Source organism: Nyctibius grandis, chromosome 11 (genome assembly GCF_013368605.1).
Source record: "Nyctibius grandis isolate bNycGra1 chromosome 11, bNycGra1.pri, whole genome shotgun sequence".
Lineage (NCBI taxonomy): Eukaryota > Metazoa > Chordata > Aves > Nyctibiiformes > Nyctibiidae > Nyctibius > Nyctibius grandis.
The window spans coordinates 6164350-6286245 of record NC_090668.1 but is presented as its reverse complement, the minus strand read 5'-3'; the positions used below and the strand labels follow the sequence as shown (position 1 = coordinate 6286245).

The window sequence follows — 121896 nt, the reverse complement described above, 5'->3', positions numbered from 1 at the left end:
TTTGGGGACTCTATAAATGCATCGTCCCTTCAGGGTCATCACGGGGGGGATGCTACAGCGTTGAGAGGGCTTTGGGGGAGCTGGAGAGGAAAGAGGCTTGGTATGAGCTGTGGTAGCCCAGATGATACTGCGTCGGGGGATTTGGGGGTGCACAGAGACAGCACACACCAGCTTGGGTTTTTTTTTTAAAAAAAAAAGGTATTTATTGCATTTGGGACTTTGCTGTGCATACAGCTTTAGTTATAAGGCAAGGGTGGCTGCAGGGGTCCATCTAGCTCCTGCAGGCAAGCGCTGGCAGAAGGCACAAGAGCCAGACCCCCCGTACCTCGGGGTGGGGGAGATGGAGATGCGAAGCCCCCTGCCATGAGACAGCGGGTCCCCCACCACCCTGGGGCAGCTGGCTATGGCATATATGTCCCGCGTGGGAATGCTAAAGCACTTAAGGAGTGTGTTTATGGCTTATAGGTCAGCTCAGCTTCTCTCTCTGTCATCTGGGGTTTCCCAAACTTTCCTCCTCTTGCTCCATCGTACAGCCCCTGCTTGGTTTTCCGTCAGGGAGGAGCACTGGGGAATTATTTTGGTGTCTTTGGGCTCGATCTCTCCCCTCCGGGGTCAGGGCCGAAGCAGTCCAGCTCGGTGGGTCCAGCCCAGCCGAGTGTTCTGGACTACAGGCTTCAACAGTGAATGAGAAGGGGGGAGAAAACCAACTCCATCAGGTCTGGGAGAGGTACTGAGGGTGGCAGGGCCTGATCCTGTGACATGCAGGGAGGGTGCAGGCACCCTGGGTGCTCCCAGCACCCAACCAGTGGGAGCCCTTTGTGCTCCTGCAGGGATGAAGCCTGTGGAAAAGCTTCTCCTGCTCCACAAAATGGCCTGATCCAAGCCTGTGGACCCATCCCATGTGCCCTACCATACCCATCCTGCTTACAAAGCACTGCCATATCTCTGTCCCCCAGAGCCACATGCCCTGGGACCCCATGCCCAGGCTATTCCCTCACTCTCAGCCTGGTCCTTCTGCTCCTGGTGCTTCCTGGGAGGTTGGTGGTAGGAAGGATGCACCTGGCCAGCCAAGGGCCCAGGCACTGGTGACAGTGGGGATGTCATCGTTGGTGCTGCTGGACCAACGGGATCCTCTTTGTGAGAGATCCCCTCCCCAGTTACAGCTGGCTGCTGTGGGTGGTGGAGGGCTTGGTGGTGGGCTCTGGGGATGGGTGATGGTCACCCTGTTGAGGGTGGACTTCAACCCTGCAGCTGCACTTTGGTCTCAGAAGGGAGATAAGTCAGGAGGTGGCATATTTGGACGCCTGGAAATGAGCAGGCAGTATGCCAGCAGCACGGTGTGGATCTGCTCTACATCACCTGAGCTTGTTTTGAAGCTCTCAACTAATGGAGCCCAGCCCTGACCCCCATCTAAGGAGGGGTTGAACTACCAGCCCTGGGCCTGAATCTCCTGACCACCTGCAGTTCCCAGAAGCTCAGCAAAGGCATGGCACTACGTGAAGATAAATGCTAGAGAACGAGGGGGAACCCTCAAGGCACCGTTTCCTTCTCCCCGCCTTTAACTACAGAGGACAATGCCCAAAGCCAGCAGGAGGGTCCCCAGGTAGACCTGGGGCACCGCTCCTCCAGCCCTGCTCTTTGACTCCCTCGGCATGTGGTAAACAATCACCAGCTTTTCTCCAGCACTGGAGGAATCCATTTCATCCCCCTTGTAGCAGCTCTGACCCCCGAGGTGGCTGGCCTGGGGGTCATCTCGAAGCAGATCTTCAGCTGGATTCTCTGACCCCGCCAAGGCCACGTTGACCGAGACATCCCGTGTGCCCACGTCATTGACAGCAAGGCAGGTGTAGATGCCTTCATCCTCCTTGCTGAAGTTGGGGATGGCCATGGTGCCGTTCTTGAAGACCAAGAAACGCTCTTGGCTCTGCTTGACATTTCCATCCCGTGCCACGTTGGGCCCGCTGATCTCAACGCGGCGGCTGGAGGTCTGGATCTTCCACCTGATCTCTGGCGGAGGGCTGCCCGCCACGCTGCAGTGCAGCGTCAGGGTGAGGCCATCGTACATGACGGTGTTGTCCAGGTTGGAGAGGTAGGTGAGCTGCACAGAGGGGGCAACACAGTGGTGGTCAGGGATGTCCGTCACCGCCCTGCCCTTCAGCCGGCCAGGAGCCACGCACAGGGTAGATCCCCCCTTGGTGATGGAGACGGAGGTGTTCTCGGTCCACTTCTTCAGCCAGAAGACTTTGCAGGAGCAGTTGAAGGGGTTGTTGAAGATCTGCAGCTGGGACAGGGAGGGCAGGTTGTCAAAGGTGCCTTCAGCCAGGGTGGTCAACTCATTGTCGTTGAGCCAGAGGGAGCGCAGGTCCTTCAGGGAGTGGAAAGCGTCCCGGGGCAGCCCGGCCAGGCGGTTGTTGTTCATCTTCAGGATCTGCAGACCGCTGAGGTTACGGAGGTCCTGCCAGGGGAAATCTGCAATCTTGTTGTGGCTCAGGTCCAGGTTCTTCAGGTGCACCAACAAGGCGAAAGCCCCCGGCTCCACCGCCCCGATCTGGTTGTAGCCCAACCACAGCGACTGCACTTCGGGAACCTCGATGAAGGAGCCCTGCCCCAGCCAGCCGATCCTGTTGGCCGACAAGGTGAGGATGGTCACGTTAGAGGACAACCCCTCAGGTACCTCCTGGAGATCCTTGTAGGCGCACTCGGCCAACAGCCGCCCGTTCTTCTTGATGGAGCAGGAGCAGGCGCTGGGACAGGCCAGGCAGGGCCCCAGGAGCGCGGCCAGCCCCAGGCAGCAGAGCAGGAGCCTCATCCTTCCTCCTGGGAACAGAGTTGGGGGGGAATGAACGGAAGGGGTCTAGCCGAGCTGGGGATCTGCTTTTTCTTGCCAACTAAGAGGAAGCGGCAGAAGAGCGAAACATCCATGTGATCATCCCCAGCACTTCATCTGCAAAAGGCTGTTTGAATACCCCCTAACCTGAGGAAGGCATTTCCTCGCCAAGAGCAGAGGCTTTGACTACCTACGTGAGTGGGGAACATCCGCCCTAAACCCTTTCCTTCCCCCGCTGAAAGGATCTTTGATGAAACACCCACCCTGCCCCGGGATGCTGTTTCCCCAGGTTTTGGGATGAAAAGCGGGAGCTGGGCGTTCAGAGTTCACTCCCTTTCTCCAACCACAGCTCTTTCCCAACCAGCCTCAGCTGCTCTTCCCTTAAACCATCAAGTTTTTGGGATTTTTTTATTTCAGCATGCTTTCAGACCTCAAACCAACCCCCATCTCCATATTTTTTTCCATGTCATGGAAAAAAAACAGCTTCTCAAGTGCTTTTTCTCAGCAAGAGAGTGTGGGGTCCCTGGCTTCTGAAATTCTTTAGAGTGAAATATTTCTGAGCTAACTCCTTCCTCCCCTTCTTCTTGCCTCGCAAAGGGAACTGTGCACGCTGGCATCCCAGCGGCTGGAAGCTGTGTCCCACCAGGGAAGAGGTTAACTGCTGCTCTGCGAGGAGCTGGCACCCAGACCCCTTTGTCTCTGCCTTGTAGGCAAGTTTTGCTGCTCCTTCCAGTCCCCAACCCTGTCATTTAGAGCAGGGGGGGAAGATGTTTTATTGGCAAGGGAGAGCCTGAAAAACCCTGCACTACAACTAAGGGGGAGCTTGATGTTACAAAAGCCAGAGAAGGAGGGGGGGGGGGGGGGGGGGGCGCAAAAGTGGACACAAAGGGTCCTATCCTGCAGGGATAGACCACCCCAGGGCTGGGGTTCAAGGGGTGGGGAAGGATCCCTGAGGGCTCGAGGGGTGAAAGCCCACCAGTGGGGAGGGGTACGCCTTGGGTGATGCATGTCAAACCCCTGAGTGGTGTTTTTTGGGGTCCCACCCCCACCTGCCCGGCGAGGCAGAGGTCCCGGCTTGCAGGGGGAAGATCCCCATCACTCCACCCAAGCTGGGGGGATGCAGGGGGAGCAGGGCTGGGGGGGTACACCCCCAGAATGGCACCGTGGAGGGGTTCCCGCACCACTTGAGCTCCCCAGCTCCTCCGCCCCACCTCCCTCCCACCCCAACCCTCCCCTCCACCGCCAGCATCCCTCCCCGGGGGTGCCGTTACCTCTGCCCGCCGCCTCGCTCGCTGCCCCCCGGGCCGGGGCGGGCCGAGGCAGCCCGGGGGCGGTGAGAGCGGGGCCGGCACGCCGCATACCAGAGCCGTGAATAACCAGCCCTCCCTCCCTCCTTCCTTCCCTCCTTCCGTCCCCGGCCCCAGCGCTCCCCGACCCCCCCGTTCCCCTCCCGGCCCCTCCTGCCCCCTTCACCGGCACCTTCACGGGGATGGAGCCCGGTCGCTCTCGCTCCTCCGGAGATGGGAGGAAAATGGGACCGCTGGTTCTCAGGGCCCTCGTCGGGCTTCTCCTCCCCTCCCCGTCCCCCGGGCCCTTTTTGTTTTCCATGGCACCGACCCACTCCCGCTGTCGGAAACCGGCTGTGGGGGCCCCTCCTCTGCCCGCCTGCCTCCCCCCGGAGCCCAGCCGTGCCCGGCCCCCTCTTCTGCCCCCAAAGCTGTGGGAGCACCCAAACCTCTGCCCCCAGACCTCGGGGAGCACCCAAACCTCTGCCCCCAGACCTTGGGGAGCATCCAAACCTCTGCCCCCAGACCTTGGGGAGCATCCAAACCTCTGCTCCTCGGGGTACCCCAACCCCTCATCTCAAGGTCCATCCTGTCCCACCCCTTGCAGGGGATATCAAGGGACAGGGCTGAGGGTAAGTGGCTTCTGGAGGATGTGGGGAGGCTGCTGGCTGGTGGATTGCCTCTGAGAGGTGGGTGAAAGGCTTTGGGGTCTCGGGGGGCAGCAGGATACCCCCGCTGCAAGGAGGGAAGGAGGGTGGGTGGGTGCTCAGCAGCTATGTGAGGGTCTCAGGAGGGAGAAGGACAAGCCATGGACATACAGGGACATCGCCCAGAACAATCTCGCTGCCCCGCAATAAACTGCTGATCAAAGCTTTTAAAAGTAGATCATGGAGCGTTCATCCTGCAGCCACTGTCCTCCTGCCTGACAGACCACTCAAGCAGAGGTGGGCATCCAGGACCAGGATGCTGAGTGCGTCCTCGCTCCTTGCCCTCCCATACTCATCCACTGGCCAAACTGGGGCATCTCTGATAGGAAACCCACCTTACGTGGTGCAGGAGTTGGAGCAATGTGATGTGAATCGCCCTCAGCATGGGAGTACCGAGACGTCTGCAGAGGTGCAAGGACCTCCACCCCGGAGCAAGCTAGACCCTCATTGGAAAAGGCCCTGAGCAAGATGAAGGTGAAGCAGGGAGGTAGGTGGAGCCCCCCAGGAGAGCTTCAGCTCTATGTACCCCAGCCACAGCTCGCTGTGTTCGCACTCGCGCTGACGCAGCCGTCGCTGAGGCCAGGCTGTGAACAGGACTGGGGTTAAAATAACACCGTGCAAGGGAGAAGGGGATTATTTTGAATCTAGAGCGGTTCATCAGGCAGGCTCGCAGCGTGGCTGCTGCAGGACATGCAGGCGTGCCGGCTGAGCTAGGGATTTTCTCCAGGAGGGGTCAGGACCTGCTTTGCAAGGCATTTGGGGGGGCTGCCACTGCCCCTCTTGGGTGTGATGCTCTCACGGACAAGGCCAGCACGGGGGTTGCTTCCCGACCATTAGGACCAGGCCTAATTCTGCCCACTCACACCCAGGGACCAGGTGACCACTTCTACGGGGACCCCAGACTGTGCCTGTGACCCCACCGAGGCTCGACCCCTTCAGCGGGTGAGGGCTGTAGTGCTGCCGGTGACCCGTACCGTGAGGGACACGGTGATGCTCTTTTCCCTTGAATATTTGATCTGGGATAAGAGATCGTTTGGGGATGGGGGGTGTGAAAGTGTCTTTATTCCAGGGCTGCCCTGGGCAGAGGGTGCCAGACGCCTTCCCGCAGTTCAGGTGACACCATAATTGTGTGACAGCCCGGCTGTGAGCTTGTCACCATCACGTGTGGGCAGGTCCCCGAGCTGGTGGCAGGTTCTGCAGAAGGGTTAATGCCTTAGGAGGGACAAAGCCACCCTGCCTGGATGCTTTAACCCTTTCCAGGAGAAACCTTTTCCAACTCCTCCTGGACATGGAGGGGGTGGGAGATGCAGAGATCCATCCCCGACCCCTTCTTGTGCCTTTGGGCATCGGGTGCTAATTAGTGCCCTCCTGGAAAGGAGCAAATCGCAGAGTAATCCAGCGTGGGTAGGTAGCTCATCACGACGAGATTCCCTGTAGATACGTTAGGCAGGGAAATCTATTACTCTCTAATTAAATGGAGGCAGAAATGATTGTTCTTTTTCTATGCCTTACATGTTTCTAAGCGTGAAACTCAATTATAAGTGTATCCACAGAAGGGGATTTGTCTACAAGGGGCAGTCCCTGCTTGGCAAGGGGTTTTAAAAGCTGGAGCAAACACCTGGGCTGCCATGGAGCAGCTTCAGCTTCCCAGCATTTGGGGGATTTGGGTGGGCACCCCCCTCCTCGCCACCTCTTTGCTTGCCGACCTGCTTTGTCTGTCTCCCCCCCACGCTCCTTGCCGCAGAAGAAAGATGCAGACTTAAAATAGAAACCTGTTCTCCGGAGTGCGGAGAAACGCGTGTTTGCTTTGGGGGGCTCTGCGGGGATGCGAAGGCTGCGTTTAGGAAGGGCGAGGGGCATCAGTGGGGTCTCAGGGGCCACCCGTGGGTGCTGGTGAGTGGGTGACCATCCCCATGTGACAACGGGATGCCGCCTCTCAGGCAGGAACACGGGGAGGGCATGTGGCTTTGTAGCTCCAGATAAGAAAAGCAATCAAAAGCAGCCTTAAATCTTCACCCCGTAATTGTGGGCTTAAATCATTAGCGGAAGGAGAGGTGAGTGCTCCCGGCTGGGCTGGGGAGTGGGCATAAAGCCACCCAGCACCTTCTTAGCACCCCCGGTCTCAGGGCTGGGAAAACTTGGGGACCAGGGTGACACTAACCCTGTCCTGTCCCTGGCACAGCTCTGCAGGGTGGCACGGTGCCAGGAATATAGTCATGTATGTACACACATACAGGGTGTGTATAGGAGATGAGCACTGGATGAGCATGCATGGAGAAAGAACACGTATACATGGGTAGCGTGGGTGTTTAGCGTGTATTTGTACATATATTGAGCCTATGTATTGTGTGTGTGTAGCTATATAGAGCTTGTACAAATTGTATGTTTATATCATATGTTTTCTTACTGCATATGTATAAATATAGTGTACGAGTAGTGGGATGTGTGTGGAGAGTGTGTGTATGTGCTGGGGGAAAATATTGTTTGTATTTTTCTATATAGTAAGTTTGTAGAGAGTGTGTCTACAGAGTATAGAATATCTTTGGGTTATTGTATTTTCATATAATGCTGTATTTACGTGTGTGTATGTTGTGTGTACAGGCTGTGTACATACGAAATGTGTGTGCAGAGTGTGTGCAGCGGTTGTTTGTGCACATATGTAGCGTGTGTGTAGATATATAAGAGTGTACACAGCATAGATGTGTATATATATAGTGTGTGTAGCTACATATGTCGTATGGGTGTGAATTATATAAATATGCATATAAAGAAATACAGAAATATAGATATTGTATGTGTGCGTGGTGTACAGGGAGAAAAAAATATAGAGAGATATATTTATAGTGTGTGTGTGCGCCTCGCCTGTAGCTGCAGCCATGCGTCTCCACACCATCTCCAACCTCCTCGGGGTCCCTTCAGCCATGCTGGGCTGTACTGGGTTGTACTGGGCTGTACTGGGCAGAGCCCGGGGGGACACCGAGCGCACCATCCCCTTCGCCCCCATCAAGCACAAACCCGGCTCCACTTTCAATCCCTTTTATTGACTCTTTCACAGACAGAAGCTCGCAGAAAGGCGCCCGCGGCTCTCGCTGGCCCCGGGGACCGGAGTAGGAGTGGGGGGCGGCGGCGACCCCTCGCCTCCCGGGGCCGGACCCCCCTCCTGCCAGCAGCACGGGCGCGACTACGGCACAGACACTTGGCTACAAGGCTACTCTACCCAACACACATCGAGGGGCCCCGCCGGACCGGGGGGTCGGGACGGGACCAGGGTTGGGGGGATCGGGGCACCCCCCGCCATCCCGGGGAGCGGGCGGGGGGCGCGGAGCTGTCCAGCCCCGCCGGGTGCTGAACGGCGCACCGGGGAGCGCACCGGGGAGCCCCGGCACCCACCGGGCAACGGGAAAGGGACCGTACCGGAGAGCCCTGGCACCCATCGAGGATCGGAGAGCAGCGGCGGGGAGCGGCAGGGACCTTGGCACCCACCGGGGGAAATAGGGATGCACCGGAGAGCGATGGGCACACACCGGGGAGCGGCGGGGACCCACAGGGGAGCAGCGGGGAGCGGGGAGGGTAACGTCGAGGAGCGGTAGGGACCGCGGCGGGGGTCGCACCGGGGCTCGGCGGGGCCGGACCGGGGAGCGGCAGGACCGGAGCGGGGAGCGGAGGGGACTCACCGGGGAGCGAGGGTGCGGCGGGACCGGAGCGAGGAGCGGCAGGGACCCACCGGGGACTGAACCGTTTCCAGAAAAGAAAAAAGAAAAAGGTTTTGGGATATTGGGCTTTTTTCTTTTACCCGTTTTTTCTCTTTTTTTCGTTCTTTTTCTTTAAGGGGAAAGAAAATACGGGGCGGGCGGAGGGCAGAGGCGGGCGGGTGACCGGGAATCGTTGCGATGTTGCCGCCGAGCCGGGAGTGAGGATCGCCGGTACCCAAACGGAAACGAAATCGTGGGAGAAACATCCCGCTCGCATCGAGCATCCCCGGGGCGAAGTCCCTCCGTCGGGGACCTGCCGCCTGCGGGAGGAGGAAGAGGAGGAGGAGGAAGGACGGGCAGGCATCGCTGAGGATGCTTCGGTCTTTTCTCGGAGGAAAAGCAGCGGCGGTGCCCCGGGAGGGGATGGGGAGGGGGTGCCGGGGGGAGGTGGGGAGCGGGGTGGAGGGTGGAGGGGGTGCGGGGAGGCTCAGCGGGGCCGCTGCCGGTAGTTGCCGTTGATCTCTTGGGAGATGGTGACGGCCTCGGCGCCCAGCGGCAGCTTGTCGCTGTACTCGGAGCGAACCTCGAACTCCTCGCCGTTGGCTTTGGATTGTGACTCCGCCACGGAACTGGCTGCCACGCTCTCCTCTCGCTCCAGCTCCAGATCCCCTTCGGCTTCTCTCCTCCTCCTCCGCCTGCCTCCTTCACCGTCGTCCTCCTCCTCCTCGTCTTCTTCCTCCACGTCCACCTCCCCCACCTCGCTGGGATTGTAATTCTTCTCAGACTCCAGGTAGGAGGCGCGGGGGTCGAAGTCGGCAGCCATGTGCTTCTCCATCTGGTCCGGGTTCTGGGCCTTCATGATGAGCTTGTAGGTCTTCCCTTGGTACTTGGAGAGGAGGTGACACCACGTGGCCCCCATCAGGGGTAAGGTGGCCAGCACCAGCAAGAAGATGCTCACAACCACGATGATGACGAGTGAGGGGATCTCTTTTTTGGTGGTGAAGACCACTTGGACCTGGCAGTCCTCCCCCAGGTAGGTGAGACACACGGAGTAGTTGGTGCTGGGGTTCAAGCCCTGGAACCAGTACGAGTTCACCCCTTCCTCGATCTTGGACCACTGGACTAAGGCGTGGCCTTGGCTGCTCTCCTGGCACAGGTAGAGCATCCTGAGGTGGACCTTCTCAGGCTGCATGTAGGTAGGCGTGAGCTGCACCCGGGCATCGCGCTCTGACACATCTAAGGCGATCACTCCCAGGTCGAACGTGTGCTGCTTGAAGTCCCCGCTCTGGTTGAAGGCGTGGTTGGAAATGTACTTGCTGGTTTGTGTGGAGCCGCACTTTTTCTCAAAGGGAGGAAGCTGGAAAGGGACTTGCCCATCTCCTGTGGACTCTGTCCCAGTTGCCAAGGATGCCTGGCTCTGCCGGGTGGGACCAAGAGGTTTGTTCCTTTCATCTGGCATGAGAACACTGTTCTTTGCTCCCTTGGCCCCTGGCTTCTTGTCACCTGGCTGTGCTTTACCCCCCAGCGGGTCTCTCCCAGGCTGCAGCGGGTATTTCTGGGTGCCCGCCACAGCCACGTTGACTGAGGTCTGGTTGCTCCCCATTTCGTTGGTGGCCAGACAAGTGTAGGTGCCTTCTTCCCGCTTGCTCAGGTGGGGAATCACCAGCGTGCCGTTCTTGAAGACCGAGAAGCGCTCAGGGTCCTGTTTGGGGAGGTCCTTCCCGGCGCTCTCCTTCGGGTTCCCATTGAGCTCCAGGGTTTGGCTGGAGGTGCGGATCTTCCAGCTCACTTCGGGGGGTGGGGTGCCCGTCACAGCACAGTGCAGCGTCAGGGTGAAGCCATCAAAGAGCTCCGTGGTGTCCAGGTTGGGGTAATAGGTGAGCTGCACGGTAGGCGAGGTGCACTGCACGTCTGTGATCTTCCCCACCGGCACTCCTCGGAGCTGCTCCGGGAGGGCACAAGTGATGGAGTCCTTCTCAGGGATGGAGATAAGCGTGCTGTCCATCCACTTCTTCAACCACTGGAGCTTGCAGGAGCAGTCAAAGGGGTTGTTGTAGATCTGGAGGTGGGAGAGGGAACTAAGTGAGTCGAAGATACCCTCTGCAAGGGTGGTGAACTTGTTGTTGTTGATGCGTAGAGACCGGAGGTCCTTCAGGGTGTGGAAAGCCCCCTGAGGCACCAGGGCCATGTGGTTATTGTTCATCTTGAGCAGCTGGAGAGCGCTGAGGTTGTAGAGGTCCTGCCAGGGGAAGTCCACGATCTGGTTGTGGCTGATGTCGAGGTTTTTCAGCTGCACCAGGATGGCAAAGGTACCGGGTTCGATGGAGCGGATCTCGTTGTGCGCCAACCAGAGGGAGGTGACCTGGATCACCTCCACGAAGGAACGCCGCTGCAGCGAGGTGATCTTGTTGGCCGAGAGGCTGAGGGTGGTCACGTTGGAGGGCAAACCCGTGGGCACCACTTGAAGATCCTTGTAGGCGCAGTCAGCGAACTGGTGGGCGTACTTGTCCACGCAGGCGCAGGGCTCGGGGCACGCCCGGGCCAGGCCGAGCAGGGCCACCAGCCACAGGGGCAGCAGCGAGGCCATCTCCCCCTGCCAAGGGACACAGGGGGCTCTCAGGGCTCCTGCCTCCTCTCCCCGCTCCCGGTCCCCGCCTGGCCAGAGGCGGTGGCGGGGCCGCGCCCCATTGTCTGTGCCCGTTCCCCCCCCCGGCAGCCGCCCCCTCATCCCTCGCTCCTTCTCAGCCCCTCTTCCCCCTTCCCCTCCTCTCCCCCGTTTCCCCCCGTTCCCCTCCGCTCTTCCCACCCTTCTCACTCTCTTTTTCTCGTCTTCTTCATGCCTTTCCTTCCCCCCGCCCCAAATTAAATCTCGTTTTCTTTCTTCTCTGCTTTAATTTCTCTTTTTCCTATTATTTCTTTTGCTTTCCTTTTTTCATTCTTTCTCCTTCCAGCCTTTTCTCTCTTCCTCTCCCCACTTTTCTTCCTCCCTTCTCTGCCTCTCCCTAGTTCTCTCCTTCCCTATTCCCCCCCTTTCCCCCCGTGCCCCCCTCCCCACCTTGCCGCACCGGGGGTGACCCCGCACCTTACCCGCTCCTAAGTGCCGGTAAGCAGCACGCAGCCCTTCTCCTCGCCGTTACCGGTCCTCCGCATCCTCCTCCCGAGCCCCGTCCCTGTTGCACGGAGGAGCCTCCGCGGACGGTACGTCCGCCAGCCCGGACACGACGGTGAGGGGCGAGGCGAGGAGCAGGGGGGGGACACCCCACCCGTACCCCCCCTTTCCCCGCCCCTCTCCGGGCTGAGCTGCGAACCGGAGCGGGGCCGTACGGGCACTGGGCTGCCGAGGCGAGAGCGAAGGGAGGAATTAGCATTTCTGCCAGCCTCCCCCTCCCTCCTCGCCACCCCTTTCCCATCCCACCCACCCACCCACCCACCGCCGCTCGCCAGCCTCCGGTGGGGACGGCACCGGCTGCTTCCCGGGGCAGGCACGGCACCACCCCTCCAAAAAAAAAATATAAAATAACCATAATAAACGCCCTCCCCGCGGAACAGCCATAATCCAGCTCCCCCACCCCGCTCCCCGCTTTCCCTCCGGGTCGCCTCCCCCGGTCCCCCTCCCCACCCCCGCGGTGCCGTCGGGGCACGTATGGGACACCCGCGTCCTCCCGGGACACAGCGGAGCCGCAGCCCGTTGGGAACCGGGGCTCGGGACCCAGCCCAGCGCTCCCGGGGTCCCTCCCCTGCCCGGTGGATGCGGGGTTTCTGCGGGCGATGAGCGGCGCCTGCCACCGGCCCGTCGCGGCTGGTTCCCCCGTTAAATGCGAAGAGGTTTTAAGGGGAAGGAGATGTGGGGTGTGAGGCGGGGGGTCACGGGGGGCTGCCGGGGGTTTCCGGAACGGGGCCGCTCTCCCTCATCTTCCTCATGAAGGTTTTAACCGCTTGGACAGCGGCGGTAACGGGGAGCCCCCTTCTCTGCCCCGCAGTTTCGCCTCGACGGGGGGGGGGTCTGTTCTCCCACCCCCCCAGCCCTGCCCCTCGCCTCTCCCTCGCCAGCAGAAACACGAGAAATCATTGATTTGGTGAGCGGGATCGATTCGTGCCTCCCCGCACCCCCTCACGCCGCACCCCCGCACCCCCCATCTCCGTCGGGGCAGGGGACGGTCGGGGCGGACTCCGCAGGGGCTCGGATGGGTCAGCCCGGTCCTCCGGGTGGCCTCGGTTCGACTCTGTCGCGATAGCCAGCGGCCCCGCCTAGAGCTGCGACCCGGCCCTGTGGCTATATCCCGCATTCCCCGCCCCGAGGCCACGGGGATGGGCGTGTTCTCCCAAGGACGGGAGCGGCGGGGGGAGAGCAGAGGGGGGTGATGGGTGGAGGGGAAGCTGCTTGACAGGCGGATCTGATCCTCGATACCCGCTCCAGGCACCTCCACCCTGCCAGGAGACGTGCCCAAAGCCCCCCAGCCTGATGCCTGGTGCCCGGGGACCACCTCGGCCAAAGCAGTTGGCCTCAGATGTGCCTCAGTTTCCCTTCAGCTCTGCGATCTGAGGGCTGGTGGGTGGATGACACCCACGGGGTGGGCGAGGTGCTTGGGTGATGTGCAGCCACCAAAACCGCCTTGTTTCCATCCAAGTGAACCAACTCTGTCCCAGTGTTGCCCTGTGGCCACCTACACCACGGCTGTCACCACGCTCCCTGGCACAGATTTGGCCCAGCCCAACTGTTATCCCCCAGAAAAGCCCTTGGCGTGGTCCGGGGGGCTGTCCCCAGCAGATGGACAAGGCCACCTTGTTTTGGAGAGCTACAGGGGTCTGCAGAGGGGTCAAGCAGGAGGGAGGCATCACTTCAAATCCAACACAGACATCTGCAGGGCAGCGTTTCCGTGTCTCCCTTCCCGCTGGAGTGGAGGTTGAAGCTCTGTGGTGCTCTCAGCATCTTCAGGGCTGAGCCATGACTCACTCCCTTCCCGTTCCTGCTGCTGGCTGGTTGCCCAAGCATGCCCTCACCCTTACCGTGACACTCTCCCAAGCACGAGCAATTTGCAGCTCGGGGAATTACGGCATCAGACATTTGGAGTTGTGGTTTACAAGCAGTTTTTCGCCCCCGTTTTGCTCACTCTCTGTGAGCCTCTCTGTCAGCCTCTCCCGAGCCCCACGGCAGGGAGTTCCATGGTCAATGGGACAGCATCTTGGGGCTCAGCATCTCTAAGCAGGCCAGATGTGTACCCACACTGCTGCCTGCCAGGTTAGAGCATGTCCCAGGTTCCCCACGCTGCCGTGGGGCTGCAGGACCATGGGTCAACCCTTGATGGTATTGCCCCACAGCTGGGACTTGGGCTGCAGAGCTCAGGTGGGAGACACAGGGACTGCAAATTTGCTTTGAGGGGCATGGAAGTAGGTTAAAATGCCACAAGGACGTGGCCAACACGGAGAGGATGCTCATTTTCTGGCTTGGCTGCTATCCACCGCATTACGCTGAGCTCATCCCAAGATGCCTTCATTCATCGTGCAAGAGGAAGAAACCCAAGTGTCCTAGATACCTTGGCAGCATTTCAGGAGCCTTGAAGGCAGCATGTGGTGCTAGAAATAGGTCAGGGGATGAGGCACGTGTGATGGGATGGGTAACGCATCCCTCTTCCTTGTCCTGAGGGCCAGATCCTAACCTACACACTCTGGAGGGCAACGTAGTGTGAAGCGGCATGGCGTGGGTTACACCATCCATCCAGCTCCCCAGTCACACCTCCCCAGAGGACAGGATTCATGTCACCACTTGTGCCTCAGTTTCCTGCTGGCTGAGCACAGGGAATAACAGTAGTGCGCTGGGATGGCTTTTCAATCACCTCAGATGAGAGCTCCAAGGGAGGATGGTGGAGGATGAAGGTGTGGATGGATGGATGGATGGATGGATGGGCAAGTGGATGGATGGGTGGATGGATGGATGGATGGGCAGATGGATGGGTGGATGGATGGGTGCATGGATGGATGGATGCATGGATGGATGGATGGATGGGCAGATGGATGGATGGATGGGCAGAGGGATGGATGGGTGGATGGATGGATGGGTCGATGGATGGGTGGGCAGATGGATGGATGCATGGATGGGTGGGTGGATGGATGGATGGATGGATGGGTGGATGGATGGGTGAATGGGTGGATGCATGCTCCTAAACATGTGACACGTAGAAGCTGAGCTGGGGGCCAAGTCCACAGCTGGTGTTGCCCATCACAGCTCTGGGGGCACATCTCCCACCGGTATAAGTGGAGGCAGCCTCCCAGCTGGGGGAATCACTGCACCACCACTGTGGTCAATGAGGGTTTGCTGATTTACACCATTAGTCTCCAACTGGTGCCTGGGGGAGGAGCCCTCACCATGCCAATCAGGGGCATTGCCTACTTAAGGAGGAGGAGGCTAAGCATCCAGTTTGGACTCTCCTGGCTTCTAACCTCAACTCAGCTCCTCCAAGTTCAGGTGAGTGCATCAAGCCACCATCCTGGGAGCATCCTGGCTGGCCAGAGATGATGTGGCTTCTCTTTCCATCTAGACAAGGCTCCCCTCAGCTTTGCGTCACCACTTCTCCAAAGATTTAGTAGTCCTGACCACCTTGTCCTTGCTCTCGATGGTCCTTGGGATCCAAACCTGTTCAGCTGTTAGCAGGCTGATGGTTTTAGTAGAAATATAATCTAGCTAACCTTTCTCAGGCTCATTGGGGTGAATCCTCCCCTGCCTTGGATTTCCACCCGCCCTGACCAGCCAAACTGAGCGATCTCACAGGGTGTAATCAAATACAGAGGAACTGGCCTTTGGCTCTAATTAGTTTTGCATGATTGTTGGGGGAAGGAATCCATTTTCATAAACAGAAAGGATTTATGCTGCTCCTTCTCACCTTTTTTCTTCCCCTCCTGAGTCCCAAAGCACTTTGCTTGGGGCTAGCAGGGAGTCGTTTTATGAATGGTTTAGATTGAGCAATGCATTATTAATAACAGCCAATCAAGCAAGCAGCATATTATATATCATTTCAAGAGATTCGCTTAATTCAGTAAAGTTATTTATTGCTCTTAAAAAAAAAAAAAACAGAGGGACTGATTCTTCCTTATACCTCTAGCTTGGAGGGGGGTTTTCACGGGGTGGCTGTGGATGGACAGGAGGTCCCAGCGGGGCTGTACCAGACCAGAAGCCTGTTGGAGGTGGAAGCTGGTGGGACCTTTGGGGAGCCCACACCGTGCAGGGGTATCCCTGCTGCAGCCCTTTCCTTCAGGGCTGGGGCTTGTTGGATGCTGCTGTGCTCACCCCGCGGTGACAAACCCTTTTCTAGCCGGATGAATGAGCTTTATGGCAGCTCAAGGCAAAGAAACAGCTAATCTGGCTCCCGCAGCCCATTGACTTCGCTATTGTTTTACATGACTTTGATGAGGCCGGTGACAGCAGACAGATGGGGTCTGCTCTCCTCCGGCTGTGCCCCCCTTGGAGAAGCTGCTCCCTGCACCCAACCCTGTATTAGACAGCAAAGAATCCCCTGGGCAAGTGAGGTGGCATCGTCTGAATTTAGGGACGAAGCCCTGCGTGCTGCTGTGCAGTTGTGGGGGGCCCGCTTGGGATCACAGAATCATTTGGGTTGGAAAGGACCTTTAAGATCAGCAAGTCCAAATGTTAGCCTAACACTACCAAGGCCACCGCTAACCCATGTCCCTCAGCACCACATCTACACGGCTTTTAAATCCCTCCAGGGATGGGGACTCCACCACTGCCCTGGGCAGCCTGTTCCAATGCCTCATAACCTTTTTGGTGAAGAAATCTTTCCCGATATCCAGTCTAAACCTCCCCTGGTACAACTTGAGGCCGTTTCCTCACATCCTATCACTTATTACCTGGGAGAAGACACCAACACCCACCTCGCTACACCCTCCTTTCAGGCAGTTGTAGAGAGTGAGAAGGTCTCCCCTCAGCCTCCTTTTCTCCAGACTAAACACCCCCAGGTCCCCCAGCCGCTCCCCATCCCACTTGTGCTCTAGGCACAAGGGCTCACTCCCTGTAGGGACCACTCCCTATAACCCCCGCAGCCTCTCAAGGAGGAGGTCTTCACCACAACCCTTTCCTGCCCACCTTCACCCACTTCGAGCCACCCAGAGGACCTGTTCACCCGCCTCTCCCTCCGTGCTTAATACAGCAGCCCAGTCGCCTCGGTGATGGTCGCAGCAACTCCCAGCTACAAGAGGGACCACTGGTGAGCTCCAGGGATGCGGGTGGGTGTGAGACGCGTGGGTGCGAGTGTGCACAAGTGGATGTAAGTGTGCACAAGTGGGTGCGGGTGCGCACGTGCGTGCGGAGGCAGCCCCCCTGCGCGCCCGGCCGTGTGCGGCTGTACAAAGAGGACACCTGCCGGTGTGCGGCCCTCACTGCCTTGTCGCACACAGCCCCGCTTGGGGACATCGCTGCCAACCGCCGCCTGTCACCGGGGGCAGTAGCCAGGCTGTGGGGATGGGTTGAGGGAGGGGGAAAGGTACCTGCTGCTGCCCGGGCAGGGAGAACAGCGCTCAAGTGTCTCCCCTCCTGTCTGGCTGGTGGAGACACCCCAATAAACGACGCTGGCCTGCGCCATCTAGTTTATTTTATAAAGATATTAATTTGATTGGGTGGTTTCATCCCCCTAGAGCTGACCCAGGGTCCTGAACCTTTTAAGCCCCATGCTGGGAGCAGAGAGTGTCTGCGAGTCCTGTTTGATACTGCTGTGAGCATCCCTGCATCCCTGGCGAGCATCCCTGCATCCCTGGCGAGCATCCCTGCATCCCTGGTGAGCATCCGAGCATCCCTGCATCCCTGGTGAGCATTCCTGCATCCCTGGCGCGGTTAGCCTGAGACCTGTCCAGCTCAGCTCACGCCACGCTTGTGCTCACATCTCCTCCAGCTCCCACAGGATGAGGTTACGCTGGGCCAGGACCTTGGCCGCCCTCCTGGTGAGCAGCTTCTCCCGCACCAGGGGCTGCAGGACGGTGTAGCTCTGCAGGTTGCGGTGGGTGAGCATCGTCTCCATGTCGGCCCAGGCAGGGAGCTCCAGAACCCCCCACAGGTCCTGCAAGGCCTTGGCCGTGGCCACTGTGCTGCCCCCATTGAACTGCTGCTGCAGGTGCTGTTTCAGCAGGTTCTTCAGCCTGTAGGAAGGGGCCTCGGGCAGTTTTTCCTTGAGCAAGGACAACATATCCACATAACCTCCCACCACATGGCAGAAGTCCACTTTCCTGCCCGTGGCGTCCAGGGCTTGAAAGAGAGCGGGCAGCTCCAGTGCCCAGAAGTTATAAACGATGAGGATGGGCCTGTGGAGTAGGGAGAGGTACCAGAGGAGCTGCTGCAGCCCCTCCTCCATGGAGACACCCTGGGAGAGCAGCGTCAGCACCGAGTCAGGTGTCTGAATCAGCGTCTTGAAGGTGTGCTCTCCGTTGGTCGCTGCCACCTCCATGATGTGCTGGGCTGCAGAGGGGAAAGGACAAGGCTGGAGTAAGTATTTGGGGGTGTCACTCTCTGCCACCCAGCCCCCTGCGCCTGGGAAAGGCAATGCTTACTTTTCTGGTCAACCTTCAAGCTGAGGAACACCAAGGTGCTCAGCTCTGACCCGTCGTCCCAGGAGCTGGTGGCGCCAGCGCAGTGCTGGGGTGAGGTGCTGCTCCCTGACCATGTGGGGCTGGAGGACTTCTTGATCTCCCTGGGCTTGCTGGAGGCCTGCAAGAGAGTGGAGAAGGGGACCAAATCCCATCTGCCTTCTTGGACCTGGCTGGGAAGGCATGAGGAGCACCCTTGGGTGCATCATTGGCCATGGGCAAGGACCTGGTTGTGTGCAATGCCATGAAACCCACAGGGTCTGATGTCCTGGCACTGGGTGGGATGTGTGTTGTGTCTCAGGAGTGGGCTGGCCATGGGGAGCCCCGCTGAGAGCCCAAAACCAGGATCTGGGCCAAGTGAGCAAGAGCAAAGCCCTGAATGCAGCTCCTCCTAAGCATGGGGTGGGATCCAGGCAGTGGATATATGCAGATCCAAGGATTTGCTGTGTCTTTTTTGTGCATCTCATGTGGATGCAGCTCATGCACGGACATAAGCGTGGCTGAGCAACCTCACCACATGAGATATCGCTAGAGTTAAAAGATCTGTGTGGCCTCTAGAAGAAAAGGGGACTGAATCAGGCCAGGAGGAGGTTTGGTGCCTCTCCAGGCTCAGCAGATCCTGTGCCTAGAGCGGTGCTTCCCACAGATGAGTAAAAGCAGCCCCACCGACTGTCCCCTGCCCAGCCTCGGCAGGGATGGACATCCATAGAGAACATCTCCCCATGGGAAGAGCAGGACAGCAATGCATTCAAGAGGCTCCAGCCTTGGTTTTCCTCTCTCTTTCCCCCAGGGACTATCCTGCACCCCTTGGCCTGGGCACCCTACAGTGATGGGGTGTCCATCTCCCTCCACACCAGCTCTCTGCACCTTCACCTGCAACCCAGGAGTGGTGGGAACGTGGTTGGAGCCATGTCTGCAGGCACGTGAGCAAACCCAAGTGCTCCTCAGCTCAGGGGACGTGGGATTGCTTAAATGCCAAGTTAAAATTAGGTGTTTGAAGGGCATGTGGGGTTCAGCCTGTCTGGGAAGGGACGGGAGCAGGATGGTACCAGTGGTGGGGTGGTGGCAGTGCCCCGTGTCCCCCTCGCCTGGCTGTGCCCAGAGTGACCCAGTTGGCCCGAAGGGTTAGATGAACCAAACTTGGCGACAAATCGCAGATGCTCTTGTTACCCCAACCAGCAAATTAAATTGATACACAAAAAAGGTTTATTAAGGGGTTAGGCAGAGAGGGGAGACGTGGGGGATTTCTGAGGAGGGAATCACCCGTGCTCGTCACATCACAGCAGCCGTGGGTGACGGATCAGGGCAGAGCCGGGTGCTGGCAACGCTCTCGCGGCTTCGGCTCGGCGGGCAGAGCGTGACAGTCCCCAGGTGACCCCACAAAGGTTCCTCCCCACCCCCAAAATCTCCCTGAGGAAGATGTTGGAGCCTCTAAGCAGCTCCTCAGCCCTTGCTCTCCACCTCTTGAAGGCTGCAGCTTCCCTGGGCTCCATCCTGCTGCCTCACCCCATTGCTCAGCCCTTTTTTCACTCAGCTGCTATTTTTCCCCCCCCATTTTCCAGGCTTTAAACCATTTTTTCCCAGCTCTCAAGGTCTCACTTCTTTAGTGCCCAGCACCTGATCATTGGTGAGATGTTTATACCCTCGGGACTTCTCTTTTTTTTCAACCTGCGCCTTTGCTACACCCTTAAATCCACATTGGACCAAAGGACGCTTGGTTCACACCAGGATTTCTCACAGCCAGCACCTAAGGTCCCCAAAAGCCCCAACCTCGAGGGTTTGTTGGCATTAGCAGGGAGTGGGGACAGGGTTTTAGCCCCACAACTCTATTTGTTTTTCTTTTTTTCCCCATTAGAGATGAATCAGGAGAGCAAAGAACAGCGAAGGAAAAACAGAGTAAGGAAGACGGCAGCAGGCTGGGGTTTAACCTGGAAACAGTTTTATTGAAGAGCAAGAAGAGCTTCTGCATTAGTTCATACAAAAAAAAAGGGGGTTGTTAACCCCCTGGAAAATCTGGAAAAATCAACCACCCCGATCCCAAATTGGTCGCGCTCACCCCCATTTCCCCAGGGATCCCAGCTCAGGCTGGAGATGCGGGATCTCAGCAGGGATCCCATGCCCTTGGTTCATCTAACCACCTCGGCCAGGGCCATTCGGTCACAACACACAGAGTTTTGCAGCATCAGTGCTGTGAAATGCCACCGCAATGTCACTTTGGGGATGGCTCAGGTGGTCCCTGCCTGCTCTGGTGGCTCCTGGGAGCTTTCTCAGCCTGTGTAGGCACAGGACTGATGAACTCTCTGAGCATGGATGCTACATCCAACTCACAAACTGGATTTTTATATGAAAATTGATTTTTTGTTTTTAATCTGTGAACAACCTTCCCAGCGAAGCAGAAAGGAAGAAGACCATAAGGACCAACTCAAAAGGGTCGTGTTGGGGCATCAGCTGGTGTGGGATTCCACCTCAGACCAATTCAAGGTGGGGTTTGCTGCTTGTGAGAGAGGACCTTGGCTGCTCCAGAATACCAGGAGATACCAGCAAAGGTCTTAGACCAGGAGGACTAGATTTGGGATGGCATGAATGCCCTGGGAGCAACCAAAGGGGAAGAGAAAGCCACAAGCGAGTATCTGGCTCATGTTGGGAAGGGAGAAGTCTCGGGTTTGAGCACGGCTGGAGGGAAGGGAAAGGCACCCCAGAGGTGATGGGGTGCAGCTGCCTCTTCTGCCTGCGGCATGGCTCAGCAAGGTCGGTCTGGCCTTACACTCACCGCCGTGTCTTCCTCGCTGTCCTCCGAGCTGCAGATGATGATGCTGGTGTCTTCTGTGGAAGGAACGGGAGGATGCTGAAGCTTCAAGATGGTCATTTTTGGATCACACCAGTTTTCCCATGGGAGGACTGATCTTATCTCCTGATTTTTGCAGCAGAGGGCAAACGCTTCTACCAGGACCATGAACCACCCAGCCCTTGGGTGCTCTCAGATGCACCCCAAGGTGGGGGCAACATCTCCACTGCTGCTTCACCCCACGGACCCTGTACCAGCCTCTCCAGAAGATGCATTTTGTCCTCCCTCCTGTTTGCAGAACTGAGCCCAGGACCCCTCACTGTGGGATGCTGGAGTGGGGCTGGGTAAGCTCGGGGGGAAAAAAAAACCCATGTTTTGCTAAAAATTGTAGTGTTTTTTGCTCCAGGAAAATCCAAAACTCCTGGAGCAGGAGGCAGGGAAATCTCTCTGCACACTTGTCCTGCTGCTTCTCTCTTCCCTAGGCTTGGTTTTGGACATGGAGCTGGATGGAGCATCCACATCCAGCCCTGGGCATTGCTCTCGTGTTCACCCCCTGGAACCAGCTCCCACCCTCTGCTTCTCTGACCCAGGGGGGTTTGGCCAAGGCTCTGCGTGCATGGGGGTGCAGAGAGGCTGGGAAAGGTGGGGGACACCCATAAGGAGAGGGGAAGAGATGGGGTAACGAGGAGGGCCACGTCCCTCAGTGCCCACCTGCATCATCAGCGTGGCTGTGGGCTGCACGGATGCTGCTGCAATCCTGTCTCGGGGTGGAGGTGCTGGGCTCCCTTCTGCCATCCCACTGGTTTGAACTGCAGTTGCTGGGCCCTGGCACATCGTCATCCTCCAGCTTCAGTAGCTTGGGCGAGATCTGGCTGCCCCTTTCCGTGCAGTGCAACCTCCGCTTGGGCCATGCAGTGTTGGGGGGAGCCTGGAGGGATGAGAACACGGGGGATGTAAGGTGCCGGGGTGGCATCTCCTGGTCCCCAAAGGCTCCTGCCTGGCTGGGGTGGTTCTTACCGAGCTCATATGCATCCCCTCGAGGCTGATGGTGAAGTTGGGCAAGATGCTCGGCCTCTCCATCTGGATTGGCTCCTCTTGCTGCAGACAGAGAATGGAGCAGCATTAGGGTGAACCTCAAGGCCACCAACCCCTCAGCAGGGCTGGGGTGTCCCCGAGCAGTGGGCAGAGCTGGGGGGGGGCAGCAACGTCCTCAGCTGGGGGGAAACTGAGGCACAGTCCAGCCCTCCGGCTTGGCTTAAGGCTTGTGCTTGAGCTGTGGGTGTTTGGCAGCCCCACGGCCGGGAGACTATGGCTTTCCCTGTGGAAGACGAGGGACAAGCAGCAGGCTTGGAGAAGCGGGATGGGGTAGGAGCATGGCAGGGTAGGGGAAAATGATGGCTACAAAGCAGGTTCTTCTCTGCCCAGGCAGAAACATCTCTGAGGATTTGTTGTTGATCAAGCAATGGGAGTGCTGGGCTGGGGAGGGGAAGGCAGACCCTCGGGGAAGGCCTGCAAAGGTCAGGGGAAGGGGAAAACCCCATCTTGGCTGACCCAGGAGCCCTCCCCGCATGGCAGCACAACGGGACGAAACACGGACATCTCACCACGTTGCTCTCCAGGGCCACCTCGACCACGGGGACAGCTGCAGAGTTAGTACCTGCAATGGAGAGGGCAGGGCTGTAATCCCAAATTGGAGCCTCCAGAGCTCCCACCCGACCCCGGCAGCAGCTGAGCTGGGAAAAACCTGCTCGGGAGCTGCAGCAAGGAAGGGGCAGCTCTGGTCTCCTTTGCCTTTCCTGATCCTTCGGTTTGGGATGGCCCAAGGGGTTTAGGAGCCTCTGGGGACCCAGAAATCAGCATCACCAGAGCCTGCCAGATTGTTGGGAGATCAAAAAGGGGCTCTGGCCATATAAGCAAAGCAGTAAATCTTGGCCCCAGTGGAAATAAGCACCCTACAAGAGGGAACCTGGGCTCGTTTTGCTGCAGGGACGTGGCACTGAACCCTGTGGGACCCAGAGCTGGGTAGTGGCTTTCTGAGCTGGCCCAAGTCCCTGCTCCCTGTGGGGTGCCTGGATCCATCCCCACGGCGAGTCCTCACCTGATGGCCCCATGACGCGCTCCACCAGCGCCTGCAGCCTGGCTCTGCACTCCGCAAAGTTCTCAGGATGTGCTCGGTCCTCAGACACCACCGGCTGCAGCTGCTTCAGCTCCTCCAGCGACTCCTTGATGAAGGGCTGCATGTCCATCACCTCCTGCTCCGTGGCGTAGAGGCCCATCTTCTCCACCAGCTGCTCGCCCACCTCCATCCGCCGCAGCACCCCCTCCACGTGCTGCAGCTCCCTCGCCAGCTCCCGCCGACCCTGCTCCTCCCGCGCCTCCACCAGCCCCAGCAGCTCCTCTTCCTCACGCCGGATCAGCTGCACCAGCTGCTCCGCGCGCTGCCGCACCAGCTCCCGCATCTCCCGCTGCGCCCGCTCCAGCCGCACGGCCTCATTCTGCAGCACCGTGTAGGTGGCCTCGAAGCCGCTTCTCTTCTGCTTCAGCTCCTGGTTGATGGTGCTGAGCTCCTCCTGCCTGCGCTGGGTCTCGCTGCGGATGTCGCAGAACGGGGCGTGCTGGCTGTCCAGCAGCGCGCACGAGCAGCACAGCGGCCTCTCGCACTTCGTGCAGTAGATGCTGGAAGGAAACGGGAGCATCCTTCAAAGTCAGTACGTGAGACGGGAGAGAAAAGCATTTGCACTGTGCTGGGCATGATTCCCCCTCCCCAAGGGGCAGCTGAGGGCTTTAGTGAGAGGGGAAACTGAGGCATGGGGTGGGAAAGGGCTTTACCTCACATCACCAGCTGCAGATGTGGGCATGAAGCTGGGTGTTCAACCCACCTTTGCTCCCCTCCCTCCTCCCGGGGACCTGTCAGCCCCGTATCCCACCCTGCTCCTGCCCGGGGTCTCGCTGGGGTTGCAGCGATCCCTCTCCAAAGGCAGGTGATGAAACCCCCTGGGCTCTGCCCTCCTGGCAGAGTTGGTCCTGGAGCAGCAGCCCCAAAGCCCTTGGTGCAGGATGGGACCCGGGGACGAGGCACCACTCTCACCTGGAGATGTGGCCCTGGCTGGCATGACTGGGATTGGAGCAGAAGATGTTGCACGACTTTCTGGTGTCTTCCAGGAACCAACGGGCTGACTCAGCACGAAGGTCCTCCAACCTCCTGGCCTCATGGCTCCTCTTCTTGAAGAACCACTGGTGATCCTCAAAGCACTTGGCGCAGAGGAACTCTTCGCACTCGGAGCACCACACCGCTGCCGTGTTCCTCTGGCACCGGCTGCAGCTCGGGCCACTGTGGTTGATGATCTTCTTGTAGACATTGAGCCTGGCCTGCAGGTTGGTGAAGAGCAGGTTGTCCATGTCGGGGATGCCGCTGGCCTGCGGGATGACCGTCCGGCACACGGGGCACTGCCCAATGGGCTTGTTCTCACTCAGGCAGTCGAGGCACAAGGTGTGGAGGCAGGTGAGGAGCTTGAGGTTGGGCGATTCCTGCCGGCAGCCCTCGCAGAGGATGAACTGGAAGTCAGCCTCCACCATGCACAAGAGGGGTGGAGGGGAGCATGAGGGTGTACCTGGCTGGGGCCCCGTCTCCATGGGGGCAGCAGTGCTGTCTCCATCTTGATGGGATGGAAGGGAGCATGGGGACGTACCCGGCTGGGATCTTGTCTCTGTGGGGGCAGCGGTGCTGTCTCCATCTAGGTGGGATGGAGGGGAGCACAAGGGTGTACCTGGCTGGGGTCTTGTGTCCGTGGGGGCAGCGGTGCTGTCTCCATCTAGGTGGGATGGAAGGGAGCATGGGGACGTACCTGGCTGGGGTCTTGTCTCCGTGGGGGCAGCAGTGCTGTCTCCATCTAGGTGGGATGGAGCAGAGCACAAGGATGTTCCTGGCTGGGGTCTCGTCGTGGAGGCAGCAGTGCCATCTCCATCTAGGTGGGATGGAGGGGAGCGCGAGGGTGTACCCGGCTGGGGTCTCGTCTCCATGGGGGCAGCGGTGCCTTCTCCACCTAGATGGGATGCAGGGGAAAGTGTGTGAGCCAGGGGGGACGGGAGGCTCGGTCCCACCCGTGGGGGCCATGCAGGCCACCCGTGGGCAGCCCGCTTTACCCACCCCGCTGCAGGGCAGGGATAAGGGATGGCTCCTCTCCCTCCCTTCCAGCGAGGGCAGGTCCGTGGCTGCCCCCCGGCAAGGCGAAGGGTGCTCTCCTGGGGAGATTCTCTGCTGGCTTGCAAAGGGTTGTGCTCCCTCCTGTCCTCGCTGTGGGACCCTTGGGGCTCTTCCCCCACCCCAGCCTCTTCCCTCCCGAGGAATTTGGGATATCGAAGTTGGGGGGTGGGGAACGACGGTTGCAAACCTGTTTTTCTTTCGGTTTCCTGCTGCCGCCTCCTCCCGCCCTGCGAGCGCGGAGGGCACGGGGGGACCCCGGTGACGGACCCCCCCGCTTCCCGCAAAACCTCCCGGGCAGCACCAGGGTGCTGGCACCAGCCCTGGACCCAAAGGTGTCCCCCCTGCCCACCCTTCACCCCCCCCGGGTCTCCCCCCAGCCCCGCAGCGCAGGCAGAAGCCCTTCCCCCCCCCTCTCCCCGTCCTGCCTCTCCCTCCGGGAAAGCGGGGACCCCCCCGCGCCGTTACCTGCCGGGGGGCCGGGGCCGGGCGGCCGGGGGGCAGCGGGGATGTCGGGCATGGGAGCGGCGCAGGAGTTTCGGTTTCTCCAGCCTGCCTGGGGGGAGAGGAGGAGGAGGAGGAGGAGGAGCTGGAGGGGTAGAAGGCGGGAACGGCAGGGAACTACCCCGGGGGTGTGGGGGGGAAGCGGGGGAGCTGGAGGCGGGGTACCCCGCTGCCAGCCGGGCACTGCCCCCCGCCCTCTGCCGCGGGGGGCCGGTGGCTGGGGGGCGGGATGCTGGCACCAGGGGGGTGTTGGCACTGGGGTGGGGATGCTGGTACTGGGGTGGTGCTGGCACCGGGGGGATGCTGGTACTGGGGTGGTGCTGGCACCGGGGGGATGATGGTACCAGGGTGGGGATGCTGGTACTGGGGTGGTGCTGGCACCGGGGGGGTATTGGCATTGGGGTGGGGATGCTGGTACTGGGGTGGTGCTGGCACCGGGGGGATGCTGGTACCAGGGTGGGGATGCTGGCACCGGCAGGGGGGGGATGCTGGCACTGGGGGGGACAATGCTGGTACTGGGGTGCTGGTACAGGGGGGGTGATGCTGGCACCGGGAGGGGGGATGCTGGCACCCAAGGGGGGATGCTGGGACCAGGGGGGGGGATGCTGGCACCGGGGGGCGGGAAAGCGGGCACCAGGGTGGGGATGCGGGCACCACAGGGGGATGCTGGCACCCGAGGGATAGGATGGCAAATCTCTGTTTCAGCTGCTAGATAGGACCCCCCCGAGCTGTGCTGGGGTGCTGACTTGGCTGCAAGGGCTGCAGCTGTGTCTGGGGCAGTGTCTCAGGCCCCTGCTTCAGCCGGGGGGGGGCTTTAAACCTGCCCTATTGCCACCTCCCCCATCCTCAGCAGTGCTGCTCCAGGCTGCTTTTTGGTCTCCACTGCCATTTCCAGGCTGGTGAGATGGGGTGGGGGGGCTTTGGCATGGTGAGAAGGCCACGCCGGAGCAGGAATCACTGGGAAAAATACCTCTCCCAGTTCTCCGTGGGGCTGGGGTACCCTCCAGAGCCCCCCAAGGTGTGTGTGCGTGATGGAGGACCCTGTCCTCCCCATGGCTGACGGAGCAGGGCCTCTCTGGGAAAACTCACCGAGCCATGAGCCGTCCCCGTTTCGTCGCTGTGCCGTCAGCAGCCACATGACGAGCAGACCAGGAAGCACCAGTGGCTCCCTCCTTCCTCCCCGCAGCATCCTCCCCACGGCCACAGGGACTGGTGGCTGGGGACACCCTGGGGTTATCTCCCAGCTCCAAGGGGGTGCAAAGCGGAGGGCGGCTGTGGGGCTGCAGCTTTTGTCTCCTGGCTCCTACCCAGAGGGTGGCCAGAAGGATGCGAAGCCCCCAGACCCCCAGCCTGGGTGAGACCCCAGCAAGGAAATCCCCTGGAGGGTTTGATTTCTTCTAGCAAGCATCTTCCGTGATAACAGCGGGGCTTGTCAGCTCTTCTCCGGCGTCTCTCCGGTCGCACATCCAGGCAGGGACGTTGCATCAGGTCAGGGGCAAGCAGAAGCCACGCTGGCCACAGAGGTGGCTGCGATGGCAGTGGGGAGCAGGGCTTAGAGGGCTCCAAGCATCAGGAGCAGGGTCCTGTGCAAGGCACCAGCACCATGTTCAGCCGGTCGGGATACCAAGCCCTTCCCTTGGGAGACTTTGACCGCTTCCAGCAGTCCAGCATTGGGGTCTATGGTGCCCAGAAGGGCTGCTTCTCCTTCGGATCCAAGGAAGACCTTCTGGGGCCGGCTGGGAATACTGCAGGTGAGTCCCGACCTTAGAGGTGAATTGCTGCCTTCCTCCTTATTGCCACTTTCGCTGTAGGGTGTCGCGCTGGCCGGGTGCTCCCCTCACCGCCGGCTTCCCTGGGGTGCATGTGCATGGGGGGAGAGGCTCAGGTGGGGGTTCACGGGCAGGGAAGGGGGTTTTGGAGCAGGTACATCCCCCTTTCACCCCGCTGCAGATTCTTCCCAGGGTTGGCTATCCTGGATCTGCCACGGGGTTATCACCTCCTTGGTCTTCTTGCTGATGGTTGTCACCTTCCCCATCTCAGGATGGTTTGCCTTGAAGGTAAGGGAGGAAAGCAGGTGAGGAGTGGGATGACAACCCATCCTCTGTGGGGGGGACCATTCCTGTCTGCCCCCTGGTCCCATATCTCCTGGCACCGCAGGACCCAGGGTTTTGCTTCTGCCCTGGTCTAAACTTCCCCGTTTCAGATCGTGCCCACCTACGAGCGAATGATCATCTTCCGCCTGGGCCGCATCCGGGCGCCGCAGGGACCCGGCGTGGTCCTGCTGCTGCCCTTCATCGATCACTGGCAGCGGGTGGATCTGAGGACGAGGGCTTTCAACGTACCCCCCTGCAAGGTGAGCTGCCTTGGGCCTCAGGGCAGGATGGAGAGACATCTCTAAATACCCAGAGCAGGTGGATTTTGGGATGGTCTGACCCTTGGTGCCATGCATTGACCCAACCTTCAGTTCCTCCATCCTCACAGTGAGGCAAGGGGGGTTTTGGCTGGTGCTGTGAACCCAGAGTCCTTCCCTGCCTGTGGCTGAAAAGCTCCTCTTGACTTTGCACACCTTGTTCAATGCAAGTTCCTGGCTGGAGACATCTCAAAAACATCAATCCCTATCCTTCCCAGATGTCTTTCAATAACAGCCCTGTGCTGGAAACTGGCCTCACCAATCAGACTAGCCCAAACTTCATCATTTGGATTGATTTTATTCCTAATAACCCTCTTAATAAAGAGATCTAGAGCCAGTTGGCAGCTGGGAAAGAAGTGAATGCCTTTGCTCCCAGGCTCTATGCACAAGGGTTGGGCAATGGGGCAGAGAAGGGGAGAGATCCTGACTCCCCTCTGCCCCAGGTGGTCTCCAAGGACGGGGCAGTCATCTCTATGGGTGCTGACATCCAGTTCCGGGTGTGGGACCCCGTGTTGTCCGTCATGATGGTGAAGGACCTCATCGCGGCCACCCGGATGACGGCGCAGAACGCCATGACCAAGACCTTGGTGAAGAAGAGCCTCCGTGAGATCCAGGTGGAGAAGCTGAGGATCGGGGAGCAGCTGCTGGTGAGGACTGCCCCAGCCCTGCACAGAGCCCCCCAGGCCCTTCAAACCCTCTTGGTGTGGAAATAACCGTAAGGGAAAGCTGTGGCTGCTGAAAGTCCAGGCTCTTGGACCTGGCCAAGGTGGAGAGCTGGGAAGATGTGGTGATTAGTGGGGAGCAGATACCTTCAGCCTGTGGGTCTCTGGAGCTCTGTGGCTTACCTTGAAGGGCTTTGGCCACACGGAAAAGCTCACATGTTGTTGGCAGGCTTCAATCTGACCTCCATATCTGCACCAGGAAAATGTCTGGAGGGGGCTGCAAACTGGAAAAGGCTTTTGGGGAGAGCAGCAGGACAAGGCGGTGGCAGAAGGCAATGACTAGTGCCTGCAGCCAACTTGGGCCAGGCCAAGAGCTTGAATGTCTACAAGGGAGGATATAAAAGGAGGCTGGGGGGATATAACGGTATCTCTGGGGTTTCTGGGGTAGTGTGGAGGTCAGTCTTCCTGGTGGAGCACCATGCCAGGGCACGGTGCCCAGGGGACAGTGAGGAAAGGGGCCAGCCTGGGAGGGAGCCACGGAAAGGGGTAAAAGACAGAGCTGTCCTCCCTGTCCTGACCTCCTCCAAGCCAGGAGAGCAACTGGGCAAGCAGGGTTGAACGTGAGAGTGGGCAGCTTGGAGGAGATGGGCTATGGAGCCTGGTTCAACACCCTGCATTTAAAGCTGGTGGGTAGCAGAAGTATAAGCTATGGGAATGCCCATAGGTTGGGGGTGCTGTGGTGGGTGATCTCCATGGCTATACCCAGCTCTGCCTGGGCTGCTAACACCTCTCCCTTTCTTCCTGGCTCTGCAGCTGGAGATTAATGACATGACCAAGTCCTGGGGTCTGGAGGTGGACCGGGTGGAGCTGAACATGGAGGCTGTGCTGCAACCACCCCGGGAGAACCTGATGGGCCCTCTGGCCACCACACCACCCATGCCGGGGCTGGAGGGGCTGGATGGTACCATTCAGCAGCTGGCTGCCCATTTCTTCAGCAACAGCCTGGCTCTGGCAGGCAGCGGGACCAGCGCTCCAGGGGCAGGTAACCAACCCAGGGTCACTGCTTCTTTGCTGGGGGGTGTCCCTCCTGTCCGACGACCTTTGTGTCCATTAGCTGTTTAACAGAGGAGTCAAAGTCTGAGAGATATCACGCTCCTGCAAGCACAGCACAAACAGGGTGGTAGGGAGGAGGAGAGAAGACTGCTGCGGGCACGGCTCCATACGGCACATGGCACAACACGACCTTTCTAACAAGACATTGGAGATGGGACTGGGGAGGGTAGAAGCAGATCTGCAGGAGCCTGGGCTCAAGACCAACTCAGACCTCAGCATTTCCATCAGGCAAACCCAAGCCTGAGCTTGCCGAGAGAGTCACATCTGAGGGCAACATGGATTTTTTTCCAGAAACCCTCTCGCTATTTCTTTCAGGGATGATTTTCCACTCCCTGGTAGCAGGGGAAGAGTAACCCATGGCAGACAGAGGAGCAGGCAGTAGGAACTGGCAAAACCATGTTGTCCTCTTCTTGCTTAGCTGGAAACTTGCTGGATAAGTGGGTTTCTTTGCTCTGGAGACCTTTTCTGGTGGGTCCATGCAGACCAGCAAAGCTCACCACCTGAAGGTGTCCCCTCAACCCACTTCTGTCCTGTTGTCCCCAGCAGGCAGCATGGAGACAGTGAACGAGGTGGAGCCTCCCACTGCTCCCCTCCTCGCTGCCACCAGCAGCGCCCGAAGGAAGCCCAGTGCAGACGAGCTGCTCTCGGCGGTGGAGCCCATCCTCTCCGAGGCCCTGGTCAGCCAGGTGGGAGCATCCTACCAGGTCAACATCGCCCTGCCCAGCGGCGCCCAGAGCAGCTACTTCATAGACCTCTCCTCAGGTCGCTATTCTTCGGGGTTGCTCTGTTGGAGGCGGGAGGGTGTTTTGTGCCTGTGCCCCCTTTGCATGCTGTGAACCCCACTGAGCTTGGTGGTAGGGGGTCTCAAACCAAGCCCAAGGTAGCTCCTTGAAAGGTATGACACGATCCATCAGCTGAGCAGTGCAGTTTGGCGACCGTGGCCTTGAGTCCATGCTTTCTGAAAGTCTGAAGTATAATTTGTTTTGGGTTAAACCCATGAATTTTCCTTCAGAAAGAAAGTATGGATAGAAAACTGGCAGCTGGATCTTCTTGTGCCTGGCCAAGTGGGATGGCTCAGAGACCTCAAGATTTGTTGGCTCTTGCATGCCACCAGCCCAAAAAGGTAGCGACAGAGGGACATGTGTGGGCAGCACCTTGGGCCACTGCCATGCTGGAAATTGTCCTCCCAGCACCCTACTCCATTCCCCTGTGGGTGCTGATGGTTCTCCTGGTGGCCATGTGTGCTGGTTTTGGCTGGGGTAGAGTTAATTCTCTTCACAGTTGCTGGTATGGGGCTGTGGTTTGGATTTGTGTTGGAAACGGTGCTGATAAGGAAGAGATGTTTTTGTTACTGCTGAGCAGAGCTTACACAGTCAAGGCCTTTGCTGCTTCTCACCCCACCCCACCAGCGTGCAGGCTGGGGGTGCACAAGAAGTTGGCAGGGGACACAGCTGGGACAGCTGACCCCAACTGACCACAGGGATAATCCACGCAATGTGACATCACACTCAGCATATAAAGCTGGGGCAAGAATGAGGAAGGGGGGGGACGTTTGAAGTGATTGCCTCATACTAGCTACTATGAAGAAAATTAACTCCATCCCTGCCAAAACTAGCACAGCATGGCAAAAGTAGGTCAGGACTTGCAGGTGGACCACTGTGACAGGACACTGGTGGAGCAACACAAGAGAAATTTCTCTCCATAAGGAATAAGGACTCCTGTCTCCAAAATCCCCCTGCCCGTTCCTTGTCTGTCATCAGACCTGACTCAATCCTTATGAAACAGTGGGGGGAAACACCAGCAGGCAAGGCTGGATGCTGAAACTCACTGGTTCTCCTTCTCCCACCCATTGTGTCCTACAGGCAGTGGGCGAGCTGGCTGCGGCGTGCCTGAGGGCAGCCCCGACGTCATTCTGGAGGTGGCAGAGAAAGACCTGCAGGACCTCTTCATGGGCAACCTGCGCCCCTTGAGTGCCTACATGAGCGGGAGGCTGCAGGTGAAAGGCGACCTGCACCTTGCCCTGAAGCTGGAGGAGCTCGTCAAGGCGATGAAGCAACATAGATAGAGCATGCGTGTGGGTGCGTGTCTGTGTGCATGTGTCTTTGTAGGTGTGTGAAAGCAGGGGGGGACGTATAGGGGTGCTGCGTGGTGGGGTCCTTGCCCTCATGTTGCTCCTGCTGTCCTTCCTGTGAAGGCTGCAGGAGTTGGGTGAAGACCTGAGCAGGGAAACTGAGGCTGAGCTCCATTGCCTGTCCTTGTCCTTGGCTTTACCTCCACTGCCCACCCTCTGCCTACAGTGTTACTGGATGGGAACCAGTTGGCACCCCAGCCCATGCTTGGGAAACCCAGCCTGCTTCGAGGTCGCTTGGCCAATATGCCACCAGGGCACAGACCGATGTCCTGGTACCCCTGCAGTGAGCTCTGGGCATCTCAGACTGGAAGGGGCATGAGCTGAGCAGATTGGATGGAGAAGAGCTTGGGGACACTGTGGCCGAAGACGGTGGTCATGGGGTGGGGTGGGCAGCTGAAGCGGGGCACGAGGGCTGGCTGGACCAGGCTGGGATGCCACTGGCGGGCTGGAGCTGGGGTCCAGCGCGGCACTGCTAATGGGATACTGGCATTTATGGGAACGAGAAGAGGTGGCGACTTGGGGAACGAGCTGCCTGGAGGTACCTGAGGCTTCCCAACGCAGAGGTTTGTAGTAAGTCATTGCTCTGATTTGTGCTTCAAAGTGCTTCTGCATGCGTGCTGTGAGGCCTGTCCGTGGGGGCGTGTGGGCTGTATATAGGCGTATATAGATATTTATTTATTTTGTAAGCTTCCTTATCAGCTCTCCATGGACAATAAACCTGGTCTGCAGTCTTGCCCTTGGGCAGCGATGGGCTGATGACTTCTCGGTGCCTCAGTTTCCCCAAGGCACCTCAGGGTGCTGTGTAAAAAGGCCAGGTGCTGGCCAGGGTGTGGGAGCTGCCGCCACTCAAGAAGGTTGTGTGATGTGACTCCATCTCACCATACGGTCGTGATGAACACCTGAAGTCCTGGCAGGACGAGGAAGAGTTGTCAGTGTGCGGCATGGCCTCTCCAGGGATGCTCAGCTCCCCAACAGCACCCAGCACCCCAGGGGTTAAAACGTCTGGGAGCTCCAGGCAGCTTTACCAGCCCTCAGGATGTTTTGCTAGACCTGTGTAACAAGCCTGTTTGGTCTTGCTGGCCTGTCCTGCCCGTGCAAGGGGCTGCTTGCCCATTAAAATGTTTCCAAAACTGAAATGTTTCATGGGTGCAACTAGGCCAAATCACCTCCTAAATATCTTCTTCAAGGCCTTGGGGATCATAGAAGCACAGAATGGTTTGGGTTGGAAGGGACCTTAAAGACCACCCAGTTCCAACCCCCCTGCCATGGGCAGGGACACCTTCCTCTAGACCAGGTTGCTCCAAGCCCCATCCAACCTGGCCTTGAACATTGCCAGGGAGGGGGCAGCCACAGCTTCTCTGGGATGGGTGGCACCAGCCTGGGCCAAGCTCTGGAGACCCTATAGGCATCAAAATCCCTGAGGGGTGGTTACAGCAGTGCCCGGCCCTGCCCTCTCCCTTTGGCGATGCCAGGCTAGGTGAACCCCAAGTCCTCCTGGTGGTCCCCATACATTCCGTGGTGGTCCCCATTCCGTGGTGGTCCCCGTTCCGTGGTGGTCCCCATGGTGCAGCCCTGCAACCCCAGCGGGCTCTGCAGCTTCCCTCCTCCCTCCACGGAGGAGGAGTTATCTGGAGAGCAGGAGAAACCGAAAGTACAGGCAGCGGTGGGGCTGCCCGCCTTGCCCGCCCCGCCATGGCCACCTCCAGCCCCGGCCCCCAGGTGAGCGCCGGCTGCTCCAGGGATGGATGGATGGATGGATGGATGGATGGATGGATGGAGGGTTGGGGGGATGCGGGCGGTGGGCTCCGGCGGGCAGGGGGCTTGGCGGGGGTGGGGGGGGTGTCCCGGCCACCAGAAAGTCCCCGGCCCTAAGAGGTGAGGATAAGAGTTGTGGGGTGTTCCCCCCCTCTCTGGTTTGGTGGTTGGTGGGGAGAGGGGGGGCTGGTCCCCAATGCAGCCCCCCCCCCCAGCCCTGCGAAGGCACAGATGGGGGAAGGAGGGAGGCAGGAGGCCAGAGGGATGGGCTGAGCGAAGTGGGGGCGGGAGGGGGATGGATGGGAGGATGGTCCCCACCCTGCCAGAGTGTCATCCAGGGGTCTTTGGATACTTCCTCTGTGCCCCCATCCTCTGTGCTGCCCCTCTGCACCCCCCCACCCCAGCCCCATAGACGGGGGGACCATCCCATTCCCTCTTTGCTAGAGGGAGAAGAAGCCCTCAGCAGGGCCCTGTCCATCCAACCCTGCCACGGTGCACAGGCCATCTCCAGACAGCTTACAGGGCCTGGGCATCACTGGTGGGAAGTGGTTGCTCACTGGTGGCTCCAAGTGCAGTTTGCAGGTCACCTCCCCCCCTCCAAGATGTGGTTTCAGAAGCTCTTAAAAACACACCCCAGCTCTCATTCCTCTTCCTCTCTCCCTACCTCCCCAAGCTCCTAGAAGCTGACTTCCAGTTCATCCTCTGCGAGGGCTGCCAACAGGAATCGCCCAACCTCAAGCTCCTCACCTGCCTCCACACCTTGTGCCTCGACTGCCTGAACAAGAACAAGCTCATTGGGCAGTGCCCCGTGTGCCGGACGGTCATCCCGCAGGCCAGCAGCATCCGCGACATGGACAACCTGCTCTTCACCAACCTGCAGGCCAGGCTCAAGGTTTACAAGAAGATCGTTGATGGAATTGACTTGTTCTGCGACAACTGCAAGAAAGCCAGCGAGTTCTGGTGCTCCGAGTGCGAGGAGTTCCTCTGCACCAAGTGCTTCGAGGCCCACCAGCAGTACCTAAAGAGGGAGAGGCACAAAGCCAATAAGGTGATGGACATCAGGGCAGGGTCTGCTGAGGACTTCCTCGAGGTCACCAGGAGGACCGGTAACTTGTCCTGCGCCAACCCAACCCACAAGAACGAGACTGTAAGGTAGGTCGAAGGAGGTCTGTCCCCATCTGGGTGGTTTCTTGTCACAAATCTCTTTGGGCTAGTCCATGATGGGACTGAGCAGGGTGTCCCTGTCCCTCTGCTGCCCTGATAGCCACCATGTCATGGAGAAGATGGGTGGGAAGTAGTGAATGATGGGCTCCGGGGCATGGACGGAGGGTTTGGATGAAGCCAGGTTTGAGCTGATGATGGGAGAGTGGGGACAGGGTAGACAAAGGGAGAGGAGTGTGTGGGGTGCTCCTTGCTAGGGTAAGGAGGGTGAGGTTGATGGAGCTCAGCAAGAAGAAGGCCTGTTGCTTCAGCTGCCATGATGGACAGCAGAGAAGGGTATGTTTTGCTGATGGTGCTAGACCAGCTTGGAGAGCATTTGGGGAATAGCATGGGTGCAGTGCAGGACAAGTTTTAAATGCCCTCAAGGGAAAGTCTGAGTGAGAGGGGAAGGGGCTAGAGCATCCGTGGAGGCCAGCACTGGTGCTAGCCATGATGGCCCAGATGCAACCGCTGCCTCAGCATGTCCCTAGCCTACCTCTTGCCAAGGCTACCAGGACTTATATGAAGGATGGATGATGATCTCCACTCCCCACTTCTTATATTCTTGCTTTAGGCATCTTATGGAGATAAGATGCTCTTAGGTCTTATATTCTTATACATAACCCCAATAAGCGCTCGTGGAAGGGCAGAGAGCTCATTTCTTCACTGCCCTTGTAGTGCGTGGATGAATGTCCACCATAATGCTTGCACCATCACCACAGTGACTTCAGCCAGGCCAGCAGAGGAGCAGAAACCCTGTGGAGATAGTGAACCAATGTATTTTTTTGCAATTGGGAGAGTATAAAACCAAATGCCTGGCCCGAACTTGGTGGTGACTTAAATTCAATGCACGAATGACTTTGCAATTTGATAAATGAATGAATTGCAAAGGGCGTGGTCTGAGTTACTGCTCTGCTTGTGCTTGGCCTCATAGCGTCTACTGCAAGAAGTGCTGCAAGCCCATGTGCTGCATCTGCGCGCTGCTGGACAGCCAGCACGCCCCGTTCTGCGACATCCGCAGCGAGACCCAGCGCAGGCAGGAGGAGCTCAGCACCATCAACCAGGACCTGAAGCAGAAGAGAAGCGGCTTCGAGGCCACCTACACGGTGCTGCAGAATGAGGCCGTGCGGCTGGAGCGGGCGCAGCGGGAGATGCGGGAGCTGGTCCGGCAGCGCGCAGAGCAGCTGGTGCAGCTGATCCGGCGCGAGGAAGAGGAGCTGCTGGGGCTGGTGGAGGCGCGGCAGGAGCAGGGCCGGCGGGAGCTGGCGAGGGAGCTGCAGCACGTGGAGGGGGTGCTGCGGCGGATGGAGGCAGGCGAGCGGCTGGTGGAGAAGATGGGCCTCTACGCCACGGAGCAGGAGGTGATGGACATGCAGCCCTTCATCAAGGAGTCGCTGGAGGAGCTGCAGCGGCTGCGGTTGGTGGTGGCCGATGACCAAGCACAGCCCAGGAACTTTGCGGAGTGCAGAGCCAGGCTGCAGGCACTGGTGGAGCGCGTCACGGGGCATCCAGGTGAGAAGGCACTTGGCCAGGAGGGCTGGGGAGGGGGGGATTGAAAGCAGGGTTGAAGGTTATAATGCCTGGTTAGACCTTATTCTCCATGGGTTTCAAGTCTCCTTCCACCTGGTGACTTGATGGATCTGTGCCTCCAGCCTTTGCTCATGCGGTGGGCGCACTCCAACCTCCCCCAAGGACGAGAAGCAGTTGTTGCATCCATCACTTCCAAAGCAACACTTATCTCTTGCCCTTGTGGAGTACGGCAGTCCCCCAAACGCGATTGTACTGGGAGGGAACATGGTGAATCGCTTGGGATGGAGCCATGTTGTGGGTTGAAGGGCAAGGGAGGTGAGTGGCACCTGGAGACAGGGCGCGTAGAGCAGGGGCTCGCAGAGGCTGGTGTTGGCAAGGAGGAAGTAGCTGGAAGGGTTGGATCAACTCTGCATCCTCTCTGAGAAATGTTTGTGCTGGTGACATGTGCAGGTCCCTCAGGGTCATAACCATCCTCCAGGCCTTAGTGTGCTGCTGCCCACTGACCACTCCTGCTCCTCAGATCTCCAGCCACTTTGTCTTTGCTCAACCTTTGTCCACAACCATCTGGGGCAATTCCCCTTTCGGGTTGTTGATTACCACCTTGGGATCGCGTATCGAACCGGGAAGGCAAAAAGTTCCCTGGGAGCACTTCCCGACTGGGATGGCCAGAGATCTGTGACCGCTGCTGGGTTTGCCCAGGTCTTCCCCCAGCTCTTCTGCAGCAGTGCTGTGGCAGAGGTGCTGGTGGTTTGGGAATGGTGTAGGCCTTGGCATCCATGGTGTGTGCAGGGCTGGTGTGCTGAAGGATCCAGGTTTGGTCAGAAGGTGGTAGCATCCTTCCAGAAAATGGGGGGGAAAAAAAGCAATGGGAGGAATAGACTTTGTGGGGTCTTCTGCTCCCTCCCCCTGCTGCTGTCTTCAGACCTGGGCTATGACCAGTGTCCTCCTTGGCCCTCTGGGCGTCCACCACTGAGCTCCCCAGGGCAAGCTCATGGGCTATGGATGGTCCATAGAAGAGCCCAGGGGTGATGTCCTGGATGGAGCTTGGGGTCTCCTGGGGACAAGCTGCCTTCCACCCCACTCTTTGCATCTCCATCGCATGGTAGGCATCGTCCCTGTCTCCCCTCTCCACCCCACCCAGGCAGGCTGGGAGGACCCTCTGACCCCTGATTCTCTCCTCCTCCTCCCTTCAGCCCCTCTCCCCACAACAGGTACCTCCGCTCCTCAGCACGACTCCCCATCCGAAGACGAGACCATCCCGATCCTCAACCTCGAGCCTGCTGGGGAGGATTGCCAACTGCATGGAGGTCTCCCCATGGGGCTGCCTGCCCACCACCAGTGCTGTGCCCCCGTGTCCGACCCCTCCGGCGGCGGAGGACACGTGTGTCCAGACCAGGAAGGGGATGTGTCCCCCACCCAACCCATACCTCCAACCCTTCTGATGCAGAGGGGTGAAGAAGCAGAGGAAGACTCAAGGCCAACCCATGGGGACGCTGCACCTCCTGCCAGGAGCATCCAGGACTCTCTGGCCTCCTTGCAGGAAGATTTCAGTGGCTGGGCCAGGTCCAACGTGCAGCAGGCGGATAAGCTCCTGAAGATGGGCAGTCACCTGCTGCAAGCTCAGCACAGGGCAAACAGGCACCTGCTGTCCGTGACCCGAGAGATCCGGACCATGTCCCGCTCCCTGGCCACCATCGCCTCTGCTGTGGGATCCTTACTGCAGCCCGTGGCCGGCCCACAGGACCCCCCTGCCGCAGATATGGACTGGCTATTGCTGCCCTCCAACACGCTGGAGTTATTCCCTCCCAGCACCCCGCAGAAGCATGAACCACCAGTCCCAGAGGCTGCCGCAGCCCCTTCCCCCAGCAGACCCCCTCCTGCCACCCCCTCTGCCAGCCCAGCATGCTTGGACCCCTCCAGCCCAGCCTCCGAGGGGGAATGCCCCGAATCAAGGCACCTCACCAGGGGCAAGCGTGGTGGGAAGCCCAGCACCAAACTTCGAAAGCGGAAGAAGAAGTGAGGGTCTACAAACCAGAACGTTTGCCAAGGCCTGCGGCTGCTTGGTAAACCCTTTAAAAGTCCTTATGGAGACCAGGCTCTCCATCTCACCTTGCTATGCCAATAAATCCTCTTGGGATGAACGGTGTGTTGGTCTTTTACTGGGTTTGGGCAGGCAGCATCTCCCCCGCGAACGAGCCCTCACCACTGCATGGCAATAACTCGGGATCTGAAGCCAGCTGGAGAAACAGGAGGTGGGGAAACTGGTTTAGAAGGACCAAGGATGGTGGTCGTCGCTAGGAGGGAGGTTGGGCAGAGGTGTTCTGTTCCCATGAGCTGCTGTGTGGGACATGGCCGTGGGAAGAACTGAAAATCCTCCTTTGGTCAGCAGGGTCCGACCCCTCTAGCTTGGGATGTGAACCTCCTAAGTGGGCACACAGGGGTATGGTTTTCCTACCTCCCTCCATGCTTTCCAAGCTCAAAGACAGCCAGGGAATTGCTTGATCAGGGGATGCACCTCATTGCTCTTTGGCTCCTGATGCAGATGCAGAAGAAATAAATCATTTTCCTAATTTTTTGTGCATTGCAAATTATTTCTTCTTGTTCCCCGTTCCCACAATATCCACCCGCTCAAAAAGGCAGGTGTGCAGGGTGGTGGGTGCTATGATGATGGGTGCTTTGCAGCGTGATGGCCCCTTGAGCCCAGGAGGCAGCTGAGATGAGCACGATGAGCATGGGATGACCCATGTACATGAGACATGCAGCTATCCCCAAGACAGGCATTGGCTTGAGGACAAGCAAGAGAGCACTGAGAGGTCCTGTTTGCTCGGGGAGGTGCTGAGAAAGCCCATCAGCCTGCTCCCTGTGGGAACAAGCCAAGTCATTTCCCTTCCGATGGTGCATAGCTGTCCTGCCCGCCGGCAGCTATCCAGTTTGGATCGTGCCAAAACAGCCTCATTCAGCCACAGCTATCGCCCAAAACTCGTGGGCATCTCACCTGGTCCTCACCTGCGTGTGTGAGCAAAGCAATGAGCACACCAACGTTCACCCAGAGGCAGGGGCAAAGCAAACATCCTTGTGTTGTCCCTAAAACCCCATACAAGGACTCGGGTCCAAAGCCGTGCTCCTCCCTGGTGTCACTTCAACACACAAACTGCTTTTCCTCCTGATTTCTGGCCTCTAACCAGGCAGGAGGAGGCTTGCAGGGTGATTCAGATGGGTCAACCCACCCCGGTCCCCTCCCTCTGGGGACCACGGAGGGGACAACCTGATGCTCAATCATCCCAGGAAGGGATGGACTGTCCAGACACCATGGGGACCATTATGCCCCAGGTCTAATAATTATAACAATTATTAGAAATAATTATTATTTCTAATACATAATAGCTCTAATATTATTCCTGATAAAGATTATTCTATTCGTTATTTTACTACCACTCATTTCAGTGCCGGTCCTGCCCAGGAAGCCGGTGTCTCCAGGGGACAAGTTTCTTCAGGAAACAGTTAAACAGCCACGTGTGCACAAGCATTTTCCTCCCTTTTGCTAAAATCCCAGGAAGCACAAGAAAACACAAGGAGATATGAGTGGCAGCATCAGTGTGGACTCCACCATGTGGAGTATGGTCCTGCAAGAGCAGGGATGCAGTTCAGGGCAATGGATGGGCATCTCCTCCACAATCCCCACTTTTCCTTTTATTCTTCTACCTAATTCCATTTAAATTTCCCCTCCTTCCTCCAAAGAAGTCAACTTTTGCTCTGTAGAGAAGAGCCAGCCATGAGTCCTTCACATCCTGGAAATCCTCAGTTGCCCTTGACACGAGCAGCTCCATGGGGATCATCACCACCTTGAAGGAGCTGGGACAGGGACAAGTTTGGGTAGCTGAAGAGTGGGTTTGCCTTGGGAAAGTGTCACCCTCATTCCCCAGTCACCCTGCTACACAAGGGCTCCATGGTCTGGAGGTGGGACACATGGTCTGGAGGTGGGACACATCTCTGTGGATCTCACAGAGCTGGTTGGTAGCAAAAAAATGGGGGAAAAAACTGTGGTTGGCTGCATGGCAAACTCAACATGTCACCTGGGGGCAGAACCTCATTAGCTTATTAGAGCCCACCAGGATGGGTTCCCCAGGGAACTGGGTGCTCTCAGCTGTTGCCAGTTGCCCTTATGGGAGGTGTGCCGAGCATCACCTGAAGTGGGAGTGGCTGTGGATGGTGTGGGCTATAAAAGGTCCCTGGGCAGCAGTTGCTCTTTGTGCTGGACCCTGGTAGGCAAGATGAGGCCTGGAAGCAGCCTGGGGTTTGCTCTTTTCTGCTGGGTTTTTGGGGAGGTGGTTGCTTACAACCCCTGGGACTTCATTAGAGGGGAGGCAGAACTATGGAGGTACAGAGGGGATCCTTCCTTGGGGCAGTCTCGTGCCTTCTCCCAGCCCTCTCCCTGGGCGTGGGTGGATGTTTCCCAGCTCCAGGCTGCTGCCCCGCTGCACCCCGTGACCGTGCGGTGCCAGGAGGCACAGGTGGTGGTCACGGTGCACAGGGACCTCTTTGGCACGGGGCGCCTGGTGAGGGCTGCAGAGCTGACCCTGGGCTCGGCTGGCTGCCTGCCTGCAGTCTGGAGTGCTGCTGAGACCACGGTGACCTTCATGGCTGGGCTGCATGAGTGTGGCAGCACGCTCAGGGTAAGGCTGGGGGGGCTGGCGCCCTAGGGTGGGGGTCTGCCTCTTGGCTTGCACCTTGGTGCCTTGGGATGCTGAGACTGGCAGGGGGTTGTGGTGTAGATGGGCTCAGGGAAATGCTCCAAAGCCTTTCCTAGAGGCTGAACATCTCAGCCTGCTTTTCAAGAGCAGCAGAAGTCTGGTCCAGGGGCTAGATCTGGGATTGAATGAGCAGGGAAGGGTGTGCAAGAGGCAGAGAAATTAGGTTTTTCCTGATGAATACAATCATCTAAATTTCCCAGGACTATTTATGCTGTTGCTGCCACCTCCAGGGTGGAGCCCAGATGACCTGGTGCTGGGAGCTGCTGCAGCAAGCCAGCAGTGGGTGCCTACCTTAGGAGTAGCACCTTGGGTGTTGCTTACTGCTGCTACCTTGGGTGCTACTCATGAAGCTACTTTACAGAAAATTTGAATTGGAAGTGGTCTCTTTCCCCTGGGAGGATGCTTGGGGCCACCAGGCTGAGCAGGTACCCCTGCAGATATCTTCATTAAATCCCCCTGAGCAGAAGTCACCCCCCACCCTGGGGGACAAACCTTCCTGTCTGTTGCTCTGGGGCATGGAAACTAGAAAAAAAAAATAAGAATCAGCTTGAGCAGCTCTGTATCCAGCTCTGCTGCTGACCGTAGGCTCTCCTAGGACAGACTGGAGCAGCTTCTCAGCCCAGAGCACCCCTGCAGCAGGATGAGTGCCACTCTGCTGCCTCCAGCACAAATGCTACTGGCTGATGTCCAGAAGAAACATCTCAGCACTGAGTCTCCAGGCTTAAATGTGTTTCTCTGTGTGTGGGGGCGAGGAACAGGGCTCTTAATGACTAGATAATGTGTCTTGTCTTCCCCCAGGTGACCCCTGATGCTCTAGTCTACAGCACGAGCTTAAATTACAAGCCAGCTCCTGCTGGCAACCCTGTCATTGTCCGCACCAGCCCTGCTGTGGTTCCTATTGAGTGCCACTACCCAAGGTGAGCCGATGCAGATGAGTACTAAGCAAGCCCTTCTGCTGCCACAGAGCCTTTAACTATTGGCATCTCTCCCCAGGAGGGACAATGTGAGCAGCAACGGTGTCAAGCCCACGTGGGCACCCTTCCACTCCACCCTGTCCTCTGAGGAGAAGCTGCCCTTCTCCCTGCGCCTCATGAACGGTAGGTTTCGGGTGAGGGTCTCCTCTGGTACAGGGAACCCTGAGCTGGCCTCTGAGATGGCCATGCTTCCATGATGGCATATCTGGTGCTGGTACTGCCCCAGTGCTCCTGGAGATAGTTTGGTACCGTTTTGGTGAGTACCCAGGGCCTTGTGCCTGTTGAGGTGTCCTTGGGTGAAAGCAATGAAGCACAAGGAGCCAGCTGGCTTCCCATTCATGAGTGCCTGGTGACCTCCCTCCTTCCAGATGACTGGAGTACCGAGAGAGTTTCCACCATATTTCAACTGGGAGAGGTCCTCCACTTCCAGGCTGGTGTCAACACAGAGAACCATGCACCTCTGAGGCTCTTTGTGGACAACTGTGTGGCCACCCTGACCCCAGACAGGAAGAGTTCTCCCCAGTATGCTTTTATTGACTTCAGTGGGTAAGAGCTGGCCGTGCCCTTATTTAGAGATGCCTTTCTGCGCGTTAGGGATATACTTGACAATGGGATCCTGCTGGCCCTTGCTTTTGTGCCTAGGTGCCTGGTGGATGGGCAACTGGATGATGCCACCTCAACTTTTATATCCCCAAGACCCAGGCAAGATGTGCTTCAGTTTGCAGTAGATGCATTCAAGTTTGCAGGAGACTCCAGCAATCTGGTAAGTCCTTCCTAAAGTGAAGTCCCTTGTCTAGATGGGGTACAGCCTCATTCCATTAAGAAAGTCAACGTGGCTTTGTCTGGAACTACATTCCCAAGGCAACTGCCTCATAGCGATGTATGATTGAGGTCACCTTGTATTACTGCTTTTGGATTGTGGCCCTCTGAGTTAAGCATCTTCCTTGGAGACCAGTTCTGATACTGGTCAAGGCAAGCCCTTCTGATGGGCTTCAATAGCTGAACCCTTAAGTGGCTTGAAGGAAGCAGGGTGGGGTTGAGCTGCCCTGGGGAGATGGTGGTTCCATTGGAGACTGACTTCATGGTGCATGGGAAAGACATAAAGGCAAACAACAGCCTAACCCCTCTGCTCTGCCTGGCTGCCCCAGATCTACATCACCTGCCACCTGAAGGTCTCCCTGGCTGACCAGGCTCCTGATGCTCTGAACAAGGCTTGCTCCTTCAATAAAGCCAGCAACCTGTGAGTAGTTGGAACAGCAGCTTGCCCAAAGGTGAAGAGCTTAGGCTTCTCATCTATGTGTCACCTTCCAGGAAGGTGGGGTTGGCCATGTGGGTGGGATGGTGTTGGTCTCTCCTAGGAGACCCCAAAGCATGTGAGGGATTCCTACCATAGGGTGGGCTGCTCACTAGGCTCTCTTCTAGCTGGGCTCCAGTGGAAGGCACCCGGGATGTCTGCTCCTGCTGCGAGATGAGGAGCTGTGGCTTGGCTGGGCACTCCAGGAGGTTCCACGCTCCTTCCCGATGGCAAGGAGGACGTGCCCGGAGAGAACTGCCCTCTGAGCTTGGTAGGTCTCAGTTTGCCTCTTGGGCTTTGTCACCATGGTGGCAACTAGCTCAGAGCTGGGTGGCTGGAGCTGCCTCACTACCTATTGACTCCTAAGTGCTAATCCAAGGCTTGGGAGAGCTAGGTGTTCAAATGTGTTTGAGTGCTCAAAGGGCCTCCTTTTCAGATCCCTTAGTGAAAGAAGCAGATGTTGTGGTTGGACCTCTCTTCATCCACAGCTGGCAGGATCACACAGTTAGGAGGAAGCCTTCACAAGGTAGGGCAAACCCAGGGAAGGGGGCTGGTTTGTGTGGCAGGTCCTGGCTCTGGCCATAACCACCTCCTTACTTCTCCTTCCTAGATGCAGGTCACTTGTGGATGGTATTGGGGCTGGCTGAAGTTGCTGGTTTGGTCATCCTGATCCTTGCTGTTCTAGGAGCTCTGACTGTCTGCCGGAAACCCAGCAACCCTGTTTGAGTCACTGGTTTTGACTCTTATAGTTTGACCAATAAAAAATAAATTGAAGGACTGTGAGAGGCTTGGTGGAGGGAGTGGAGAAGTCTTTCTAGAGAGACTGAGCTAACTAAATCTTCATGCTAACTTTAACTGTGCTTCTTTGTACCCAGTTTGGGTCTTGTTCTCCTGAAGTCCTGTCCTCAGCAGAGCTTTGTACAGCCTCACACCCCCATGAATGTCTCCCAGAGCACCTAGCTGGGGACCTGATGCAAAAAAAAACCCACCATCCAGATATTGTCTTGTTTCTAGAAGCATGGAGTTGTGTTTAGCCTCAAATCATTTTACCTTTCTATGGAGCTACTTGAGTCTGCTCCATATTGGTAACTCTTTACTCAATAAGCCAAGGGGAACTAAGGGTTTTGTAAAACTTGGACCACTCTCCTCTACCCTGAAGCTGCTTCTGGGAGAGAAATCAAGCTTTGCTGGGTGAGGAAGGGAGCACAACTCAAGGGTCGGTGGGTTGGGCTTTTCCTGGGACAGGCAGAGGCAGGAATTCCAGTCCCTGCCCCAAGGACTGTTTACACATAGTTGTATGTAACAAGCCTTGGTTGAAATGTATAAACAGTCCTTGGGGCAGGGACTGGAATTTCTGCCCCCACTTCCCCCACTCCACAAAGGGGCTTTCTGACACGCCTGAGTCACGTTTGCTTTTTCCTTCCATGGCTGTGAAATGTGGGCTCTTCTTAGCAGAGTAGCTGTAATGTTCCTGCCCCCAAACCCAAGACCTGTTGCTCCCTAGTAGCTGGGAGAGGTTCCCACTTTAGGCAGTGGTGGGAACTGAATATCTTGGGATGCTGGATTCGGGGAGAACTGAGACCTGTGAGGAGCTGGGCCTTGCTCGCAGCATGGCCACCTCTTGAGCTGGTTTTGCAAGGGGTAGGAGGACTGCTGCAACCTCTTGTCCTGCTCTGGGGGAGCTTGGGCAGCTCTCTTGCTTGTGGGTGACAGAGGAAAGTGGTGTCTTGTGGAACCTGCTGTATCTTTGGGTGTCATCCAGCACCCTGGAGACCCTCAGCTGGGTGCCCTTTGATAGATGTCACCTTGCCCTGGGATCTCTTTGGCACAAGGTGCCTAGCTGGAGTTTGGGTCACCTAAACCACTGTTCCATCCCTTCCCTTGTCTGCTCAAGGAGCTAAAAGCAAATTAGTCCTCCTTCAAATTAAAAGGTTAGTTCTGGGTTGGATCAGGGACCTGCACTGACTTTGAGTTGGGGTTGTCAGTATGGTCTCTTTCCTCATCTGTAGAATCTGACCCTTGCTGGAGGGGTTTGGCCCTTGTCTTGCAGCAAAGGAGGAGGTAGGTGCTTTTAGGGGAAATAGCTGGGAGAAGTCTTCACCATCTCCATAGAGCTGTGAGCCGTCTGCTTTTGGGGCAGAAGGAAGAGGAGGAGGGCATGGAAATATGGGTGGAAGGGATCTCAGAAGGTCTACAGCCCAACACCAGGTGTATCAGCATTGTGTTGGCCTGGCTGAGGCTGGCAATGTCCATGGATGGAGATCCCCCACCTCTGTGTCCTCAGCTCAGGGCTGCACAACCTTCCTGGAGAAGAAATATTTCTTCACCTGAACCTCCCAGACCACAAGTTGTGGCTGCTGATGTGTTAAATGTTCACGTAACTGATTCCTTGTTGATCAAGATCTCCAGATGTTCACTGCCCCAACTATCCCTTGGCACACATGCTCCGAGCAGGGACTCTTTGATTTGCTGAGACACACAGAGGAGAGTGTTAAACAAAAAAACTCCTCTCTGTGCCACTTGGCACAGCTGCCCTGCAGCCATTTGAGCAAAATACCTCAGCTGGCTCCAGGAAGGAAGGCAAATATTGGCCAAATCTGGTCTACAAAGAAATTGGGGATGGGGAAACACTCCCTGGCTTTCCAGAGCAGCCGTCCCCTCCAGCAGCTCCTGCCCCTTCCCACGCAGCATCCCTGGCTCTGGTGAGGCTCAGGGGCAGCACTCACCTTGCCATGTTATAAGCAAAAATGAGATGTGCTTTAAAGTCTCCTTTATACAAGGGGGGAAAAACACTGGGGTTTGTGCTTGTCCAGTACCCTGGAACTTTCTGGTCTCTGTCTCCTCCAACAAAATGAACTCATGCTCTTTCCCAACTGTGCTGGTCCATGGCCAACATTGTGTTGTGCTTGGAATAAAGATGGGACAGCTGGTCCTGGCAAGGAGCAGCAGAAATCCCCTTTTTTCATAGTAAAATACCTCCTTTTCTCTGAGTCTGGGTGTGTTTCTCCACCTGGGACTCACCTCTACTCATCTGAGCCATGTAAGCACAAGGTGACCCATCAGAGGGATATATTCTGCTGGGCTCAAGCCCTGATACCGGAGTTGGCCCTTGAGCTGCAGCTCTCCGGGATGCGATGGGGTGAGACCAGGCATCTCTCTCCCGCGTGGTCCTTGCAGCCAAGGACCTGGCGGAGCAGCGATGCTCTCTCTCAGGAGGGGGCAACCACTTATTTACTGATTCAGCATCGCCCGCTGCCCTTATCTCCCCGACACATGGGGCTCAGCCTCCTGGAATCCCTGGCATTTCTACGCAAGCGCCAATCTCAAGGTATTTTAAACACAAAAGCGAAGTCTTGGACCCGCTGACAGCAGCAGAGATGGGGCATCAAGCTCCTGGGGGGGAAAAGGGGAAGGTTTTTACGTTGGCCCATTGTAAGGGGTATAAACTTCACACGGGTGGGTTTTGGGGATGTTGAGTCAGGCACAAGCCAGTTGCAGCTCTGAACCCCGTGGGATTTCTTCTAGGAGTGGGCTGGCCAACATCTGCCCCTAAAGCTTTCTGGTTTTTTTGAATTTTCCCAGAAATGGCTGAGCTGCTCCAGCTCAAACATCCAAATCAGAGGCTTTCTACTGTCCCTGCAGCTCCCCAGGGACATCCTGAAAGGGGGAGAGGGATTTGGGATGTGAAAGAGAGCTCAGCGGGGTGCTTGCAGAGCCCTGGCAGGGAAAAAGAGTTAAAGATGCTCAGAAGAAGGGACGGAAACTCCAATAATGAGGCTTGAAAACATACAGGGTTTCTTTTTAAACCCAGTGCTGACTGAACATCCCGGTCCCGGTCCTGCTGAGGAGCGGGGAGATGCTTAAAGCCCCTGTTTGGGCTGGAGCTGCAAGCACGTGGGCTCCCCCCCGCCAGCACATCAGCATCCGAGCGGAAAACCAAAGTCCCAGGGGGGCCGATGGCGCAGGGCAGGGATGGTCCCTGCGGAGGGGATGGGAAGCACCCGGATTGGGATCATAGACCTGCCCCCTGCTCTTGTCCCCTCCCCAGCAGCCTTGAAAAACCCCCTTATCACCTTATAACCTAAACAAGCCACTTTGTACCAGTCTCCCCGTCTCCGGCTTCTGCTGAGTTTTATAAACAACTTCCCCCAAAGAGGCTGACGAGGATGTTTGCTCTCGCCTTGGGCAGCCCAGGAACGGGGGGTCCCGGCACCCCGGAAACGACTTGGTCTTGCCACATCCCCACATCCACGAGGGCTGGCCTTTGGGTGCCATTAGTCCCCAAACGGGACGGCTCCTGCTCCCAGGGAAGATATAAAGGCTGGAGGAGCAGCCCCGGCTCTCTGTGCCGGGGTTTGCTGGAAGGAGGAGGGATGGGACCCAAAAGCGGCTTGATGCTCGCTCTTCTCTGCTGGGCGACAGGCGAGGTGGCTGCCTACCCACCCTGGGATTTCTCCTGGGGTGACCCGGCGAGCCGAGGAGCGCGGGCAGACCCCCACGCCTGGTCCTGGGTGGAGGATCCTCAATCCCGAGCCGTCTCCAGCCAGCAGCCGGTGACGGTGCAGTGCCAGGAGGCTCAGCTGGTGGTGACGGTGCACAGGGACCTCTTCGGCACCGGCCGCTTGGTCAACGCGGCCGACTTGACGCTGGGGCCGGCGGCGTGCAAGCATTCCTCGCTGAACCCTGCCCACAACACCGTCACCTTCACCGCTGGTCTCCACGAGTGCGGCAGCATTGTGCAGGTAAGGCCTTCTCCCCTCAGTGTTTCCCACAGCCCTGGGATCCCACCTGGCAACCCCCCGCCCGGGAGCAGCTCTAGGTTGTGGGACCATGCACCAGACATCCCCCGTGACGCCAGGGTGTGCCAGACTCAGGGCACCATCAAGGAACAACTTTGGGGAAAGATGAGCAGGTATTTCCCCCAAATGGGAGCGTTTTTCCCCAAAGCTGCCTTGCCCTCTCAGCTGGAAGCACGCCGATGGTGCAAAGCCCCCATGTCAGACCCATTTCACTCCTGTTTTGTCCCATGAGGAAGTTTAAATCGCTGAGAGCAGAGCAGGGCTCCTTCTCCACCCCTTTTCCTGGCTTTTTCCCCCTTTATTTGGATTTCCCCAGTTGGGAAAGGACAGCTAGGTGTCTTGGTGGTGGCAGGAGGTGGAGGTGGCCTCACCGCCAGCTTCTCACTGCTTTTCTACCCAGATCACGCCGGACTCCCTCATCTACCGCACGCTCCTCAACTATGACCCCAGCCCCGCCAGCAACCCCGTCATCATCCGCAGCAACCCCGCCGTCATCCCCATCGAGTGCCACTACCCCAGGTAAGGGCTTCCCATCCTCGGTACCCCCACTACAGTCCCCAGGGACCAGCACGGGGCCGTGTCCTGATGCGTGGTGGTCCTTGCCCAGGAGGGAGAACGTGAGCAGCAACGCCATCCGGCCCACCTGGGCGCCCTTCAGCTCCACGCTGTCAGCAGAGGAGAGGCTGGTGTTCTCCCTGCGCCTCATGAATGGTAGGTGGGAAGCCATCCCGACCTGCGGACGAGGATTTTCCACCCTTTTCCCCCAGTATGGGGCAGCTTGGGGACCCAGCACCCCACTGGGGAAGCCAATACCCCCATGGCAAACACCAACGCTCCTGCTTTGGGCTGAGCCTTGGCTCTGGTCCCGCGGGAGCTTGGGGACAGCTGGAGCCACCCTCTCTTTGTCACCCTGGCGCTGCCTTGCAGAGGACTGGAGCGCCGAGAGACCCTTCACTGGTTTCCAACTGGGCGACGTCCTCAACATCCAAGCAGAGGTGGGCACCGAGAGCCACGTGCCGCTGCGGTTGTTCGTGGACAGCTGTGTGGCCGCCCTGAGCCCCGGCACCGACTCCTCACCCCACTACTCCATCATCGACTTCAACGGGTGAGCACCGGGGCCGTGGCAGCGCTGGGGGGAGGAACCTGCTGGGATGCTGACCCCACCTCATCCCACCCCAGGTGCCTGGTTGATGGGAGGGTAGATGACACCAGCTCTGCCTTCATCACCCCCCGGCCCCGGGAGGACATGCTGCGCTTCAGGATCGACGTGTTCAGATTCGCGGGGGACGCCAGGAACCTGGTAAGGCTGCGTGTGTGTCCCCCCCCACCAGTCCCAAACCAAGCCGGTGTCCCCCACGAGTGTGTCCCCACCTCTCCCCCGTACCCTCCCCGCAGATCTACATCACCTGCCACCTGAAGGTGACCCCAGTGGACCAAGCCCCGGACCCTCTGAACAAGGCTTGCTCCTTCAACAAAGCCAGAAACACGTGAGTAACCACAACACTGGGCCAGGGCATGTCTGGGCAGGTCCCCACCAGCATCCCACAGCCCTGGCGTGGCACGGGGATGCGTCATGGACCCAGACTCTGGGGACACAAATACTCTGTGGGTGCTGGCGTGGGGGGCTCCAGTGACGATGCTCCCACCCTGCTGTAGCTGGGCGCCCGTGGAAGGCACCCGGGACATCTGCAGCTGCTGCGAGACGGGCAACTGCGAGTCCCCCGCGCTGTCCCGGAGGCTCAACCCCCTGGAGCGATGGCCCAGCCGCCGCTTCCGCCGCCATGATGCCAACGGTAAGGTCCCCATGGGGACAGAGGGGACACCTCGGGGTCGCAGGGCGAGCCCGCCTCATCACTCCTTCCTCCCCAGGGAAAGAGGCTGAAGCTGACGTGGTCATCGGCCCCGTGCTCCTCTCGAGGGACGCGGGCGCCGTGGGAGAGCGGCAGGAGGGAGGTCAGGGTGAGTCCCCGCCGGCCGTGGCCCCGTGACACGGCCCCGGTGCCGAGCGCTAACAGCCCCCCTTGGTTTTGCAGGTGGGGCGATGGCGGTGACCAGCGTGGGGACGGGGCTGATGTGCGCGGCGGCCGGCGCGGGACTGGCCGGCGCGGTGCTGGCTGTTGGCGTGGGGCGCAGGAGGTGCGCCCGTGCCTCGGCGTGAGCGCGGGGCGAGAGTGAATAAAGCCTGCGAAGGACAACGTGCCTCCGTGCCGCTCCCTCTGCGATGGCACCCTGGGGACCCTGCCGGGGGGGAGCATCCATCCCCGGCATGTAGCCGTGGGGGTGCTGGAGCCCCCCAGCTCCCGGGGGGGATCCCAAACATCTTCATCTGGGCTTCAGCCCTTCCTGGGGCTCAGTTTTGGGAGCTGGCACTGGGGACAGTCCCCTCGCTCCGGAGGAATCCCAGCTGTGTCCCCCCGCCCTCCGGCCACCGCTCCTGGGGGGGACAGAGCAGGGTGAGGGGGGCTGCGGCTCGGCCAGGGAAGGACCCCAACTCCTTGGGGAGGGCGCGTTTGGGGGGAGCCTCCTGGAAGGGAACAAGTGACACCCCCGGAACCCGGCTGGGCTCCCCCGGTTGGCTCCGGGCCCCGCGGGGGGTGGCCCGGGCCCGGGGCGGGGGGTCCGGGGGGCTGCGGGGCGGGGCCGGACCGGACCGGGCGGAAGGGGCCGGGCCAGGGCTGGGGGAAGGGGCGGGCTCCGCGGGGCCGTGTTCCTCGGGCTGCCACGGTTAGTGCTGCCGCCGTCCGCCCGGAGAGGCCGGGAGCGACCGTGCCGCGGCCCGGCCTGGAGGAGCTCGGCGGCGACGGTGAGTGGGGCCGGGGCCGCTCCGCGGGGCTCCGGGAACAGCCCGGGCGAGCGGCGCCGCCGGGTGCCGGGGCTGCCCCGGGCGCTGGGCTCCGGGGGCCGCAGCCCGGCCCCTGCCTCCCTCCCGGGCACGGAGCCGGGGCGCGGCGCAGCGAGGGGCCGGGAGCGGCCGCCCCGAGCCCGGCTGAGGGGCCGGGGCCGGGGAGCGCCCGGGGCGGAGCGGGGGGTCCCGGGCCGGGCCCGGCTGCAGCGGCGCTGGGCGGGCCGGAGGCCGGCGGGGGGCGGCTGCGGGCTCCGCGGGGGCTGCCGGGGCCGAGCCCCGCGGGGAGCTGCGCCCCCGGCCCAGGACAGGACCCCCCGTCCCTGCCCGGGCCGGCGGCCCCCAGCCCCAGGGGCTTTCTTTCCCTTCCGGCCCCACAGCAGTCATTTCAGCTCCCGCCCCCCAGGATCTTTATTTCAGCTCCAGCTCCGCATCGTTTCTTCTCCAGCCCTACAGTTTTTATTTCAGCCCCGAAGGATTTATTTTAGCTTTACTCCTGCGGTCTATGTTTCAGCTCTAGCCCTACAGTTGATAGCTCCAGCTCTGTGATGTTTCAGCTCCAGCTCCAACCCTGCAGTTTGTATTTCGGCTCCATCCCCTTCCCTACCATATTTATTTCAGCTCCAGCTCTGCATCATTCCAGCTCCAGCATCTGTGTTTCACCTCCAGCCCCCGGGTCTGTATTTCTACCCCAGCCCTATGGTTTTTATTCCAGCCCCATCCCCACAGTCCCTATTTGGGCTCCAGCTCTGCATCATTTCAGCTCCAACCTGGGAGTGATTATTCCATCCCTATGGTTGGTATTTCAGCCACAGCCCTCATCCCACAATCTTTATTCCAGCTCCAGCTCTGTGTTGTCTCAGCTCCAGCCCCAGCCCCACCATCTTTATTTCAGCTCCTGCCCCACAGTCTCTGTTTCAGCCCCAGGGTCTTTATTCCAGCCCCAGCTCTGTGTCCTGTCAGCCCCAGCCCCACACTCTGTGTTCCAGGTCCAGCCCTACAGGTTTTTATTTCAGCTCCTGCCCCGTGATCTTTATTTTAACTCCAGCTCTACAGATTTTATTTCAGACTGAGCTCCGCCCCTACGGTCTTTATTTGGGCTTCAGCTCTGCTGCACCATCTTTATTTCTGGCCCAGCTCCAGCCCTACAGCCTTTATTATGTCTCCAGCTCTGCGATGTCTCAGCTTTAGCCCCACAGAATCACAGAACCAACCAGGTTGGAAGAGACCTCAGGGATCATCCACACTCTTTATTTCAGCTCTACTATTTGAGCTCCAGCTCAGAACTGCTCCTGGTTCTTGCAGTCATAAATCAATCAATCACTGTCATCGCTTGAATATCACTATGAGCTGTCAACACCGTCCCAATGTTGCCTTGTCCATGTGTGAACCTTGAATAAAGAATTGGCCCTGTTTCGCCCAGAGATCTATTTCATGTGTTGAGTTCGGACTGGTACACGCTGGTGTACGGAGCTTTGGGGGCAAACGCAACTGGACCCCCACCTCCTGTGAGGGTCCCATGGCCCTGACCCCCCCCACCCACCAGCCCAACACCCTCTTTCCCACTCTCACCCCCCCCAAGTCCCATTTGGCTGCTGAGCCCCACAACCCAGCCGGGTCCTTCAGCCCCAAACACAGCACTTAGTCTCCGGTTCAGGGGCTGGGAACCCCCAGCCTGGTGTGATGGGGAAGGGGGAGTGTTCCCACCCACAGCCCAGGCAGGGAGTGCTTGGGAACTGGGGGGGCAGCTCCCACAGGGAGGAATCAGCCCCAGGGTGCTCAGAGCAGCACCTGCCCACCTTGGAAAGCTTTATTGTATTCTCTTAAACTTTATTAGACTTAAATTAGTATTATTACACATCATATTTACAGTTACATAATAAACCAATAATAATTACCTTATCGTTATCTTTAATTATAATATTCTACACCCCAGCACCACCACCATCCCCCTCAGCCGCAGCCCCCGCAGGAGCCGGGCCCGGCCCCCCCCAGCGCAGCCCGGCCGTGCCCCGACCCCCCACCCGGCTCCTGCTGCCCCTCAGGACCCGCTCGGGACCCACCCGCCTCCCGTCCCGGGCAGCGCCCGGTGCCTCTCGCCGCCCCTGCGGGCCCCGGCACCCGCTCGGCGCCGCACGAACCTCCGGGGCCGCCGCCGCTGCCCGACCCCAGCGGGGAGCTGCCGGCGGCACCGGGCCCCGCTTCCCCACAGGGCACGGCCCGGCCCAGCACCCCCGCCCCGCCACACCGCCCGCCCGGGCCCGCACAGCGCCGGGTCTCCCCCGAACCGCCTCCTGCCCGGGGCCCGGCCCTGTCACTCCCGCCGCCGGAGCGGAGCTCGGGCCCGCCCGCGCCAACAGAGGCCCCGGCCCGGCTCCCACTGCCCCGCTCCCGGCGACCCCCAGCCGGGCTCCTCGGCCCACGGCGCAGCAGCACCGGCACCGCACCTCTCCCCGCACCCGTCGCTCTGCACTGCCACCACCACTACCGTCGCCGCCCGCCCGCGCACGCGTCCCACGGTTTCCAGCCCCTCTAATCCCGGCCCGAGAAACCGCCCGGCCCCGCCAATCCCGGCCCGCCCGTCCCGACCCGCCCTTCTGCCCTGGGCCCAATCCCGGCCGAACCGTCCCCGTCCCTGCTCCAGCCAATCCCGTTCCGTCCCTTCAATCCGGCCCCGCCCCGCCCGCCCCCACTCCGCCCAATCCCGGCCCGTCTTTTCAATCCGCCCCCGCCCGGTCCCCGGCCCCGCTGTCCCGCCCAGGCCCCGATCCCGCCGCCGCTCCGGGAGGCGCGGCCCGGCCGGAGGAGGGAGAGCCCCTTCCTGGCCTCGCTGCGGAGCCCCCGCACGCCCTCCCCGGCACCCCACACCCGCTCCCGGGGCTGTGCAGCGGGGCCGCGACCCCTGCGGCTCCGCGGAGCGGCGGCGGCGCAACCGGGTCCCCGGGAAACGGCGGCGGCGGCGAGGACGGGGAGCCGGGTGGGGCGGGGCCGGATTGAATAGACGGGCTCGGATTGGGCGAGTGGGAGACTGGCGGGGCGGGGCCGCATTGAAGGATCGGTCTCGGATTGGCCAGAGCGGAGGGGGCGGGGCCCGGCCGAGCGGGCCAGGATCGGGCCGGAGAAGATGGGCGGGGCAGGAACAGGCGAGCCGGGATTGGGTCGAGTGAAGATGGGCGAGGATGGGCGGGTCGGGATTGGCGGGGCTGCACGTGTCGGGCCGGGACTATTGCGGCGCCGCGGAGAGGCGGCGGCGTAATTGGACCCCCCGGGGAACGGCGGCGAGGACGGGGGGCGGGGCCGGATTGAAGAGACGGGCCCGGATTGGCCGCAGCGGAGACAAGCGGGGTCGGGAAGGACAGGCCGGGATTGGGCCAGGGGCAGAGGGGCGGGACGGGCATCGGCGGGGTAGGATTGGCGGGGCCGGGCTCTGTCCCGGGCCGGGATTGGCGGGGCCGGGCGATTTCTCGGGCCGGGATTGGCGGGGCCGGAGGCCGTCGGGCGCGTGCGCGGGCGGGCGGTGGCGGCAGCGCGGAGCGGAGCGGCGGGCGATGGTGCCGGTGCTGCGGTGCCGGTGCTGCCGCCCCGCGGGCCGAGGAGCGCCGGTGAGCCGGGCCGGGGGGCGCCGGGAGCGGGGCGGCGGGGGCCGTGCCGGGGCCTCTGTTGGCGCGGGCGGGCCCGAGCTCCGCTCCGGCGGCGGGAGCGACAGGGCCGGGCCCCGGGCAGGAGGCGGTTCGGGGGACACCCGGTGCTGTGCGGGCCCGGGCGGGCGGTGTGGCGGGGCGGGGGTGCTGGGCCGGGCTGTGCCCTGTGGGGGAGCGGGGCCCGGTCCCACCGGCAGCTCCCCGCTGGGGTCGGGCAGCGGCGGCGGCCCCGGAGGTTCGTGCGGCGCCGAGCGGGTGCCGGGGCCCGCAGGGGCGGCGAGGGGCACCGGGCGCTGCCCGGGACGGGAGGCGGGTGGTTCCCGAGCGGGTCCTGAGGGGCAGCGGGACCCGGGTGGGGGGTCGGAGAGCGGCCGGGCTGCGCTGGGGGGGAGACCGGGCCCGGCTCCCGCGGGGGCTGCGGCTGGGAATAATTAAAGCTAATAATGTAAATCATTGTTTTTATTTTATTATGTTATGGTAAATGTGATGTATAATAATGCAACTTTGACCTAATAAAGTGTTACAGTGCAATAAACTTTCCCCGGTGGGCAGCTGCTCTCCCCTCCCCATGAGATCTGCCCCCCCAGTTCGCCAGCACTCCCCGCCCGGGGCCATTCCCCCTTCCCCATCACACCGGGCCCGGGGCTGCCAGTCCCTGAGCTGGAGACTAAGTGCTGCGTTTGGGGCTGAAGGACCCGGCCGGGTTGCGGGGCTCAGCAGCCAAAGGGCACTTGGTAGGTGGGTGGGGGGTGAGGGCAGGGTGGGGGGTGCTGGGCTGGGAGGGGGTCAGGGCCACGGGACCCTCACCGGAGGTGGGGGTCCGGTCGGGTTTGCCCCCAAACCTCGGGACACCGCCATGCACCAGGCCGAACTCAACGCGTGAGATAGTCTCTGGGCGAAACGGGGGTTGGGGGGCCCACTCTTTATTCAAGGTTCATACATAGATGAGGTGATATTGGGACAGAGCTGACAGCTCATAGTGACAGTGATTGATTTATGACTTTAGGAACAACCAGAAGCATCTGTGAACTCAAGCACCCTTAGTCAGGGCTTAACGAGTCCAAGAGTCCATTAGCAGGAGAGGGAACCAGCAGCAGGAGCCAAGTCAAGGTGATGCAGGGCTGGGACATCCATCAGCAGGAGAGGGACCAAGCTGAGTGTCCCTGGGCTGGAGCTGCAGGAAGCAGGAGCAGCTCTGACCTGGTGTCTCAGCTGTCCCAACATGCTGAAGAAGCTGGAGCTGTAACAAGGCAGGGGGTGCGTTAGCGAGCGTGAAAGGCAGCCTGGGAACTGCACCCCAACCCCACTGCCCGAGACACGGGGATGTGACCCACAGAGCCAACCTCAGGCAGCTCTTGCCAGCTGAGAACACCCCACACCAACACCAGAGACAATTTACCTAGCTGTGACACCAAGCACAAACCTACAGCTAGAACCCAGCATGAACCCCCTGCCCAGGCCAGGCACACAAATGATACCATGAGCAATTAGTGGCTGATGAGCCCAGCCTGTAACATGGGCAATTTGATGAGTCTGCACAGCTGTCCTTAACGTCCCTAAACCTGCTCCCCTCTGTGTTGGGGTCCCCCAGCATCAGGCTGAGGCACTCTTAAAGCAGCAGAACAAATCCCCTGGAGATGCCAGGCCGAGCAGCCTTGGCTCCCGCCCCCGCCAGCGAACACCCGGCTGTTAGAGCAGAAAGCGAGGGAGCGAGCCAGCTCGTCCCTCAGCTGGAGCATCTCTTACCTGGAGTGCGCAGGGTCGGGAGCTGAGGGGGTGCTGAGCCGGAGCGTCCGTTGCTGGGGTGTGGGAAACCAAAGCATCTCTGACCTGGAGTGTCCGGTATGTCGGCTGTCCCCGAAACCTTGTAAGGCTGAGCCGGCCGGGAGCTGCGATAAAGCGTGTGTGAACGGGAGCTGCCCCGGGACTCCTCGGGCTGCACGGCCAGCGCTGCCGGGCAGAGGCCAGAGCCGGGCAGGGTCGTCCCCAGCGAGGCCCCCAGGCCCAGCAGCCGCCCCCGGGAAGGGAAGGGGGGGCCTGTCCCGTGCCCGGGAGGGAAGGAGGCAGCGGCCCCACTCACCGTCGCTGCCGAGGTCCTCCAGGCCGGGCGCCGGGGTCGCGGTACGGTCGTCCCCGGCGTCTCTGGGCAGAACGGCGGCAGCAGGAGCCGGGGCCGTCCGAGGGGCCCGGCCCCTGCCCACCGCCCCCTGGGACCCCCCGCCCCACGGGAGGGCAGGGACTGGGCTGGGGGTGGAGACCCCGAGGGGAGTAGGGAAAGGGGGGGGAGCGGGGGCACGGCGGCTCCCCCGCCCGGGGCTGGTCGGGCTGGGGTCGTGCCGAGCCGGGCGCTGCGAGGGGCGGCTCCTCCGTCCGGGCGGGCGGTGCTCGGGGCCCAGAGCCGAGCGCGAGAGGTGGAAGGAGCGGAGCGGGGGCAGCCGGGACAGCGCCGGGGGCAGGAACGGGGCGGGCGGTGCTTAAATAGGGGCCGAGGGGGCGGGGCCAGGAGGGGGCGGGGCGGGCTGGGACCGCTGGGGCCGTGGGCTGGTGGTGGGGGACGGGAGGTGGCCATGGGGGACAGAAGATGAGGGGGACAGGGGCTGGGGGAGGACAGGACGTGGCGAGGGGGGAGAGCTGTGGCTCCCAAAGCACAAAGGATGTCACCAAGAGGGTGGCCGTGTCCCACACCCCCTCCCCAGCCAGGAGCGCTTGGGATGTCTTGGGGAGCACACTGTGGAAGAGCCACCATCTTTCCCTTCGAGCACCTCTGGGAGAGATCCCAAACACCGACCCCCTCCAAAGCAACGTGTTTTAATGATGTCTGGTTTTAAAGATCGTGAAAATTATAATAATATTAATAATAACAACAATAATAATAATAAAACAAGACTTCCAGTCATCTCAAGGGCTCCCTCCCTATTTGTAAAAGCCGAACTGAGGCAGCAAGCCCCCGCGTGAAGGTGACGGGATTTCCAGCACCTTTTGGTCCCAAAAATAACCAGAGCATCCCGGTGTGGCAGCAGCCTCGAGAAGAGGGGTCAAGCATCCTTGCTAGGGCAGCACCTCCAAATTCGGGCTATCTTCTTCTCCCCTGGGCAGGTGGCATCACCAGAGACCCCCCCTCCAAAAAAAATGCCGAAGGGGTTAAAGACTGCAGCGCTCTCACTTGCTAATATGCGATTTATACAGCATTTATGGCCCCCTGCCTTTGTTCCAGCTACAACTTAGCATCTGTTTCCCTCAGGAAATTTGAAAATAAAAGGAAGATTAAAGAAAAGTTAAGTATAAAAAAATATTTCAGAGTCATTCTCATGTGGAAAAATGGGGCTTTTTTTGGGGGGGGTCTCAAGGAGCTGCTGATGGGTCTGCGGTGGGACAGAGGAGCCAGCTCAGGTGCTTTCTCGAGAGGGGGACAGAGGCTGGGGCAGGTGACGTCCCTCCGGCCCTGCTCCCATCAAGATCTGAAAGAAGACCAGAAAAAAACCATCCCAGGATTTGGGGAATGCACGTAGGAAAACATTTACCACATTATTTTAAAAACAGAGTGGGGGTTTCTTTTGAAACTCCACTTCTTTCTGCCCTGGAATAATAAGGGAATTCGATATAAACACCCCAAAAGGAGCGAGACACCGACCCCCAGCTCCACCGCTGGCCAAATCCAGCTGCTTTTTGGATGCTCATGCAGAAAACCCGGATGAAGGGGAGGAGAAAAGGACTTAAACTGCTCAGGTCCAACCCCCATCTCTGATTTTTTTGCCAAGGGAAGGACAGAGAAGGACAGAGGGACGTCTCCTTACTGGGAAATCTTGCAGTTTGTCGTGGCGACGTAGCGGCCGGTGTAATGGATGTTGCACCTCACCACGTTGTTGGTAAAGTCTGACTCCAGGACGACGTATTTGGGGTTCACTTGAACCTAAAAATGAGTGAAAAGGAAGGAAAAACACCCTCAAAAATTGGGAAGAGGGAAGACAGGCAGTGCCTAAACCCATATTAAAGGGGTGGCACTGAAAAAGGCGCGTGGTCCTGAACCCAATGGTTGAGAAGATCACAAAGCCAACCCCCAAACTGATCACATTTGCCCCTAAAAATCTCCCCCGATGCCCCTGGCCACCTTTAAGACATAATTCCCTGGCTGCACATCTGTTATATCGATCCACTGGCAGTCGATGTCGGCGTTGTAGGTGTCATAGCAGCCCGGGCTCAAGCCCTGTGGGGAGAAAAGGGGGGTTCAGGGTGTGCTGGGGAGGGGGGTGGACCCCAAGGAGCCCTTCGAGCATCCCCCCAAAGCCACCTGGGTGTGGGCTGTGCAGGCATAACGCTTCAGGTTGCCGAAATCGCACGTGGTGTCCTCGAGGCAGAAGCTGGCTTTGTGGCCCTCGGCCACCTTCCTCCCTGTGGTGGCATCCAGCAGGTCGTAGTGGCTGAACTCATCCATGCTGTGGTAGTGCCTGGGGACAGGGTGGGGGGGGACAGAGTCAAGACCCCTCAAATGGTGCTGTCCCCTCCCCAGATGTGATTTTGGGGGCTCCCCATCAACCCTGGGTCCACGGCAGCTTGCCAGCTCTCTCCTTGGGGACATTAATTGCAGGAGCTTGGTGGCTTTAGGGACATAGGTGTGAAGCAAAGTGACATCCCCTCTGTAAAGAACTCAAAGCAAAGCCACAAAAAAAAGGGGAAATGCCATTAAAAAAGCCATAAAGCTGCCATGGAAAGGAGGAGGGCTGTTGGCGGGGAGGTGGGGACACTCACTGGTGACAGCTGTGCCACTCCCAGCTGTGCCGGGGCCGGCTGGGCAGAAAGTCGGCCGTGCCCTGGTTCTTCACGCGCTGGGGAAACCGCAGGAGCACCCGCACGTCGTAGTCGGTGGCTTCGGCGGTGTAGGCGGTGCTGGGGACATCGGGGAGGGTCAATGCCAATGTCCCCCCCGCCCTCGGCCCCCAGCCTCGGGGAGGACACGAACCCCCCCCCAGGTGTGGGGCGCAGGCTCAGCCCTGGCACCCTCGGGGAGAAAAAATCCCCAGCGAGGGCTTCTGCGGGGAGAGGGTCCTCGGCGGAGAAGGGAACGGGGGAAAAGAATAAGGAGAGAGAAGGTCCCTGCTTCGCTTCCAGCTCTGCTGAGCTCTGCTCTTTGCCCTTTCCTCTCCCCTTCCCTCTTTCCTTCTCCTTTCCTTTCACCTCCTTCATCCTTCTTCCCCTTCCCTTCCCCTTTCTTCTTCCCTTTCCCCTTTCTTCTCCTTTCCTCTTTCCTTCTCCTCTCCTTCATCCTTCTCCTCCTTCCTCTTCCCTTTCCCTTTCCTTTCCCCTTTCCTCCTCCATCCTTCTTCCCTTTCCCCTTTCCTTTCCCCTTTCCCATTCTCTATCCTTCCCTTTCCCCTTCCCTCCTCTCCTCCATCCTTTTCCTTCATCCTTCTCCTTCACCATCCCTTTCCCCTTTCCTCTTCCCCATCCTTCCTTTCCTTTCCCCTTTCCTTCTCCTCCCCTCCATCCTTTTCCTCCTTCCCTCCTCCCTTTCCCTTTTTCCCTTCCTTTTCCCCTTTCCTTCCCCTCTCCTTCATCCTCCTCCATCCTCTTCCCCCACCAGCACATCTCCCATTCCCCCCACTTGCCCCCTCATCTGCCCACTCCCCTATGTCCCCATCTCCCCAGGACCCCCCTCTCTCCCCCCATGTCCCCATCTCCCCAGGACCCTCCCCATGCCCCCCATGTCCCCATCTCCCCAGGACCCCCCTCTCTCCCCCCGTGTCCCCATCTCCCCATGATCCCCCCCATGCCCCCCATGTCCCCATCTCCCCAGGACCCCCCTCTCTCCCCCCATGTCCCCCCTCTCCCCCTCTCCCTAGGACTCACCCCACAGCTGCCCCTACCTGGCCAGGCACTTCTCCTCGGCCGCGCAGCGCAGCGAGTACAGGTGAGCTCGCTGCACGTAGGTGGACGCTTGCACATAGTTGGGGTCTGGCACCAAGTCGGGGAGACCTGCCAGGAGGATGGGGACAGCCCTGAGGAGGGGGACAGGGCTTGGGGACAAGGCTTGGGGACGCAGCTGTCCCCTCCTCGAAGCAGCCGGCCCCGACCTTGTAGGGAAGGTTTTGCTTTGGTGACCGCCACTTTTTTTTTAATTTTTAAGCTGCAGATGGAAAATCGTCCCTTCCCCTCCCCTTCCCCCCCGGCTCCCGCTGGCAAATCCCAATCCTCCATTTTCCTACAGCGGGATTGCTCAACCCAGCCTCCTGGAAGCAATTACACCCAGCCCCGGCTGGCTGCCGTGCCCAGCTGCCATGCGAGGGGTTACCGGGGTCCCCTCGAGCCCCCCGGCTCCCACCCCTGCAGCAGCCATGGACCGGGGGGTGACATGACCCCCAGAAATGGGGGGTCCCTATTTCCTGCTCTGTTTCCTGTTTTTCACCCCAAAACCCCAGCCCCCCCGCACCATTATCCTTCCTCCCCTTTAATTCCCGACGTTGCCCCCAACTTGGGGCGGAGCCGAAGCGAGCTGCGGACGGAGAGATGGACAGACAGACAGACAGCAGCAGGGACGGGCGGGGGCTGCCTCGCTTTCCAAAAGCATTACGAAGCCCAGCTGGAGCCGGCGCCTCCCCCCCCCAGCAACGCCCTTTCCCACCTCCCCTTCCCCAAGGCTCCTCTGGGACCACCAACCCGTCACTGCCCCTCAAGAAGGACCAGGATGGGGGGGGGGTGATGCTCCCCAGGTGCTCCGTGCCTCAGTTTCCCTTCTCACAGCCCTCTGCAAAGCCAAGCTCTGCTCCGCAACAACCTCTGCTTAGCATCTCTCCTTCCTGCGAGCTCACCAGCCTGTCCCCATCCTCGTCCCCATCCTCATCCTCGTCTTTGTCCCTGTCCCCATCCTCATCCCTGTCCTCATCCCCATCCCCATCCTCGTCCCCGTCCCCGTCCCCATCCTCATGCCCATTCCCATCCCCACCCTCATCTGCAACCCCATCCCCGTCCCTGTGCCCATCATCATCCCCATCCTCATCCTCATTCCCATCCCCATGCCCATTCCCATCCCCATCCTCATCTGCAACCTCATCCCCATCCCCGTGCCCATCATCACCATCCTCATTCCCATCCTCATCCTCATCCTCATTCCCATCCCCATCCTCATCCCGTCCTCTTCCCCCCTACCCACTCCCATCCCCATCTTCATCCCCATCCTCGTCCCCATGCCCATCATCATGCCCATCCCCATCCTTGTCCCCATCCCCGTCTCTGTGCCCATCATCATCCCCATCCCCATCCCTGTCCCCATCCCCTTCCCTGTCCTCATCCCATCCTCACCCCCATCCTCATCCTCATTCCCATCCCCATCCTCATCCCGTCCCCTTCCCCCCTACCCACTCCCATCCCCATCTTCATCCCCATCCTCGTCCCCATGCCCATCCCCATCCTTGTCCCCATCCCCATCTCTGTGCCCATCATCATCCCTATCCCCATCCCTGTCCCCATCCCGTTCCCTGTCCTCATCCCATCCTCATCCCCATCCTCGTCCCCTTCCCCATCCTCACCCCCATCCTCATCCTCATTCCCGTCCCCTTCCCCCCTCCCCATTCCCATCCACATCTTTGTCCTCATCCCCATGCCCATGCCCATCATCATCCTCATCCCCATCTTCATCCCATCCTCATCTCCATCCTCGTCCCCTTCCCCATCCTCATCCCTCATCCCCATCCTCATCCCCACCCCTATCATCATCCTCATCCCCATCCTCATCCCTATCCCCATCTTCATCCCCATCTCCGTCCTCATCCCCATCCTCATCTTCATCCCCATCCCATCCCCAGGGACCAGGGAGCTCCAGCCACATCACCTCCTCCCTTTAACACCCTGACAATTCCCAGCACATTTCCTTTTTCCTCTCCTATATTTTTTTATCCCTATTTTCCCTTTTTTTTTCCCCCCTTCTCCACGGGCAAGAAGAACAATGCCTTCTTGTTTCTCGCCCTGCCTTCCCTCGAGGGATCACGTCACTCCTCTGGAGCTCGTTTCCTGCCCCGCTTGCTTGGTCATCGCTGCTGATGTAATACCCAGGGGGGACCGCGGGGAAGGGGGAAAATGGGGAGAGCTTGGAAAGACTTGTTACCCCCTCCCTTAAAAAAAATTAATACTAAAAACAAGCGACGGAGGAAGACCCCTGGGTCCCGTCCCGCTCGCGAGAGGAACATTTGTCATCAGTTAGAAAACAGCTTTTTTTTTTCCCCTCCCTGCTCTTGTTTATAAGAAATTCTTGGATGCTCCGGAGAGAAACCCGACTCCTTCACCAACGGGGAGTTTTCTTTTCCCCTTCGCCGACAGAACTCGCCCTGGATGGCCCCGTTGTTATTGTAGGGTCTCACGCTTGATTGTCAACTCAAGCCCGGCAGCGAAGGGTCAAACCAGCATCGCTGGGGTTAATACGGCACGATCCAACCTCAACACCTTCCAAATGTCCCCTTAGCACAGCAGGGCACCGAACTGTCCCCGTTGGGGGGGGGGTGGCCAAATCCTGATCCTTTTTTTTGCTGAGCCAGCACTTTCCCACCTCCTGCAAGTCAGGGGGGGTCTGGCAGCCCCCCCGCTATTGCCTGTGAAAAAAGGAGAACCACAGCAAGAAAAATGTTTGGTTTTCCTCCTCCTCCGCCCCTCGGGGAGCTGCCAGAGAAGATTTTTCTTCTTATTCACTGTGAAAATTAGAATAATAATAATTAAAAGAAAAAAAAAGAGGCAGGCTGGCTCCCCGCCGCGCTGTTTGTGCAGGTGTGCGGGGCTTAGCCCAAAAATCCCGGCTCTGTTTTCTGAGAGGGTGGCTGCTTCGCCTCCTCGTCCCTGATAATGCTGGGTCCCAGACCCAGAGACACGGGGACCACCAAAAGGGGTGGCTGTGAGGGACAAGGAGACACTTTCGAGTGACTGAGATGCACCCCTTCACCTCATCCCCACCGAATCTTCTCACGATCCCCAGCTGGTTGTTAAATGCCTGAAGACAGCAACAAAAATCAACCCAGACCCATCCCCATGCCCCCAAAAGGGAGACTTTCCCAGCAAGATTGTCACCTCCTGGCCCAGGTGCCCCATCCATAGGTGACAGCATCCTCGGGTGTCACCACAGCCACCACGACTCAAGTTTAGTGGGTACCAAAAGCCCCATCGCCCCACGGGATTTCCAAACCTTGCTCCCATTCAAAAACCAACCCTGGACGACCTGTTTGCATGAGGGCAAGGTGAAAAACCCCACTGGAGGTGGAGGAAAGCAGAGGGGAGAGGTCCAGGTAGGGGTCAGGGTGAGGAAGCCCCTGGAGATGCCTCCTGGCGGTCGGTCAAGAGTGGGGAGCACCAGTAAGAACCTTGGTTGAACCACACAAGGAGGGGTGGGCTATCTGCTCCTACGGCTTAGATGCCACATGGGCTTGGCTTTCACCAGCCAAGACTTCCTTTGCACGAGATGATTCAGCCCCTCTGGGCAAGGCTTGGGTGACACTTGCATCCTCTACAGCGGCCATGAGCAGAAGACATGAAGACTTTTGGTGTCTCCTCCTCACCTCCTTGCCAAAGCCTGGTTCACTGCCTTTATCTCCATCTCTTGACCAAGCCACATGAGATGCTCCTCTCCCACCTCCACCACAGCCCGGCCTCCTATAGATTTAGAGCTGGAAACCATTTCAACTCTCATCTTCTAAGGTGACTTCACCGGCTGGTTTGGATGGAGGGAGGCGGACGATCCACGATGCTCACGCAAGCCCCTATAAACCCCCTCATAAAAGCCGGTGGGATCTAATTACTTAATTAACCTCCCAGGTGCCCCAGCGAGGGGCCGGGAATGCTGCACATTCCTGGTGGAGCCGATTAGGAGGCTCTTAAAGAGCTTAGGCACATAATTAACATCTGATTCGGCTTTATAAAGTGTTTTGACCAATTAAGAAACCTGCCTGAAGGGTGACCCCGAAGGTGACAGGCTTGGGGTTGGGTTTTTCTTTTTGGTGACCCCCAGGGAGGTGACAACTTTCCCCAAACAAAGTTTGGCTGGAGAGAGCAGTAGGTGACCCCAAGGAGAGGCCAAGCAGTGGGGTGGCCCCAGCGAGCCACCTCCCTGGGCTGGTCAGATGATCTTTATTCCCTTCTTTATATTTATTAACGAAAAATGTGAAGGAGGCTGAGGGCTCCTTCACTGAGAGGTGGGTGTCCTGCTGATGGGCCTGTTGGCCAACGAGGGTTGTCCACCCACCCATGGGCACCCTGTTCTCCCTGACAGAGCTGTGGCACCCATCACCTCTTGGCCCAGCTTCCAGGGATCCTTGAAGGACACAGCCTTTGCCAACAGTGAGAAGCTAAGCTTGGCAGGCATCTTCTCATTTCCCCTCTGTCACCTCGGGTCATCGGCCATCCCCAGATGTCCGTCCCCAGAGACATGGGACCACCAGCATCCCTTGGCTCTGCATCCCTCGCCCCTCAGGAGCGGCTGCTCCCAGCGAGGCGAGCGGAGATCCAGAGGAAGATCCTCTCTGCACAAACCCTGTCCCCAAGCTCTTTCCCGTACATCTTCGGCGGGGCCGGCTGGACCTCAGGCTGACCCAGCCAAGGCTGCTCACGCTGTGTTTACTCACTTGCACGCAACGGGGCAGGGCTGGGAATGAACGCTTCCCCCAGTACGAACCCTCTGGGATGGGTTTTTTCCCAGAAGCCAGGGATGGGGCTGGATGGGTTACGGGGTCAGACGGATCAGAGACTCCAGCTGAGATGGGTTTCCCAAGGGACGGGCAGGGAACAGATCCCCCAGGCTGCTGCTCCTCACGCCCTCCAGCCTTGCTTCCAATTTCACCATGGAGCAAAACCACTCTTGGCAAGCCTCGGCCAAAAGCCACAGGATTTCGTCAGGATCAGGGTCAGTAGGACGTGAAGTGACCAAGTCCCTGCTGCGACCTTGGGCCCCTGCTGCGGCCCCGATGGGAGCGATCAGCCCCGGGTAAGGCAGCACAGATCCACGCGTGAATCAAGTCTGCCCCAGCACAGGGCACATGGCCAGGATGACCCGGGACATGGCATTGTCCTACCCTAGGAGCACGATGTGACCCCAGCCCGTGGCACACAGCCATCCCACGCAGGCAGGATGGCCTGGGACACAGCACAGACCCACCCCACAAATGCAGGAGGACTTGGAGCATGGCACATAACCCTCCATCAAGCATAGTGTCCTCCCGTCCCACAGCACAGACCCACCCCACAAGCACAGGATGACCTGGGACACGGCACAGACCCACCGCACAAGTGTAAGATGGCCTCAGATGCACAGAACCACCCCACAAATGCCAGATGACCTGGGACATGGCACATAAATACCCCATCAAGCACAGTGTCCCCTCATCTCACAGCACAGACCTACTCCATGAAGATGGGATGACCTGAGATGCAGCACAGACCCATCCCATGAACATGGGAAGACCTAGGACATGGCACAGACCCACCCCACAAATGTCAGATGACCTGGGACATGCCCCAGACCCACCCCACGAGCACAGGATGACCTGGGACACGGCACAGATACACCCCAAGCCCAGACCCCGCTGGGACTTGCTGTTTCGCTTCCTTTCCTTTTCCTCCCCATTCTTCACCACCTCAAACATCATTCCCAAAATGTGTAGGGTCTCCAACAGCCCCTCGGTGACCCCTCGGCTACATTTGTCCCCATAGCACCATGGCAGCATCCTTGGAGAGCGACTGGCACTAGACATGGGTGCAGAGGGCTCTGCCCTCGGGGTTGCCTTCTCCCCAGGTAGTGAAGCACCCAGGGCACCGTCCCACCCCGGAGAGCTGCCACCCACCCCAAGGTCCCCCCCAGACTCACCTCGTCCGCCGTGGCTGGGCCGGTAGACACTGCCCACGCTGACCCGGGCCTGGTTATCAGGGATGGCTTGTGGCATTTCGGGGCTCCTCACAGGTAGGTAGGACTCGGGGCGAGGAACCCCGTAAGGCTCCAGCGCCCGAAAAGGCGGCTGCGGCTCGTAGGGTGGGTACTGGCCCCCGTACCCCGTCCCGGCGGGAGCTTGTAGGTTATCGGCCGACACGATGCCGTGGCCGGCGGGTTGCTGGTTGGCGTACGAGTCCAGGCCGCCCTGCTCCGGTGAACCCCCGGCATCGTGATACAAGCTGTGGGAGTACCGGCGATCCAACCCATCGACCGGTTGAGGGGCGGCGGGTACGTAGGGGCGCTCGGCTGCCGGGTAATACCCCTGGGCTCGATAGGGGTTCTGCTCCTCCCCGTAGTCCTCGTAACGCGCCCGGGGTTGGTAGGGGTACACCACGCTGGCGCTGGCCGCCGCCGAAGCCACGGCCGCCCCGCCGGTGCCGGTGCTGCGGTAATAGGTGTACGCTTCGTCGTAAGCCCGGGGTGCTTCGTAGGGCTCGTACTGGGGGGCGAAGGGGAACTGGGGGTACGCCGCCTGCCCGGCGGAGGCGTAAGCGAAGGATGAAGATGATGAAGAAGAGGAAGGTTGGCGCGAGCGCCCGGCGGGCCGGACCCGTTGCGAGGGGCTGCTGTCACCCACGGGGCCCTCACGCCAGTTGTCGGGCACCTGCCCGAACCCGAAGGGATGCCGCGTCTGTCCCCGCACCGTCTCCGAACCCGGTCGCGCCGGTACCACCGGGACCTGCCGCCGCACGCTCCCCGCTCCCCCGCTCCTCGTTCCCGCTAACAACAACCGACTCCCTCCGGGTCTCTCTTGCCCCGCCGGCACATACTCGCTCCCGGTGTTAAGCAAACTATAAACTCGCCCGTTGTTCTCCCATTGGATCAGCTGCCTCCACGGCTGCCCGCCGCCGCCCGCCTCCTCCTGCCCGCCCGCCAGCAAGCACAGCCCGCAGCCCACCGCTGCCCACAGCCCCCACGCTCCCCGCCCCGCCATCCCGCTCCCGCCGCGCTCCCCCCCCGGCCCCTGCCCGCCCAGCCCCGCCGGACCGGCTCCCGGGGCGGTGGAGCGGCCGCGCTCCCCCGGCGGCGGCGGCGGCGGCGGCGGCGGCGGGGAGGGAAGGGGCGGGGCGGGGAGCGGCGCTGCCGGGTCCTAGGGGCGGCCTCCGGCACCGGCCGGCCCCGCGGAGCCGGGAGGGGGTGCGCGGGGCGGCCTGCGCGCAAAGCGCATCCACTCGGGATTAAAAACCTAAAATTTCGGGGCTTTTACACTTTTTTAAACACTGGGACGATTCAGGCCTTCAAAATTTAGGGCGAATTCTGCCAGTTTTGGTGCTAGGAACTGCCTCCAGCACCGATCCGGCCCTCCATGACCTGGGAGGAAGGGCTGCAGGGTGCTGTCTGCACGCAAAATGCATCCACTCAGCATAAAAAACTTGAAAATGTATCTTTCTACACTTTTTTAAGCCCCGGCACAACATCCCCCTTCAATATTTGGGTTGAATTCTACACGTTTTGGTGCTAGGAACTGCCTCCGGCACCGATCCTGCCCTCCATGACCTGGGAGGAAGGGCCTTAGGGTGCTGGCTGCACGCAAAACGCGTCCACTCGGGATAAAACCCCCTGAAATTTCAGGGGGTTTACACTTTTTTAAACACTGGAACGATTCAGGCCTTCAAAATTTAGGGCAAATCCACCACGTTTTGGTGCTAGGAACTGCCTCCGGCACCAATCCTACCCTCCAGGAGCCAGGAGGAACGGCTGCAGGGTGCTGGCTGCACGCAAAATGCATCCACTTGGGATAAAAACCCTGAAATTTCAGGGTTTTTACACTTTTTTAACCCTGGAACGATTCAGGCCCTCAGAATTTAGGGCAAATCCAGCATGTTTTGGTGCTAGGATCTGCCTCCAGCACCGATTCTGCCCTCCATGACCTGGGAGAAGGGCTGCAGGGTGCTGGCTGCACGCAAAATGCGTCCACTCGGGATTAAAAGCTGAAATTTCAGGGGTTTTACACTTTTTTTAATCCTGGCACAACACACGCCTACAATATTTGGGTTGAATTCTGCATGTTTTGGTGCTAGGAACTGCCTCCAGCACCAATTCTGCTCTGCAGGAGCCTGGGGGAACGGTTGCAGGGAGCTGGCTGCATGCAAAATGTATCCACTTGGGATAAAAAACCTGAAATTCTGGGGGTTTACACTTTTTTAAACACTGGAACGATTCAGGCCTTCAAAATTTAGGGCAAATCCAGCAAGTTTTAGTGCTAGGAACCACCTCCTGCACCTATCCTGCCCTGCAGGAGCCTGCGAAGAAGGGCTGCAGGGTGCTGGCTGCACGCAAAATGCATCCAGTTGGGATAAAAAAACTGAAATTTTGGGGTTTTTACACATTTTTAAACACTGTAACGATTCAGGCCTTCAAAATTTAGGGCAAATTCTGCCAGTTTTGGTGCTAGGAACTGCCTCTGTCACTGATCCTGCCCTCCATGACCTGGGAGGAAGGGCCTTAGGGTGCTGGCTACACGCAAAATGCATCCACTTGGGATAAAAAAACCTGAAATTTCGAGGGTTTTATACTTTTTTAAACACTGGAACGATTCAGGCCTTCAAAATCTAGGGCAAATCCAGCATGTTTTGATGCTAGAAACCGTCTCTGGCACTGATCCTGCCCTCCAGGAGCCTGGGAGGAAGGGCTGCAGGGTGCTGTCTGCACGCAAAATGCATCCACTTGGGATAAAAAGTTGAAATTTGGGGGTTTTATAGTTTTAGAAATTCTGGCACAACACATCCCTTCAATATTTGGGTTGAATTCTGCATGTTTTAGTGCTAGGAACTGCCTCCGGCACCGATCCTGCACTCCAGGATCTGGGAGGAAAGGCTGCAGGGGGCTGGCTGCACGCAAAATGCATCCACTCAGGATAAAAACCCTGAAATGTTGGGGGTTTTACACTTTTTTTAACCCTGGAATGATTCAGGCCTTCAATATTTGGGGAGAATTCTGCGGGTTTTTGTCCTAGGAAGTTCCTCCAGCATGGATCCTGCCCTCCAGGAGCCTATGGGAAGGGCTGCAGGGGGCTGGCTGCATGTAAAATGCATCCACTCAGGATAAAAAACCTGAAATTTGGGGTTTTTACACTTTTTTAAACCCTGGCACAATGCACACCTTCAATATTTGGATTGAATTCACCTGGACAAGCCCCTTCATTCATTCACAGAAGCTTTTGGTAGGTTTCAAAGGAGAAACTGTACAAAAAAATGGAGCTTTCCCCCAGCATTTGTCTCTTTGTGACAATTTGGGGGTTTTCCCCTTGATATTGTATCCCAAATGAGGACAGATCCTGCACAAAACGTTTTTAACAAGCTCAAGGGAGGAATAAAACCGGAGTTTGGTTGGTAACTTGGGGCTGGAAATATTAAACAAAAAGGGGGAACTTGAGGAGTGAAGCTGGAAGGGTTTTTTTACACCCCCATGACCCCAGCCTGGCATCCGTCGGGGGATATTTCGGGGCAGAAATGAGGCTGGGAAAAGCATCCCAGCACCCTTCCCTTCATCTGCCACCCTGGGGAAACTGAGGCAGCACCCCAAAAGCCAGAGCGGACACCCCAACCCCTGCCACCCCCTTCTCCCTGGAGCTGCCCTTGTGCCACCCGGCATTTTCCTGTTGCTTTAAGTCCCGGCTGTAGGGCTGTGTGTTTTCCACGTGTAGATTTTTCCTTTTCCCCTTTTTTCCCCCCCTCCTCCTGCTGCTTTCGTTCCCAGCCCTGAAACCGGGGACGGAGCCAGGATGAGGCCAGGGGCCAAGGCCAGCCTGACCACAGGGGATCCCAGCACCCTGCCTTACCGCGGGGCCTGAATCCCCCCATGGGACCCCTCGATTCCCTGCATCCCCCAATGTTTCTTTGCTTTTCCTTGCTCCCGTCCGTGCTCCTCCCTTCTCCCCGCAGGGACTGGAAATACCAGAGTTGATGTAATAGGCAGCGCGACGCTGGCCAGGAAGGAAAGCCTGGCCTAACCTCCTCCTCCCCCAGCCCCACGGCCGCCTGTCCCGAGTGGGGATGGGGACACGAGGGGCTGGTTGTGGGTCACTCCCCTCCACATCACCCCAGCCCTGCACACAGCCAGGGTTTTGGGGTGGGGGATAGGAGTTGGGGTGATGTAGCTGGGGGACACGCAGCAGGGACAAGGTGACCCTGGTGTGGGGCAGGAGGGGGATGGAGGGGTGATGGACGGGGGTCCCTAAAAGTTTGGTTCAAGGGTGGGGGTCCCTGCACCCCGTCCCGCTCCCCAGGCCATGAGATGCCACTGGGACGTGGTGGCAGAGCGGACAGGCTACAGGGAGGGCTGACACGCAGGGTTCCACCCCACATCCCCACGGTGCCCACATGGCTTCAGCATCCCCAGAGAGGATGCGGGAAGGGGATGGCCAGAGGCCATCTGTCCCAAAGCTGGACAAATCTGTCCCAACCCTGTGCCACCAAGATGTGACACAAGGGGCCGTGTCCTGGTGTACTGGGGGGGGTCTCACTCCCACTAGATGGTGCCAGCAGCCCACGCTTGCGGTGTCACCGCACCTGGGGTGACAGCAGCGGGGACAGCCACACCTGCAGTGGCTTCTCCCACCCCAGCCCCACAGAAACCCCTTCCCAATGTGGGATGAGAGAAGGGGGCAAAGGGGCTGGACCCCCTGAACCACTTTCTCCCCCCTTCTTTTGATAAGGATCCTATGGGGGTGGATGTGGGTGCCTGTATCCAGCACCAGAGCTGGGGACATCGTGGGGTGGCTCCCCAAAAAGAGGATGAGTTAAAGCCACGGTGCTGGGGAAACTGAGGCAGCGCTGGCCTGGGGCAAGACCCCACACAGCTTCAGTGCCTTTGTCCCTCCCCACTGGGCTCAAACACCAAATTTCAAGTTAATCCCTCAACCTGGCCCTTCTGCTTCCCTTTGCAGAAATAATTACCAATATAAGGAATTTGTTTCATTCCCAAGTGATTAAATTACTTAGCAACTTAATTATCTAAAGACTCGTTTTCTATTACTATTATTTTTAGGCCATTTGGGATAACCAGTCATGGGATTAACTGAGTGTCACCTTATTGAATTAAAGGGGACCGCATGGGCATGGTGGCACAAAGGCTCCTCTGCCTCCATCCACACCAAACTCACCCAAAAGCTCATTCCCAGGATTTTTCTGCCTCCTTTTCCATATGGATTTCCCAGGACTGACTCGATTTTCCAGGACAGCCAAGTGAGGGAAAGCACGGGGGAGAAAAAAGGGGAATTTAACTGAACTTGAATCTCCACTTTCTTGCCCTAAAATAGGCTGTTTTAGGGAACAGCAGCCTTTTCCCATGAGCATTTTTTAACAGTTTTTGGCAGAAATCCCCTTCTTTTGCCCAGTTCCCCCCATACCAAGGACCACCAAGCCCCAGGAGCAAGGTCAGCATCCTCCATCTCTCCAACCCCTGTGCTATGGGGACGAGTGGACAGGACCAAGGCCTCCCAGCTAAGCCGGTGTCAGAGGACAAGGACAGCCACATCTCCCTGCCAGAGCCAGGCTCTTGCTATTAATTTTCTCCCCCAAAACCAGCCAAATTCAGAGATGCTGCAGCCTCACCAGACAAGGAAACCTGCTTGCACCTCCGCCGCAGAGGACTCACCTCCTTTCCCCGTGATCCAACAGCTCTGCTCTCCCCAGGTGAAAAAAAAAAGGGAAAAATATATAAAAAATAACCATGGGGTCATTTCCAAGTCAGGGAGAGGCGGATTTTTCATCCCAGCCCCAGCCATTGAACCTACCAAACCCTGCTGCCCCACAAAAATCCCCCCAAGCTTTATGTTCCTGTCTGCCCAGGGCGGGTACAGGAGAAGGGAGAGCGTGAAGTGATGCTATATATCCTCCAGCAGTTAGTGGCAGAGGGATTTTTTGGATCATCTTGTCCCTAAAAGTCTTTTTACTCCATGAATTTGTCTGGCGATGGCATCCTGTGGGAAGGAGCTCCAAAGCTGTACGAGGGGTGTGCAAGCTCTTTCCTTCCTAGAGCTGGTCTTGAGGCAGGAAGGCAAGAAAAGAGGGGGAAAAAATATGATCTGGGGTAATAAAACTAAAAATCAAGCTTGGGGTGAGGTGGCTGCTCTCCTCCTTTCTTTGCAACCTGGGCAATACCACAAATAATGCAAAATTCACGAGTGATTACATGGAGAAACCTATGAGATGGAGCCAGGGATGTCCCAGTCCTGCCACCACCTCACCTGGGCTCAGCCAGCTCCTTCCCCACCCCACACTTGACCCAGAGATGGCTGGGGAGGGTCTCCAAGGGATGGTGGTCCTTCTCCAAACACGTGCCTCTAACTCTATGGCTTCCCAGTATTTTTGAACCCTTGCAGCGCACCTTCCTTTCTACACTGACGTTTCTCTATCACGTTTAGCAATTAAAGGTGATTTTCTTTTCCCTGTCGTGTTCTTCATGGAGCTTATAATTAACTTGCATCCCTGTTTTCGTGCCAGCCTCATCAGAGGTGTCAGCAAAGTTCTTCAATAACGTCACCTCTGGGTTTTTTATAGCCAAGCACAGACTGGGAAGCGAATCCGAGGGGTTTCTTTTCCCAAAGGATGAGAAACCCACTGTCCCCAGGAGATGTTGTCCCTCAGCATCCACCCCGCAGGGACATCCACAGGCAGATGAAGCTGGCCCATGGCTTCACCCAAATTCCCATCTCTTGGTCCCAGCCCAAGCAACCGCTGAGCATCCCACCCAGGGTGGCAGGGTTTTAGGTAAAGCCTGTGGAGAGGAAATAGAGCTTCTGAGACCAGTTTTGGTAGCTCAAATTAGCATTCAGTGTAGGACCAGCCATCGGGGACATTAAAGGTGACTGGGAGAAGCATCCTTTTAATCTGCGTGGCTGCCCACTCCCAGCACGCGTGCAGGAGAGCCTGCATTTTGCTGGAGGTTTTCTCTTTGCTCTTGTAACTTGAAGAAAGTTGTCATCACCCGAATCTCAGTGGTTCTGCATAAGGAATATTCCTTCCCTTATGTCCCCAAAACTTCTGCCTCGGGTATCCAGCCCATTTGAATTGTTTTAATGCTTTGCAACCCAACCTGGCTGTGCTGAGAAAATCCATCATACTCCTTGAGGTGTGAGCAAAGTCCGTGAAGCTTTGAACCTACACCAGCCTGCCCAAAGGGCATTGTCCTCTGATCTCCTGAGCCTGGCCACCATCATGGTCCCCAAGTACAAGCCAGCCCTTGCTGGGGAACAACACTTACCCCAGATGGGGAAGATGGGGTGGGCATCACCAGGGCCATCACCCTCGGCAGCTCTTGACTCCTTGCCTTCCAGCCTTCCCGTGCTCCCATGGTTGCAGCCGGGTTGGATTCATGAGCAGAGGAGATCTTCACCCAGCAGCCCCAAGGAGAGTTGTACTCAACTGCTGGGGAAAAAAAAAAAAGGCATTAAAGCTTCCTTTGGGAAGCCAGGGGAGAGGTTTTCTCCAGCATCTTCCCACCTGGAGGCATCGAAGCAGCCATGGGTGCACCATTGGGTCTGCCAGGTCTGCCTGCACCCAGCTGTGCAGGAGAAACACCCCAATGACCACCAGCCAGCAGAGCCCTAGGAGGGGGTTTCTACCTTCACAGCATCGCTCTGTTGATTCCCACAAGGTAAACCCAACATTTCCCCCTCCCTCACCCATTGCCCTCCACCAAGACACCATAATTATTAATCACATCCATTGCAGCATGGACCGAACAACCCCAGCAGCACCCAACCCCAGCAGCACCCAGCTGAAAGCCAGCTCTCCCTGGCTCTGCCCCTTACCCTCAACAGCCAAATAACACCCTGAAATAACACAAACCCACTATTCCCATGGGCAAAATCTATTTTTTTTATTAAATCTTAGTACAAGCATCAAGGGTTTCCCTACCCAGAAGGGTGACCCAAGGTGGCTCGGCTGTCCTGGTGTCGGCACATGGCAACCTCAACAGCCTCAAAACCACACACCGCTGTCTCATCCATCCCTGCAGCATCTGACAGGGGATCTCAGCACCCCCTTGGGGGTCTCAGACCCCCCCGGAGGTCCCCCCACAGCACACATGCCGAGCACCCCGCGGGCTTTGCTCATGGATGGTAGGAGATGGAATTAATTAGGGAGGCAGAGTGGATAATAACATGTTTTTTAAAGTGTGGTGTTTGCAGCAGACTTCTCCGGAGTGGGTTATTTATAGGATGTCTCTATAACCTAAATAAAACAGCTGAATTTCACCGTGTTGCTCCACGGGGGGATGCTGGCCGGGTCCCGGGGGGGTGCAGACGCCCCCACTGCTGCTCCCCAGGCACCCCCAGCCCCTTCGTGGGTGCAGCAGCACATTTAGAAGCAAGTCACCAGCTGGAGGACCCTGAGCATCTCCTTCCCAGCAGTAATACTGGTTAAATGAGCTGGTTTAACAAGCAGACCCTCGTTAGGGTCCTGCAGCCCCCTGTGCCTGATCCCTCCCATGGGACCCTGAGGAGGATGCTCACTGGACCAGCTCCTTCACCATGGCTTCACCCCAGCCCTGGGCTGCTGCAAACAGGGAGCAGGAGCCAGAGCCGTATCCTGAGCAGGGTATAGACAGGGCAAAGCTGTCTCCCAGGCCCAGCTGTCCCAGCCACAGCCCAGTTGAGAACTAGGAGGGGGTCTCAGACCCCCCAACCCCAGGCCCTGCTCACCCCAAGGGAGCCTCACATCAGCTGGTAGGGATGCTATACCCACCTCCCCACACCAGTAGCAATAAACTTCATCCCATCACCCTCTTCTCCTTCCTCTTCTCCTTCCTTTTCTCCTTCCTCTCCTTGTTCTTTTTCTTCCTCTTCCTCCTTCTCCTTGTTCTTCTTCTCCTTCTTCTCCTTGTTCTTCTTCTCCTTCTTCTCCTTGTTCTTCTTCTTCTCTTTCTTCTTCTCCTCCTCCTCCTCCTCACCCTTTATTTCCTCTGGTTGCTCTCAGGTGTTTAATATTTGCCCCAGGTTTAAGCCATCACTGCCCTCCTACCTGCAGCTGCCTGGGCTCTCCTGGATGGGCTGGGACAGCTGTGGCAGTTGCCACCAGCAGAAGGTTGTCCCCAAACTTTGCCAGGACAGCATGTGCTTGCAATGGGGTCCCCAAAAATCCTCATTTAATTCACCAGACATAGTCAACAGTGAGGTTGTGGCCATGCTCCCTCCGTGCCTCAGTTTCCCCCCTTGCCTGGGAAAGACCCCAAAACCACCAGCGGGAAGCTGAGCTGATGGCAGGGAGGAGAAATAAACCCCGACACGTCCCATGTCTTTCCTACAGCCGCCCACAGCCGTGACAAACGTCTCTGGCTCACAAGTGGAGTAGCTAACACCCAGAGAGCAGCGGCTGCTTACGCTCCGGAGTGGTAGGTGTATAAATATATAGTGAATAAAATGAATAGTTTTGTTTGTTCTGCTCTTATCTAATTTAATAGCTTCTAGGTGAGCAATTACTCTCTGTAACAAGAGGAAATAAGCAGCATTAGCGTAATTGGTTGAGTATTACTCTGCTTTATGCTATATAATGCAACATTAGGACCTCAGCACTTACTCTTAAAAGAAGGTTTTCTGCTCCAGTCAAGGCTGGAGGGATGCTCAGTGTGGGGTAGCCCTGGTTTTACCTGCAAAACCCCAAACCCAGCTCCTTTTTGCCATTCCCAGCTAGGAAGAACTGCTTTTTTTTTCCTTAATATTTGCTGCAGAAGACCTGCACGATGAAATCTCTCCTGGAGGAAGCGGCGAGAGGTCTCGCTATGGGTCCTGATGCATCTCATGGTGATGCTCAACCTCTCCTCCAGCCAAAATAAAGCTGAAGGTGGCCTGGGCAGCCCGAAAACCTCAGCCCTGCACACAGCTGGATTTAAAAGAGAAGGAAAAAAAAAATCACCTGTCAAGAAAGCAAGAGAAATCAGCCCATCATCTTCAGCCAGACCAGCTATGTACACAGGTTTAAATGGTCATTAATGCATCTCTTCCTGCTTGGAATCATATCTGGGTTAATGTCCTCGCCGGCACGCTCCGTGATGGACATCTCCATTAGGAGCAATTGAAAAAGCGACAAGAACTGTCTGGGGAAAAAAAAAAAAAAGAGAAATGGGCTTTTGGGTTGGGGAGAGGTGGAAATTTTCATATAAATCTGCTTATTTGCTTTGTGGCTGCTGAGGAAATAGAAGCAGCAGCTCCAGCTTTGGGCTTGAGTGGAGAAGGAATTGGAAAACGGGAGCTAAAAAAGCCCAAACCACAAGAGTTTTGGGGTTTTATTGGGGGAAACAAGCACCTTTTTTTCTTTTTCCAGCAATCCCAAAACCTTCTCCCCCCACCTTTTGGGAGCTGCCACATCTTTGTGCCATGGAGGAGACCTTTCCTCCAGCCGTTCCTCTCTGGAGAGCAGAAGTAAAGCCCAGTTCTTCCAGATGCCCCCTGTTCCCCTTTGAAACAGTCCCAGCAGCTCCCAGTCTTTCCAGTTGGCCTCACTGGTCTTGGAGGAAGGAACTGGAAAGCTGGAGGGCAGTTGCCCCTGCCGTGCCTCAGTTTCCCTCCCTGTGGAAAAGAGAAGGGGAAAAGGGGACATGTGGACACCTTGAGTTGGCCCAGAGGGAAAAGGATGTAGGATCCATCCTGTCCCTTCACCCACACCCCCTCTCTGGGTGCTGAGCACCCTCAGCCACTCTCATCTCATCCCTTCCCATCCCATCATCTCATCTCAACTCATCATCATCTCATCCAATCTCATCATCTCATCCCATCTCATGTCATCTCATGATCCCATCCCATCATCTCATCCTAGGGACCCACTTCTGTGCTCAGGGATGGGCTGAGCCTGACCATAGGCATGGTGTCATCCCTGGAGAGAAGGAACCAAGCCACCCCCTGTATATGATGCCCCTCAAGCTCCCTCCACAACAGCCCTGTCCCTCATTAAGGAGGGGATGGTGAGGAGCTGGGAAGGATGGTTTAACTCCATAGCAGTGTCTGTCTACAGGAGGGGTGGCTTGTCCCCAGGTCCTACGGCAAGAAAGGGATGGCTTGTAAGCAGATGTATTGCCCTGCAAAGGGCTATGTGGAGTGAACTGGTGAAAACTGGTCCCCAGCAGCATCCGACAGAGCCCTGAAGATGCAGAAGCACGAACAATGGCTGGACCGAGGTGTTTTGTCACCACGGGGAAGAGTAAGTCTCAGGTGCAGAGAGACATGAATTTGCGGCTCCTGTTACCTGCACTGGGAGCAGGCAGAGGACACAGAGTAAAACAACCCCTCCCCCAAAACAACAGCACCCCACAAAGAGGCCTTTGGCAAGCAAAACCCTCATCCCCTTTAAACCGTTGAGCAGTTTAGCTCCCAGCTGGTACCAGGCTGACTATCGAGACGCTCTCATTTATCCTGCAAAAGCCGCCCAACACCGCGAAGCCACATGTCCGCCTGTGCCATGGCATCTAAACCCAGCCCGGAATAGCATCAACCCCAAATCCGCTCACACTCATTGACTAACCTTGTTAATCCTACAGAGAAAGAACAAAAAACCCAACCTAGGAGGTCAGGGGAATTTCTGCTGCAAGCCCAAAGCCAGCTTCGTTTTGATAAAAGCAATTTATACTCTGCTAAATACCCCGGAGCATCTGATGAGGCTGGTAGAAAGAGGTTTGAGAGTAGCCAGGACAATGTGGGTCCATCATGGACCAGACAGATGCAGAAATCACTTTATTCGGGTTGAGAAAGCCCAAAAGTTGGGGATAGCTACATAACTGATACACGGGGGGAAAAGGTATAATTCGGAGCAAGAAAATGAGGTTTCAGGTACGGAGCCTGTGTTTTAGCAGCAAACTTCTGGCAAGGAGAAGGGTCGTGAGCATCCTAGACCTGAGATAACGCTTCTACCAGCTGACAGCTCCCGCTTTGGTGCTGTGTTTGTCCAGATGCTGGACTGCCCTCAGTGATGGTGAATCACCCCAAAATGTGGCCAGCACCTCATTATCCATGCTGCAGAGCCCACCAGGTCTCAGGGCTTTCCCAGAGCAATCTGTCTGTCCCTTCTCACGCTGGAGGAAAGCATCATCATGACGTTCTGCAGCCACAAACCCCATCCATGCCATCATGCTCCTTCCCTTCCATCCCACCCCAGCTGCGGGTACCCCCCATGGCATGTGGCCTCCTCACCCCAGAGAATCAAGGCAGCTATTTCTCTGTTGCTGCACGAACACAGTTAATCACTTGTAGCCCACGAACATCTCAACGTCTCTCAGGGATGGAGAAAAACCTGTCACTAAGATGTTTTTGATCTTCCCCCCCACCAAATCCTCAGCTCCAGCTCAGGCTTTGCTGCCTCCTCTCCAGGCACGACAGTGTCTCCCCTTGCATCTGCCAATGCCGGGAGGCTGCACAGGGATGGGACAGCAAGCACAGACACAGGGACAACCCAAACCAACCCTGGAGAGTCTCAACTCAGGGCCAGGGCCACTGAGATGGATCAGCATCCATCTTGGGGATCAGATGAGAGAGGACCAGCAGCCTCCTCCCCTCCTGCCCAGCGCAGATGGAATTTGCTTCTGCAGCAGAAGAGGAGCCACCAAACACCAGCCCCATCTCCACGCACCATGTCCCACCACCACCTCCAGTGGGTTCCACCTTCCCACCCTCCTGGTGAAACCAGAGGCAGCCTTGCCCATGGAAAAGCTACTTCTTGAGCTCAGTGCAGGAGCTGAAGCATCGCCCAGGGAAGGGCAATTCTCCAGGGACTCATTCCCTTACGCCCCAGCTTGGAGTGACATCCCCCATGACGGAGCTGCTGCCACTGCTCGTTCCTCCTCACCAGCATCCCAGGAGAGAAAAAAAAACAAACCACAACCCCAAAAACAAATCTCGCTGCACGAAATGTGCTTTGAAACGGGAAGGAATGAGGAGGAGGAGAAAGCGAAGCGGCAAGGCTCGGGAAGCACAATCTTATTAAAAAATCTCAGCAGGGCCACAACGTAATTAATTCCAACAAATTTATTGTGGAACAATCGCTCAGTCAGTTCAGGAAAAATCAGGAGCTTGCACCCACGGCATCGTCACGAGGAGGTAGCAGGTACCTCCGGGTACCTTACGGCAAGCGAAGCAGGATGAATCCTCTCCTTTCTGCTGCTGCTGGGGCTGCTGGCACCACCGAAAAGGCAGCTGCTTGTGAAGGAGAAGGGGTTTTGCCAGGTTATCAGGTGGCAAAAGGGGACAGGGACCCTGCAGGCTCCTGGGTAACCAAACCACCCCCCAAGCTGAGACGGGAGTGGGATGCTCAGGCAGGCACGGCCGGCCCTACTCCTCCTCTGCAATTACATTTAGGAAAAACAAGGCCGAGATCTTCCCAGATTTTAGCTACGGGGTGAATTGAGTAAATAAATACACGTCCATTTGCTCTGAATTTTTGCAGGGGTCGCCTTTTGTACCTCCTTTTGCAGAAGTGCCATTGCAAGCTGAGCCAGCGCTGACGTGACTGCATCGCTCGGCCTTCCCCATCTCCTCTCACCCTCACCGCAAGCAATGAATTTCCTCTGCAAGATAATTTTTGCCCTAACGAATGCCTCATCCATCTAAAATAGGAAGAAAATCTCTCCTGTTTCAGCTGGAGAACAACGTTTGGCTTAAAATATATAGGGATAAACCTGCTTCAATGTCTCATGGAGAGGGACATGCTTTGTCATCATACTCTGCCTTTTAAGATGTCCCAGGCCAACAAAATAATCATGAAACACCCTCAACTCTGCCAACTCTTCCTTGCCACAGCCAGGGAACGACTACTTTTAGCATCCCAGTTGGCCCTGGACCAGGATGCTGGGCTTTGGGTACCACCAGCACCCCAACACCCTCGCACTGCCCTTCCTGGCACGGGAGGGCTTTCCTCCCTGGAGGCTTCCCCAACTTTCCTGTCCTCCTCCTCACCTCATCTTATCTCCTAACCGAAGTACGTCAGGCAGCATTAGCTCAACCTTCCCCTGATCCCTGCCCAGGGAGCAGCCCTTGCAAAACAAATCGCTCCGCGTCAGCAGAAGTGTCTGGAGTGATAAAAGCCGTTCAGCGGCGGCAGCGGCTCCGTATGACCAGCCACTGGATGCTCCCAAACTTATTAGGACCTTGACTATATCGGCAGATTTTCTGCTCCACCTACCAGCCTGGCTGAGGAGGAATGAATCCCTCACGCTAGCTGGAGTCTCTTGCTTCTCCTCTTTAACCCTCATGGAGATTTGTGGCCCTTCGGAGGCTTTCGCCTTTCTGGGGAGATGACAAAGTCCAACCCTTCCTTGCTCCATAGCAAGGTGCGTGGTGGTTTCTTGCCTCGGTTTCCCCACCTGTAAAGAAAAAACAAAAAAAAATGTGATAATTCTTAGCAGTTTAGGATCTATTTATTTGTCCCACCATGCCCTAAAGTTTTGCCTACATGCTTGCCTACACCTACAAGAAGTTTTAGCTCTGAGTAACTCCCACCAGCTCTCTAAGTAGTTCAATTCATGCAGAAAGTTTGAGGGTGATTTTCTTCTTCACCCAGTCCTAGGGAGAAAAAAAAAGAGAAAGCAAGGAGATGTATCTGGCTGAAGGTGTGACATTTTTCTAAGGTCTTCTCCAGCTGGATGCAGCATCTTTCACTTCTAAAGCAACAACGTTGTCACAGCAAGGCACTTGAAAAAAAAAACAAACCCCAAACCTTACCTTCTTGCTTCGTCTGGGTTGATTTATGCAGGTTACATTGATTTGTAACATAAATTTTGCAAGATCATTTAATATTCCTTTTGTTGTACAACTTGGAGAAGCCTAAATGGGAATCTGAATATAATAACACACTTCACTGAAGTAAGCTCGTTTCATCCACAAAAAAAAAAAAACGGGCCTGGAGGTGCTCTCCTGGCTCCCAGCTCCTCTCTAATGACATCTCTATCTCCTGTCTTTCTATATATAATTCCCTCTCTCTCTGGGTCACTCGACCCATCGCTGCAAAGCCGATGGCTCCAGGCGATGCTGTAGCGGGCGCCGGCTCTAGCAGTCAAACGCTGCAGCTCACAGTGAGAAAAGAGGTAGAAAAATGGGATAAATTGGAGTGGCTGCGGGGATTTTAAGGTGTTCAGAAATATAAATGATGTGCTGGGGCTGGGCCAGCCAGGGGGTAGCACGGGTGGCTGCTGGTGGGTTGCCATCCCTCACCCTGCCACCGCCGTGGGGCAAAGACACTCATCGTGGTATCTCAAAGGGGTAAAAATCCACCACTGATGGTCCTGGTCCTGCTGCAGCTAATGGAGAGGAGGAAGGATTTCATCACAGCCTCTCTCACCAGTCCCAGCACGCAATTTCAAGAGCATCTTAAGGTGATGCAGGACCTTCATATGGCCTTTGGTGGCATTGGCCCCATCCCTCCTGCAAGGACTAGTTGCCAGCCAGATTAGGGAGCTGGTCAGGCTTGCAGATATCTCTGTGCACATCTGTAGGGTTAGTTATCCTACAGATGACTGGACACCGAAAGGCAAGTCATTGTAACCCCACAGAGGACCCCACGCTCTCCTCCCTGCTGCCATCAGCACTTACCAATGAAGCTGTAGATGTGGGAGAAACCCCTGTGCTGCGTCTCCAGCAATGGATGAACCTCATCCTACATCTTGCACAGCCCCTCCTGATTCTGCCTGCAAGGAAGGGACACATAAATGAAAAATATCCCAAGGATTTGGACCAAAATGGGATTTCTTTTTGTTTTTTTTTTTTTCCCCTTTTCAGACCTGGAGGGGTGTGCAGGATGGAGGGACAGGCTGGCAGACCGACGTACGTCCAACTGCTGTCACCCACGAACATCTCATCTCAGGAGCTGCCCTATGAGATATTTCCACATCTCCAGCTGCACGGATGATGGAGACCCTGGGGATGACAACGTGGCACCTCAGGCACCCCATCTGTCCCCCCAGGGGTGGCTTTGGGGCCATCATCTGTTCTTCTGGCCCAACAGGCCCTCATGAAAGTGGCAATGCCCTCAAACCACACTACTTAGACAAAGAGTTTCAGGGTTTCCTGCTAAAGCAGCCCCAGTTTACAAGGTTATTTAAACCCAGACAGCTCAGCAGAAGAGTTTTCAGCCCAGATTTGCCCATTCCCAGATGCACTAAGGCTCCCCGGTGCCAGGAGAAGTAAGGGGGCTCAAGGGATGCTGCGTGGGCATGGATGGTGGCTGCATCCCCTTGCACGGGAGGGGTGATGCTCAGCACTTTTCTAAGATCAGCCTCATGTTGTGGCCCCTCTTGGACAGCACAACTCCATTTCCAAGGAGGCAGGAGCATCCTCTGCCCCACCTCCCATCCCCTGGGTCCCGGAGGTGTAGCTCCGTACACCAACTGGACGGAGTCTGAGTCATCACTGTGCCAAAAAACACCATCCCCAGCCTCCATACCACCAGCAAGACAGCCCTGACCTCCCCAGATGCTTTCCAGATACTGCCTTTAAGCCCAGACAGGAAAATTTCTCACTATCAGCCCAGCAAGGGGGAACCAGACTGTTTTCACAGCTCTCTGCAAGTATGACAAGGTGTCTGGGTTCATCTCGGAGCTCTCCCGGCTGCTTTCAGAGGAATGAAAAGCTGGTTTTAGAGGCTTAAAAAAAGGAAGGAAGGAAAAAAAAAAAAGTTGTTTCACTGTAAGAATCAATTCTCCCTCACTGGGCAAAGCTGACTAATTTGTAAACTGTGAGAAAAGAATAAAAAGAAGCCAGCGAGCGAGAAATGCCAGATGAGGATAAGCGCAGAGCATCGCTAGGCAAAGGGATACTGGCTCCTCAAGGACTTAGCTGTTCTCCTAGAAAAACGGGGAGGGAAAAGGAAAATTTCTGGGGGTGGTTCCCCCCTTTAGATGCCACCCAAGTGGACCTCCTGGCGAGGCTGGGGACCCCCTGGAGCCACCCTCTCTGCCACTGAGCCTGTTCACCCTGTTGATGGGCATCTTGTTGGCGCTCTACAATTGAGAGGAGAGTGGGGTGAGCCAGGCAAGGGCAGCAAAGTCTCCCCTGGGTTAACACCATCCTAAGGCTCATACACCACATCAGTAACCTGCTTGGCTTTAACACAGCTCCTATTGACCCCGTACCCCAGCTCCTCGGTGGGAAAACACAGCACCGAGCCTACATCTCTCCATTTAATTCCAGTTCAAGCCTGCTTTTAGCAGAGGATAAAAGGCAAGTGCAGCGTGGGTTAGCATTGCTAATTAGAAACGACCAAAGAGGAGGAATTAAGAGGATGAAAACCAGGAGAGGAAACGGTATCAGAATCTGAAATTTCTGCATCGAGCAGAAGAAATGCTTAATAACATGACTCCTGGGGTCCAAAGGCCTGGAGGAAGGGCTGCGCAGGCAGCAGCACATGGGAAACACTATCGCTGCCGCTGCCTGACTCTTTGAAGGGAGGGAGAGCAGGGAAATTCACTTTTTTTTTTAAAACTTGGCACCAAACCAAAGGGGATTTGTGCTTCTTGTTCTTCTGCTCGCTCCTTACAAAAGATTGGGCTTCAGCAAAATTTTGCCATCCTGGCAGCAAACAGACTGTGTCCCCGTTGCTGGCACCCACGTGGCATTTCTGCCACCCTGGGGTTATGGGACTGGAGAAATACAGTGCAGAAAATCCGAACTAGCTCTAGGTGAGCCAGGTCAAGGTGTATTCCCAAACCAGGAGGCCTAAACTGGAACATGCCCAAGGTCCTGAGCAACGCCAGCTCAGCCAGCGCTTATCAAGGCACAAGTCAGAGACATCTGACCTTTCAGATCCTGTCTCCAAAACACCTTTATGGCTTGTTTCAATCACTGTGTGTACATACAGCTGGGCTTTCATCTCCCAAGGAAATCCCCTGGGCTGAAAACAGCGTCTGGGGGAGCGTTATGAAGAGGTATGGTGTAGGTTTGTCCAGTTTTTGCTCCTCTCCAAGTGCCTCCACTGGAAATAAGACAGGGGCCAGGAGGGCTGCCCGCATCCAGGCAGCCCCATGTACCATCAGGGTGAAGGAGGGTCTGAGCTGAGAGATGTTGGTTTGGGAGGAGGCACTCGCCATCTCCCAGCTCTGCGTTGATGCTGATGCATCACCTGCTTGTAAGAGGAGGGGAGGGAACCACATGCCTGCAGGGCAGAGATGGATGCTGTGAGGTCATGGGGACAGGAGCTCAACCAAGACATGAGATCACGTGGCATTCTCAGCCAGCACCTCCTCTCTAACCCCAATCCAAGCCCCTCGGCAAGGAGCTAAAGGTGCCCAAGTCGTTTAGCATCTCCTTGGTTTGCCGATGACCTATTTACAATGGCTTGGGTAGATCTCAGCCTACATCCCATGCATAATGTGATTACAAGGCTGTGTAATTGCTTCATAATTGTCCTTCTTCCTGAGGCTGGTGCACCCTGGGGTTCTAGCCTCTCAATCTTAATTAAAAAGAATAAATCTTAATCAATCTCAATCGTAATTTCAGAGCTAGGAGGGCAGGGGGAGGGTCCCTTAGCACACAACCAACCTTTGGGGTGTAAGAGGAACATGAACCCATGTGGGGAAATTAGCCTGACAAAGAGTCTCAGAGGTGACATACTCCATCATTAGGGGTCTAATTGAAGACTCTTTTAAACAGTACTTTAACTCCTCAGCAGCTGATCATTTGGCAGAGCAAAGCCTCAAGAAGAGCAAGGCCATCCACCTGCCAGCTACAGAGCACTTCCAAGCAGCCAGGCATCCTCTTCCCTGCATTTTACAGAGGAGGAAAACAGGGTAGAGCTGCTTACCATCCTCTGACTGCTGGGAGGCAGGAGCAAATCAGCCTTTTCTTGTCCTTGAATCAAAAGAAGGAGTGATGCCCCATCTCATTTTTCTCAGCAAAAGGTTGCAACAGGAGTTTGAGACCCTCCCCACTCTCCTTTCGCCCACCCACGGCCCTTTTGGTTGCAGAAATGCACTGAACTGTGGGGCTGGGGCAACCAGATGCAAACCAGCTGCTGCCTGGAAAGCAAGAAGCCATGTTAGTGATGGGGCAGAGCTAATAAAGCTTTGCCAGGATCTGGCTGCCAAGCTGCTGGGACCAAGGGAACCCAAGGATGAGGAGAAAGGGCTTTCCAAGAGAAGGGTTTTCCAAGGCAGAGATCTAGAAAGGACTGCTGAAGGGGAAGCTAGGAGTGAAGGCAGGGCTTAAGGACACTGTGAGGGAGAGGAAGCCACCCCAAGGACTTTGCAGATGCCTGCTGAACGTGAATTGCCCCATGCAGAGTGCCTGCTCCTGGAAATAAAGTCTGTGCCTTGGCCTCATACCTGCTGAAGTGGCGGGTCAGATATTCAGATGATGGCTGGGGTGGTCAAACAAAAAACTAGGGAGAAAACAAACAGCATGGTATGAGAGAGATGCTTAGGCAGGTGACACTCATGGGAAGGTTTGCCCACAATCATCATCTCCCTCCTGCATCCTCCCATCTAGGACCAGGAAAGTCACCCCACTCGCCCCGATACTTTTAGAGAAAAGCCACCCAGAGAACAGGGTATGCACTCAGAGCTGAAATGGGGTTAGAGGATGTAGCACATGAAAGAAGAGAGATCTGGATACAAAGAAATGCTCTTTCAGAGCTGTCTTCTTGAGGAGTAACTGGGCCAGATCTCATCTCCTGTATTAACTGATTTGTTGTCTTCACTTCTGTCTGAGACTGGCAAGGATCTGTCCCATTTGGTGTCCAGGGAAACCTAAGCATGTTGCAAATGGACTAAGAGAGAGTGAAATGAGGAGGAAAAGAGAAAAGAGTGATCCCAAGAAGCTTTGGAGAGAGCTGATGGAGGAGGAGAACTCAGCTAATTACATCCTCAGAAACCTCACCACTTCCAAATGAATTTTTAATGAAAAAATAATGCTCTTTTCCAGTTATTTAACATAGAAAGGAAAAGCTCTGGAGATTGCCACACCATCCCCCAATATCTACTGCTTCTGGGCATCTCAAGACTACACGAAGAGGTGAACTAGAGCCTTTTCCAGACAGGTCCTGACCTTGAGAGACGGGACTAGAAATTAATTCAGTCTCACGTAGACTGAGAAAATGCTCTTTAAAGTGGAGGCAGGGAGAGGGAACTTATAGGGGTCAAGTGGTGATGACACCCCTGGGAGGAGACTTGCTACAGAGGCCCCAGTTGGAGGCTCAGGTAGAGTTTTCTATTTAACACAAGGATGCGCCTCAATTTCCCAGGGCTCTGAAAGTAACGAGAGAGCCTTGTTTAGCACAGGACTGTGGGAAGGCAGATGGTGCCACAAGCCGAGAGCAGCCAGTACCCCCAAACACCACCTCCACCATCCAGGAGAACCCTCAGGATGGACTTCACCTCCACACCCATGTCATCCTTTGGCACGGCACGGAGGTGGGCATTTAGCATCATGGTACATAAATTCTACTTCTCCACAACATGCCCTTGTGGTCTGACCTCCCTCTCTGAACCATTTCTTCACCCAGAGGACAACAGGGTACTGCAGCTGGGGTCTCAGCATTGCAGTTCAGCTCCTTTCCAAGCCCTCTGAGCAACGTCTACCTGGCGCCAGAGGAGGTAATCCCTCATGAGCCATATGCCATGAAAAACTTCACTCACCCCTGGAGATAAAGCAAAATAGGGGGTAGATATAGGGAGCAAAACCCACCATGACTTGTTCAAAAAGATGGAGAGAAATTCTAAAACTCCAGCTTCAAGATGAGAGGGAATGAATCCACACCATTTCAAAACAGTCAGACCCATCACTACCAGGTCCTGCTTGGGATGCTGCACCTCCACGCTAACACAACAAAGCTGAATGATGGGTTCAGCAAACAAGTCCTGTCTTTGTTTTAAAACTTCTTTCATCTGATGTCTTCTGGTTCTCACCTTGTGAAGAAGAGTAATTGTTCCCTGCTCATCCTTCTCCGTCGCTCAGGTTTTTATAGACCTCTGTCACTGACCCCATCCATCATCCCTTCCCTATGCTGATGAGAGCCAGATTATTTAAGCTTTCTTAATACACAAGCTGTTCCACCCCTCTGATCTCCCTTGACACCCCTCTCAATTGTCACTCAGGGAGCTCTGATTCTCAGCGCAGCAGCTAGGAGCCATGAGACACATGTGAGAAAGGTGCAGGTACCGTGCTACATCTGGCTGATACCTCTAAAAGTGAAAATGTGATTATTTCTGCCTTTAAACACCTCACATCCACCCAGGACTACCTTCAGGCAGCGTTCAGACCCATGATCTGGAAGCCTGATGTCCTAAAATTGCATGTCTTGAATCACTGGGCAACTCCTGACTGCTCTGCCTGGCCAGTTCAGCTCAGCAGTTGTGCTCTCCTGTCTTCTGGTTCGCAGAGACCATGAAATATTAAAGGAAAACCATAAGAATTTCTAAGGGATTTCCGAGGAGCTTGTCTCCTACTTGAATGGGTCAAAGTTGGACCCCCAGAAATGAGCAAGGAAAGAAGGAGGTGAATTCTTTGACACAGCCAAGATCTCGCTAAGCAAGAGAGTCTTAAAAGAAATTGAAGGCAGGGATACTTTGAGAGGCAGGAAAGGGTGTTGGGCTGGAGGAGCCCCTTTGGGCAGCAAACCCACCATCGTCCAAATAGCTGTTTAACTTCTCTGACAGCATCTTCCAGCGACCCATTCATCTTTTATGGATGGAGGGCTGCAAATCCTCCCTCCCTGTCCCCAGTTTTGTTCTTAAAATCTGTTCTATCAAAGAGATCTATGAAAGGCTCAGCTCCCAGCTGACAAGCTATCTATTTAAAGTTTATACGCCCAGGAACATTCACAAAGACTTATTAATGGGAAACTGCTGAAGGGAGCAAACCCATATGCAGCCGCTACACAAACATGTCTCCGTTATTTAATGCTCCCCTACTTGATGAAAGAGCATGTTCTCACTCCTCATCCCGTCCTCTCCCTGCTTCAGTGCTCAGGACTCACTTATTCCCCACCAGCAAGAGCAAGTAGGTCTGAGGGTCTGGCAGAGACAGACAAGATGGCACACAGAGGTCCACCTCACCGAGAAGGTGAAGCTGGATGCACAACCCGCCTCAGTGCTCCAGTTGCAATGACGAGAAGGAACACCATCTAAGACCTGCAGCGGATGGCTCTTGTTGAGGAGCTGCGTCTCCAGCATGGACCACAGTGCTTCAGTCTGCACAGGAGGAGAACAGCTCCCACCGCAACGAGGTGGACATGGGAATGGCAGGGTCACATCTCCTGGAGATCAGATGAGCAGACAAGATTAAGACGGAGCAAGGTGAAACCATCTCCAATGCGTGCTGACCACTATTTTAACCCACTCTGCAAAGATCTCAGGAGACATATGGATGGTCTGGGTGGAGAAGGAGGGTTGGGGTAAAAAGGGCTGGGGGCAGGCAGAGCCAAGGGGCTTCCCCTTGCCCCAGAAGGCTGCTGCAGGGCATCCTGCACCTTGGGGTCAAGGCCCATGGGGAAAATCCAGGCACATTGCTGCCATTGCATGGCAGGAGGAAGAAGCAAGCAGCAGAAAGGTTGACTTGTGGCCTCTGCCTCCTCTCGTGGCTGCCTGCTGAGCTAATCACAAGGAAATACCCTTGCTCTGGCAGCTCCACAAACCTAGAGAGGGTCCTTCCACCCTTCCTGAGCACTTGCTGCCCAGGGAAAACCACCGTCTCCAACACTGGCTTCATTCAAGCTGAGAAAATAAAGAAATTAAATAAAAGTGTCCTTCCTAACTCATATCAGCTAAGAAATGTAAGCGATTGCATTCACGTATGCACGCCTCGGGTGATGTTTTACTCCCGGCACGCTGAGAAGTGGAGCATGACCTTGGCTCCTTGAAGTCAAAGCTTTATCAGCGAATGCCTGCAAAGCTCATCAAACCAGGCAAGGAGTGGAGTCGAGATGAATGGACAATAAGGGCATCACTCTTTCCTCTTCCCAACACACGTGTAAATAAATGCAGTGTTTCCAGCCAGGCGATGACATATCAAATGTGGCTGAGCCAAGGTAATTGCTTGTGCTTTTTCTGGCTTAAGATTTCCAGCCCTGGGGTTTTCCCCCTGGAAGAAAAGCCCTGCTCTTCTGATTAATGCCTCTGGCTGTGCAGCTCGTGTTTAGTTTGACAAGAGGACAAGGCAATAAAAGTCTTGAAATGAGAGACTAAAAAAAGGATGTGATGCAGGAGAAGAATTTCTTTGAGATGAGGGATGGAAAAGCCTGGGACTGCGAAGCCCGAATGGCTGAGACTGATGGAGAGAAGCAAAGCAACACAAGTTGGAGAGAGTCAGCAGGGAGCTGCTGGTCCCTCCACCCCTGACCATGACCTCACACTGAGCTCCCTCCACAAACCAGCACGACCGAGAAAATTTCATCCTGACATCTCCATCACCCCCAATTTCTGCAGGCTCTGAGTTTCTGCATCATCCGTGACCATTCCTGAGATGGTCCAAATACCCACATTTTGCACCTCCGAGCAGCTGGTGGACGTTTTGGAGTGATGAGGCAGCAGGGACCAGGATTTTCTGCTCTTATCCTTATTCAACCTTGCACTGCTGCTGGCACCAAGCATCTCCCATCTCAGGGGATGGAGTCACACACCTCTCCTGGCAGCAAGAGAGCTGCTTCTAAAGGCAGGTGAGAGCTCTGCTGAAGGCAGACAATGCCCAAGGTGCTGCTTAAACCTATTTCTAAGCCCGTAGAGAGGCTATATAAGTGGACAGCAATGCCAAGCCTTGTTCTTTCCCCACAGTCAGGTGGGAAAAGCCATCAGCGCTAGAAAAAGGCTCTCTCCAAACACCCACAAATCCATCTGATTGAACAGCCTCACATATTGATTAGCTGGTGTGGCCAAATTAAGCAGCTTCTGGGAATTCCCACCAAGATTTACGGATGCCGCTTTGCGGCACGCGGGTTTTTGCGAGGGCACAAAGGATGTCATTTTTGGTGTCATACCATTTGTTCATGATATTACTTCCTTTTATAGGTTCAATAAATTTTTTGAAAAGCCCTTTTATTGAGCCATTTCCTAATGAACATCCCTGCCAACTGGCTTCTTGAAAGAAGTCAAGGTAATACTGACACTTTATGTCAATGCAGTAAAAGCAAAATAATGTTGTTAACTCCTCAAAGTTCACAGGTCCTCGCCTGCGTGGAAATGCCTTGGGTTGCAAAGAATAGATCCACCATAAACATAGTACCATGAATCACAGAACACTGCACACCAGCACCTTCTGTGGAGCCCAGGCTTGGATTTCAGTGGGAAATGTATAAGCTCAGCCCAGCATTCACTGTGAGGAAAGTTCCTTGTCCATTGGGAAAGGTTTTCTTTGGCTCAGGCTCTGTGGACATGTTGGATGTTGTGTTGGGGCATCCCAGCATGGAGGTCACTACAGGGAGATGGATCTCACCTAGAGGTAACCTGAAGAAGCAAGCAGACCTGGAGAAGCAGGGCCAGATCTCACCAAAAGAATAGATCCAAATGGGGTCAGACATAGCAAGCACGGATCAAAAGCCAGCAGGAGAGAGTGGAAAAGGGGAGTCAGAGATCCAGAGAGCCTTCCAAGTTCATTGTCTCACCTTGCAGCATTGCCGACAGACAGCCCATCTGGCTCAGACCCCGGCAGTGAGGATGGGAAAAGGTGCTCTGGTCCAGAAAAGCAGTTGGGGACTGAGAATAGACAAGAATAACTGCCTTCAGCTTGGCTTACGAGCTCAAAAAAAGCCACCCACCACAATTAAATCATTGCCAGGTTATTCACCAACATAGTCAGCCCAGCGCAAACTCCTCATTTGGAGGCTTCAGTCACGGGAAATAAGGTTTATTTGGGGTGAGCTGGAAAATTACAGGGGGTAAGGAGACAAATCACACTGAGATCACCTATCCTGTTGTTTGCTCGGAGTGAATTACATTGGTTTCAATTCAGACATGAGGTTATACCCAGGACATATTTCCTAGATAAATAAGCCACTAGCCTTTTCCACTTGTAACCAGGCAACCTGCAGACATGTGGGTGTCGGACGCCAATGAATGTTTATATTGGGTATTATAACCTTTATTTACTGTTGGACCGGCACTATTCTCTCATTCTCAAGAAGAAAAGAAGGTTTATTGCCAAGCTGAGTGGATATGGACTCCTGCCTTATAGCCAATCTCCCCACAAAATAAAGGTATTAGATCTCCATCCTCCCCAAGCATCAGATCAAGGGTCGTTGCTGCAGCTCCTGGCGTGGGGAGCAGCTCTTTAAACATTTAACAAGCTAAAATCAGTGGTGTACAAGATGGAAAAATAAAAAAACACCCGGAGCAGCCTGATTTTTCAGCCTTTAGAGACACAGAGCCATTAAACTTTCATGTCCACCCTTTGCCTCCTCACTGCCTGGCTCTGATCTGTTTTAGCAAACACACGCTCCTGAGGACCAGGATCTGCTGGAGATAAGGTAGGGAAGATAAATAAGGCACCGGCACCTGGGCATGGGATGCTGAAACATAAGATCCTAAGAAAAAGGTGGTTTCTTGGGGTTAGTCTTTTCAGGATGACTTTCTTTCTGTGCCAGGAGATATTCCTTCCACCAGCCCTGCAAGACTGCCAGGGATAAAGGGTGCATCGCTGGGGCTATTAGGAAGTTAACCAGTATGGGCATATTTATAAAAAACATATAGAAATAAAAATATATAAAATCCATAAAGATATATAAATAACATATATTTCTATTTCAGTGAAGTTTTCTCAAAAGGATCTCATGGGAATGATTAAAAATAAACTTCTTGGTAAGCTTGCCACTTCAATAACACAAAAGACATCAAGGGAAAAAAAATAAATCTCCAGAACTGTTCAAATTAAGGTCCTGTACTTTTTTCCTCCCTCCTTGTGTTCTGCAGAAGTTGTCTCAAAATCCCCATTTCACCCAAGTTTCCAACACAGAGCAGCGGATTTGGGCTTTCCCTTTGGTGGAGTAAAACCACACGTGATGAGCAGACACATTTTCCAGAGGTTTACATCAACCAGCAGCGTGACCACATCATCCCCCATTAAAAAAATAACCCCCAAAGCCGTGTTTTCTGCCTGTCCACCCTGCTCTGCACCCCGTTGGTGCACAGGAGCCTTGGGCACAGCTGCTCTGATGTGCAACCACTCGTACCGCAAAACCAAGGTCATTTAAGCCCTTAACAAGGTGGGGGTCTCCTGTCCCTAGCACCCATGGGTGTCCTGCCCCACAATGGAGAGCCTGTGAGGTTCAGGATGGTGCCCAAGGGGGAATGCACCTTGGATGCAGACCTTCAAGCTGCTGAGGTCCATCTGCATGTCCCTCACCACCGATGCTGTCCCCTCCTTTTATTCTATCTCACTTTAAAAAAAAGCTACTTTTGAGATTTCTTTCTCCACTCCAGGAAAAAAAAAAAAACCAAAACATTTCCCAAATGAGCAGCTCCAAGCAAAACACAGCCAAACCACCTGGCAAAATGAGTTTCCAGATGCAGCGGTGGCTTTATGGCAAACAAGGTGTCTCCAGCCCCTGGCACAGCCTGACCTCCAAGTCCCACCACCCAGAGGGATGCTCCCCCACCAGATCCCCCTGTGGCAGGTACCAGCACCCTCACCTCTGCACAGCATCACTGTGAAGCCCAGATCTTGGCCAACCTGGGATCCATGAGGAGATACTCTTGTACACTTGAGTATTTGCCATGGTCAGAAAGTGGCACCTCCACTGTTCCTCCTGACCCAGCTGAGCCACCAAACAGGCATTAACCATCAGTCTCAAGCTGCTGACAGCCCATGGTGGCATCCATGCAGTAAATCCATAGGTATGGTTATATAGTGAAGTCTTTGGGCTGCCCAGCTGGTGGGGACAGTAGGTGCCAGCTCACTTGTTGTTCTTCTCCACCAGCACAGTTGCTCCATGTCCTGGGGACACCACACCAGGATGACCATGGCATCGGGCTCCACGCTCAGATGCCGCTGTCATGCGTGGGCTGCTCCCATCTCACACATGATTTGTTTGTGCAGTGTAGCAAGCCCGTAAATACAGGAACTCCTCCCGAAGCAGAAAAGAGGCAGGAGATGGAGATTCTGATGGCACCAGCAATAAAACCAGGAGAGGTCCCATCTTCTCACAGTCGGATGGATACGGCCGTGGGAAGCCCTCTTAGGGTGATACCTTTAAAACAGAAGATCCTCATGAACACCAACCAAGCATCCATGTGTGCTGATGGGGAAAACCTGCCAGCCCAGTTACCCAGGGGGGACATTTGGAGGAGGGATGGGGACAAACACATGCTCAGAGGATCTCCTGCAGCCCTCCAGTCCCTCCAGGCAGCCCAGGGGGCAGCTGAGGTGGAGATCATCTACCTGCAGCTTTAAAGACTTTAATGTTGTACCACCTTGACTCCAAATCTTGGTGCAATCCTTCACCTGCTGTTTATCCACATTAAATACGTTTGGCCTCCTTCTGCAGAGACCTTTCTGGGACACTTTCCAGCCTTCTGTCTCTGTTTATCTTGCACCTTTGATAGGGAAAGGGGGAAAAAAAAACCCACAAGCCAACCTCCAGGCAGGCAATCTGGTCTCTTCTCTGCACATCGCATCTTCCTTCCCTTTCTTGCTGACCTGTACTTGTCTCTATGCTTTGTTTTTCCCCCTTCTCTCTTCTCTGCTCTAATAAAAACTGGCCTTTAGGAGACCGAGGGAAGAGATGGATGTTTTGCTGCAGCCCTGAAAGCCAATCTACCTGTCTTTAGTCCACTCAAGTGGACCGCTTCACCTCTGCGGCATCCCAAGCCCAATTAATATCAGGCTAAAAACTGCCTCGTGTGCATGTTTGGGAAAAAATAAGTAGGTTTTTTTTGTAGGAAGGATTTGCTCTCAGCTGGGGATGCAAATCAGGGCAGTGATGCAGGGACAGAAACTGCTTTTTTCTCTGACCAAGTTTTTTTTCTCCGACCAAGTTTTTTTTCTCCCTGTTGTTTCTGACAGTCCAGACATCAAACTTCTTCCAGTTCTTCCCAATTCTGTGAATTCTTTTGGATGCCAAAATAGGTGTTCTGCAAGAAGTTGATGTTTCCTTTCAAAGAGTTCAAGAAAGAGAAAAAAACAGCTTTTTTTTGGGTTTTTTTTTGGAAAAGGAAATACCAAAATAATGGACTTTGATGAGCACAAACCACTCTGCTCCTGGGTGTTTCCATCCCAGGGATGCAGCTCACCAGCCAACTGCAAGGCACAAGGGTACCCAAGGACCCCAAAAACCCTGGGTGGGGAGCAGGGCAGCAGAGCCCAACCCACAGTGGAAGATCACAGGCTGTTTGCCTTCCTTCAAAGGCTGTTTTCCATCCAGTAGCTCTGCAGAGAGATGCTAAAAAAGAGCTGAGTCTTACCAAAGGCTGGATGGGAAGGGACGGAGCCACATGCTGGGCAGCGAGGGTCTCGCTGGGGACCTGCCCACCAAGGGGAGCTTCCATTTTGGGCCTGGGGGTCATAAATAACCCCCAAGACAAGAGGAACTGATTCATTTGATGCTGAAATATAAGACTTCAAAAGCAATCACCCTGCAAATTCACACGGTGGGTGCTCCCCAGAGGAAGGGCTCAGGGGGCTGCAGCAATGCCCTGAGGGGTCAGCTCTCACTGCAGGCAGCTGCCTGCACCTCTGCCCAGGGAACTGCCCAAAGCTGGGGCTTTACAGCCCTGTTCCTACTCCTGCCTACACCGCTGCTTCCCCAGAGAGTTAAACCTGAGCCACTTAGGCTGGCATAGCAGAGGGGAGCAGGAGAAGCAAAATAGAAAGATAAAGACAACAGGGAGGGATAAATAGCATCAAAAAAGGACAAATAACATCACCCAGAGCACCAACTACAGAGGACAGGGAGGGTTTCCACACTCAGCGTGTCCCTTGGGGACACCAACAGGCACAGAGTGATCCAGGGTGGTGGGCAGCTCCATCCCAAGGGGATTATTCAGAGGTAACTCACAGCATCGCCCCAGGACGGAGCAGCAGCTCATGGTGAAACCTCTATCGGCCAAGAAAGCTCCCAGCAACCTGCCACCCCAGGGAGTAACCACCTCCATCTTATCACCTCCCCTCTTCTAGCACCACCCACCTGTTGCCTGAGCACCTCCCTCTCTCCACCCCTTATTATCTAATTTATTAACATAATTAAGCTCAGCTTGAAGCAATTGCTTCTGTGGTTCTGGGAGGGGTCCTGGGTGACAAAACATGCTCAGAGACAGGAAGCTTAGGAAATTCAATGCTCAGAGCTAAATTGCCTTCTGTAGGGTTCAGAGTGAACGACTTGTTGCCGTCACCAAAAAAATCGCTGGAAAAGGAGTGCCATGTCCCAAAATCAAGCATGTCTCTCAGTTCAGCACCACTGGAAGGAATTTTATGTCCCGTAGGAAATTCCAACAGGGAATTGCATTTCAATAAGTAAAAATGTTCCACTGAGATAATGTTTGAACAGTGTAATGTGACGTATAATATGAAGCCTACACAAAAGTGAGACGGTAGAAAAGTCCGGATGAAATTAAAGCGATAACATCTCAAGGAAACATTTTGACTATCAAAATGAAATGAGATTGAAAAGATCCATTATGACACTTTTGCCATAATGGGGCTTCTTTTTTTTTTGGTATTAATACGCCTCTAGGAATTTTTCCAGTTCAATAAAATTGCATATTCTGCAAGAAAACTGCAGTAGCGACATCACAAAGTTCCCCTTTGGGAGATTCCCGGAATATCCCAGAGGGCTGGGGATTATTTTCTTTCCTGCAGGGAGTAGTGGCACAGCCACCCTGGCACAGACAGGGGACTCACCGGCTTGTCCCGAGGCCACCGTCCCTTTCCCAGCTCCAGGGCTCCCTGGCTGGGCTGGGCACACTGGGCTTCACAGCACTGGAGAAATAAAAGCGAGAAGTGGAATCGATATCCCAAGAGCCCTCCCAGAAACAGGGAGGAAAAGGGGATTTTTAAGAGACAAGCAATTTTCCAGGTGCAAACACAGGCAGGGAAGACCCCAGGCTGTGCTGTGCCCATGCCCACAGCTCCTCTTGTCCGTCTGTCTTTCTTCCCAGCCTCATCAGGTCTATTGTGGCAGCGGCAAACAGAGAGAAAAGAAATATATCCATCCAACTGCAGCTGGCCGGTGGAGACATGGCACCACCTCACCAAGATGCCCCCAAGCTGGCGATGCTCCTCCGCTTGCCAAGCAGTCCCCATCGCTCCAGCATGCCACAATTCACCCAAACTCCAAGGGCATAGAGGGAAGGGAGGAGGGGGGAAAGAGAGAAAAATCCCTGTTGCATTTATTAAAGATCATTTTGGTCACAGCAGAAAATTGCTGGCAGCTCCAGCCCCATCATCTGAGCAGCTGCCATGTGGCCTCCAACCCTGCCCTGCTGGAAGCCAGCCTGGAAATGAGCTGGCCCCAGTACCAGAGTCCTAGCCGAAGGATGGGAGGGGATTTGGTCCTTGAAATCCAACCCAGGGAATATCCTGCCTGATTTTGCACGAGGAAATCAATGCACACAGGGTATCCCCAGAGGGGATCAGAGCCCCGCAGGGACAGCCTGGCCAGCACAGGCACCCCTAAGGGCGTCGGGCTCCTCCAGCATGGTGAGGAGATGCCAGCAGAGCAAGAGAAAAATTAGGATGCCTAGTGTAATTGTACCAGCCTGGAAACACGGAGGAAGCATCATCTGGTGCACAGTCCCTGCAAATGAGCATGGTAAGGAGAGCCAAGGTGGGAGAGGATCGCTTCTCCCATCCGCACCGTTTGTCCAGCCCGGCCTCCTGCTTCCACCCCACCAGAGAAGAAACCATCAGCCAGAGCCTGAGTGCTTCTCAAATGCTTCTTTTTTTTTGAAGTAAATGGTCAAGCCAGAGCTGCTAATCTCCAATCAGTGCCCAGGCAGAGGGAAGGGTTGGGATATACCTGCCTGGGTCGAGCCCCTGGCCTCTGCAGTGGCACAGTGGCTCCCCATGGGCATCAGGTACCACCTCAAAGCCAACTCAGTACTGGCCAGTGTAGGCAACATCACCCTCCTGCTCCATCCCCAGCACCAGCCAACACCGTCAGCAGCAGTGGCAATAAGGCAAGATGCCACAACCCGGCTGGAGCTGTGTCCCCTGCTCTTTGGCCACCAAACTCCCCCTCTGCTCCCTGGCTCCATCAGCCAAGCATGGCCCTCAGGAGGCAGCACCCCATAGACCCACCCTGCGCTCTGGCATTCCGCTCCTGCCCACGAATCCCCACCAGGCTGGGGCTGAGCTCATGTCCCAGCCAGGGGACACGTCGGCCGGTGTGCAGCAGGGTGGATGTCCCAAGCCCATGGCACGGGCACTGCCAAGGCAAGTCTCACGCAGATGGGCAGCAAACCATCTCCCAGCGGGAGATCTTAATCTTTCATCAGATGATGACTTTCAAAGGAAAAGCGAGTCTATGCTGGAGATCCCTCTTTCATGGCAGGAGGCACGACAGTCTCCCTCCCTACTCCCACCTCCCTCTCTCACCTCCAACTCGCTAAAACAAAATTAAAAAGTCACGGCATGCCAGCAATTTTCTCTCCTTTCCACACTTCAAAGGTGCTCGTGATCTGAGAGCGTCTCCCTCTGGTTCCCTTCCCCTGCAGCTTGTTTCCTTGTCTGGCAGCCTCTGTACTTCCAGCTCCTCTTGCACTCTCCCTCGCCCACGTAGCTGGAAGAGAGCTGCGTGCGGATGGCAGCTCAGCTTGCTTTTCCGAGGCACTAGGTGAGCAACCCTCAAGGACTTTTCTTTAATTTTTCTCCAATATTTCTCTTTTTGTTTGAGCTTTTTTCCCTGCCTGTTAACTCATTTCAGCACCAATGTGCTGGATATGCACCCAGCTAATGCTTGGAGAAGATGAATCCCTGTCAGATACCACACAAATGGTGGATCCTTTGTAATTCGTCATAGGATCACATGTGTTAAAGCTTAAGTCTCCACTCATTTGTGCAAGGAGACCATGTCCCATTCCCCAAGATCTGGGCAAATCCCAGCATCGTGCAGGTACATCACTGCATGCCCACCTCAAGAAGATGCACTGAAGCTGGAGATGAAGCAGAAGGTCTCACCAGGGCCCTTCCTACAACACCACAGGAGAACCAGTTCAGATCCACCTTTCAGAGAGGATCCAATAAAGAGACAAACTTGAGTGTCCCAAAGCCAGAAAGAAATTTGGAGCAAGGTCCCCTTCAGGGGAAGTTTGTGCTGAAGACAACTGATTACTTCTCAAACTGCTTTCGTGCCCTGGAGCTCATCCACCAGGAAACTTTACTTGTATGTTTGTGGTCCTTTTTGAATCCAAATCAGATGGAAACAGCGAAAAAACACCGGGCCACAATCTGACAAAGCTGTTCCTTCTGCTTCTGCTAGCAGGGGGATAATGGGGGCAGGAGCAGCCCTAGGAGGGGAGGACCCTGAATAACATGGGCAGCCCATGGCTTTCCAACCATGGGCTGCCCTCCTTGCAGGCACAGGTTTCTGTCAGAGGAGATGAAACAGTTGACAAAAGGTGCATTCCAGCATCAACAGGGCTATTAAACAGCTTGTAGAGAAACTAAATCCTTTCCCAGGGGCAGGAGGGAGACACGTGTCCTACCACGTTGGAGAAGGCTGACAGGAGAGGAAAACACTCAAAACTCGTGGGATCGGAATAAACTTGGTTCCCCAGCTCACCCTGGGATTACCTTCTGTGTCAGGACCGAACAACTTGTCCCACCATTGCCTTTCATCCCTCTAGACTGTATCAACCAACAGACTAGCTTAAACCTAGTGTATTAACTGAAAGGCGTAGGAATCAAAAAGCCAAATAAATCATAGACGCAGATTGATTTATATGGTTTAAATAAAGCCTTTCAAATGGAGACATTATCCACTGGAAACCCTTAATGAAAAGTTAGCAATGTTCTCAGAAGCAGAAATACTCTCAGCATGAAGGCAGGACATCTATTAAAGCCAGTAAAATTAGATGAATGGGGCTCAAAGCTGGTGATTTTTAATACACCAGTTGGACATTGCGAATTTAAGCTAATGCCATTTGGAATTAGTTCTGCTCCCAAGGTATTTCAAAGAGTAATTTAGTAGATATTTGAGGGATTAGGAGGTGCTGAAGTTATAGCAGATGATATTTTAATTTGGACTGTGGAACCTCAAGGAACATCATGAAAGGCAGAGGCGACTTCCACAGGCAAGTGAGAGGAAGAAAGTCCTATCTACATATTTAAGAAGTTCAAAGGCCATAGGTATAATTTGCCTCAGGTGAATCATGTTAGCTGTGATGTTCTCCAGAATACACGCCAACTGGCTGATGAAACGACCTTCAAAACTATTTCAACACCGAGGCCAAGATGCTTTAAGTCAGCAGTCAGCAAGTTGGGCACTGAAGGCTTCTGGAAAGGTGCCCTTTGTTTGTTGCCCAAGTAGGGTTTGGAGATTCAGCTGCTGGAAACTCTCTGCCAAGGATGCTTCAGCCTCTCTTTCAAAAATCTCCTCAACCCTGATGGACATGTTGAGCCATGATGTGATTTCAAAATTCAAATATGTGTCTTAAAGAAATTAAGATTAAAAGATGAGTGAGAAATTAAAATGGTCATTGTGAAGATGCTGGGGAAACCACTTGCAATGAAACCTGTGCCCATGCTGGTGTCCCCATAGAGTGACCTTCTAGCAGCCTCCAAAGCATGAACGAGCTGAATGGCACCAGAGGGCTCTTAGCTGCTTTGAAAGGACTTCGTGTCATTATATGTGGGAGATGTGAGTTTCCCATTAAAAGAAAAGCTTTAAAAAAACCTAAACTTTGCAATTGCCAGGAACCATTCACCCTGCATGGACCCACCAAGCCATGTCACCTACCCAAAGACCCAGAGCTGGAGACAGCCGTGGCCATCTCCTACCCACCCAACCAGAGGGATGGAGAGGGCATCGCAGCAGGGAGGAGGCTGCAAGCCCAGCAGGAAGATTGAGAAGTCCCCACTGAGCAGTGGCACTAACAGCTGCTGTTTTTCTTTTGCTGCTTACCAAAAAAAGAAGGAAAAAAAAGAAGAAAAAAAAAAAAGTATTTACCCTGTTTATAATATTGCTCTGGATCAACATATTAATTATTGATACAACTAGAGATGAAAGCAGTCTCCAACCACCTCCCACTGCATCAAACTCATGTGCAAGGCTTCCATCCGTCAAACTCCCTGGAAGGGAACAGCCTAAGAGCAAGTCTCCAGGTAGAGGAGAAAGCAAAGGGAGAGGGAAGAGCACCCTGCCAGGAGAGAGGTCCCAATATCCAAACCAGCTCCAGGAGCAGCAGCAGCAGGAGTCAGTCCTCTGAGACTCACCTCTGGACACGTTTTTGAGTGAGGGGTGAAATGATTTCCCTGTGGGCACATGCAAATTAATTTTGGGGGAGTGAAGGTGACAATATAAATATAAGCTCCTGCCGGCTGCAATAAATCTGCTCTGCAGCGGGTGCTCCAGAATTAGGCAGAGCACTGCTCCGAGAAAGGCTGGCTACGAATTAATAATTCATGCTCAAAATCCGAGCCCAATTCCTTGATGCGAGTTTGCAGCCTCCCTCCCTGAGCCAGCTGGTGCCACCCTGACCACTGTGCCTCCTCATCAAAGAGGTGCCTGGGCTGGAAAAAGAAGGGAAACCTCCCGTGGCAAGTGGAAAAAAAAAAAATCATCTAATTTTTAAGCCACACAGGCATCGTGGTGGAGATGTGGTCCTGTGCGCCTCCCTGAGTCACTCAGACAAGGAGGGTGAAGCAAGAAATAACGTTCCTGATTGAAACTCCAGGGAAGGAGCGGGGAGACATTGCTCTGCGGCGTAATTACCCACGCTGGATTGCAGCCAGGACGCAGCCCGACATCAGGCCTGGGTCCAGCTGTGCAGCTTCATTACGGCTGAAGCGCAGCGTGGCATTTAGTGGATTCCTTCCTTCGGGGGCAATGAAAGGCCAATTTGAGCAGCGGGGCGAGAAAACGCTGGAGCAATTCTGATTCTCGAGGGTAGCCGTGCCGTGGTGGTCCCCAGGGAAGTGCCCGCATCACGGGATCTCCCTGCTCACCATCGTGTGGCATGGGGCTGCCTTTCCCTCCTGCCTGTGCATCCCCAGGTGTGACAGACCCCAAGCATCAGTGGTGACGAGGCTCATCCCAGACCAGGTGGCAGTGGGATGGGGGACCACATCAGCCCAGCATGGCTTTGCAAGGGGCACGGGGACACCTCACCTCTCTGTTAAGCTTAAGAGCATCTCTCTGGCAAGGCAGACAAAACATGTTTTATTTTCTGCAGTACAGCTGGAGAATTGAGCACCTATGGGTGCCCCAGCCCATGCTGCAAGGAATGAGGCAGGCAGAAGACGTGCTGTTTTGCCTTGTCCATGTGGAGGCAGCAGTCCCGGTCCTGCTCTGATATACCTGGCCACCCTCTCCCCCTGGACATACTGCCCCAGTTTCCCTTCATCACTGATGGTGTGGAGGCAGGTGGAGCACACGGCAGTCAGGTGCTGCCCTAGTTCCACCCATTCCCAGGGGAGTTGGATCCTGTTATTCCACTTCTCACAAAATCTTCATCCCATCCTTGGTGCCTCCAGATCTAGATACTGCAACCCCACGAGTCCAAACCTTCCTTTGTCACCCAGAAACAAAGCAACTAGCATTTAGTAAATGCACAAAAAACATTGTAAAAATAGGTAGACAACTACAAGGCATCCAGTCCATTTTGGTAGTTACTTTCAGTGCTTGAGGTGGCCAAGCTTTCTCGTTTGCCTCCAACTGCAGAACTTCGGACAAAAACTGTCCAAACCTTTCTGAGGGACGTCGGTGAAGTACTTCTAGCCGTTGAAGCGATGACGGGCTTCTTGTGGTCATCCAAGAGCCTCCCTGAGTCTGGCGTATGTGTACTCACTCATACAGAGGGGTTGGCTCTGCAACTGTGTGGGGCTGGCCAGGAGGTCTCATCACTGTCTTAGAGAGAAGGTGGCATCTGCCTTTGTGGGTGTCAGACCGGTAGCTCCATCAGCTGTGAAGGGATCTGTCATCACCAAACCACCAAGTGCCAGGGAAGGGAACCAGAAGCAGAGGAGGGATTTTATGAAGGAAGAAAGGCAAAGGTGTCTTCCCCATGGTGGGAAGCTTTTCAGTTGAGATTTTCATTTGAAAGGGCTCCTGCACCCCAAGCACCAAGATTGATAGGAGGCCTCCTACTGCAAACAACTGTCCCACGCACAAGCAAAGAGCCTCACAGGGAGGAGCTGGACAGTGATGGGGGAAGCTCCTGGGGAAGGATGTGCCATGGGGGGAGACGTCCTCCTGCGAGGATCTTCTCTTGCTGCAGGCAAGGCTGTGGGCACATCCTTGCATGTAGCAGGAGCAACCAGCTTGGCCAGCTCCTCCCAGGTTGTAGCCTTGATCATGAAGACGTGAAGACCCTCCTTTTCCTTCCAACCAACTCTATGAAAGGCACAAATACCCCTCCCAAGAAACCTCTAAAAGACTTGAACTCGCACAGATGTCCAGGTCCCCACTGAGACCTCATGCGGTGGCCATGGTCAAGGAGACACAGACAGGTTTGGAGGGACAGATGCTTGTGAATGGACTATTTTTACCTGCTGTTCTTCAGGGTGGCAGCAGGACATCTCTGGTGACAGAATAAGTGTTTGATCAGCCTCGTTCCACCAAAAAGCCCAGGTCCCATACTAATTTACAAGGGACGCTCTGCCTTCGGGGGTTTGTACGATTGCTGAATCTTTAATAGCTTGTCCTCACGCAACCCAACTTTTTTTTTCCTGAGTCTGGAAGCTTCCTCTCCTGCTCATCAGCAAATCAAGTTTCTTAATAGCAAAGTGAAATAACCTGAGAAGTAATGGAATAAAGGGAAGGATTAAGTTTTCCCAGGGACCTTGATCTCTTTTATCATCTCATTGTCTTCAGAGGGGTGGTTTTCTTTCAATCTAATTATCTAGTGGATATGTGTTGCCATCTCTCTTACACATCCTGGCTTCCATCAAAACAAAAAAAGATAAATCCCCTGTTATTGTTTTTTGATAAAAAATTCATGTTAACAACTTACATTTGGGAAATAATTTCAGCAAGTTTACCTTGTTTTCCTGAGAGGTGTCCCACGGGAGCTCTGCAATGGAAGAAATGACCACAAAGAAGAGACAGATGTTGCTAAGAAGAAAGGAATATGCACACCCAATATGCTTCCTGAAGGACTAGACCCAGGTGTTCAAAAATGATAATCCACGTGAGGCTTTCCATGGCTGGTGGCCACTTTTGGGGAGGGCTTCCAGAGAGCAGGGTCCAGCCAAGCTCCTTGTGCACTTGGCCATGAAATGGAGAGGGAACAACTGTAAAGAAAAGGGGAGGATTGCTGAAGGCATGAGGGATGTATTAGGGAAGAGTTGCCTGAGACCATGGAGGAAGCAACAGTGCAAGATGAAGACCATACAGCAAGACATGATGGGAGCAGGGCAGGAGGTATCTGCCCTTGAGAAAGGAGGTGGAGATAGCAACACAGGAGATGAGGATGTGCATGGGGAGAGATGGGACAGGCCAAGAAGATGGTCCTGATGGAGAAGGTGGACTCAAGTGGAAAGCAATGGGAAGCGGAGGCTGTGGGGATCGGGACAGCAGGCAGCACACGGTGTCCTGCCCTGCCTTGGGATTTAGAGGCAGCAGCATCTGGTAATGCATGTAATTACACGGCTGAGTTTCCATCTCCAGAAACAGCTCAACATCTCTCTGTCCTCAAGCCTGACAATGTCAGGGTCACACATGTAAAGTAGGGAGGTACTGGGTTGTCTGTAGGAAAAGCTGAGCTTCTCTCTCTGGCAGCATCAAGATTCAGGCAACTGGGGATTTCAGAAAAAACACCGCAACTGTGAAAACACAGGAGGGAAAGTAAATCTCCAGACACAAACACCCACCCAGAGCCTGTTTCCCTTGACTTTGAAACCACGCTCTTTTGCTATCCCAGCACGGCATGTGTAAGAGCATCCAGATCATGAGAACCCCAAGGTACCTCCTGGAGGCTTCATTTGCACTCACCTCACACTGATCAAGTGAAGGGGCAGGAAGAAACCCTTTACTGTCTTTCTGCCACCCAAAAGGCTCAAATAATTGCCATCAGTGCCAGCGATCTGCCACACAACTGGTAACAAACCCAAGAGGTGCCCCTTCACAGAACTTATTACAGGAGAAAGGAGTGTCTTCTATTCTTGATGACTGCTTGTTGCTAATTCAATACAATAACTAGACATTAGTGTATGAAAGTAAACATATTGGTGCCTCTTGACAATACCTGTGACTTTTGGAGACGTGCCTCTTGCTGGGGTCACTCGAGCCCTCTCACCAACATGAGGAGCAAAGCAGGCTTCTTGGAGAACCACGTTTAAGGAGCATCACCTGCAAAGGTGGAAAGGGCATTGAGTGTCTGTGTCCAAAGAAAGCACCTGGGGCTTGGAAGGGGTGGATTCACCCTCCCCAGGAGGAAGGAACACCGAGCTGGGCTAGCAGAGGGGACAACATCCTGCTCAGGCCTAACCATACTGGCATCAAGAAGGTTAAACATCAGCAGGATGGTAGGTATAAGACCTCAGCACAAAATTGAGATACGCTGAGAACAAAATTAATCAAGGTCACCGCGGGATGTGGCGTGAAAAAATAATTTAACTGCCTGCCCACCAATCCCTGCAGCCTGGTAATGCACAAACAGCACTGAGCTGCTCATTTATAAATGAGCGTTTGACCCGGTCGGTGATGCTGAGAGCTGGTGGGAAGCAGTACCTGCCAGGAATACCAAGATGGCTCTGAGTCATGCTGGCAGCAGCGAGAGGTGGAGGAGGGACATGGCTTGAAAGCAACCCAACTTGATGTTTGCAACCCCAGTGAGAGCTTGGAGAGAAGGTCTTATTCCTTCCCCAAGGCCATGAAGACCCCGTGACATCTCCCCAGGGCTTCACACACCTCCTTGTCACCATTGTCCTTCCATGGCACACTAGGTTTGTGCCCCAGCTCCATATCACATCCCCAAATGTATAACATACATAATCGGTCAAATCCCTTGCTAAGGACACCTTTTCTTAAAATATTCTGTTCAAGAGGAATCGTCGTCATGGTTAGGAAAAGTTGCAGCATGCAACAGGTAGAGCGAGAAGGAGAAAGAGTCCAAAAGCAAAAATTTATTCAAAGAAGATGGAGAGAAAGAGAGAGATTTTATAGTTAGATTGATGGTGATACGTAAGGGTAAGAGAGATAATGCAGAAAGGAACGGGGACAGATTTCTATTGAAAGATATTCCAGATAAACAGGAGACAGATAGATGAATAGATATAAATGGATTAGAGAAATAGACTATAGGAAGGGAAAGGGAAAAAAAGTAATTAATATATAGAGAGAGCTTTATTTCCCAAATAAATCCTGATCTCCCATTTCAGTCTTTGGTTTGCAGACATAAAACACACCTCCTTTGACAGATGGGCGAGAGAAATGATAAAAAACCTCCTCACCTGTTTCCAGCCTCCGGTAATCACACAGCCAAGGCAGCATTCACTGCAAAAAGCCCCTCCAAACCCCCCCAAAACCACAAGCAAATGCTACTTCTTCGCCCCCTGTATGTACCCCTGCAAGGAGAGGTGCTGGTGCTCTAGGGCGTGCAGGGCAAGGGCTCTCTCCATCCTCCATTCGACTTGGGTGAGGAACCGCATGCATGCGTGCCTACACGACATCGTCTATGCTGAACAGCCATAACACCACGGATGGTGGGCTTCCCATCTACCACTGCTTTATTTCTAGGCCACAAGAAAAAAAAAGGAAGGTCATTTCCTCGTAAAAGGTGGAAACTTTACATGAAGATGAAAATCCTATTTGCTGTCATGATTTACCCTATTTTCTTGCCAGTGCGTTCTGTCCATCATGGCCACAACTCCCAGGAAGACGAGATGGGGCTCAGCAGACCTGTGAGATGCCTTCAACCTTTGCTGGCACCATTTCTGTGCTCGCCAGGAGTGAAAGTCTCGCTGGAGACCCAGAAACTGCTCATGCTGTGGCTCGGTCCTGCACGAAGCCAGGGGTAAGAGCTTGCTGTGCGCAGGGTTGGACACAGCCCATCCACCCTCCCAGCAGAGCCTTGGATGATGGGGAGAGTGAGGAAATGCTGTAGACACTTCGCAGACCTGCTCGATGCATGTGTAAGAGGCAACATTGTACATCCACAAAGGAGAAAACACCTTGCTTAAACAAAAGGAGAGATATAAAACCCAGGAAGAGATGGATGGATAGAGAGCAGGAGGTTAGGGACCATGCGCCTGGTGGGAGCCATCACCCTTCCACGAGCTGGGTTTGCAGCATACAAGCATTCATCTTTTGGGATCAGCTCAAGCAAAACCACCTCAAGTCACGTTGCGTTTGCTACAGGGTTGGAACACGCACATGTGTCTCGAGGGGGAAAAAAATCCCTTTTTTCCTAACGCAAGCCTTCAAGGAAAGAAAGCGAGCGCAGGCTGCTTCGCGTGGGGCACAATCAGCCCAGGGAGCTCACCGCCGCGAGACACTGCCGAGATCAAGGGGTCTGCAAAGAAAGAGTTATTGGAGAGATACCCCGCAACAAAATCTGTCAGGGGTGATGGATAGACCGTCTGGGGAGGGTTCAGATGCGTGCTGTGGGGTTTCTGATCTGCATATGAGATGTGAGGGTCGATGGTGGGCTGGGGATCCCCGAAAGCATCGTTACCTTGGGGGCTTTGCTGGTGCTGTCAAGATGGGAGCACAGCTTCTGAAAGAGACCCCGAGGCTAAACCGTCACAGCGAAAAATTAAACCCCTGCCTCCCCTTGCAAAAATTACCTGCGAGGGATTTAGGCTAAATATATCTCCTCCATCGCAGCTTGTCTTCCAAGTGAATTTATACAAATGGAGGTGGCGGAGGCGGGTGGTGGGTGACAAACGGGTTGGAGCATTGCGGGCAGGCGCGGGCTGTCCCGTGCGTCCCCACGGGACCCCTCTTTATGGGAGAGCTGGGGTGCGGGGGGTGTCAGCACGGGAGGCAGGGGGAGCAGGCGCGGGGTTTGGGGAGCGCAGGAGGGGGTGTCAGCACAGAGCTGGAGGTATATTTAGGTGCTTGGGGGTGGGAAGGGAGAGGGGTGTGCGGAGGGGGTGGCTGCGTGCGTGAGTCATGGCCTGTGGTTGTATGTATGCGAGCTGTGGTGGGGGGGTGCTGGGGATCAATCCCTGGGCAGGGGGATACAAGGGTGGTGCAGGGGAAGGTGGACACACTGGGCTTCCCTCCAGGACGGGATTGCTCCCGGCAAACCAGGGCCACTGCCATCCCCATGGTCATCTGCAGTCAGCGCTTCTCGCAGACAGTGATCCCCATTTATTTCCTCGCATAGAGCATCACCAGACCATGGCTTTGGTGGGATGATGCACCCCAAGGCAGTCCTGGCTTGCCCTGCTGGCATCACATCTAGGACCTCCAGAGATGCAAGCTTGCCCCTGCAAAGCCTGGGCCCAATGCGGTGGCTGTCACTGCTATTGGGGTACTGTCACCCCATCCCCAGTGCAAAATAACCTCCTGCACCCTCAAGGGCTCATGGAGATACCCAGGGTGGTCTTTGGTGCTCACCTTCCATCTACCCAGCAGAAACAGCTGAGAAGGGCCCAGGTGTCCCCACTGAAGGGGACAGCACTCAGCATCTGTCCCCAGGGTCTGACCAATGAAAGGTAACCGCACATCACCCCAGCCATCCAGGAGAGAAGAACTACCTAAGCATTTTTCCAGTAGATTTGCTATTTTGCTTGAAATATTTTTCAGAGCAGCCCCAGAGACCTGGGCACCCTGGAGATTTGCACATGGGTGAGCGCCAGCCAGACCTTCCTCCTAATGAACATGAAATCTGGCCATAAAGCCTGCCAAAAAACAGAGTGGAAAAAGACAGAAGGCAGCCAGGGGAACGTGCATCGATAAATAATTTTTATGAAAATCCTCAGCTTTTATACAGTAGCTGAGTTTCAAAGAATCTCGACAGCTACTGCGGGATGCTTGGGGTTGGGTGGGACCAACACACCTCCTGCATCTGTACATATTGTTTCTGACACGGCTTCAAAGAAATGAGGGGTTTGTGTTTTCTTTCCTTCCAAAGGGTGGCAGGACTCAACCGCTTCTTTGTCCAGCTTCACTGGAGTCAAAAATCACCCAGAGCTGGATTTCAGCAGATGGACCTGCATTTGCATGGTGTTGGTGCTGCAGCATCTCATGGGAGTAGTGGTCCTGGCTTTGGCTGCCTGAGCCTCACACAGCACCACTCCATCGGGCCAGATCCTGCATGGCCAGGAAGGTTAGCATCTCCTTTGCCCAAACCGATGGCATCCTTGACATCATCATGTGTTGACAGAGAGATATTGAGAGACCCACCAAGCCAAACCTCCACGGAGACGACCTCCACTCTGGAGCCACCACTGCTGAGCACAGAGCTCCTCCAGCCCAGCATCAAATTTACATCCAAAACATGTTTTCTGAAGGACACTCTAGCCCCATCGCAAGTCAAACCCCTCATGACACTGGAGTCCTCCATCCCTAGCTCTGATCATGACGGACACACAACCGAGCTCCTACCAGGTTAATCCAGCATCGTTCGCACAGAGAAACCTACAAAGAGCATCACTGGGGAGGGCTTTCCACTCCCAAAAATAACAAGTGATGGAGATGGCTCCAGGGTGCCAATCCACCCTCCAAGCTCAACTCACCCTTGGGAACTACCAGCCTGGAGCACCCAGAGACTCCTTGCAACCACCTATGGGAGGACACCCACTTCCAGCCTTCTCCTCCTTGCACCCGAGCCCTTTTCCAAGGTCATGGGACACACTGGGAGAAATCCCCAGGATACATCAGATATCATCAGTGATGCTCAGAGCAGCTCAGAAACCTTCCCCGCACCTCGGGCTCCAACGCTGCTTGGCCAGCCATATTCTCACATCTAGTGCCAGTGGCTTCAAGCGTCAGGCAGGGTAATAATGCTCTTTGCATCATTCAAAGGCCGACTTATAAATTTTTGAAGAGCTTCTGTTGGCAGCAACAGAGATCAAGGGCTGCGAGCAACGCAGATCCGCTGCAGACAAAACCGAGTTTGTCAGCGATTTGCAAATGTTGGTTTGATGTCGCTGCATTTGCTACGATGCTGAATGCTCCCTGGTCCCATATTTCCTGTAGTCCTGTCACCCTGCCTGCCCGCGGGAGTTACCTGTGGGGATACAGTTATAGCTGCATCCTTCATCCATGCAGATTAAAAAGAGGAGGTCCTGGGCAGCAGATGGGTATGCAGGAGCAATATGTTGGCTTGTTCTAGCTCATTTTGACCCCAGCCGTGCATACATCCTTATATGAGGTGCCTATAGGCATGCCCAACGAGGGCTGTTGCTTCCCCAGTTTTCTTCTGGAAGAAAATGAAAGCTCATGGAAAATTTGGAAAAATGGAAAAAACCCTGATTTTTGGAAGTGTTTTAGCATTGATAGGACTTCATCTTCCAACAGGTTGGCTCCACTGAAACGTCCCCAACCCGCCCAGTCTCTATATAGCCCTGTCACCTATATGTCTTCAAAGGCATCACAGGTGGTGTTGTGGTCCCACCACGTGCCTGGTGGGTGTCTGGATGCAGCCCCACTCAGAGCAGGGAGGTGCAGAGGGTTAAGGGGGCCAGCAGCACCCCATGGCTCAGCCCTCCCACACCTTCTGCAGTATAAATACCTCCTGGGATATACATTGAAATAAAATTTACATAAATTTATCACCCCCCTGGGATATGAGTACATTCTGCAATGAGGTGTGCTCAGGAGCATGGACCGGTGGCACCAGGCTCAGCAAATCCATCCCATGGGGATCATGAGCAGGACGGAGCTCTCACCCCCCTTAGTGATCTGTTTGAGGTTCAGTCCGGTGGGGTGCCAAATTTTGGGGCCATGTGCTCACATGAGACATCAGCAGTGCTGGATGAGACCCAGGAGATGGAGCCTCCCTCCACCAGCAGACTCAGCTTTGGGTTTTTCTGTTTAATAAATTCACAAACACTTCTGGGATGACCAGAACAGCTTTTTCCCTGTAATTAACCATTCCCCTCCCTCTTCTTCCCCCTCTAACTACTCATAATGCACAAAATCAAGACACACATCACGGTACCCCGAGGGATGTTCCAGGCTGGTTCACCCTCCGACAGCCAGCAAGCAAGGGCCAGATCCTGCCCCACCGCCACTTCTCTCGTTACCCACAGCCTAATTAAATTCAAGACAGGCTCTTACTAGAGAGAAAGGAGGCTGGGGGTTGGTCTTCTCCTGCTGAGCTGATGGCTTTATGAAGCTCCTCTGTGTTTTTTCAGGCATGGCCACCAAAGAGCAGAGCTGAAGATAGACACTAACAAAACCGGGGACTATGTCGGGGCATTTCCAAGATCGCCTTCCCAACTGGAAAACATCAGCTTGGGGAAATAAATGCATCTCCAATTAAGGAAGGATGGAAAAAAACCTGAAAGCAACCCAAACACACCAGTATGAGCAGGAATTTGCCTTTTGGTTGCCCATATGTGGTCCCACCACATCAGGCTCATGCGAGTCAGGGCAGAGACCCTAGAGCCACCTTCCCACTGAATACGCAGCTTTGCTGCAAATGTAAAGTTTAATTACTTTTCTCATTTTCTCTTAAAGGTCTAATTTTAACTCAACGTTGCTAAAGGAGGTCTTGCAGCATCAGGAAGACCCCTGCTTATTTAAAACCAGCTTTGCTCCCCTGCATTGGACCATGCCCCTGTCCTCACTGTGGGTTTTGGCACATCCCTACAAGTCAATGGTGATGCTGAGCAACCCCAAATGAGTGTGCCTTGGCAAAACAACTCACTAAACACATGAGACCAAGGCTCGGATAGATGGGACTAGGTCCTGCCCTATATCCCCACGCAGGTCCCTCAGGCAGGAGGAGCCTGACAGTGGTGCCTCTTCATGGCATCACATCCCCAGATACAATTTCCCTCTTGCCCACTGAATACTTCTACTTAAAAAGAATAACAAAGCAGAAACCATCTTCAACGCAACATGAAGCTTGCAAGAGCAAGGAAAAACTCAAAGCAAGTCTGAGGCCACCACGCCCCAGCACCTGCAAGCAAATGTATCACATAATCCCACTCCTAAATAAGTTAAATTCCTTCTTAAAACCAGATGGCTCCTGGCTATCTTCAAAATCTCTCCAGAAACCGTCCTGAAAGCTGAAAACCTTGCACTAATTTTTTAGGCGCCTACACCCTAACTGGCTGTACTACTCGTTGCTGCCACTGTGTATCTCATTTCATCTGCATAAACAACAAATGCACGCAGTATTCAATTCCCTCCAACTTAAAAGCTGCTTTATAGCCCATAGAGGAAGAGATTACCACTTGCATTGCAAACACGTGACGTAGAAGCCTCAAATTTTGTACTTTCGAATGCGCTCGTGTATTTTAAACCCCTCTTTTTTCTCGGTTTTAAATCAGAGTTAAAGTTTGCCTGTGCATATTGGCTACACTTTTAAAAATATAGAGTTTGAGATCATACTTACTTCCATAGTAGCTTTGCTTGACTTAACAAAGTAGGGCTGGAAATGCCACGTGCCCAGCAAGAAATTCATCTTCGGATGACGGGACCAATGGCTGGAAGGATGGCTGATGGCAACATGTCGATGAGCATCCTCTTCCTCTTGGCACCTGCCTTTCTATTTCTACACATATCGGGGAAGAGCGCAATTATTAATGATTAAAATAATTAAGAAGGTAATCAGAGCAGGGCAACTTCTCAATCCTGAGTGCCCTCATTGAAGACCCTGGAGCTGCAGCTTCATGCGTAGAGTGGGGCCATTCCTTAAATGTTTGGTGCTTGCACCCTGTTCCCATGATAACTAAGGAGAAGCAAGCAAAAATCAAGCAGAGTTTGAGGTTTGTGTGGTTTCTGGCTTTTTTTATCCACATTAAAACATTCAGTCTGGAGCCCTGAGGCAAGGAAAGGGACCCCAAACCCATCCCAAGCCCCAGAGCCACAGGACATGGATGGAGACTCCAAATCTATCCTGAGCCCTGGAGCCATGGGGCATGGATGGGGACCCCAAACACATCCCAAGCCCTGGAGCCACAGGGCATAACCTGGAGCCGTACCAGCTGTTGGGGGGTTCCCTTGTCTGACCTGAACCTCCTCTTCTCTGCGCCAGCCAGAATAACCAGCACAGTCCTTTCCCTCCTCCTCCTCCTCCCCTCCACTGCTTCGGCTGCCTGCTGATTTCCATTTTAAGTGACAATCAAATCCCCATTGGAGCTGCCGTTCCTGGGGAGCGGGCTGCGGCGGGGAATACTCGCTCCTGGCAAATCGCCCAGCGTGAGATGGTTGAGGACCAGCACACGTGGGCAGCCAGCCCATGACCAGCTTCCCTGCCACTTGCTCCAACACGGGCTTCCCCTCCATCGCTCCAGGTCCCGCCAGGCTGGTCTGTATCGTGCACAACACAAAAACACCCATCAAAGGGTCCGGCAGCTCAAAGTTGAGGAGCAGCATCCTCCTCAACAAGCCTGGCAGGCAGCGACGGATGGAGCATTTTGGGATCTGCAGTGACCCTACAACCTGCCTAAGCACCTTGCCAGCTCTTCTTCCCACCCAAGGCAAGCTGGTCCACAAAGCCAGGAGGAGATGCCAGCCCACCACGCAGCCAAGTTCATCCTGTTTTCAATAAGGCACTTGTTATTCTTGCGATCTGCTCCAAGGAGAAGCTCTGGTCCCACTGCATGTGCTGGGAGCCAGGCGTCCCCTGAGGAGCATGGCCATGCGAGCCCACCTGGACCATCAAGGTCTCAGAGCAGCCCCCAGGTCACCTCTGCTCTCCAGGGCCAGGCCACCTTATTGACTTATTGACCTTATTGACTGTGCCATTCCTCCACAATTTCTTTTTCCTTAATTAAATCAGCGCTTTCCAAAATGTAATGAAAAGCAACCAAGTGTTTCCTCCTGACAAGTTTTTTCCCCACCCCACAAGCCTCTGGTAGCTCCAGTTTCTCTCCTTCAGCCCCAGGACCCATTCCAGCTCTCCAAACCATCACCATTATTAAAACACAAGACCTTCTCCATCAACGCTCTGCCACATTACCCGATCACCCATCCATCAAGCTGCACTTCATGTTTGTCTCAAAACTGAAAGAAATTCAGTTCATTTGATCCACAAACTCTTGTGGTCCAAGTTCTCAACAGCTGGAGACAAGGATTTATCCCTTGCCAAAAAGGTACAAACCCCCTACCAGCACCATCCAGCAGCAAGGGATTTTTCTGAATGGGAAGGAAATAAAAACAAGCTTAAGTTATTTCTGCAAAGGTTGGAAAAAAAAATAACACCTTTTCCTGCTGTTGGCATGCTGCTTTGATCTTTACTTTGTAGTTACCATAGTGACAAATAAAAAAGGCATAGGTGGAATAAATTGCTGAAAGTTGATGCTGTCCTATATATGTTTCCCCAATGCACATGAGTGAAGCCTGTAAACATCCCCCAGGTGCTGCGACGTACGCTGGGCTTTGGTATACGGCTCCCAGGGAGTGTTTAAGCTCTGCCTCACATTAAGTGATATTTAGGCATGTCTCAGACACAGAAAGCTCCATCGCTGGTGTTTTGTGGTCTGGAGGAAGGAGGTAGAGGGTTTGTCTTGTCTGCAAAATTAATTGGTAACATTGCAACTTGATGATGGACCATCATCATCCTACTCCGGGACTAGAGGGGACTTGGGTGCTGAGGGTGGGGGAGCAATAAAACGGATATAAAACAGAAGAAGAGAGCAGGGAGGCAGCCTGCAACTGCTGGTCAATGCAAGACTATCTCCATCATCCAATAAACCTCTTTTCCAGCTGCTCTGAGGTCTGCACTAATACAGCACCAGGATAAAAAAAAATACAAACGTACGAAGCCATTTTTACAAAAATTATGTCCCCAATTGCCTTGCTTTCCCCCAGATTATTCCACCAAGGCTCAAGCGTTAGGACAGAAAGTTGCTGCCAGTTCCAAAAAAGTCAGAAACTTCAGGGGTTTCCATTCCTCCTAGAAACCACTCAAAAAACCACTGCCCAAGCCAGTTCCTACTGATTAGACAAGATTTAACAGTCCAGACAACCTCCGTCCCGGCCACTTGCAGCTCTTAATTGGGGTAACCTAACTTGGAGGTACCCGCTTTTCCCCCCCAACCAGCCTCCACCAATGCCTTAATACTTGTTTGTATACTAAAAAGGGAGCAAAACCCTATTAGCATCAATTCCTCTCCTATGGAGAGGTTCATGGCAGGTTTAGGCAGATCAAAGCATTCCCAGCAAGAAATTGGGATGTGCTCCCATACCTGGGGAGCCCCTCGGACTGGCCAGACCCTGTCCCGTGGAGCAAGGGAACAGCCAGCTGCAAGAAGCAATGAGATGCTGTTGCAGGTTCCCACCATCCTGATTTTCCCATCTATGGACAATTAGAAATTGCTAATTCTCACCTTCCCATTGATGGAGCTGCCCAAATATTTGCAGGGCTCTAAGCCCAAGCAGCCACATAACAGCGCAGAGCGAACGGGGATGATGCCAGCCTCCCATCACACATACACGGCATAAAATATAATAAAAAACAGAGGAGCAAGGCCAGTATCAGCACAGCAGAGGAGCTTTGAGGGCTGGAAAAGAGCTGGGGCAAAAGGAGTTACCACCTGGAAGGACAAGGCAAAGGCAGCATGGGTTATTGCACCCATCTGGCAGGCAGGGAGGTGAGGAAAAACGCCAGATACTTCTTTCCAAAGTCCCAGAGAAAGACCACAGGAGATCCCAACTGCTCCCCAACACCCATCAACTCCTTTAAACCCAAGAACCCATGAGGACGTAGCCACGCTGGAGAGATGCAACAAGCCTTAGGCTTTGCCAGCCCCTGCCTTGCTTCGACGCTGTTGACACACAGCTCTTAAGTCAATCCGTGCACAACTAATACGCTACATCTGCTGTGTATTTTGCTTGGCATTTGTTTGCTTTAGTTCTGTTGAATCTCTTCCCGTGCTCCCTGGTAAGCTCTAATGATGTGCAGCGGCTGCTGTTGTTGCACCATTACGCCGCAATAATCTTTGGACAATTATTTGCTGGATTCACTTCGTTGCTGGATGAAACAGTGCTTTCGCCGACTGTCAGTTATATATTTCTCCAAGCCGAAGCCAGACCGCGGGGAACCATCCTGGCAGTAAATTAAGAGTTGCCAATGCCAGGAACATCCTAGAGAAGCAGCTCCGGCTTCAGAAGCTTGTTAGTGATGAAGCATGGGTTGGGTGAGGTGGGGTCCTGGGGTGTTAGGTGATGCCTATGGGTGATGGGAGGTAGGGATGGGCACCAGGTGCTTGCACTCTTAGTTCCTAAACACACTGTTTCTTCTTCAAAAATCATTCCAGTTTTTATTTTCCCTTAACTCCTAGGAAAAGCAAGGCTTTTCTAAGCCAAACTCATACAAGGAGGGGCAGCAAGAGGTCACAGGTTGATTCCCCTCTATGATGTCTCCTACAAAGGTCACCCTTCCCTGTCCTCCCCTAGTCCATGCACTACCTCCTCATTCTTGTGGGGAGGGCACATAGAAGAACCCACATTTGTGGGCTCCCCACATAGAAGAAACAGCCCATAAATCCAAAATAAATTGTCAGAGCAGAGGGGAAAACCCACATACCCACAGGTAGGGGGGTCTGGACTCCAGGTCGAGCTTGTTGGGGGGAAATTAACCAGCAAAGCTCCAAGTGGAGCCTTGTAGGAGAGGAAGGGATGCTTCTGTACCAGAGAGGGCTGGGGAGATGGCTCAGGCTCCTGTTTTTAAAGCTTTTAGTCTCAAAGACTAAAAAAAAAAAAAAAAAGGATTTTTTTTCATGGTTATTATTTTAAAACAAACCCTCAGAAGCTAATTTGACTTGAGGGATCCTCCTAGAACATCTCAGAGGTAACTCGGTTACAGATCAAAACACCTGGTACTTTACATGGAGCTTTCATCTTCCCTCGCCGCCTCTGCTGTTCCTGTAATTAGAGACAAAGGTCCTTTGTCTCCAGCTAAACCTCCCCTTTTCCTTCTCCCTTCCAAGAGATACCGACTCCATTTGATTTTTGATGACCGCCTTTTTTTAATAACAAGCTTGCTCCTGCGTGCCCCATTAGCCTGGTTTCAAGCTGTTATGGTTTTTGGTTTTTTTTTCAGCATCCTCTTGCATGCATCATTAATGTTGTTGCATATCAGGTCTTAAATACGCTTCCTCAACCCATCTGCACATCACGTCTTAAATATGCTCCCCCAGCCCATCCGTGGATATGATGGGGGCTCCGTGGGTTTCTAACCAGCTCCTCCTGTTTAAGCGATGCCCACCCAGGCTGGCGGCAAGCACAGGCAGCATTAGGACCTGAGGGTTTTTTTCCCCTCTCCTCTTTTAAATGGGGTTTTACCTTCCACTCCTCCTTTCCAGGTCAGAAAGGAGAGAGGAGGCACTTCCCATGCAGCCCTGGAGCTATTTTGCCCCAGGACACGTATTAATGGGTTACAGAGATAACCAGCTGCTTGTGGCTGTTCTCCTGTTACCTTCCCATCAACGATGCATGAATCCATCTCCATGGGTTCAACTTGTCCTCAAAAACACAAATTAAGATGGAGATTAACAGGCACATCAGCAGGCACCAAAGCCAATGCCAGAGATGTTGGGTGAGGCAGCGACATAGGGGCAGAGCTGTAAAAAAACCCTTTTATTTCAGTTGTGCCACTCGCAGAAGGAATTGTTTCACTCAAACACGTGTAGCGAGCGGGGCCAGCCTGCAAAATGAGATTTCCCAACGGCAGGAGGAGGCAGACAGCCGGCTGCCCGCCCCAGCACCGCGTCCTCATGTCACCGCTTCCCATCTCACTTTTAATCCTTTACATTATTACAACAGGATATGAAATTGCTGGAGGGGTGAGAGAAGAGATACCACTGACATTACACCATTTGCTTTCATTACTCGTGATTAAATACATCATTCCAATAACCGTCTCCAAAGCGGGATGGAGAGGCTGTACCGAGCGCGGCTCACGATACTCTCAAACCCTGGCAGCAAGGACAGCTGGGGAAAAAAAAGAAAGCAAGGCAGGACATCGTGTGGAAATATCCAACGGGATAATAAAATGGGAGTCCCAAAGGAGAAACCCAAAGCTTGCTTTCAACAGTGGACACTGGCCTTCAGATGGCCCAGTAGTTTGGGGAGCTTGAGCAGCGTAGCAGGACTCTGCAGTGATGGATGAGGGATGTACGTGGTACCCAAGCTCAGCGCTTGGTGTTTTCCTTTCATACCCAGTTGTGGGGCTGTGGGACGTCCAGGGAGATGCCAGCACCTCCCTTTTGTGCTCCACGGCTGGCAGCGAGCGCTCCTGCCACTGGTACCTCCCTTCCCATTAACATGCAGTAGATTGAGAAAGGAAATTAAATAACGCAAAGTCTGGATATCCTATGGCCAGGACCAGGACCTGGGTACCAAACCCTGTACCCGCACACAGCATCTGCTCTTTAAATGAAGGCTGGGATGAAGCATCACCTTTATGAGCCTGAAAATAGGATGCTGCTTTGAACGGCGCTGCCCCGAGTCCAAACCCAGGGATGCCAGGAGCTCCTTTTCACCTGCTTAGCTATGTCCACGATGTGCATCAAAATCCTGAAGAACCCAAAAGCTCAGGAGCCACCAGAGCATCCCTTGTGTGCCCTGCAAGCCTGATTTGTTCATTAAGACAGGATAATGGAAGAATTAGAGGGGAGAAAAGCAACCAGGGAGCAGCAGAAAATACCTGATATATTAAAACCACCAAGAAGCCTCATTACTCTCAGAGGGGTCTGCACCCCCCGTCCCTCTTGCAATACGCCAAACCAGCCCAAAATCTGCACCGAGAGATTCCTACATGTCTTGTGAACAGGGGAAAGGGGAAACAAGAGGTAAATACATCCACCCTTGCTCCAGCACGGCATAAGGGCCACGCGCAAGCCGGCTGCTTTCTGGGTGTGAATGTCACCGGTTCTGTACAAGGGGCATTTGCTTCTATCCTGTCCCCAGTAGGATGAGCGAAAACTGGTAAAAAACAGGGAGAGAAGGATCTTTTACTGGTTGGCACAGCTGCCTTCCTGGGAAAGGAGAAAATAGAGCAGTGAGACTCTAGAGCAGCAGGAGTTAAAAAGTTCTCCTCATCTGGCAGCACCATCCTGTCTCCTACGAAGTTCAGGAAGAAAAAGAAAGGGAAAAAAAAAAAACCCCAACAAAAAAAAAAAGCCTGACAACATCAAATTAAAACGGCAGCCGTCCTTTTCTCCCGTTACATTAAAACATGAGTTCATGCAGCATCCTACTTTCAGGGAGGATCCAAGTGATTTTATTCCCCTGCAAAACCGATGCTCGAGGGTCCGGCATATCGGGACGGTGGTACCCTTTGGCCAGGGCGCACCCTTGCACGACATACGGAGCGAGCAGCACCACCGGCTGCCTCCATCCGCGGTTAAATCAAGCCCAATTATGACAGGTGCGATTTTATATCACCGTTTGGCTTTTATTGCCGTCGTAAACGGTCCAGCTGGCATCAGGCTGGCGGGATTTAATAGCGAGAGATGTGCTGAGATAAATAAAAGAAAGAGAAGGGTTTTTTCTTTCTTCTGTGCCTGGAATCCATCCCTGCATGGCTCAGCCCGACCCCGGGGCCAAGGCTGGCAATGGGAGAAGCCAAAGCGTCGCAGGGGAGGATGATCCCCAACATTTGCTGTTTGACCTCCGTCAGCAACGCAAGGGAGCTCACAGGGATGAGAACAGGGATGAGATAATTTGCCTAACGAGGGGCTGCGGCTGACAGGCTTTGTAGCTCAGCCACCAAATTGAAGAGGGCGGGATGGAAAGTGGTCCAGAGCTTGTCACCAGGAGATGGCTTGTGCCACCCAGCCAGGTATAACGCACGGGAACGAGCATCCCCAAAGGTAACATTTTGGGTAAATACTTCACCACAGAGCCCAAAGGATAAATCCTGTCTGGGGCTGATGCTAATTTCACATCTCCCTCTCCCCATCGCTTGATCCACAGCCCCCAGGGCTCAAATCCAGGGACCTGATTCTACTTGTTTCTTATCACCCAGGACAGAGTCAAGAGCCAGTGCCTAAGCCAACATTCCCCCATCCCCAGGTTACTCCCAAGCCTTTCAAATATGTCAAATTAATTCTCATCCCACCCAGCACATGGAGACAGATGGTGATGAGCCAAGAAGTGACCCTAAAAAAACCCACTTGTCCCACCAGCCTTGAGGAGGACACCTTCTCCTGGAGGAGAATCACCAGGGATGGGAATTGCAGAGTTTTAAGAGCAAACAGTGAGGGTAGCTCCAAAACCAACACCATGGACTCCTCCTGCAACAGGGAGGGACCTTAACCACCCCAATGGGAGATGCACAGGACTTGAGCCTGGTTTTAAATTAACAGGAGAGCTTTTAAATTAACTCAGAGTGCTGGGAAACGGGTAGATACCCTGTGCCAGCCCACCTCCTCCTCAGCTATTTAGAGCCAGTCCAAGGAAAAAAAAATAAAAAATAAAAAGCCAATAAAAAGCCAACGTAGCAGGAATCGCCCTGTTTACCCGAGCGATCGCACAGCTCCGAGTAAATCCCCGGAGGAGGATGAAGCGTCTTGGCCGCTGCAGTAGAGCATCGCAGCAGCTGGTGTGTGGAAAGGAGGAAGAGATTTACTATCCCTGGTGCTTGTGTTTCTCCTTCCCCACCCCCTCTTTTTTGTAATAATAATCATCGTAAAAAGTGGGGGAAAAAAAATCTCCATGATGCTGCCTTATTAAAAAAAAAGTGACAATTAGGCGTTTGAAGAAGCAACAAAGAGAGCCGGCGTCGGAGAGGCACGCTTTGAATTTCAATGTGCTATGGGAGGGACGGGGAGCTGAAGCTCTGGGAGGAGAGCTGCCAATCTTCCTGCAAAACCCACAGCCACCCCTTTTCACCCCAGCTCTCACTGCTCAGGGACCTGAATATAGCTCACAGCAAGAACCCTGCTCCAAAATTCACCCTGATTTGCTCCCCAGGCTCAGCTCTCGGCCAGATTTTGGCAGGACTCTGCCCGAGGAGGGGATCAGCTCCACTGCAAAGCTGCTTTGCTGTTAGATATCATGTCCAGAAGGGTTGAGGGAGACCCTAAAATCCCACCCTAAGGCAGCTGGACTCCAATAAGCCTGGCCCAGGGGTCCTGAGCAGCTTTTTGGGTCTGGTGTCCAGGGATGCAGGCTGGGGTGGGATGGATGGATGGATGCAGGCTGGAGTGGGAAGGAAGGATGGATGGATGCAGGCTGGGGTGGGAAGGATGGATGGATGGATGCAGGCTGGGGTGGGAAGGACGCAGGGCTCAGTCCAGGGCTCCCCTTGCCCACCCCTCTCCATCCTTCCCTCTGCAATCCCTCCAGAGGGTTGTAAGGGGAAATTAATTTGGAGAGGGCTGGAGGTTTAATAGAAAAGCTGCCTCTCACCTTGTTCTCATGAACGCATTCGTGGTCTCACCCTATTTCATACATCCCCAGCTGTGGTTTGCCAGGAAAAGCCCAAAACCATGACTAAGGCTCAGGATCAAACCCATGAAAACAGAAGACAAACACATTTCTGACCACAGTAAAATGAGCCCAGAGGGGTATAAGAGGCTGTAAACCCCCCTCAGAGCCAAAACCCCTCGCACAGATAAGCCCCCAGACCCCATGTACCCCAGTGGGGAGGCTGGGGGAAGGCTCCCAGCTGCTGGCCTTTCTCTTACAGCACATTTTTTATTTTCCCCAGGACACGGCTCTGAATTCAGAGGCGGAGAGCCGCCAGCCGGAGAGAATATAAATGCAGCCCCGCAGCCCAACGAACGAACAGTATCTTTCTATTAGCATCTTCCTTTTATTATAGGTTATAGGGATTTCTTTTTCCCCTTCATTGCCTTTCTCCTCCTTCTTTTATTCCCACAAAACGTGACGTTTATGGGACTAGAGGGCCAGGATGCTTTGCCCAGCATCCCCCAGGGGACATAGGGCCACCCTGGGGACACTGGTCCCCCTTCAAGGAGGGCAGCAGACAGGGACAGCAAAGGAATTGCAAAGGCCAAGAAGGGGCTGGAGCATTTCCCCCATCATCAGCAAAGGGGGGAAAAAAAACCCACCCTGTATGACTTCCCAAAGCTTTCACTTCCCAAGGAAAGCGCAGAGCTGGGGGCTCACCGCCCCAACGAGCCAGACATCGCAGATGGAGGGACGACAGGCAGAGCTAGAC

At 55.3% G+C, this 121896-nt stretch overlaps 8 protein-coding genes and 2 long non-coding RNA genes across 14 annotated transcripts; 5 read left to right on the top strand and 5 right to left on the bottom strand.

Annotated features, from left to right (window-relative positions):
• Positions 1–213: 213 nt before the first annotated feature.
• LOC137668436 (immunoglobulin superfamily containing leucine-rich repeat protein-like) lies at positions 214–4385 on the bottom strand. 4 transcript variants are annotated; one of them, XM_068409930.1, is made up of 2 exons: positions 4307–4385; positions 214–2817 (listed from the first exon to the last, which is right to left on the bottom strand). In XM_068409930.1, the coding sequence occupies exon 2, from the start codon at positions 2807–2809 to the stop codon at positions 1559–1561; it is 1251 nt and encodes a 416-aa protein (XP_068266031.1). In that variant the 5' UTR covers positions 2810–2817; positions 4307–4385; the 3' UTR covers positions 214–1558. The 4 variants fall into 4 exon arrangements, with proteins under 4 accessions (XP_068266031.1, XP_068266034.1, XP_068266032.1 ...); XM_068409933.1 differs by having other exon boundaries at positions 214–2888; positions 4307–4381; XM_068409931.1 differs by lacking the exon at positions 4307–4385 and adding an exon at positions 4099–4129 and having other exon boundaries at positions 214–2888.
• A 4441-nt stretch (positions 4386–8826) lies between these two features.
• ISLR2 (immunoglobulin superfamily containing leucine rich repeat 2) lies at positions 8827–11099 on the bottom strand. The gene has a single exon (XM_068409929.1). The coding sequence runs from the start codon at positions 11097–11099 to the stop codon at positions 9000–9002; it is 2100 nt and encodes a 699-aa protein (XP_068266030.1). The 3' UTR covers positions 8827–8999.
• Positions 11100–17170: 6071 nt separating this feature from the next.
• Positions 17171–26690, bottom strand: LOC137668749 (protein PML-like). The gene is made up of 10 exons (XM_068410513.1): positions 26677–26690; positions 25552–25639; positions 23971–24925; positions 22981–23558; positions 22487–22539; positions 21900–21980; positions 21594–21810; positions 20868–20920; positions 18062–18218; positions 17171–17969 (listed from the first exon to the last, which is right to left on the bottom strand). The coding sequence occupies exons 2-10, from the start codon at positions 25601–25603 to the stop codon at positions 17395–17397; spliced, it is 2721 nt and encodes a 906-aa protein (XP_068266614.1). The 5' UTR covers positions 25604–25639; positions 26677–26690; the 3' UTR covers positions 17171–17394.
• Positions 26691–27096: 406 nt separating this feature from the next.
• On the top strand, positions 27097–32302 carry STOML1 (stomatin like 1). 2 transcript variants are annotated; one of them, XM_068410512.1, is made up of 7 exons: positions 27097–27338; positions 27538–27644; positions 27791–27940; positions 28441–28644; positions 29473–29701; positions 30319–30534; positions 31635–32302. In XM_068410512.1, exons 1-7 carry the CDS (start codon positions 27191–27193, stop codon positions 31835–31837), a joined length of 1257 nt encoding a protein of 418 aa, XP_068266613.1. In that variant the 5' UTR covers positions 27097–27190; the 3' UTR covers positions 31838–32302. The 2 variants fall into 2 exon arrangements, with proteins under 2 accessions (XP_068266613.1, XP_068266612.1); XM_068410511.1 differs by having other exon boundaries at positions 30316–30534.
• Positions 32303–33548: 1246 nt separating this feature from the next.
• Positions 33549–38408, top strand: LOC137668924 (protein PML-like). Its single transcript, XM_068410737.1, has 4 exons — positions 33549–33622; positions 34332–34810; positions 35793–36370; positions 37582–38408. The coding sequence occupies exons 1-4, from the start codon at positions 33596–33598 to the stop codon at positions 38406–38408; spliced, it is 1911 nt and encodes a 636-aa protein (XP_068266838.1). The 5' UTR covers positions 33549–33595.
• A 2251-nt stretch (positions 38409–40659) lies between these two features.
• Positions 40660–44133, top strand: LOC137668736 (zona pellucida sperm-binding protein 3-like). Its single transcript, XM_068410489.1, has 9 exons — positions 40660–41061; positions 41938–42056; positions 42133–42236; positions 42482–42659; positions 42756–42876; positions 43262–43353; positions 43536–43678; positions 43844–43933; positions 44018–44133. The coding sequence occupies exons 1-9, from the start codon at positions 40660–40662 to the stop codon at positions 44131–44133; spliced, it is 1365 nt and encodes a 454-aa protein (XP_068266590.1).
• A 3647-nt stretch (positions 44134–47780) lies between these two features.
• LOC137668711 (zona pellucida sperm-binding protein 3-like) lies at positions 47781–50401 on the top strand. The gene is made up of 9 exons (XM_068410452.1): positions 47781–48149; positions 48607–48725; positions 48814–48917; positions 49134–49311; positions 49386–49506; positions 49602–49693; positions 49863–49999; positions 50076–50165; positions 50240–50401. The coding sequence occupies exons 1-9, from the start codon at positions 47781–47783 to the stop codon at positions 50362–50364; spliced, it is 1335 nt and encodes a 444-aa protein (XP_068266553.1). The 3' UTR covers positions 50365–50401.
• A 511-nt stretch (positions 50402–50912) lies between these two features.
• Positions 50913–52472, top strand: LOC137668983 (uncharacterized). The gene is made up of 2 exons (XR_011049017.1): positions 50913–51009; positions 52105–52472. It is a non-coding gene; the product is annotated as an uncharacterized lncRNA (long non-coding RNA).
• Positions 52473–55574: 3102 nt separating this feature from the next.
• On the bottom strand, positions 55575–57127 carry LOC137668969 (uncharacterized). The gene is made up of 3 exons (XR_011049016.1): positions 56770–57127; positions 56436–56578; positions 55575–55929 (listed from the first exon to the last, which is right to left on the bottom strand). It is a non-coding gene; the product is annotated as an uncharacterized lncRNA (long non-coding RNA).
• Positions 57128–57481: 354 nt separating this feature from the next.
• On the bottom strand, positions 57482–67576 carry LOXL1 (lysyl oxidase like 1). Its single transcript, XM_068410342.1, has 7 exons — positions 66520–67576; positions 60551–60659; positions 59436–59573; positions 58978–59134; positions 58798–58893; positions 58484–58599; positions 57482–58147 (listed from the first exon to the last, which is right to left on the bottom strand). The coding sequence occupies exons 1-7, from the start codon at positions 67574–67576 to the stop codon at positions 58141–58143; spliced, it is 1680 nt and encodes a 559-aa protein (XP_068266443.1). The 3' UTR covers positions 57482–58140.
• Positions 67577–121896: the final 54320 nt, after the last annotated feature.

Coding starts and splice junctions, on each gene's coding strand:
- ISLR2 (XM_068409929.1), bottom strand. CDS start 11,099: ATGGCCTCGCTGCTGCCCCTGTGGCTGGTGGCCCTGCTCGGCCTGGCC.
- LOXL1 (XM_068410342.1), bottom strand. CDS start 67,576: ATGGCGGGGCGGGGAGCGTGGGGGCTGTGGGCAGCGGTGGGCTGCGGG. Junction 59,574..60,550: donor GAGGAGAAGTGCCTGGCCAG/GTAGGGGCAGCT, acceptor CGATGTCCCCAG/CACCGCCTACACCGCCGAAG. Junction 59,135..59,435: donor GAGTGGCACAGCTGTCACCA/GTGAGTGTCCCC, acceptor CCCTGTCCCCAG/GCACTACCACAGCATGGATG.
- STOML1 (XM_068410511.1), top strand. CDS start 27,191: ATGTTCAGCCGGTCGGGATACCAAGCCCTTCCCTTGGGAGACTTTGAC. Junction 27,339..27,537: donor GCCGGCTGGGAATACTGCAG/GTGAGTCCCGAC, acceptor ACCCCGCTGCAG/ATTCTTCCCAGGGTTGGCTA. Junction 27,941..28,440: donor TCAACGTACCCCCCTGCAAG/GTGAGCTGCCTT, acceptor CCTCTGCCCCAG/GTGGTCTCCAAGGACGGGGC.
- LOC137668749 (XM_068410513.1), bottom strand. CDS start 25,603: ATGCCCGACATCCCCGCTGCCCCCCGGCCGCCCGGCCCCGGCCCCCCG. Junction 23,559..23,970: donor AGCCAGGGCCACATCTCCAG/GTGAGAGTGGTG, acceptor GTTTCCTTCCAG/CATCTACTGCACGAAGTGCG. Junction 18,219..20,867: donor ACAGCGAGGAAGACACGGCG/GTGAGTGTAAGG, acceptor ACTCTCTTGCAG/GCCTCCAGCAAGCCCAGGGA.
- LOC137668924 (XM_068410737.1), top strand. CDS start 33,596: ATGGCCACCTCCAGCCCCGGCCCCCAG. Junction 33,623..34,331: donor CCTCCAGCCCCGGCCCCCAG/GTGAGCGCCGGC, acceptor TACCTCCCCAAG/CTCCTAGAAGCTGACTTCCA. Junction 34,811..35,792: donor CACAAGAACGAGACTGTAAG/GTAGGTCGAAGG, acceptor TTGGCCTCATAG/CGTCTACTGCAAGAAGTGCT.
- LOC137668736 (XM_068410489.1), top strand. CDS start 40,660: ATGAGGCCTGGAAGCAGCCTGGGGTTTGCTCTTTTCTGCTGGGTTTTT. Junction 41,062..41,937: donor AGTGTGGCAGCACGCTCAGG/GTAAGGCTGGGG, acceptor GTCTTCCCCCAG/GTGACCCCTGATGCTCTAGT. Junction 42,877..43,261: donor CAGGAGACTCCAGCAATCTG/GTAAGTCCTTCC, acceptor TGGCTGCCCCAG/ATCTACATCACCTGCCACCT.
- LOC137668436 (XM_068409930.1), bottom strand. CDS start 2,809: ATGAGGCTCCTGCTCTGCTGCCTGGGGCTGGCCGCGCTCCTGGGGCCC.
- LOC137668711 (XM_068410452.1), top strand. CDS start 47,781: ATGGGACCCAAAAGCGGCTTGATGCTCGCTCTTCTCTGCTGGGCGACA. Junction 49,312..49,385: donor TCCATCATCGACTTCAACGG/GTGAGCACCGGG, acceptor ATCCCACCCCAG/GTGCCTGGTTGATGGGAGGG. Junction 50,166..50,239: donor GCGGCAGGAGGGAGGTCAGG/GTGAGTCCCCGC, acceptor TTGGTTTTGCAG/GTGGGGCGATGGCGGTGACC.